The following is a 103,541-nucleotide window of genomic DNA, read 5'->3' as shown; positions in this document are numbered from 1 at the left end:
GCATTGCAGTAGCTTAGGTATCCATGGTTACAACCACAAACTAAATAGCAGTCAATATGAGTGGTTGTAACCATGGATACTTAAGCTACTGCAATGCCCTGCACATGAGGTAAGCAACATAGCGAATCAGGAGAACTATACGACATTTCTAATTTTAGGTATTTGCCAATATTATTATTACTACTACACCTTCTACATATAGGTATAGCATCTTGAAGATAGGCACAGCCCTTTAAAGACTATGGTACTGATGGTAATATGGCAGAGTGGGTGGTGGTCCTTCATTCTAGAGGTCAGATCCCACCACTCGTACATTTTAGCCTGTGCAATGTCTCCGTTCCCTGACAGATCTATACAGATCACGTTCACTCTAATGAGGTTTTTTTGGTAAGTAGAGAGTCTGAATTATTTTTTTAAAATACCATACCAGTGTACTCAAACTTTATCAGGGTCCACCTGGACTTCCAGCATTTATCACGGCGAAAATAGTTTTGCCGACTGTGACACTCTTGCCATAAATAATAACAGACAACTACTCTATAATGTATGACAACATTGGATGCTAATAAAAAGACAGTACTCTCATGGTCTTATTTCATCACTTTAATCACGTTTAGTGCGTGCTCTTTGCGCTTTTTGGGTTATTGTGTTACTGCATAATGACTTCTGGGGGTCCCATCTATTCTGACGTAAGGGTATGTAGGGTAGAAGATAATGTACATCATGGGAACATGTCAACTCAGATGTGAAAAATTATTTTACTGAATGGCAGACCATATGTACGCTGCTCAAAAAAAAAAAAGGGAACACTTAAACAACAGAATATAACTCCAAGTAAATCAAGCTTCTGTGAAATCAAACTGTCCACTTAGGAAGCAACACTGATTGACAATCAATTTCACATGCTGTTGTGCAAATGGAATAGACAACAGATAGAAATTATTGGCAGTTATCAAGGCACCCTCAATAAAGGAGTGGTTCTGCCGGTGGGGACCACAGACCACATCTCAGTACCAATGCTTTCTGGCTGATATTTTGGTCACTTGAATGTTGGTTGTGCTTTCACACTCGTGCTAGCATGAGACGGACTCTACAACCCACACAAGTGGCTCAGGTAGTGCAGCTCATCTAGAATGTCACATCAATGCGAGCTGTGGCAAGAAGGTTTGCTGTGTCTGTCAGCGTAGTGTCCAGAGGCTGGAGGCGCTATCAGGAGACAGGCCAGTACACCAGGAGACGTGAAGGGGCCGTAGGAGGGCAACAACCCAGCAGCAGGACCGATACCTCAGCCTTTGTGCAAGGAGGAACAGGAGGAGCACTGCCAAAGCCCTGCAAAATGACCTCCAGAAGGCCACAAATGTGCATGTGTCTGCACAAATGGTTAGAAACCAAATACATGAGGATGGTGAGTGCCCGACGTCCACAGATGGGGGTTGTGCTCAGAGCCCAACACCGTGCAGGATGCTTGGCATTTGCCACAGAACACCAGGATTGGCAAATTCGCCACTGGCGCCCTGTGCTCTTCACAGATGAAAGCAGGTTCACACTGAGCACATGTGACAGACATGACAGAGTCTGGAGACGCCGTGGAGAGCGACCTGCTGCCTGCAACATCCCTCAGCATGACCGGTTTGGCAGTGGGTCAGTAATGGTGTGAGGTGGCATTTCTTTGGAAGGCCGCACAGCCCTCCATGTGCTGGCCAGAGGTAGCCTGACTGCCATTAGGTACCGAAATGAGATCTACAGACTCCTTGTGAGACTATATGCTGGTGTGGTTGGCCCCGGGTTCTTCCTAATGCAAGACAAAGCCAGACCTCACGTGGCTGGAGTGTGTCAGCAGTTCATGCAAGATGAAGGCATTGAAGCTATGGACTGGCCCGCCCGTTCTCCAGACCTGAATCCGATTGATCACATCTGGGACATCATGTCTCGCTCCATCCACCAACGTCACATTGCACCACAGACTGTCCAGGAGTTGGCGGATGCTTTAGTCCAGGTCTTGGAGGAGATCCCTCAGGAGACCACCCGCCGCCTCATCAGGAGTATGCCCAGGCGTTGTAGGGAGGTCATACAGGCAAGTGGTGGACACACACACTACTGAGCATCATTTCCTTGTCTTGAGGAATTTCCACTGACGTTGGATAAGCCTGTAATTTGATTTTCCACTTTGATTTTGAGTATCCTTCCAAATCCAGACCTCCATGGGATATTAATTTTGAATTATGTTGATCATTTTTATTTTTTCTTGTTCTCAACGCATGCCACTGTAATTAATAAAGATTTGAAACTGCAATATTTCATTCATTTATATCTACGATGTGAAATCTTAGTGTTCCCTTTATTTTTTTGAGCAGTGTATAAGGGAAGAATGATAATGACGGGATTTGCCTGACTATCTCGTGTGTATTCGAGTCTTTCAACTGTCCTCCATCAAAACATTTTGGGGAAAGATTTCAACATGAAGATCCACAAGCTGATTTCTGTCCCTCTTCTCATGAAATTAAACATGTACGCTCAGCTGAGTGAAGTGTGCATGTTGATGCTGAAGTTGGTAGAAATTGCCATTTTTTCTGTGTGTGGCCAGACTGTACAGTAAGGAACATCAGAAAGTAGGAAATCACCCAAGTGCTAGAATATGGCAATTTTTTTTCCCCAACTCCAAGTGTATTGTTTGAGGACCCTCTCTACGAAATCGTTCACCGCTGATTGCTTACAGCAGTGGCTACTGAAGTAGGCAATGAGCAGTACACAATGGAATTAAAAATCTACTTGTTCTTGAGAACGGAAAAAAATTTTGTTACGAGGTAAATGGCAAAGTTGCTTATTTTTACAAATTTAAGCCATTTATGATGAGACAGTCCCTTAAATCATAAATATAGAATTTATTTTATTTACTTTCCCACAAAATATATATATCAGCATTTTTGTACAAAAGGATCTTTAAACCCCACATTACTATTTACAGTATAACCTATATTATGGCTATTTACAACATGAGGCCGCAAGTTTGGGAAGCACCTGGTTTCCGCTCATTGCACATGGAATTAAAAGTGTTCTGCAATCCAACGGTAAATATTTCTCGATGAGAACGTTGAGAGAAGTGGTGTCGGTCACCAGACGCTGCCTGCGGGTGGAGAACATACAACGTGGTAAATGGGATATAAACCAAACACGTGACGTAAGTCAAAGACTTGCAGTACTAACAAACATGCAAATGGATATCCAAGTACAGTACATAGATGTAAAGAGTGTAGTTCTCCTGGAAGAAGTGTCCATACCGAGAATGAAAGGTCTCCTATATTGTAGGGTCACAAAGACAAATATTTGTAGCAATATTACTGTTCTTAAATAGGTACTCTGAGAATATATTAAAAATGACTGCTGTAACATATTTCAATCTGCAACCGGTCCTAGTAACATGTCAGAATGGGTTGGCGCATGAAGAAACAGCACTCGAGACGTGTCTCAACTGTCAGAGGATCAGCATTGTGAACTGATCAGCTCACTCAGCCAAAAAGTAAAGGAAGAAAAAAAAACTTGTCCTCAGCAGACCAGGCTATGATTTTCCTGCTTCTGTCCTCCTTCATGCCTTACTGCAAACCTGTCAGTCCTCCGCCGTGCTGATTTGTAAACCTGTCCTTCTCAGTTAGCCTGACATTGGAGAAAAAAATAAATCCTGTTCTGAGGGACAAGTATCTTTATTCTCTTATTACAGCCTTGCTACATGGCCAAGTTAGCAAATGAGATCACGATGCTGCTCCTCTAACACTTGAGACATATCTTGAGCTGCATTTTCTTAGGCGGCAAAATTGCCCTGACACGTGACTTGAAATATGTCATAGCGGCCATTTTTATCACATTTTCTGAGAACCCATCCAAGATAAATGCATGTCTTATCGGTGAAACCCTCATGTAGTACACATTTATGGCATATTTTCTGGATATGCCTTATAAATGTATGAGATGGGAAAACTCCTCTGAGGATTTTTAAGGCTCCATTCTCACGAGTCAGATTTGCCACAGATTGTGGCATTGATTCCACGAAATCCGGACATTCCAGGTAGAGTTGGAGCTTGGCTGCCTTTGGATAGCTGGGCACTTGCTCTTTCCGACAAGTTACCAGTGCAGCACAGTGTTCTACTCTAAGACCCCTTTTTGACTACCATAAAAGGCATATTGTAGGTCACTAAAGGGTTAAAACACACCTGGGGTGCTTTATGTAATCATCTATAAGAATTATTACCTACACCAATCACAGTCCGGCGATCATTTTATATTCTGCTCTTTGTGAATTCAGTATCTAAGGGCCGGATGGTGACAGCTACACGCCACTTTCTGCCATCTCTGTCAGCCGCATACATTTGAATGACATGGCAGTGTGCATGCTTGGCCACCGCTGTGTTCAAACATCTCTAGAATGAGGGTTTGGGACCCTCGTTCTACTGATTATGTGAGGGTCTCAGTGCGCATACATTTATCACTCATCTTGATGTAGAATTATTAATACATTTTCCACTACTGGCATGACTTTTGCTATATCTGACGGTTACATTATATTAACATTTTCATGCGGGGGTCGATAGAAGTTGACCTCACCTTTTCATCAAGAGCTCCATGTCGGCCCGGGTTATCGTTTTCCTCTTGGCGTGAGAGGTGTACGCAGATAGATCGCTTGCCAGCTGGTTCATATACACCTCTAAACTGTGTATAAGAAAAATATAAGGAATTATTGCTGTGTACGGCTCATGCAAGTGTAGGGTTATGTACTATGAAAAAGCCATGATAGAAGTTACAAGATGCCAATGGATAGCAGTGACCTGCCGCTGTGGCTACCTGCTGAATCGGGAGCTGAGGGCCCTTGGGATCACTAGATAAGGAGAAATTTCTAAAGCTGCACTCCCTCTCCCCCCCCACCAAAATCATGGCAGTGCTGCTTTACTAAATCAGTGTACAATAAACTTTGTGGAATTAGTAGGTAATGGTACCGCAGTTGCTAGAGGCAGATGGTATAATTCAGCCATCATCTGGTGGAAAATATGCGTGCTCGGCATGTGAGCCGGCAGCAGACATGTGACGTAAATATATGACATATGTCAGGAAGGGGTGAATAAAGCATTCCTCAAATGATAACTCCTATAAGTGCAGCCTAAAGCCTTACCATTTTTCCACATCTGTTAACGCTTCCTTAGAGACTCGCACTTGAGCGTGATGGTTAAATATCCGCTTCACCTGGCTGCTGTTAAGCACCGATCCAGATTTTTTAGGCTTTGTGCTTTTCGTTCTCTGGATCTTCTTGCGGACGGGAGCAGGTTTATCTGGGTGTCTAAAAACATGAGAAAAACCTTGAAAAGGATCCCAGAGTCTGCTCTGCAGGCAGCGTGTTAGAAAGTAGTCGGAGAGGAGCAGATAGATCTATAGGGTTGTGGGCATATTTTGTATCATTTGTGTTTTAGCCATTTAAATCCCTATAGGAGTCCAGTAGGCGGTGCTAATTGCTGATTGACAGTCTTCCTTTTAAGGCAGGAAGTCTTCGGAGAAAAACACTTAAAGTAGTTCTTATCACCAACATTAAAAAAATTAAAATATTTAAAAAAAAAAAAAATAAAAACGAGTGAGCAGCCTCAAATTGGAGAATTTTCTAACACCTATTAACCAAAAGTCCCGGGCGTGCCGACTGCACAAAGTGAAATCTTGCTACGACGAACAGGGCCCACAACCTGGAAGCACGGACCCAATTTTTGCTATAAAACTCATGTAAACAGTAGGGATTACTATTCTTTCCACTACAGTTTGCTGCATTTCAGCAAGGCTTGTCAAGAGAAGAACAAATCCTTCAAATTGCTCCTGCATCATACAAATAAAGGTCACTGAGGGACAGAGTCGTCCTCGCTTCACATGGTCGATGCACCAGGATTCATCAATCCGTCATAATAAAGCAGAACCTCTGGTGAAGTATCTTCACCCCTCGATGGGAATCTAGAAATATTATGTGAACTTACACAAAGCGAATAGATTTCATGTAAGGCGGAGGTTCTGGCAATTCCTCAAGAACCAGCTGGTTACTTTCTACTTTTTCAAGCTCTGTTAGAAAAAAAAAAGTTTATTAATAAATATAATTAACAAAAAAATAGGGATTTTCATGTACTCACCGTAAAATCCTTTTCTCCAAGCCAATCATTGGGGGACACAGGACCATGGGTGCTATGCTGCTGCCACTAGGAGGACACTAAGTGAAAACACAGAAAAGTTAACTCCTCCTCTGCAGTATACACCCACCCACCGGCTGAAGTTGAACCAGTTCGGTAACAAAGCAGGAGTTTCAAAGAAATAACAGTAACAATAACAAATTATGCCAAAACTAAGAACGAAACACTAAGCCAATAGGCTATCAGGGTGGGTGCTGTGTCCCCCAATGATTGGCTCGGAGAAAAGGATTTTACGGTACACAAAAATCCCTATTTCTCATATGCCTCATTGGGGACACAGGACCATGGGACGTCCTAAAGCAGTTCCTGGGTGGGGAGCAACACAACTGCTAAAAACCCCATGTACCACTGGCTTACAGATGTGGTGCTGCCGGTTGCAGAATGCACTTGCCAAGAGCTGTATCTGCTGAGGCCTGAAAATGTATGTGATAGAGTTTTGTAAAGGTATGCCAGCTGGACCCAGTCGCAGCTTTGCAGGACTATTCTGCTGACACAGATGTCGAACAGCCCAAGAGGCGTCCATTGACTGAGTAGAATACGCCTTAATCCCTACTGGGACAGGTGTGCCCTTGACACAGTAGGGGTCCTGAATAGCCGAGCGAATACACTCGGCTAGTGTGGCGTTTGAAGTGGCTAAGGCCGTCCTATGCCCCTCTGAAAGCCCGAACAGGACATCTGACTTGCGCAAGGAAGATATCCGCGAGATGTACCGTCTAAGAGCCCTAACCACATCCAAAGTTTATAGAGCTCCCTCGATACGATGAACTGGTGCCGGAGAGAATGAAGGCAAAACGATGTCCTCATGAAGATGAAAAGAAACAACTTTTTGCAGAAAAGATGGCGACGTCCTCAAAATTGCCTTGTCTTGCTGAAAAATCAGGAACGGAGGTTAGCAGGATAGAACCGCCAACTCAGAGACTCGTCTGATTGACGTAATTGCCACTAGGGGAAAACCACTTTCCAAAGGGAGAAAAGTTATTGTCACGTCCTGCAGTGGTTCGAAAGGGAGTTCCCATAGAACTCCGAGGACCAAGTTAAGATCCCATAATTCCAACAGTACTTTTTAGGGCGATGCCACGCTGGAAACAACCTGAATGAACGGCTTCACCTGTAACCCGTGGTAATCTTGCGTTGGAATAGAACTGACAAGGCTGAAAATTGTCCTTTGAGCGAACTAAGTGCAAAAAACCCGACTCCAATTCAGATTGCAGGAATTCCAAGATGGAAGGGATGGAGAACACCAGAGGAGATCATCTATGGGCGTTTGCTCCATGACAAGAAAGTTCTCCAGGTGCAATGAGAACTGCGCATGGACGCGGGTTGCCGAGGACTAATCTTGGTGATTACTGAATGAGAGAATCCAGCTTGGGCTAAAAACTAGGATTCAATGGCCCCGCCCTCAAAGACAGGGTCCCGGAGTTCGGTGGTAACCCTGCAAAAGTAGAACCATACGATTTAGTAGATGCCAGGGAACCTCGGCGACAAGTTGAACTGGTTCCGCATACCATGCCCAGCGCGGTTAGTCCAGCGCAACTAGGAATACTGGTATCTCCCTTTGTTCCAATGGTCTTGATGACCTTTGGGAGTAAAGTAAAAAAAATGTACAGGAACTAAAAACGATGCCACGGCACAACCAGAGAGTCTGCTCCGATGGCGCATGGATCATGTGCTCGGGCAATGCACTGGGGAACCTTGTTGTTTAGCCTTGAGATCCCCAACCAGAGTCCCCCAGCGAGGACAAATCTGCTGAAAGACTTCTGGATGAAGAGGCCATCCTCCCAAGGCGAGGCTCTGGCGACTGAGAAAAAAAAAGTTTGACGCTCAATTCACTATGCGCGGGATGTGAATCACCAAGATGGCCGAATGGTTGCTCTCGGTCCAACAGAGGATTTGACCCACTTCGTGTCTGGCTGACTAGCTGCGGGTACCCCCTTGACAGGTGATATACGCCATAGCTGTGGCGTTATTGGATTGGATCCTGATGGGGTGACCAGCGAGGAAATTACGAAAACTCGGTAGGGCCAGTCTGGCCACCCGCATCTGAAAACTGTTGATGGAGAGACACGACACTCGAATGGACCAACACTCCTGTGCCGTGTGATGGCGAAAAAACTATACCCCAGCCAAGAGGACTGGCGTCGGTGGTCCACTAACCAACGCAATGGGAGGAGAGAGAGAAAAAAAAAAAAAAAAAAAACTTTCCTTGGTTCAAAAGAGGGCTACAGCTTCTACCACCCGAGGGTCTGCCTGACCCGAAGAGACAGACGGAACCGACGGTCGAGTATGGATTCCTACAAAGCCAACAGCGGCGCATGTTGCTAAGGGCGGAAATGGAATTGTGCGAACGGAACGGCTTCCATCGCCGCTACCATTTTCCTGCGAATCCCCATGAAGAACCATAAGTACCACCACTCCCCGAGCTTGAAGAATGGCTGTGACAGCTGCCATGACCCTGGTGAAGACTCTGGTGGCGGTGGGGAGGCCGAAGGGCAAAGCAACGAACTGGAAATGTTCCCCCGTGAACTACAAAGCGTAGCAAACTGTTGATGGGGAGGAAAGATTGGGATGTGAAGATAAGCATCCCTAATGCCGATCGACGCCTGAAAACTCCCTTTTTCCCATGGAGGCGGCGGAGAGAATCCATTGTGAAGCGCTGTACCTTGGCAAAACGTGCTTAACAGCATTAGGCTTGGCAAAATGTGTTTAACAGCGTTAGGTCCAGTATGGACCGCTGTCGGGGAAGAGGAAGAAACTCTAGTTTTTATCTGGTGGACCAGAGCTCTCTGACCCACTCGTCGTTGACGACCGAGAGCCAGGCATGACGGAATGAACGTAAACGTCCACCTAATTTGTCGTTGCCCCCGGATGCCGCACCAGGTCATTGTGTAGGAATTTAAGGGATCTGGCTCCCTTACGCAGACGTCCCTGGCCTGGATTTCTAGGTGCAGCCAGGGCTGTATGACATCTGGGAACCTATGTTCCCAAGCGGGGACCGTCCTGACCCAGAAAAGAAAGTTGTAGAAGACCAACTGGAGTTGTCAAGAGGTCTGTTGTTGAGTCCAAAAAAAGGCTGTGCGGGCCTTTGTTGAGGAAGGAATTTACTATTCCCTCCGGTAGCGTCAGATATGAGACCCATTTGCTAAGGCAGAGAAGTTAATAATTTCTTGGAAGCGGAATCTGCTCGCCAATCTCGGAGCCATAGGGCCCATCCGATGGAGACTGCATCTGCAACTACCTGTGGAGTGCAATTGGCCACCTCTAAAGAAGCGTTAACTACGAAGTCCCCGGCCTGAGCTATCTGACTAGCGAGGTTGGCTGCCTCTGGGGGAAGACTGCTATCCTGAATGGTTGTCCCCGGCCTGGTCAACACCTCTGCCCGAGCGACCATAGCCTTAGCCACCCAAGTCGCAGCAACAGATGGAAAGAGCGCCGCTCCGGAAGCCTCGAAGGCTGAGCGAGCAAGGTAGTCAATTTGAGTCAGTGGGTTTCTGACTGAGGAACCGTCAGATAGGTGTAGGAGCGTTTCGGATGCAAGGCGAGAATCACCAAAGGGGACTGTAGCCTATCCTTCATTAGATCTTGATCAAAAGGCTATTTAGACTTAATAGGCTGTTAACCTGCGAATCTGGCCAATGCCTATGTCTCTGGACAATGTCCTTAGACTCAGGATGAATGGCAACTACTTTGTGAACATGTGTAGTCTTGTTAAAGGACACTACGTGTTCCGGAGCGGAAATATTTTCCTCGTCCACCCTCAGTGTCTTGTTGACCGACCCTATAAAAGAATTAAGTGTCTCTTGATAATTCGGGGGATCATAAATACAAACTCCTTACAGATGTTGTCCTTGGTGGGATCTGAACCCAGGACCCGAGTGCTGCAAGGATGCAGTGCTAGCCACTGAGCCACCGTGCCACCCCATGGGCCAATGACGTGTCAGCCTCGCATTCAGAGTCATATTCACTGCGAACGTCAGGAGAGGGAGAACGAGAGATGGAACTTGCAGACACCGAAGCGTGAGCATGATCGGGGGATTCGTCATGTGTCCTATTTTCTAGAAAACCTGAGCATCTCTCGGCAGAGTACAGCCCTTGCTGACGGACTGTCACGACCGTCGCCAGAGCCCTCCGTGGTTTCCTTACTTAAAGAGAATCCCCGGAGGGAGGGTATTGCTTCGGTCATGGAATCCATAGACCGTAACAGGTATGCAGTCCACTCAGGCGGACTAGACTCAGCGGAATTTGTGGCGGAGGCAGGCACCTTTGGGCAGATTCTGTGTCACAATCCATGTATAATGGAATATTGTGAGCCTGGGGCAAGGCTGTAGTAAAAACACTGTTGCCACACATTGCAGAGAAAGTGTATAGCACTTGCCGAGAAGGGGTTAATGTCACCTGCTGAGGCGCAGTACAGGCTACCCAGGTCCTGTTCTTGTGTCCCCAGGGGAGAAGGGTGCCTTTGTGATCCTTGCTCAAAACTTGCTGACTCCTTCCAGCGTTACTGCCAGCGCTGCCAATTAATGCCATCGTCAGCCGTCAGGAAACAGGCTGAGAGAAAAAAAATTATGGCCTTCGAGAATAGGAGAGCACTTCTCGTTCAGGACGTGGGCCGGCACACTCACAGTGGGCGGAGCTAAGTAACTGCGGCCTAGCCCGACTAGAAGCCGGGAGCTAAATTTCTGACGGCCGTCGGCTGAGGAGGGGGACCGCGCATGTCGGCGCGGAGACCTACCGTCTGTGATCAGCGCTCCGTCATACTCACGGAGGTGGTGTAGCAGAGCCAGAGCTGCGCTGTCATTAAAGATATAGTCCTCAATCTATCCTCCCTTTAGACAGGGGGATGGAGAGGTTGCCGCCTGTATTCTTGTCCGTTAAGTAGTGGGGCTGCAGCGCCATTACATGGGGGCCTTGTTCGGCTATATACCTGGCTCCGGGGGAGGAAACATGAAGGTGGCACTCCCTTTGCCTCTTAGGGACCGTGCAGGAACCGTTGCCCGTAAGGGAGCCAAGGCATGATCCCTTCGTCGCAGGAGAGGGTACGGGGAGGTATACTCAGTGTTCTCGCCTGTAGATGGTTCGGGGGAGATCGGACCCTAGAAAGGATCCGTCGCCCCCCTCACTGTTAAATAAAAATTTACAGAAAAAATTAAAAATGGAAATAAAAATGTTGGGGTCTGAAGCCAGACCCAAGTGCTTCCTACAAACACTAAGCAAGAACTGGTTCAACCTCAGCCGGTGGGCGGGAGTATACTGCAGAGGAGGTGTTAACTTTTCTGGGTTTTCACTTAGTGTCCTCCTAGTGGCAGCAGCATAACACCCATGGTCTTGTGTCCCCCAATGTGGCGTAGGAGAAAAAAGCCCTATAGCTTCATACATGCACCCAGACATGAAGGTAGGCCTAGATGCTATTTTTTCACAGTATTAAGAAGCACTCCCAAGAAAGGGATGATCTTCTAGCCCCTTGGAAACAGTTAAGATGCACACAACACATGCGTTCATATAATAACCAAGCGCCACCTCTCCTGCACGACGTCACTTCTCAATGAAATCCTATCACTGCCTCGGAATGAAAAAGCAGCCTTCGGTCTACACAGAAGCAGTCAGATCAAATAATCTGATATGCGGTCCCAGGATGGCGCCATATCACAAGGTGGTGCTTGGTAAGTATAAGGACACATGTTCTTTGGGAGAGAAGCTGTTGTCGGAGGTGCCTAGCAGCAGCTTATTCCCCTCTTCTCGTTGGAAACTGTTACACTCCGGTAAGTGGTATAGTAACATAAACCTAAACTACATTCACCCAGAAGAACACCACATAAAACAAACTTACCCTGAGCCATGGCAAGATCCAAGCTTTCATCGCCAGTGGTTTCTAGCAATTCTGAACCTTCCTCTGGTCTTGATATAGATATACTTTGCAGATGAATGGATTCTGCTGTCTTCATATTATTTTCGTAACTCAACCTTGAACTAAGCCTTGAACGCTGCTCCGGGTGTGAATAATCTGCGACACCTGATGACTTTCTATTACTGTGTGTCACACTGGATTTATTTGGTTGCATGTTACTTTCATTATCTGGGAGGTCATCGGCAACTTTGGCTTCAACACGGACATCATCAGCTTCATCAATGTCATCCTCAACCTCACCTGCACTGCCATCATCAGCTTCATCTTCATCACTGTCGCCCTCAGCCTCACCTGAGCCATAAACATCAGCACCCTCTTCACCTGCAACATGGCCAGCATCAGCTTCTTCTTCACTTCTGTCATCAGTAACTTCTCCTGAGCCATGGACAACATCTGCTCTTTTTTTACTTGCAGCATGGTCATCATCAGCTTCATCTTCACTACTATCATCTGTAACGTCTCCTGAGCCACGGACAACATCTGCTCTTTTTTTACCTGCAGCATGGGCATCATCAGCTTCATCTTCACTTCTGTCATCAGTAACTTCTCCTGAGGCATGGACAACATCTGCTCTTTTTTTACTTGCAGCATGGTCATCATCAGCTTCACTACTATCATATGTAACTTCTCCTGATCCATGGACAACATCTGCTCCTTCTTTACCTGCAGCATGGCCATCATCCGCTTCATCTTCACTATTGTCATCAGTAACTTCACCTGAGTCATGGACAACATCTGCTCCTTCATTACCTGCAGCATGGCCATCATCAGCTTCATCTTCACTATTGTCATCAGTAACTTCACCTGAGTCATGGACAACATCTGCTCCTTCTTTACCTGCAGCATGGCCATCATCAGCTTCATCTTCACTATTGTCATCAGTAACATCTCCTGAGCTATGGAAAACATCTGCTCCTTTACCTGCAGCATGGCCATCATCAGCTTCATCTTCACTATTGTCATCAATAACTTCACCTGCAGCATGGCCACCATAAGCTTCATCTTCACTGTCATCTGTAACTTCACCTGAGCCATGAACATCATCAGCTCCATCTTCACTACTGTCATCCACAACTTCACCTGAGCCATGGACACTATCTGCGCTATCTTTACTACTCTTATCAACAGCTTGATCTGAGACATGGACAACACCATCCTCTCTATCTTCCCTTCCATCGCTGTCCTCAATAACGTTTCTGTGGTCTCCTCTGAAGTCTTTAGTCACATTTTCTTCTATAGGGCGATCATATGCCTTTAGCTTTCTAGTTCCTCTCTCCGACAGTTCACCACTGGCTTCTTTTCTCTCATCCTGGGACAAAAGAAAGAGTTTGCTTGCTCGTCTTTGTTTTCTGTGTTCAGACTTAGGTGTGTTTGCGTCCTTCCTCAACGACTGAGTGTACAACTCATTATTCATTAGAGCTAGATTATTGGATGAAGCTTCGGATCTGTCCTCCATAGCAGGGGGAATGAAGCATTCTTGGCTACCTGAGGGAACAGTGATGTCAGTAGGATGTTAAACGAAAGTATGGAAAGTATTTCCTGTGCACATTTGAAGAGAACCGGTCAGCAGACTTTACCCCAATAAATTCTTCCCTCCATCTTTGGCCACAGTTGGGTTACTGTACATCCAACCCTGTATCAAAAAAGAGGACAGATATGCAGTGCCTGGTCACTGTCTGTAAAATTGACCAAGCTGTACAGCTCTGCAACTAAGCACTTCCACCAGGAATAGCTGCTGTGCGGGGGTCCCAGGTGTCACACCCCCACCGATCACAATTTGATGACCTATCCAAAGAACAGATCATCAATGTACAAGTCCTAGACAACCCCTGTAATCCATTTGTACAAGGCATTATAGCAGACTAAGGCCGTTTTCACACTTCAGGCTTTCGGTATCCGGCATGGTGCGGCGAAAAACCGGACTATCGGATACGGCCGCAAACGCAGACACTGGATCCTTCTTTCTGCCGGATATATTCCTGGCAGAGAAGGTTTCCGGGCATGCGCAGTGCGAAAAACCGGTCCGGCGTTGGGAAAAAACGTTGCATGAAACGTTTTTTCCAGACGCCGGACTGGCTATTTTCTCCAGATCCGGAAAAAAACGGACGCGCCACAAAGCCATCCGGCGCAATGCGGCAGCAATGATACAGCATGGGGAAAAAGCCGGATCTGGTCGTAACAGGCGCCGGATCCAGCAGTCCGGTTTTTCGCCGCACCATGCCGGATACTGAAAGCCTGAAGTGTGAAAGTGGCCTAATAGATACAAATTTAGAAATATCTCATCAGGCCACAAACGATGGAGGGAACAGTTATTAGGGGAAGATGATGCACTACACACTTAGGGCGCTTTTCCAAAATGGATGCAGTTCCTACCCGGCACAGGGATGATGTGGGCTCGAAAGCTTATACTCTGATGAAATAAAGTTGCTATAATAGGTCATTATATGGTGAACGCCATGCCAAAATGAAAAAAAAAATTAAAAATTAAAAGTAGCTGAATTGCTTCCCTCTGTTACTAATACATCATAAAAAAACAATTGGCTGATTAGTTGATTGGCTGCAGCATATGATGTACAGGTTTAGTTGATGAGTGGGGGAGGGGGTTCTTTACCTTTTACACTACCTACTACAAAAAGTAGTGGACAACCCCGTTAATAGCGTTCATAAGGGTTCCTGTATTTTTTTACAGAAATCCAAACAAATAGAGTCTGAGCCCATTTTGGTGGAGTCGGAGGTGGAATCTGTAAGAAATGGACCGACTCAGACTCCTAAAAAATATAATTGGGTACAGTAGTTCAATGCAGTTTGTGGGGAATATTTTTCTCATAAGAATTTGGGAAAGTCATGAAATGTCCTATAAATGTCTGTTCTATTCCTGATCTAAGGTCAAGACTTTAAGCTGAGATGAAACTGTGCCGCAGTTTATGTTCATGATAAGTTGTGAAGCTCCTCCTCTACAGAGAAGGGGAAAAAAATAACAAAACACAAAGGGAAGGAATGCCTGCATTCATCTCAGAACTTCTGGAGTGGACAGGAAAGCAGGATTATGGTAAGTACTTCTTAAAACATATCTAAACTTTCAATAAACTGTGCATAAACCAATAGTCCAGTATATGTTGTCTCTGAATACTTGATGTTTTAGTTTGTTTTTCCTCTTAGCTCCTATTTGGAGAAATTAGCTGCTCTGATGACATATACACTATACATGGAATAAAAGGGAAAAACTGTTTTATAACATCTCAAATTCGTAAATTTAACAACAGGATCGATGAGAACATATATATTTGTGTATGTGTGCTCTGGAATATGATTCAGCACAAACATGCTCCCTCCCACCTCCCCTCTTCATAGACTGTGAAGAAATATGATGTGAAGCATTTAGTGAGCTACTAGATAAGCCTGACATTGAAAGTTCAGTGTAAAGCTTTCTAACATATTTCACAAACTTTACACTTATCTGTCCTATTGATTTATGCAAAGATTGTTTTATTTCTACCCTAAATTATACAGTGCATGATTCCCTATTCTTGCAAAAATTTCAATATACTTTTTTTTACAGGACAAAATTTTTAGAGTGAATTTACATAATTACAAAATGTCTATGAAGTCAGCTGTATTTGAGCATTTCACAGTGACTCAACATAAAAACATTTTGTGTGTCAGTGTATAAGTGACCCAGATGAAAACAAATACTGTGATGCCAAAATCACTGCATACTCAGGCTGAGATAAAAATGTTCCTTCAAGAGCTTCCAATCTAAAAAGACATTTACAGCGCTTCCACCCAGAAGTTTACAAAGCTGTGATTGAAAAGGATCACAGCAGCACCAAGAAACCAGAGACCAGTACTTCCCACCAGGCAAAGGAGGAGGAAAGAGTGTCTCAAAAGTCACTTACAAGATATTTTGAAAGTGACAAAGTTACTGTAACAATGACAGCAGATGTGTTTAAAAGGAAGCTCATCGAGCTTGTTGTGAAGGACAGTGTACCATTATCATTATTTGCACGACCAGCTTTTACAGCTCTTATGGAGAAATGGTCCGCAAACTTGGCGTTTCTCTGGAAAGAGAAAGTATTAGAAAATTAGTGACTGAAGAAGCCCTTTACCAAAAGGAAGATTTTCAAAAGACTCTCAAGAGAAGCTTTGTGTTTCTTAAAATGGTTGCCTGCACACATCACAGAGTGAACTATTTTGCTATCAACGTTCAATATGTTTGTGACAACAAAATAATTATTACCAAGACGCTGGCAGTAAAAGATACTGAAGCTCATCACAGCAGCTAGTTTCTCCAGACCTTAGTGGAAAAAGTTCTGCAAAATTGTAAACTCACAACACAAGAACAGGTCCTTGCTATCGTAACTGATAAAGCTTCAAATATGATAAGTACAATTAAACTGATGAATGAGAATAATGAAGGTGAACAGCAGCTAGAAGAACATTTCACATTCAGTATGCTGGAGATGGAAGGCCACAGCCCTGCTCCCATAACGGAGAAACAAACAGATATTACTACAGAAGAACAGTAAAATGATTCTTTACAATTAGATGATCTTGTTCACCGTGGATTAGGCGGGGAGTCTGCGCAGCCTCAGTGAATGTGCAGACTCCCCGCCTGACCCGAGGTGAACTCACCAGCGTGGGAAAATGTTCAGAAACTTTCTCACGCTAATCAGTTCATCTGCGGTCAGGCAGGGAGGTTGCGCAGCTTTTCCTTCATTTCTCCGTGGTTTACAGCCAGGCCCGTCGCATTAGCACCGCTCCCGGTTGTAAACTATTTAACCCCTTCAGATGGATTGCGGCGTGGGACTTGACTGTACGGCGGACAGGTATAGGATATTGTTGCTTTTTTATTTTGGATTTTTTACAGGAGAATGATGGCTTCGATTGGATTGGGAGTGTAATAAAGATGGAAAAAATGTGTTTTTATTTGATTAAAAGTCTTTTTTCTTAATGTGTGTGTCTTTTTAACCCCTTTCAGACTAGTGGATTAATAATGGATAGGTGTCTTATTGACATGCAAGGTGACATTAACCCCTTATTACCCTATGTGCCACCCGCTACAGGGCAATGGGAGAGACCAGGTAAGTGCCGGAATTGGCGCATCTTACATATGCGCCTTTCCTGGGGCGGCTGGGGGCAGATTTTCTTAGCCAGGGGGGGGGGCAAAAACAATAGTCCCTCTCTTGGTTATTACAGTTGAGGCCAAAAGTATTGACACCCCTGCAATTCTGTCAGATGATACTCAGTTTCTTCCTGAAAACGATTGCAAACAAATTCTTTGGTATTATCTTCATTTAATTTGTCTTAAATAAAAAAAAAAAAACACAAAAAGAATTGTCTTAAAGCCAAATTGGATATAATTCCACACCAAACATAAAAAAAGGGTGGACAAAAGTATTGGCACTGTTCGAAAAATCATGTGATGCTTCTCTAATTTGTGTCATTAACAGCACCTGTAACTTACCTGTGGCACATAACAGGTGTTGGCAATACACTTGCATCACACTTGCAGCCAGTTGACATGGATTGAAATTGACTCAACCTCTGTCCTGTGTCCTTGTGTGTACCACATTGAGCATGGAGAAAAGAAAGAAGACCAAAGAACTGTCTGAGGACTTGAGAAACCAAATTGTGAGGAAGCATGAGCAATCTCAAGGCTACAATTCCATCTCCAAAGACCTGAATGTTCCTGTGTCTACCGTGCGCAGTGTCATCAAAAAGTTTAAAGCCTATGGCACTGTGGCTAACCTCCCTAGATGTGGACGGAAAAGAAAAATTGACAAGAGATTTCAACGCAAGATTGTGCGGATGTTGGATAAAGAACCTCGACGAACATCCAAACAAGTTCAAGCTGCCCTGCAGTCCGAGGGTACAACAGTGTCAACCCGTACTATCCGTCGACGTCTGAATGAAAAGAGACTGTATGGTAGGAGACCCAGGAAAACCCCACTTCTTACCCCGAGACATAAAAAAGCCAGGCTGGAGTTTGCCAAAACTTACCTGAAAAAGCCTAAAACGTTTTGGAAGAATGTTCTCTGGTCAGATGAGACAAAAGTAGAGCTTTTTGGGCAAAGGCATCAACATAGAGTTTACAGGAGAAAAAAAGAGGCATTCAAAGAAAAAAAACACTGTCCCTACAGTCAAACATGGTGGAGGTTCCCTGATGTTTTGTGGTTGCTTTGCTGCCTCTGGCACTGGACTGCTTGACCGTGTGCATGGCATAATGAAGTCTGAAGACTACCAACAAATTTTGCAGCATAATGTAGGGCCCAGTGTGAGAAAGCTGGGTCTCCCTCAGAGGTCATGGGTCTTCCAGCAGGACAATGACCCAAAACACATTTCAAAAAGCACTAGAAAATGATTTGAGAGAAAGAACTGGAGACTTCTAAGGTGGCCAGCAATGAGTCCAGACCTAAATCCCATAGAACACCTGTGGAGAGATCTAAAAATGGCAGTTTGGAGAAGGCACCCTTCTAATATAAGGGACCTGGAGCAGTTTGCCAAAGAAGAATGGTCTAAAATTCCAGCAAAGCATTGTAAGAAACTCAGTGATGGTTACCGCAAGCGGTTGGTCGCAGTTATTTTGGCTAAAGGTTGTGCAACCAAGTATTAGGCTGAGGGTGCCAATACTTTTGTCTGGCCCATTTTTGGAGTTTTGTGTGAAATGATCAATGTTTTGCTTTTTGCTTCATTCTCTTTTGTGTTTTTTCATTTAAGACAAAATAAATGAAGATAATACCAAAGAATTTTTGATTCCAATCATTTTCAGGAAGAAACTGAGTATTATCTGACAGAATTGCAGGGGTGTCAATACTTTTGGCCACAACTGTATATATGCCCTCAGTCACTGGGGCTTGCCCTCTCTGGCAGAGAAAATTGGGCGGGAACCAACGCCAGTTTTTTCCGTGAATTAGTCCTTTAATTTAACACCTACAGCTCCAAAATCTTACACACACACACATTACTAACATTATTTGTGAGGGACATATTAAAAAAAAAAAAAAAAAAAACGGATATCCAATGGTTTACTATGTGTAAACCATGTCTCATATCTTGTAGGGTTCTGTAATGATTTCACAGAAGCCGACAATTGAATTATCGGCAATTCTGCTATTTATATCTTTATGAAATATAAATAAATATATATACATACACACACATAAAATATAATATATATATATATATATATATATATATATATATATATATATATATATATATGAGAAAATTGGGATCCAGCAAAAGGATGAAAGTTCACCACATTTGTAAAAACTTCTTCTTTATTAATCCATTATGTCATAAAAAGTATAAGGAACTCCAATCAATTAATAGCATTCCAGCAAGGGACTACATGTTTCAGCACGGTCCTATTAAATTGAAATAGGACCGTGAGGAAGGCACATAGTGCTGAAACATGTAGTCCCTTGCTGGAATGCTATTAATTGATTGGAGTTCCTCATACTTTTTATGACATAATGGATTAATAAAGAAGAAGTTTTTAAAAATCTGGTGAACTTTCATCCTTTTGCTGGATCCCAATTTTCTCATATTTCTATTTGTTGGGGCATACTCCCTGCCTGGATCCATGCAAAACATAAGGTGAACACCGATTACTGCATCAAGAGGAACTCATTTATGGTGAGCTGGCTATATGTTTTTCACATTTTTGAATATGAATAAATAAATAAATATATATATATATATATATATATATATATATATATATATATATACACACACATACACTCACTGGCCACTTTATTAGGTACACCATGCTAGTAACGGGTTGGACCCCCTTTTGCCTTCAGAACTGCCTCAATTCTTCGTGGCAGAGATTCAACAAGGTGCTGGAAGCATTCCTCAGAGATTTTGGACCATATTGACATGATGGCATCACACAGTTGGCGCAGATTTGTCGGCTGCACATCCCTGATGCGAATCTCCCGTTCCACCACATCCCAAAGATGCTCTATTGGATTGAGATCTGGTGACTGAGGAGGCCATTTGAGTACAGTGAACTCATTGTCATGTTCAAGAAACCAATCTGAGATGATTCGAGCTTTATGACATGGCGCATTATCCTGCTGAAAGTAGCCATCAGATGCCTGTTCTTAGCTGAGAGGAGTGGTACCCAGTGTGGTCTTCTGCTGCTGTAGCCCATCTGCCTCAAAGTTCGACGCACTGTGCGTTCAGAGATGCTCTTCTGCCTACCTTGGTTGTAACGGGTGGCAATTTGAGTCACTGTTGCCTTTCTATCAGCTCGAACCAGTCTGCCCATTCTCCTCTGACCTCTGGCATCAACATGGCATTTCCGGCCACAGAACTGCCGCTCACTGGATTTTTTTTCTTTTTCGGACCATTCTCTGTAAACCCTAGAGATGGTTGTGCGTGAAAATCCCAGTAGATCAGCAGTTTCTGAAATTCTCAGACCAGCCCTTCTGGCACCAACAATCATGCCACGTTCAAAGGCACTCAAATCACCTTTCTTCCCCATACTGATGCTCGGTTTGAACTGCAGGAGATTGTCTTGACCATGTCTACATGCCTAAATGCACTGAGTTGCCGCCATGTGATTGGCTGATTAGAAATTAAGTCTTAACACACAGTTGGACAGGTGTACCTAATAAAGTGGCCAGTGAGTGTATATACATACACATAATATATATACACATATACATACACACACGTATTCTATTTTAACCTGTCAGTGTGATTTTACAGTATAGCACACTAAATTGCCTGCTTTTCTAAAAGACACCGATGTGTGTATTGCTCGCAAGTGACACGCATGGTCCATGTGTAATCCGCTTTTTTTCTCGATCCCATAGACTTGCACTGGCGAGTCTCGGCCAAAATACGGTGGAAATTGCATCATGCGTATAATATAGGCGAGAAAAAAAAACGGATGATGGGAGCTGCCCTATAGATTAACATTGGTCCAAGCGCTATGCGATTTTTTTCTCGCATAGTACTCGTCCGTATTGCTCTCTAGTGTAACTCAGGCCTAAGAGACACATGTTGGAACTTGGATTAGCAAAGAGAGGAAATTGGCTATTGCTGCCAGAACCCTTGAAGAGATGTGCTGGAAAAGGGGAAATTGTGGTTCAAGCCACTCGGTGGGGCAGCACCTATTAATGATTGAGAGACTGCTTGAGCTGAAACCTTTCCTTGTAGATACGGCCAACCCCAAGGTAACACTACATGAAGGCCAATGGACACAGGTGGCTGAATTGAAGGAATTGCTTCATCGCCCATTTACAGTTACTAAAACGTTACAAGCTGAGGATTTAATTCCTGGAATTTTAAAGGAGTGGAAGAACTTGTTTTGCCTGTCCCAAAGAGGAGGTTTAATCGAAGATGGCATTGCTGCTTCAATGCAACGGAGAGAGACACTGATATTAGAAAATAAAATTCTTCTGGCAGCTGTTTATGTGGACCCGAGTCATCGTATATTGCTGGATGATCAACAGCTTACTAAAGGAAAATAAGCTCTGATTGAGGTAGCAGTTAGGATAAGTGGGCTACAGGATGGCCAAGAGCAAGAGGACTCGGGTCCTGCCAGTGCTGCTGATGCAGTTAGTGTAGAGAGGTTGTTCTCTAGCCTAAAATAATTAGGTCAAATTTGAGGTTATCTATGAAGGAGGATCTGATGGAGGCTATACTATTTCTCAAAACAAATTCATAGACTGCACAAATATTATTCAGTAAGTTTTTGTTGAAAACTTATTTTCCACTTACTGCATAGTGTATAATAAATTGTGAAAATGCAAAAGTTTTTTGTTCTAAAGTTGTATTCCAGTAAAGAGGGATTTTTGGTACTCACCGTAAAAACTCTTTCTTGGAGCCTTCATCGGGGGACACAGGCAACCACGGGTGTATGCTGCTGTTGCTAGGAGGCTGACACTATGCAAAAAAGGAAAAAATAGCTCCTCCTCAGCAGTATACACACACCAAGAGGCATAAGACAACTCAGTTGGTGCTAAAGCAGTAGGCGAAGCAACCAGTAGCTCAACATATGTGCCAACTCAAAACCGGCACATTGGCCAACATGGTACAACATTAAGGGAGGGTGCTGTGTCCCCCTATGAAGACTCCAAGAAAGATTTTATGATAAGTAACAAAAATCCCTCTCTCTTTATCACTTCATTGGGCGACACAGGTTACCATGGGACATCCAAAAGCAGTCCCAAGGGTGGGAATGATATGTAGAGAAAAAGAGAACTTAGGTCGGACAGTGGGAAACCACCGCCTGCAGTATCTTCCTGCCCAGGCCTGCATCAGTAGAGGCGAGGGTATTAACCTTGTAAAAACCTCAAAAAGGTGTGTAAGGATGACCAGGTTGCAGCCTTGCAGATTTGCAAAGCCAAAGCCTGGTGACAAACAAGCCCAGGAAGCTCCCAGAGCCCGGATGGAGTGAGCCCTCACTCCTGGAGGAGGCTGTTTGTCCTGAACACGGTATGCCTCCAGTATCGCCGAGCGAATCCAACGAGCAATAGTGGACTTAGAAGCTGGGTGCCCTTTACAACGACCTTCAGGGATGACAAACAGGGAATTGGACTGATGAAAGGAAGCAGTCCTAGAAAGGTAAACTTGCATAGCTCTGAACAAATCCAGCTTGTGGAGGGATTTTTCCAGTGGATCAACCGGAGAAGGAAATAGAGAAGGAAGGACTATGTCTTCATTGATGTGGAAGGCAGAAACTACCTTGGGCAAAAAGGAAGGAACAGGCTGGAAGACTACTTTGTCCTGGTGCAGAATCAGGAAAGGAGAACGACAAGACAACGCTGCTAGTTCGGAAACCCTCCTGATAGGTATAATGGCGATTAGGAAGGCCACTTTCCATGACAGGAGAGAGAGAATGAGATATCCTGGATGGTTTCAAAGGGCGCACGCTGAAGAGCGTAGAGAACAATACTGTGATCCCATGGATCTACGGGGGATGGAAAGGTGGCGCCAGGTTGGCGACACACTGAAGAAAGGTCTTCACCTGGGAATGGAAGGCCAGATCTCTCTGGAAGAGGATAGACAGAGCGGACACCTGCCCTTTTAAAGTACTGAGCGACAGGCCTGAGTCGAGGCCCGTTTGGAGAAAACCAAGGATGAAGGAAAAATTACATAGGAAACAAACTGTTTTCCCTCACACCACCGGAAGAAGGCCTTCCAATATCTGTGGTAGATGCGTGAAGATGCTGGTTTTCTTGCCCTAATCATGGTCTGTAGGACCTTGTGAGAAAAACCGGCCTCCTTCAGGACAGCGGCCTCAACGGCCATGCAGTTAAACTCAAGAGACTGAACTCGGGTGGAAGAGGGGGCCTTGTGAGAGAAGATCCGGATGGTCTGGAAGCCTCCAGGGGACGTCCATGAGCATGTTCACCAGCTCCGCATACCAGGCCCGTCTTGGCCAACCTGGAGCTATTAAAAGAACGGGGATCCTTTCTGCCTTTATCTTTTTTTACGACTCTCGGAATCAAGGGGAGAGGCAGAAAAAGATAGGGCAGCTGAAGCTGGGACCATGGGATCACTAGGGCGTTGCAACCAATAGCCATCGGATCCCGGGACTTGGATATGTACCGAGGAATCTTGTGGTTCATCCGAGAAGCCACTAGGTCGACATCCAGAGTGCCTCATCTCTGACACATTTGGTTGAAGAAGGCGGGGTTGAGAGACCACTTGCCTGAAGCGAGCCCCTGACGACAGAAAATCGGCTTCCCAATTTTCCACCCCCGGAATGTGAACGGCTGATATGGCAGGGACGTGGCGTTCGGCCCAACGCAGAATCTTTGCCACCTCTGCCATCACCTGCTTGCCGCGAGTCCCGCCTTGGTGGTTTATGTAAGCCACGGCCGTGGCGTTGTCCGACTGAATGCGGACTGGCTTTGTGTGCGAGAAGGGACTGCCAGCGGAGGAGGGCAAGGATTGACCTGATCTCCAAGAAATTGATGGGGAAGGGGGCTTCCTGAACGTTCCAGCGACCCCGCGCTGTGTGATGAAGGAAGACCGCCCCCCATCCGAGGAGACTGGCGTCAGTGGTGATGATCTGCCACCGGAGAGGGAGAAAGGACCTCCCGAGCAGGACTGAGAAGGATAATGTCCACCAAGTCAGGGACTGCCTCACCTTGAGAGATAGAAGTTCCGTTCGATCCAGGTAGACTGTTATTTTGTCCCAGGTAAACAGGAGGGCCACCTGGAGAGAGGGGGTGTGGAACTGGGCATAAGGCACAGCTTCCATGGGGGCGATCATCTTCCCCAGGACTCTCATGAAGAACCGAAGGGGGAGAAGGACTGGGCGCTTTAGGGATCTGATTCCTTGGCAGAGGGATGAGAACTTGTCCTTTGGAAGAAGACTCAAGCTCGGATCGTGTCGAACTCCTTGCCCAGGAATATCAGAAGCTGAGTTGGGATCAGAGAAGATTTCTCTTTGCTGATTATCTAGCCGAGACGGACCAGAGTGTCCAGAATGACCTGGAAGCTCTGACCGTAGTCTCAGTGAGACGGCCCCTTGATTAGAAGATTGTCCAGATAAGGGATTATGACATTCCCCTTGGAGCGAAGGATGGCCATGACCGCTGTCATGACCTTCGTTAAGACCCTGGGGGTGGATGCCAAGCCGAAGGAAGAGCTGTGAACTGATAATGCTCTTCCTGGATCGCGAACCGAAGGAACCTCTGATGCTGCACACAAACAGGAATGTGAAGATAAGCATCCTGAATGTCTACAGAGCAAAGAAACTCCCCCGGTTCCATGGAGGCGATCACCGAGTATAAGGACTCCAACCTGAAGTGGCAGATCCGAATGAGGCGATTCAACTGCTTGAGGTCCAGGATCGGGCGGAGTGAACCGTCTTTTTTCGGGACTACGAAAAAGTTGGAGTAGAATCCCGCAAACCATTCGTTCCAAGGAATGGGTATGAATACTCCTGTGTTTAGAAGGGAAGAGACGGCCTGGAGAACCCCTGGGACTTGAGACGGCTGTTTTGGAGGGCGGGACAAGAATAAACATCTTCCTTTGGGGGGGTAGTCAATCTTGCAGCCGGATATAACGATCTCTCTGACCCAGGCGTCGACCACCGACAACCATGCATCCCTGAAAAGTCAGCCTCCCAAAGACTTCCAGGTGGGGGTGACGCATCATTTAGAGGAGAACCTGTGATTGCGGGACCCAGAGGGCTTTGAGGAGCGGCCCTTAGGCCTCCAGTGAGGGGCTGGCTTGAAGGATGGTTTCCTCTTCTCCCCTAGTGCGGAAGAATGGTCCTACTGGGAGGAGACACCTGAAGAGGAGAAAGGTCGAAAGGAGCGAAAAGGTAGTGGTCCCTTTCTATTGAAGGGACGTTTTGGCCTTGACTGGGGTAGAGAGGTGCTCTTCCCTCCGGTAGCGTCCAAAATTATCGGGTCCAGCTTGGACCCAAAGAGCCTCGAGCCCTGGAATGGTAGGTTGATTAGTGAGTTTTTAGAATTTGGGTCTGCGTTCCACGCCTTCAACCAAAGGATGCAGCGAATGGCGATGAAGTTACTGCTTGCTCTGGCAGAGCAGGCGGCCACATCCAAGGAGGCATTCAGAAGATATTTACCCGCGTGAGCAATCTGGTCTGCTAAATCTGCCAGCTCATCTAGAGGAGCTGCCGCTACGATGCCTTGGCGAAGCATTTTGGCCCAGGCAGAGATGGATTTCGCTACCCAAGTGGAGGCGAAACTGGGGCAGAGGGAAGTACGAGTCGCCTCAAAGGCCGATTTGGTCAAAGACTCAATTTGCCTGTCCGTAGCATCCTTGAGAGACGCCGCATCAGGTATGGACAGGACTGTTTTAGAGGACACGCGGGAGACCGGCAGATCCACCTTAGGGGATTCTGACCATTTGTTGACAAGATCTGGTCTAAATGCATATAGAATGTCCAGTTGTTTCCTTCCCGGAAAACGTTTTCCGGGATTTTCAAAATGCCTGGAAGTAGTAGCCTCAAACTCCTTGTGATTGAGAAAAATCCTGGAAGGATATTTAACCCGTTTGAATGAAACTGAGACGTCCTGAACAAGCGCCTCTTCCTCTTTTAGTTCGAGGGTTTGAATAATAGTCGAGATAAGGCTATCCTCCATGTCCTGTGTCCTGGAAGCCTGGTCTGCGTCAGACTCAGACAGAGAAACCGCATCCGACCCAACGTCCACCTCCGAGGAGGGGGAATGGTTAGAGAGGGGCATCCTAGACGCTGCTGAGGAGCCCGGTGAACTGGATAAGGAGCAAGACAGTCCGCTTCCTAGATCTTTTGCCCGATCTGTCCCTGTGAAGGTCGTGGTCAGGTGCGTGCGAATCCCCGTGGGAGGCGTTCGGAGCACTAGAGGCAGCAAATAGCTGTGGAAGACGTTCCAGAACCTGGACCAGGGATACTTTGGTCAGGTCAGAGACCGACTGAGACATAGCAAAAGCCCACTCCGGAGGTAGGGGTGTGCTCTCATCCCGGGTGTTGGAGTGCTCCAGTGGGGCAGACATGGTGGCAGGGTGCCCTTTGTCTCCTCCACTGTTTGCGATTGCTATAGAGCCTCTGGCGGCGATACGAGGGGATAGGGGTATAAAGGGATATAGATATGGAAAGCACGAAGAGAAGATAGCCCTGTATGCGGATGATGTATTGCTATTTCTGGAGGATGCGCAGGAGTCTTTGAGGGTGGCTATGCAAAGTATTACTAAATTTGGGGCTCTCTCGGTACTATTAACTGGGATAAGTCTGTGTTGCTACCCTTGGACGTGGCGGCTCCCCTGACAGTGAATCCGGCGATTCCCCTACGGGTGGGTACTGAGTTCAAATAGTTGGGTATTGTAGTTTCGGCTACGATAGAGGATTATGTGCGGCTCAACCTGACTCCTTTGCTTGGAAAATTTCAACAGATGATTGGGGCTTGGAAAAAACTATTTTTGTCGGTGGCAGGTAGAGTTAATCTGATCAAAATGATACTTATGCCTCAACTCTTCTATATACTGCATAATGCTCAAGTGTGGTTGGCGTAAAGAAAATTCTATAGAATACTCTGTTTAGGGATTTAATTTGGAAGGGTGGACAGGCATGCATCAAATTAGAACATCTGCAGAGATCTAAGGATGGGGGTGGTTTGGCGGTCCCTAACCCTTGGATATACTATATAGCGTCTCAATGTCAACACATGGTGGGCTGGGGAGAATCTAGCCAAAACACATCAACTGGAAGTCACTGAATTTGTAGTGGGGAAGGGTCCATTGTTAGCTAGTCTGGAAGCAGGTAGATTTAGACTGTTATGATAGGGAAAATTTGGCAGAAAATTAAACAGTGGAGGGGGTGACAGAATTTACTCGATATGCATCAATTTGGTTTGACCCTAGAATGATGGAGCTCATGATACTGCCGGGGTTTGGTCAGTGGAGGTGTATTGGCATTTGGTTCGTGTCTCAGTTGCTTGATGGTGGTGTTATTAAGACGTTTCAAACACTGAGGAATGAGTTTCCTTTGAGCCAGAAGATGTTTTTCCAGTATCTACAGCTGAGACATGCCCTAAATAAACAGAACGAGGTGTCACGTGTAGTTTTGCAGTCAGTTTGTTGAATCTCATAAGACCTCGGAGAGATACGAGGGCGTTCATTACCTTGATGTATAGGGGCCTGTTGGACACTTTTTTACTGAAACATCCGTTAACGGTGAGGGGAAAATGGATAGCAGATTTGGGTCCTTTGTCGGAGTCTCAGTGGGAGTCCATATTACAATATATTCCCAAGGTTTCTAAGAGTGAAGCTAGAAGGGTGTCACAGATATATTTAGTCTATAGAGTATATAGGACCCCACTATGGATGATGAAGGCAGGATTGAGAAGAGATTCAAAATGTCCAAGGTGTTCTGAGGAAGGAGCCGATCTTTTACACATGATGTGGTCGTGTTCTCGTCTTCAGCCCTTTTGGGTGAAGGTGCTCAATCTGATCCAAGAAGTGACGGGGGTAAATGTTGTACGAGACATGCTGACTTGCCTTTTGGGTTGCATGGAAGATATTGCCATGTACGAATTTGGGAAATTGACTATTGCAAGATTGCTTTATGCCGCTAGGAAGCTTATTGCGATGCATTGGTTAGTTAAGAAACCACCAACGAGGAAAGAGTTTGTGAATAAAATAAACTTTATTGTTCTAATGGAAAGGAATATATATGTCAAGAGGGGTCAACATACAAAATTTGAAGATGTGTGGGGAGGATGGATGGACTGTCCGAGTGTGGCGTCTGTTGAGCTGTTGCAGAGTAGGTTAGGAGTCAGTTAATTGCATCAGTAGGAATCGTACTTGTGCGGCTCAGCCTATGTAAAACTGTGTTTAAATTTATCAAGAGGTGATGTATTAGCTTGATAATGAAGGATATGGGAATGGGGTTGGGGGGGAGGTGGGGAGGGAGAGGAGGGGTTGGTTATTGGATAAAGGGGCTAGTTCATGTTAAAAGAAAATGTATTAATCGGCTTTGTTATCTTGGTATATGTCTGGAGTTGTCAGACTGTACTACATTTTATATATATGCCTTAATAAAAAATATTTGATTTAAAAAAAAAGACATGGTGGCAGGACCGCAGGACGGACAGAAGGAAGACGGCCACTTTCTCTTACAGTGGGCGTAAGCGTAATGAATCACAGGTTTAGGATAAGGAGCCCTTGCAGGGTTGGGCACAAGTAGAGCCTGAGCAAAACTGCAGCAGGATGCTATAAAGTGAAGGCTATACTGCAGCAGGATGCTATAAAGTGAAGGCTAAACTGCAGAGGAGTGCTATATAATAGTACAGCAGCCAGGGAGTGGGGGAGGTCAGAGCCTACTAGATACCAGCGGTAAGGCAGCTGCAGAGCGCAGGTTAGCTGTGTCCCCCAGTGAGGTGAAGATGGAAGTTCACTGAAGACGCTGTGGAAGTACAGGGTTCAAGACAGATGCTGGCCACGCGACGAGCTGATGAAAGCGGTAGGCAGGGCTAAGGTGCAGAGCAGCCAGGGGCTGATTGGCCATCCACTGAGGAGGGCGTGGCCAGGTAGGGGGACTGCCGGCTGGTACAAAGTGAAAGCGCCCCTGTAATTGGATGGCCAGCCAGGAGACGAGTACAGGATGAAGGAAAAAAGAAAGCTGCAGGCTGATAGGCTGACACGCCAAAGGGGGCATGTCCAGCATGGAGAATGGGCGGAGTGCAGGCGCCTAGACTAAGCGCGCAGAGCGGGGGGCGTGACCGGCAGCTGAAAATGAAAGCTGCAAGCTGATAGACTGACAGGCCGGAGTGGGCATGTCCGGCACAGAGAATGGCCGGAGAGCAGGAAAAAGGCTTGTAAAATGTCGGCTGGGGAACGCACGCTCAGAGAAAAAAGGCACGAATTTCAAATGTGCGGCGAAAGTGGTGAGTCCTATGGGGAATCCTGGAACTGAAGTGGCTGGGGTTGTACGGGGGAAGAGACTTGCCAAGGGAGGGAGACATGTGCTGCTGAAGGGTGACGGAGGGGACATACATACCTGCCAAGTGTCTCCGACTCCTCTTCAGAGATGAGGATTGCATCAGGAGCCCTCGTGAGAGAGAGGGCCGTGGAAACAAAGACGGTGCAGAAGACGGCATCAACCCCTTGCTAGAAGGGGGGAGGCCACCGCTGGTGACCACTGTCTTCCTCCAATCCCTCTCCGAGGAGAGGGGTGAGGTGGGGAAAAAGGCAAGGACTGGCCACAGAGAGTCACCCTGAAACACCCATAAGGGTGACAGGAGACAAAGTCCTGCCTGCAGGTCAGAGAGTGGGCGATGTGGGTGACACCGCACTGCTCTCGGTCGCATAATTGTGGGAAAACAGGGTGAGAAAGTACACCCTGTTACCCTAAATGATTAACCTGAAAAAACAAAGGGGAAAAGATTAAAAAAAAAAAACATGGATTTTTGTGAGTACTCACCGTAAAATCCTTTTCTCCGAGACGCTCATTGGGGGACACAGAGACTGTGGGTGTGTGCTTCTGCCGTCTGGAGGCCGACACTAAGTGTACAAAAAAAGAGTTAGCTCCTCCTCCGCCGCATACACCCTCGCCCCTAGGCCGGGCGTAACTCAGTTTAGTGCATAAGCAGTAGGAGAACGCGCCTTAAACTCAGGCAAGAAACTATATGTCTGAAAAAGGGGGCCACCCTAAACTTTGTACAAGGATTTGTATAACTCAAAATAAGTAAATGCCAACTGGCTGATAGGGTGGGTGCTGTGTCCCCCAATGAGCGTCTCGGAGAAAAGGATTTTACGGTGAGTACTCACAAAAATCCATGTTTCTCCTTCGTCTCATTGGGGGACACAGAGACTGTGGGACGTTCTAAAGCAGTCCTCTGGGCGGGATCTTAGCTCACCCAATCCATGCTAATTTGCGCCCCTGATTAGAGGTGCGCAACTGCTGCCTGGAGAATCTTTCTTCCCAGGCTTGCATCCGAGGATGCCTGGGTATGTACGTTATAATGTTTGACAAACGTATGCAAACTGGACCAGGTAGCTGCTTTGCATACCTGCTCCGCTGAAGCCTGGTGTCGCAGTGCCCATGAGGCACCCACTGCCCGTGCCGAGTGAGCCTTGATCCCTGCCGGAACCGGCGTGCCACTGATTTGATAAGCTTCTTGGACCGTCAGGCGAACCCATCTGGCCAAAGTCGCTCTGGACGCAGCGAGCCCCTTCCGCCGCCCCTCTGGAACCACGAATAGAGAGTCTGTCTGGCGGAATGGCGCTGTCCTTGTCACATACCTTCTAAGAGCTCTTACCAGATCCAGGGTGTGCAAAGCCTTCTCTACCCTGTGCACCGGTGCCGGGCAAAACGAGGGTAAGACAATGTCTTCGTTGATATGAAATGCAGACACAACCTTCGGCAAGAAGGGGGGAGCTGGCCTTAAAACTACCTTATCTTTATAAAAGGTCAGGAACGGCGGTTTACAAGATAAGGCCGCCAATTCCGAAACCCGCCTAATAGACGTTATAGCTACTAGAAAAACGACCTTTCTGGACAGGTAAGGTAAGGAGACCTCTTGCAATGGTTCGAAAGGAGCCTCCTGAAGGGCCCTGAGCACCAAGTTCAGGTCCCATGATTCCGTCGGCGCCTTATAGGGGGGTACTAAATGTGCGACCCCCTGCATAAACGTCCTAACCTGCCAGACGGAAGCGACTTTTCGTTGGAAAAGCACCGACAGGGCCGAGATTTGCGTTCGGAGCGAACTCGGAGCCAACCCTGCGTCCAGCCCTGCCTGTAGAAAAGCCAGTACGTTGGGGATCGAAAAAACCAGAGGAGCCACTTCACGATCCCTACACCAACGGAAAAAAACTTCCCAAGTTCGATGATATACTCTCGCCGAGGAAGGCTTTCGGGCACTTACCATCGTGGCCGCCACATCGCGCCTGAATCCTGCCTGTGTTAACAGCCAAGATTCAATGGCCACGCCGTCAAACACAGGGCCCCTAAGTTCGGATGGCAGATCGGCCCTTGGGACAGTAAGTCCGGCCGATCTGGAAGACGCCAGGGTACGTCCACCACTAGTTGGACCAGATCTGCATACCAGGCCCGCCGGGGCCAGTCTGGGGCCAGCAGAATTGCTGGAACCTTCTCTCTCCTTATTTTCCTGATAACTCTTGGAAGCAGCGGCAGCGGGGGGAACAAGTACGGGAGACGAAACTGGCTCCACGGGAGCACCAGAGCGTCTGCTGCGATTGCCTGCGGATCGAGGGATCGAGCGACAAACCTTTGTACTTTGGCATTCTCTCTGGATGCCATAAGGTCCACGTCTGGTGTCCCCCACCGTTGGCAGATCTGCTGAAAGATCTCGGGGTGCAGGGACCATTCCCCTGCCGCGACCCCCTGTCGGCTGAGAAAATCTGCCGCCCAGTTTTCGACTCCTGGAATGTGCACCGCTGAAATTACCACGCGGTTCTTCTCTGCCCAACGCAGTACCAGTCCGACCTCGCGCATGGCTGCCTGGCTGCGCGTGCCCCCTTGATGGTTGACATATGCTACTGCTGTAGCATTGTCCGACTGGATGCGCACCGGCCGGTGTCTCAGGAAACACTGGAAATGTTGGAGGGCCAATCGTATTGCCCGTATCTCCAGAATGTTGATCGGGAGAACTATCTCCTGAACGGACCACCGCCCCTGGGCTATGTGACTCTGGAAAACTGCTCCCCAACCTTGCAGGCTTGCATCGGTCGTCACCACCAACCATTGTTCCGGGGGAAAGGGTTTCCCCTGGACCAGAGACGAGTCGCGAGTCCACCACCGGAGTGAACCTCGTACCAGCGGAGACAACTTGCACCGATGACTGAGAGACAGCAGCCTCCGGTCCCATGCTGTCAAGAGCGCATGCTGAAGCGGACGGAGATGGAACTGGGCAAACGGGATTGCTTCCATCGCCGCCACCATTCTGCCCAACACACTCATGCCGTACCGGATGGATCTGGTGCCCGGCTGTAGAAGGTTCCGTACCCCTTGCTTGATTTTTTGCGCCTTGTCCTGAGGGAGGATCACCAGCCCCCGGGAGGTGTCGAAAATCATGCCTAGGAACACGATTCTTTGGGCTGGAACCAAAGACGACTTGCTCCGATTGATCAACCAGCCCAGACGGGCCAGGGTATCCAGAGTGATACTGACATTGTCCTGGCACTCCTGAAACGACGGCCCCTTTACCAAAAGGTCGTCCAGGTAAGGTAACACCGTTATGCCCCGTGCATGCAGGATGGCCATAACCACCGCCATTATCTTTGTAAAGACTCTGGGGGCAGTGGCTAAGCCGAAGGGCAGAGCCACAAATTGGAAATGACGTCCTCCGATCGCAAAACGCAGGAACCTCTGGTGTGGGGGAAATATCGGAATATGCAGATATGCATCCTGCACATCGATCGAGGCCAGGAATTCCCCTGGATCCATTGCTGCAATGATCGAGCGGAGGGACTCCATCCGGAATCGCCTGACCCTGATGAATCTGTTCAGGATCTTTAGATCCAGTACTGGCCTCACAGTCCCGTCTTTTTTGGGGACCGAAAACAGATTGGAGTAAAACCCCTGCGACTCTTCGCCCTGCGGCACTGGGGCGATGACCCCTTTGCGCTGTAGCGTCATTATAGCCTGTAACAAACTCTCCGCCTGCGAATCTGTCTTGGAAAGTCGGGAACGGAAGAATCGCTGTGGTGGCCGTCCGACAAACTCTATCTTGTACCCGGACGATATTAGTTCTGCCACCCAAGTGTCGCGTGCCACTGCGACCCAAACGTGGCTGAACCCTAGTAGGCGTCCGCCCACTCTGTCGTCCGTAGGTACGGAGCGCCTCCAGTCATTTAGCTGGAGGTTTTTGGGACCTGGCCCCCCTCGCTCTGGGCAAACGGCCTCGGCCTCTACCCAGCGGATTGGCCCTGTAAGAGGCTTGCTTTTCCCTACTCTGGCCATCGTTTGCGGAGGAGTATGCCCTGGCCGAAGTCCCCCCCCAGGGGCTACGAAAGGGTCGAAAACGCCTCTGCGTTTGCCTGAATGCCGGGCAACTTCTCTGCTGCGGGAGGAAACTACTTTTCCCCCCTGTGGCTTCTGAGATAAGCTTGTCCAGCTTCTCACCGAACAGCCAATTGCCCTGAAAAGGCAATGAGGTTAAGGATTTTTTAGAGATAGAATCCGCTTTCCACAGCCTCAGCCATAATGCACGCCTAATGGCGATCGCATTCGCTGCCGCAACAGCCGAACACTCGGCCGCGTCCAGTGAAGCGCTGACAAGATAATCACTCGCTCCTGATATCTGATTTGCCACCTCCAAGACCTCCGCGGGCAGATCCCTGTCTTGGAGGGCCTTATACAGAGCGTCCCCCCACGAAACCATGGCTTTAGCCACCCAAGTTGCCGCAAAGGAGGGGGCCAGAGCCGACCCTGCTGCCTCATATACCGAGCGGGCAAGCCCGTCCATGAGGCGATCAGTTGGGTCCTTTATAGAAGAAACACTGGGTATCGACAATAGCGATCTTGATGCTAAACGTGATACCGGTGGGTCCACTACTGGCGACTCTACCCAACCCTTATGGAGCTCAGGAGGAAACGGATACTTTGCTTGCAGCGCTTTTTGCATGTTTCTGGACTAGCTCCTCAAACTCCGGATGCGTGGCAAACCTTCTATGTGGTCGCCTGGATTTCTTGAAAGAGACCTTGTGACCTGAGGCTGTGGGCACCTCGTCCTCGATCTCTAATGTCTGGTTGACTGCCTCAATGAGACTGTCCACCGAGTCCTGGAACCCCAGGCTTTCTAGATTCCAGGCCTCCTCCTCCTCTCCTTCATCCTGATCGCTCCCTGAGCTCAGCGACGGGGAACGGGATGCCCTAATACCCGCCGCCGAAGCCCCGGAGGGCCCGGCCGACGGGGAACGAGCCCTTTTGATATGAGCTTGCCTGGTACTGGAGCGACCTCTAATGGTTGGAGGGTCCTGAGACGAGGACGAGCTCTCTTCCGCTGGCAGACCACCATCCTTGTTCCTGCCCGGGCCTTGAAGGGATTCAATTGCCCTTGTGAGGGACAGCATAGAATGCGATAAGGACACCGCCCATTCCGGGGGGTCCTGACCCCTGGGTTCAGAAACAGTGGGGGGCTCCTGGGCGCGCTCCGACTCGCAGGCTTCACAATATTTACCCGCCTGTGCCTTTGGCAGCCTGACCCCACAGGACACGCAAACCGCGTAAAGGAAAGAGTGAGCTTTCCCTTTGGCAGACATACTTGCACAGGCTGAAGGCAGGATAGAAGGAGGAGGAGGGTAACCCCTTCCCTGACAACCAGTGCGGTTCTCCAAACGGAGTTACACTCACCCACCGGCAGGGTCCCACTCCTGTTTGAAGTACCCCGGGAAGCTCCGGATGCGTGGACGCGAGGTGGTAGGGCGGAAGTCTCCTCTCCGGGACCTGTGCGCCCGCCGTTTTCCACCCCTTGACCCCCAGGCCTCCTGCTCCTATACAGCGCGTCTCCCCGACGTCAGTGGGCGGGACTTCCGGCTACCACCGGAAGTCGGCGCGCGGCCTCGCGCGATAGTCACGGACCTCCTCCTGCAGCGGGGCCGCGGCCGCCGTCGGGCTTCCGGCCGCACTCCGGTACACGCGGTGTGCGGCGTCCGGTTGCAACGCCACTCTGGCTACCGTTACACACCGGGGCAAACTTGCGGTGCGCTCCAGGAGCGGATCCCCCAAATATTAAAGGTGAGCAGGGCCATCCGCCGTGGGCTCCATCCCCGGCAGGGGGGGGGGGGGGGGGGACTTCTGGTACCGGCTTCTTCCCCCTGTACTCGCCACGTCCACAAACTAGATCGGCTCACCTGCGCCTCCAATTCAGCCCCTGGACTCACTACCAAGGGGTGGAAGGGGCCTCCATACATTGTTGTTGTAGGAGAGGAACAACGTGGAGGCTGACCCCTGGTTCTGCTCACACGTGCTCGCCTGATGAAGTTATGGGGAAACCGAATCCTCTTATCAGGACACGTTGCCCCTCTTTAAAAAAAAAAAAAAAAAAAATAGTTGTCTGGCAAAAAGTCCCAGATGTGTCCCTCGGTGCGGGAGAGGACACGTGGAGGGTTACTCACACGTGGTCGCCCGTTGATGATTTGGGGAGATCGGATCCTCTCTATAGGATCCGTCGCCCCTGTCTTATCTTCATAGAAAAAAGGGAAAAGAAAAAAAAAAAAAAAAAAAAAAAATCTAGTCTGGAGCTCCAGACTGCGTGTGCCTCCATCAGACACTAAGCAAAAACTGAGTTACGCCCGGCCTAGGGGCGAGGGTGTATGCGGCGGAGGAGGAGCTAACTCTTTTTTTGTACACTTAGTGTCGGCCTCCAGACGGCAGAAGCACACACCCACAGTCTCTGTGTCCCCCAATGAGACGAAGGAGAAAACACACAAGGAACCTGTAAAAGAAAAAAAATGCGTATCTGGTGGTTAGATCCAAGTCCGCCTCCTACAGACACTAAGCTTAAACTGAGTTGCCTTGTGCCTGTCGGTGGGTGTATACTGCTGAGGAGGAGCTATTTTTTTTTCTTCCTTTTTTGCATATTATCAGCCTCCTAGCGACAGCAGCATACACCCGTGGATACCTGTGTCCCCCAATGAATCGATAAAGAAATATATTTTATGTTCTATCTAAATGGCTTGATTATTGTACCATAATAATGATTAAAAGCCTGATGCTACCATTTTACTACAGTAAATTTATCACTTAAACGTAAACATGAGTCATGTATGAGAGAGTCTGAGTCATGGAGTCGGTGTCATGGAAATTAAGGAGTCTGAGTTGGAGGTTTGGCTTACCAACTCCACAGTCCTGCCATACACATCAGATGGCTGTCGGATGAATGTTGGTTCGGCTGACCGCTATCCATTCTATGCATAGGAGCGCTTGTTGGTCCAAGTCTATGCTTTCTATTAGAAAGTTACTGACAGACATCTCTGCTAAGGTCTTATCTCTGGGAGATATATTAAAAAAAAAAAAAAAAAAAAAAGACTTTGGCAGTCTGAAATCGGATAGGTGCGATCCAAATCTCCCCTGATCATCATAAGCCAGGCCCATCATAAACATCAGACTGATGGCTAAACCTGTTGACATTGTCGATGTGCAGGGAAAAACAGTGAAGAAGATTCCGCGCTACAACGGCACTGCAGCCCTTTCAGTCTCAGTGAGGGTCCTAGAGGTCGGACCCCCCACTGATAATAAAATCCCAGCATATCATTTCATCTGATGAGCTTATATGATATAACAAGTTTGCACCGGAAGTCACCTTTTAATAGCTGGTACTTGTCGTCTACCCCTTGCTCAAAGTCATCTACGGACAGCAGGCACACTTTGTTGGGTCGGCGCTCTAAAACTTTCCTGAAAGTGGTTTCTGGTACGCCCGAATTATCCAGTTTAGTCTCAAATGGCCTGAAATTAATAAATTACAAAGGGTTACATTTTTACAGTAAGAGCAATACTTTTTATTGGTACCATTTCTAGTTCAATAAGACTGTCTAATTGTTTTTATGTGGGAGGTTGAGAGGGAGTAAGTCAAAGTGACAAAACAACAACAATTCTGCCATTTTGATTTTTTTTTTTGTTTTGGGGTTCAAAATATGGGAGATGCATAATATCCTATCAGTTCGGACACTTAGGTCTACAGTGGGTACGAAAAGTATTCCGACCCCTTTAAATTTTTCACGCTTTGTTTCATTGCAGCTATTTGGTAAATTCAAAAAAGTTCATTGTTTTCTCATTAATGTACACTCTGCACCCCATCTTGACTGAAAAAAAAAAAATAACTGTAGAAATTTTTGCAAATTTATTAAAAAAGAAAAGCTGAAATATCACATGGTCATAAGTATTCAGACCCTTTGCTCAGACACTCATTTAAGTCACATGCTGTCCATTTCCTTGTGATCTGCCTTGAGATGGTTCTACTCCTTCATTGGAGTCCAGCTGTGTTTAATTAAACTGATAGGACTTTATTTGTAAAGGCACACACCTGTCTATATAAGACCTCACAGCTCACAGTGCATGTCAGACCAAATGAGAATCATGAGGTCAAAGGAACTGGCGAAGGAGCTCAGAGACAGAATTGTGAAAAGGCACAGATCTGGCCAAGGTTACCAAAGAATTTCTGCAGTACTCAGGGTTCCTAAGAGCACAGTGACCTCCATAATCCTTACATTGAAGAAGTTTGGGACTACCAGAAGTCTTCCTAGACCTGGCCGTCCAGTCAAACTGAGCAATCGTGGGAGAAGAGCCTTGGTGAGAGAGGTAAAGAAGAACCCCAAGATCACAGTGGCTGAGCTCCACAGATGCAATAGGAAGCTGGGAGAAAGTTCCACAAAGTCAATTATCACTGCAGCCCGCCACCACTCGGGCCTTTATAGCGGAGTGGCCCGACGGAAGCCTCTCCTTAGTGCCAGACATATGAAAGCCCGCATAGAGTTTTGCTAAAAAACACATGAACGACTCCCAGACTATGAGAAATAAAACTCTCTGGTCTAATGAGACGAAGACAGAACATTTTGGTGATAATTTAAAAATGTATGTGAGGAGAGAACCAGGTTCTGCTCATCACCAGCCCAATACAATCCCAACAGTGAAGCATGGTGGTGGCAGCATCATGCTACGGAGGTGTTTTTCAGATGCCGGGACAGGACGACTGGTTGCAATTGAAGGAAACATGAATGCGGCCAAGTACAGAGATATCCTGGATGAAAACCTCTTCCAGTGTGCTCTGGACCTCAGACTTGGCCGAAGATTCACCTTCCAACAAGACAATGACCCTAGGCACACAGCTAAAATAACAAAGGAGTGGCTTCAGAACACCTCTGTGACCATTCTTGACTGGCCCAGCCAGAGCCCAATTGAGCATCTTTGGAGAGACCTGAAAATGGCTGTCCACCAACGTTCACCACCCAACCTGACGGAACTGGAGAGGATCTGCAAGGAAGAATGGCAGAGGATCCCCAAACCCAGGGGTGAAAAACTTGTTGCATCATTCCCAAGACGACTCATGGCTGTACTGGCTCAAAAGGTGCTTCTACTCAGTATTGAGCAAAGGGTCTTAATACTTATGACCATGTGATATTTCAGTTTTTCCTTTTTAATAAATTTGCAAAAATTTTGTTTTTTTTTCAGTGAAGATGGGGTGCAGAGTGCACATTAATGAGAAAAAAAAATCAACTTTTTTGAATTTAACAAATGGCTGCAATGAAACAAAGACGGAAAAATTTAAAAGGGGTCTGAATACTTTCCGTACCCACTGCGTATGTTTTTTTTATTTATGTTAATCTTTCTTTTCTTTTAGATTATGCCATTTACGTCCCAGGAGAAAGCAGAGGGGAATGTGATCTGAACTTCTATATATGCATTTTTTTTTTTCTACAAGTAATTTTATTACATTTTTATTATTTTAACCCCTTTCCGACCTCTGACGGGATAGTACGTCATCGGTCAGACTCCCCTGCTTTGAGCTGGGCTCCGGCGGTGATCCCACCTCAAAGCCGCGACATGTCAGCTGTTAAAAATAGCTGACGTGCCCTCAATAGGCGCGGGCGGAATTGCGATCCGCCCGCGCCTATTAACTAGATAAATCCCGCAGTCAAACGCTGACAGCGGGCATTTAACTAGAACTTCCGGTGCCCAGCTGGAAATGAGTGCATCGCTGACCCCCGTCACGTGATGGGGGGTCAGCGACGCGTCGCCGTCACAACCAGAGGTCTCATAGAGACCTCTATGGTTGTTGCCGGCAGAATGCAATGAGCACCGCCCTGTTGTCGGCGCTCATAGCAATGCTCTATTTCTGCTACATATAGGTGATCTGAGCATCGACTATATGTAGCAGAGCCGCTCAAGTGTGGCATGCTTCTAGCCTCCTATAAAGACTATTGAAGCATGCCAAAAGTAAAAAAAAAAACAAAAAAAAAACCAAATGTTTAAATCACCCGCCTTTCGCCCTAATCAAAATAAAAAAAAAAAATAGATCAAGCCTACACATATTTGGTATTGCCGCGTTCAGAATCGCCCGATCTATCAATAAAAAAAAAAGGGTTATCCCGATCGCTAAACGGTGTAGTGAGAAAAAAAAAGCAAAACGCCAGAATTAAATTTTTTTAGTCGCCGCGACATTGCATTAAAATGCAATAACGAGCGATCAAAAGAACGTATCTGCACAAAAATGGCAAAATTAAAAAGTCAGCTTGGGGCATAAAAAATAAGCCCTCACCCGACCCCAGATCACAAAAAATGGAGACGCTGCGGGTATCGGAAAATTGCGCATTTTTTTTTTTTTTGCAAATTTGGAAAAAAATTTCACCACTTAGATAAAAGAGAACCTAGACATGTTTGGTGTCTATGAACTTGTAATGACCTGGAGAATCATAATGGCAGGTCAGTTTTAGCATTTAGTGAACTTAGCAAAAAAGAAAAGGAAAAAACAAGTGTGGGATTGCACTTTCTTTGCAATTTCACAGCACTTGGAATTTTTGTTCCCGTTTTCGAGTTCACGACATGGTAAAACCAATGGTGTCTTTCAAAAGTACAACTCGTCCTACAAAAAATAAGCCCTCACATGGCCATATTACCAGAAAAATAAAAAAGTTATGGCTCTGGAAAGAAGGGGAGCGAAAAACAAAAACGAAAAAAGCTCCTGTCATTAAGGGGTTAATATTATAGGTCCTAGCTAGCATAACATCTTAAACAGCACTCTGACGATCGACAGAAAAATTACGGGGATAGATTCTGGTGTCGGCTGTATAACACAGCCAGTACCCCTCCTGTATGGAGCAGGTTAAGTTTCTGAGCCCACGTCACATGTGCAGTGCGCAAGGGGTTAACACATGGTGGCCATTATATTGGAAACTCCATTTTTTTTTTTGGGGGGGGGGGGGGGCGATCACAGTTCCTTTTGCAAAACCAGCTATTTGTTGGGGATGCTAGGAACTAGACCTGCACCGGATCCACAATGCCTTTATTTAGGGAATCTGTCAGCATGATTTTTCTATGTAAAATCTGAGAGCTGCATGACGGGGCTGAGACCCTGATTCCAGTGATATGTCACTTACTAGGCTGCTTGTTGTAGTTTTGATATAATCTCAGTTTTCTCTGCTGCATCTAGCAGTGCTCAAGAATGTGGAGCTGTATATAGCCCCGCCCACACCTCTGATTGGCAGTTTCCTATGTACATTGTCAGCAAGCTGCCTATCAGTGGTGTGGGCGGGGTTACACAGATTTGCTGGACTGCAGTACACAGGAGACCTAGTCAGATAGTGATAATCTCCTGCTGATAAACACTGATTGTATTGAGACTACAGTAAGCTGCTGAGCAAGTGACATCATCGAAATCCGGCTCTCAACCCCTATATTGTGCTCTTCTAAGATTAAATAGCAAAAACAAAAAATTCTGACAGATTCCCTATAAAAATGTTTAGGTTTTTACATATTGCCATTTACAATTGGGGAGAAATAAAACTTTTTTCCCTCCTCAAAGACCCTGCCCACCAGAATCAGCATTGATGTTGGAGTTTACCAGCTAGCAAGATTTACAGGTTATTTTAACTATATATTTCCATCTGCTCTTTTGAAAAGGACATCAGCAGGGAGGAAGTAAAGGGCTGCAGTAATTGAAAACTCCTCCTACCTAAACCAATATCACATGTGGGAAGCCTGTGAGTAAATACAACCAACACATAGCATACAGCACTCCATGCGTACATATTAATACATATTATTACCTTGAGAGTGTACAAGAGTTCGCTCGTGAAGATGAGCTGGCAAAACTATCAAGTGAAACATTGTCGTTATCTAGGAGAAAAAAAAAAAACACCTTTTAAAGAGAGTATGTCAAGAAAAGGTATGAAGCAGCCATTTACTTACATTATGAAATCTCTAAACTTCTCCAAGAAGAAAAATTAAAAAAAAAAAAAAAAAAAAATCAGGTGGCTGAATACACAAAAAGAGTCGCCACTTGCCCTTCCTTAGTCCGGGTGAAAATTAAAGGTGATAAACTGAGCAGCATGGTGAACACTGCCAATGGACAGCTGCTCAGTTTGTCACCTTTAATTTGCACCAGGACTGAAGAAGGGCAAGTGGTGACTCATTACATCATTTATAAATAAAAATTGTGACAAAAGCAAACGCTGCACAAAAGGGTTGTAATTTTACTTTTAAAGGGGCGTCTCACAATTACGGTAACTTCCCTTTTATGGATCTGGCACCTGATGTTGAAGGTGGATGATTTCGCAAGTGTGTCAAAAGGGGTTCAGACCACATGGCTAACTTATCAATGCACTGTAAAGCGCTGTGGAATATGTTGGCGCTATATAAAAATAAAGATTATTATTATTATTATTCTTATTATTAATAATGCACACAACTAGGGGGTTTTGACAAATGGGAGACCCACAGAACCCCGTAAAAAAGGACACTGGAGTCACGAGTGAATGGAGTATTGGTTAAGTATTCAGTACCACCACTCCATTCATTGTCTATGGAACGGACGGAGATAGCGGGGCAGCACTCGGACACCAACAATCACCTATCCTGTGGATAATCAAAACGTTATTACGGTCGACAAACTCCTTTAAAGTAATCAACATAGCCAAGGGGACAAATGCATGTTGTGGAATAATTGCAAAAAATGTGATTTATGTAAAACGAATAGTAAAAATAAATAAATAAAGGATTCCTACCGTTGTTCATTGTGAGTCTTTTATCAACTTCCCTCTCAAACTCAGAAACTCTCAACTTTCTCTTTTTCCCAGCTTTTCTCAGTAAGGTTACGTATTCGGTGTCCTCCAATTCTGGCAGGCTTAGGTTTACATCACCCACACTACAAGGTGAAGCACATTGTATGTTCTATTAGTTTTCAATCCTCCTTATTTAGGGCAAAAACACAATAAATTATTGGTTTTACATAGGTCAGACTAGCAATGATAATCTGGACAGAAAAAGTGGAATTCAATTATGGAAACATGAACTCTTCCTGCGATAAACAGGGCTAATGTATTAACTAATGTCGAGAGAAGTGGTATATCGCAAAAAAGGGACACAAACACAATTTTAACACACTTTGTTTGCACCCTCCTGTCCAAAAATGACATTAAGGGGGATCTGTCAGCAGATTTTTGCTATGTAATCTGAGAACAGCAAGAGGTAGGGGCAGAGACCCTGATTTCAGCGATATATCATTTACTAGGCTGTGTGTTGTTCTTTTAATAAAATCAGTGTTTTATCTGTAGGAGATTATAACTACAGGACCTGGCGTCTCATGCCACCTGGTATAACACGGCACCCACCACTGAATGGCAGGTTTCTGTGCATACTTTGCATAGGGCAGAAAGCTGGCAATCAGTAGTGTGGGCAGGGCGATATAAGGCTCAGTATTGAAAGAGCTTCTAGATCTGTAGCAGACAAAACAGGGATTTAGTCAAAACTGCAGCAAGTAGCCCAGTAAGTGATAGATCGCTGCAATCAGGGTCTCTGCACCCACATCAAGCCGTGTTCATACTACATAGAAAAAACCTAGTGACAAATTGTCTTTAGCCCCTTCACGACGTAAGATGTATAGGCAAGTCATAGGCTGTGTCCCTGTATTTGATGTGGGCTCCAGCGCTGAATGTGCCCCCTAACAGCACGTGCATGTAATCGCGATACACCCACGGCTGTTAACATGTTAAATGCTGCTGTCAATCTCTGACAGCAACTTTTAACTCGTGCCCTGCAGAAGCATGTCACAAGACACGCCCTTCGCTGAGCGCTGATGGGTTATCCTCACAGCCAGAGGTCTGCAGAAGGCTCCCGATGCTTGTTATTCCAGATCTAAAAGTTCCAATCACCCTCTTTTTGCTCCATTCGAGATAAAATTAACCCCTTAACCCCAGAGTTTTTTTTGGTTATGCGTTTTCGTTTTTCGCTCCCCTTCTTCCCAGAGCCATAACTTTTTTATTTTTCGTCAATATGGCCGTGTGAAGGATTGTTTTTTGCGGGACGAGTTGTACTTTTTATTGACACCATTGGTTATACCATGTCACGTACTCAAAAACAGAAAAAAAAAATACCAAGTGCGGTTAAATTGCAAAAAAAAGTGCAATCGCACAGTTGTTTTTTGTTTGGCTTTCTTACTAGGTTCATTAAATGCTAAAACTGACCTGCTATTATGATTTTCCAAGTCATTACAACTTCATAGACACCAAACATGTCTAGGTTCTTTTTCATCTAAGTGGTGAAAAAAAAATTCCAAACTTTGTTGTTAAAGAAAAAAAAAAAAATTGTGCCATTTTCCGATACCCGTAACGTCTCCATTTTTCGTGATCTCGGGTTGGGTGAGAGCTTAATTTTTGCGTGCCGGGCTGATGTTTTTTAATGGTGCAGATACGATCTTTTTATCGCCTGTTATTGCAATTTAATGCAATGTCGCGGTGACCAAAAAAAAAAACGTAATTCTGGCGTTTTGACTTTTTTTCTCGCTATGCCTTTTAGCAATCGGGTTAATCCTTTTTTTATTGATAGATTGGGAGATTCTGAAAGCGGCGATACCCGATATGTGTATTTTTGATTTTATTTTTATTGTTTAATTTTGAAAGGGGGGTGATTTGAACTATTATTTTTTGTATACTTTTAAAACTAATTTTTTCTTTACTTTTGGCATGATTCAATAGTCTCCATGGGAGACTAGAAGCTGCCATAACCCGCCGATCGGCTCTGCTACATAGAGGAGATTATCAGATCGCCTCTATATAGCAGATTTACTCACTTGCTATGAGCGCCGACCACTGGGTGGCGCTCACAGCAAGGCGGCACTGACAACCATAGACGTCTCCAGGAGACCTCCTGTTGTCATGCCAACACACCGGCGACCCGCGATCACGTGACGGGGGTCACCGATGTGCGTATTTCCGGCGCAATTGCCGGAAGTGCTTGTTAAATGGCGCTGTCAGTGTTTGACAGCGGCATTTAACTGGTTAATAGCCATGGGTGGATTGTGATTCCACCCACGGCTATTGCAGTTCAAAACAGCTGACATGTCCCGGCAAAGATGTGGGTTCACCGCTGGAGCCCACATCAAAGGGAGGGAGTCCGACATATTGGCGTAAATGTACGCCCGATCTCAGAAAGTGGTTAAAAAAAAATACGTTTGGTATCACCACATTAAGAAATGTCCAATCAAAATATAAAGTAAATTAAATCAGTAAACTTCATAACGAGAAAAAAAAAATAGAAAAACCGTCAGAATTAAGGTTTTTTGGTCACCGTAACATTGCAATAAAATGCAATAACAGGCGACCAAATCCTCATATCTATCCCAAAATGGTATCAATAAAAATGTCAGATCTGCAAAAAAATAAGCCTTCACCCGGCCCCAGATGATGAAAAATGGAGACGCCATGAGTCTCGAAAAATGAAGCCCTTTTATTTATTTGTTACAAACTTTGGATTTTTTTCACCACTTGAAACAAAAAAAAAAAAACCCTAGCGTATATACTCGCATATAAGCTGAGTTTTTCAGCACATTTTATATGCTGAAAAAGCCCCCTTCGGCTTATACTCGAGTGAGGGTCCCACTTACCGTATTTTTCAGACTATAAGACAGGGGGAGCGGCGAAGCAGCAGGTCACAGGAGGCAGGAGTCGGTTGCTGCGGCTAACACCTGTGCCCACCCACTGCTAAACAGAAATTAATATTCACTTCTTTCCACGCCCATGGGAGTGGACAGCAGTAAATATTCATTTCTTTTTAATAGCGGACACACTGTTAGCAGCAGCAGCCGGCTTCCTGCAGCTGCTGGGCTCTGAAGTGTGCGCGCTACTTAAGTGAATTAATTTTCACTGCTCTCCACTCCCATGGGCATGTAGAGCAGTGAATATTCATTTCTCTTTAATGGCAGGCACAGTAGTCGCAGCCGCCAGGTCTCCCTGCAGCAGCTGAGTGATCATGTGTGCCCGCTACTTAAGGGAATGAATATTCACTGCTCTCCACTCCCATGGCACCGGGCCAGTCCTGAAGTACTGCGCAATCCTTTGAGATGTGCTGGTAACCATGTAATTTATTATTTAATACAGAAATAATAGAAAATGTATTAAAAGGGACGTACCTGCTTAATTGTGCAGTAGGGCTGTTTTCTGAATTTCTGTCATCAGCTGCAGCCGTTTTCGATCTTTGAGAAACAACTAAGGAAACTTCATCCTCTGAGGACAAAAAGGAGAAATGAAAATATAATTCTGGGTGAAAGCAGTGCCCATACAACTGAAGTCCTAAAGCGTTAGTCCCACTCCGGACATATACTGCATATGGATAGGACAAGTTGCGATAGATATGTGTCTCAGGAACAATTGCAGGTCATAGAAAAAACAAAGATAGAAAGACATGTACAGCCACGTCTCCATTTCTGATGGTTTCAGATGGAGGTAGATGTGTGTCTGACCACCTATCAGACTTTCACGGTATACCTATAGAGCATTGGTGGGACGCCATCCTAATTTACTGATATGTATTACTGGTAGAGTTGAACAAATAGATTTGCAGGACCCCGGTCCAGTGGCCACATCGGTAGGATGCGGGGCCTAATAATGAGACGAGGCACCGGGAAGCCGTCAATTAGGCAGCACATGGTCGACTGCAGCTCAATTTGAACTGGAAAGATGTGACCCTCTTTCTCATGAATGGTTGAAGTCCAAAGATCAACAACTTACCAACTATCTTGGGGTTAAAGTGATAACTTAAAGGGGTTTTCCAATTTCAGAAAAATCACTCCTCATATGAAACAAAACAAAAATACAACAAGGACTTGACTCACCCTCCCCGGGTCCAAAGCTGAATTTCCACCAATAAGAGTCCATTTGGCTGCGGAACTGTTGACGTTAGCCTATCAGTGAGTAAGCAGCAACATGAGCAGTCGCTGAACTAAGTTATTAGCTGCAGGGCAGTCAACTTGCCATCAACAATGCAGACAATAACAGACACCAGACAGAGACTCAGCGCCAGACCCAGGGAGAGTGAGTAAAGCTCAGTTTGTTGGCTCTACTCTGACATTACTTTCTGCGCCGCTTTGATTGCCGGATGTTACACATCCTCTTCTGTGTCTGCCCCCTCCGTGCACTGTGCACATAAGATTGGTAATACGCAGAGTCCCCTGCTCTATTTTAGCAGATTTCTTTTGCATTTTCAACAGAAAGTAGGAAAATTACAGTGGCATATAAATGTTTGGGCACCCCTGGTCAAAATTACTGTTAGTGTGCACAGTTAAGCAATTTAAAGAATTGAACTCTAAAAGGACTAAAGAAAAAATAGAATTAGTCTTACCGGTAAATCGGTATCTATGAAATTTCCACGATAGCATCGGAGGACGTCTCCCCGCCCTAATGGGGGACAGGAAACACAAAGAAGTTAAATACCCCTCCCCTTCCTGCAACCAACAGTGTTTTTCCAGAGACACTAGCATGAATAGTTACCACCAAAGTGCAGGAATCATCCAATAAGACCATCATATAGGGAGGGAAATTAGTGCTGTCGTGGAAGGTTCCTAGAAACCGAATTACCAGTAAGACTAATTGTATTTTCTACAGTCACCTTCCACGACAGCAGCATCGGAGTAATACCAACAATTAATTTCTTAGGGAGGAACAACAGCCTTCAGAACTCGTCTGCCGAATGTTAAATCCCTATTAAAATCTAGTATGTAGAGTCTGGTAAACGTATGGACAGATGACCAGGTGGCGGCTCTGCAAATCTGCTCAGTAGATACATCCCCTATCTCTGCCCATGATGCGGATATTGGAATGAGCCTTTAGTGAAGTAGGAGAGAAATTCAGTGATGAATATGCGAGACAGATCGCTTACTTGATCCAATTGCCAACTGTATTCTTAGCTGCCTTCTTGCCCTTATTCCGTCCCGAGGGCTGAATGAATAAGTTTTGGTCAATCCTACAACCTTCGGACTGCTGGAGATAGTAGAGAACCACCCTATGAAAATCGAAGGTGTGAAAGGCCTCTTTTGTATTGGAAGGATTTGGGCAGAATGAGGGTAGCTCTATATCCTCACCCCGATGAAAATCCGAGATTACCTTAGGCATAAAGGTGGGAGCTAAGGGGAGGATAATGTTATCTGCCGTCACTGTTGTTAAGTAGGGATCTTGTACTGACAGGGCCTGTAGCTCCCCTACACACCTAGAAGTAATTGCTACCAAAAAGAGAGTCTTAAGGGTAAGGTGTTTTAGACTGATAGATGACAAAGGTTCAAATGGGTCACTGGTTAAGCTATTATGCACGAGATTTAAATCCCAAGGGGGAATACGGCTACGAAATCTGGGCCGGATTCGAACTGCTGAGGTCATAAACTGCTTTATCCGGCGATGACTAGCTAAGTTATGGTCAAAGAAAGAACTAAGAGCTGACACCTGCACCTTCAAGGTAAGAGTTCAAAATCTAAGCAATGTTAAAATGGAAGGGATTAGGAATGTTCGGAGAACACCAGGATGAGAATTTCTTCCAAACCTTGTCATAAGTGGCGTTGGTCACTGGCTTCCTACTCTTCTGGAGAATTTGTATCACTTCATCTGAAAGCCCATTTGCTCTTAGGATTCTGGCTTCAGTAGCCATGTCACAAGGATCAATCTGTGAAGGTCCGGATTTAACAGGGGACGCTGGTGGAGGAGGGTCATCTTCCTGGGAAAGCAGCAGTGGACCCTCCTGGGCCATGTCCATCAGAGAGCTGTACCAATTTCTTCCCAGGCCACATGGGAGCGATTAGAATCATGGTGACCTGATTGGACCGTATCTTGCGTAAAGTCCTTGCCAAAATCGGGATAGGTGGGAAGGCATAGGCCATGTTGAACCTCCAAGGGTGAGAAAATGCGTCTATGCCTAATGCCCAGTCTGCGGAATTCAGGGAGAAGAAAGTCTTCACTTTCTGGCCATTGGCAAATAGATCCACATCTGGAATTCCCCATCTTGTCACTAGGGATAGAAAGATTGATTGGTCAAGGCACCATTCCCCTGGATGGACATCCCTTCTGCTGAGGAAGTCTGCCTGAGTATTGGTGGACCCCTTCAGATGGACTGCTGTAATGGACACAAGATGCTTCTCTGCCCAGGAAAAAAAATTTGCAGTGACCAATCAATTTCAATCTAACGTACTTTGTGCCCCCCTGGTGACCGAGAGATGCCACTGTGGTCATATTGTCGGAGTAGACACGTACATGATGACCTTGGAGAAGGGCAGATGTGGCTTTCAATGCTTGTTCTACCACCTTCAGTTCTGAGGTTTGAGTAACTGGTTCCGATTTCTGGAGACCATAAATCTAAGAAGTGGGTTTTCTCTATCACCACGCCCTAGCCTCTCTGACTGGCATCTGAAGTGAGTATCTTCAGGGGAAGCTGATCCCAGCTAACCCCTCAGTAGAGATTGCGGTAGTTTAGCCACCACAAGGGAAGACTTCAAATGACTGGGAAGAGGAACTCTCTTGGTGAGAGAATCTTGATGCCTGTCCCAAGAAGAAAGAATACGAGTCTGGAGGACTCGTGTATGGGCTTGGGCCCAGGGCCCTGCCTGGATGCATGATGTTAATGATCCCGGATCGACATCAAGTTCCATAGGGTGGGAGCTCTCTGGTCTCTAAATTTTGAGATCTTCTGAAAAAGTTCGAACTGTCGATCTCTGGACAAGAAGGATGTTCTTTTTTCCAAATCCAGGAGTATTCCCAGGAATTTCTTCCTTGGTGAAGGATGAAGATCTGACTTTTCCCGATTTGGGATCCAGCCCAGAGATTCCAGACTTACAAGAGTCTTCACCACATCTAGTTTCAGACAGGGAATAGATGGTGCAACGATGAAGAAATCGTCTAAAGACGGAACAAGGCAAACCCCTTGATGGCGAATGAAGATTACTGCCTCTGCCATAATTTTGGTGAATACCCGCAGTGCTGATGAAAAGCCAAACGGGAGGACATTGAATTCGTAATTGCTGACACGGTGACCATGGGAAACAGCGAATCTGAGGAACCTCTGATGGTCTGGGTGGATTGGTACATGGTAATAGGTATCCTTCAGATCTATCGTAGCCATTAACCAAACTCTGTCCAAGGGGGATTGCTGACTTGATCTATTCCATATTGAACCGTCTGTATGTGATCACTTCAGGGGTTTCAGATTGATAACTCTGTTTCCCTGAGGGCTTCTCGACCAGGAAGAGGCGAGAATAGTGGCCCCCTGCCTATCTCTTGCAGGGGTACTCTAGAGATCACATTTGCTTGAAGCAAACCTTGAAGATCTAATAGCAAGGAGTTTTAAAGGCGTAGAACTCTGTAATGAGGTAATTCTCAAGAGGGGGAAGACTCATGAACTGTAGCTTTAATCGTCCCAAATGGAACGGAGAACCCACTGGTTCGTGTAGATGGATTGCCACTGAGTGAGGAAGTTCGAGAGCAGACCCCAAAAGGGGAGCAGTCACTGATTGTCTGGGGCTTGCTCAGTGGCGGATTAAGTGGACTATGGGCCCGGGGCTGTTCATAAAACCTGGGCCCCTGTACCCCCCTTCCCACCTGAGCGCTGCGGTCCCCGTGCGTGAATTGACAGCCGTACGGACCGCAGCACTTGGTTTGCTGCGGGTCCATACGGAAAACCCGCCACCATTCCACCACGTGTGGACATGGCCTAAAAAGACGTTGCACATAAGCTGTAGGCCTACGGCCAATACGCACAAAATCACGCTCCATCACCCCATCATTGCCTGCTCCATCACCCCCATCATTGTCTGCTCCATCACCCCATAATTGCCTGCTCCATCACCCCCATCACTCCCATCATTGCCTGCTCCATCACCCCCATCATTGCCTGCTCCATCACCCCATCATTGTCTGCTCCATCACCCCCATCATTGTCTGCTCCATCACCCCCATCATTGCCTGCTCCATCACCCCATCACTCCCTGCTCCATCACCCCATCACTCCCATCATTGTCTGCTCCATCACTCCCATAATTGTCTGCTCCATCACCCCATCATTGTCTGCTCCATCACCCCCATCATTGTCTGCTCCATCACCCCCATCATTGCCTGCTCCATCACCCCCATCATTGCCTGCTCCATCACCCCATCACTCCCATCATTGTCTGCTCCATCACTCCCATAATTGTCTGCTCCATCACCCCATCATTGCCTGCTCCATCACCCCCATCATTGCCTGCTCCATCACCCCCATCACTCCCCTCATTGCCTGCTCCATCACCGCCTGCTCCATCACCCCATCATTGTCTGCTCCATCACCCCAACATTGCCTGCTCCATCACCCCATCACTCCCATCATTGTCTGCTCCATCACCCCATCACTGCCTGCTCCATCACCCCCATCATTGCCTGCTCCATCACCCCATCACTCCCCTCATTGCCTGCTCCATCACCCCATCACTCCCATCATTGTCTGCTCCATCACCCCATCACTGCCTGCTCCATCACCCCATCATTGCCTGCTCCATCACCCCCATCATTGCCTGCTCCATCACCCCATCACTCCCATCATTGTCTGCTCCATCACTCCCATAATTGTCTGCTCCATCACCCCATCATTGCCTGCTCCATCACCCCCATCACTCCCCTCATTGCCTGCTCCATCACCGCCTGCTCCATCACCCCCATCATTGTCTGCTCCATCACCCCATCATTGCCTGCTCCATCACCCCATCACTCCCATCATTGTCTGCTCCATCACCCCATCACTGCCTGCTCCATCACCCCCATCATTGCCTGCTCCATCACCCCATCATTGTCTGCTCCATCACCCCATCATTGCCTGCTCCATCACCCCATCACTCCCCTCATTGCCTGCTCCATCACCGCCTGCTCCATCACCCCATCACTCCCATCATTGTCTGCTCCATCACCCCATCACTGCCTGCTCCATCACCCCCATCATTGCCTGCTCCATCACCCCATCATTGTCTGCTCCATCACCCCATCATTGCCTGCTCCATCACTCCCCTCATTGCCTGCTCCATCACCCCATCACTGCCTGCTCCATCACCCCCATCATTGCCTGCTCCATCACCCCCATCATTGTCTGCTCCATCACCCCATAATTGCCTGCTCCATCACCCCATCACTCCCCTCATTGCCTGCTCCATCACCCCATCATTGTCTGCTCCTTCACCCCATCACTGCCTTCTAGACCATCACTCCCATCATTGCCTGCTCCATCATACACACAGACATACACACACACACAGACATACATATATACACACAAGACACCACCTCTCTCCTCTCACCTGTCCGCAGCATCGCCCGAGCTTCCTCCCTCACACAGCAGCGGCCGCTGAATGATGACGTCATTCAGCGGCGCTCCTCTGTGTGAAACAGGAAGCGCGGCCTCCGGGCAGGAAGCAGGACGGACCCTTGCCGCTCCGCTCCTGCTATTCACTCTTGCAGGCAGCGGAGCTGCCGTGATCGCATCGCTCCCTGCCCGCCGCTGCACTGCACTGCAGGGTGGAATGGCTGCTGCCGCGCCGCCCCCACACACATGCCGCCTGGGGCTGACCGTCCCCCCCACCACGCTACGCCAGTGCCCTGGGCCCCCAAAAAACCTTGGGCCCGGGGCGACCGCCCCATCCGCCCCTATTAAGATCCGCCATTGGGCTTGCTGGTGGTGGGGGGACAAGGATAATTTTGCCCTTACCACCATTTGGATAGCTCCAATGGCCCGATTTGCCTTTCCCCTTTATATTCCCTCTGGGAAGACTGACCTTGGGAGGGACGAAAAATAATATTTTTTATATTCGGACCTGGGGGTGGAAGTGGAACCCTCATTCTCCCAAACGTCCGCCGAACCAGAGGTAAGGACCTCGCCTGAGTCTGAATCAGACTCCACAAATGCCATCTTCCTTTTCTTAGAAGTAGGGGGCTGTGGTATTGGAGCCTGCAACAGGGCGGACAGAGGATTGAACCTCCTGTTTATTGAGGGTCTTGATGTTGTCCAACAGAGATGGCTGTTCGGTACGCAACACATCAGTGCATGGCTGGCAAAGCTTCTTGTTATATGCTGAGGGAAGCTTGATAGCACATACGCCACACTTGCAGCTGGGCCCTCTATCCTTCTTAGGGGCAGGGACCTTGTCTCCCTAAAATGAGAGAGAAAGGTGGACTAAGTCTCCCCTAAGGACACCTAAATAGGAAAGTACCTTTATCCACTAATTACAGTATGAGTGTGGACGCTGGGCTTTGCAGAGGCAGATAGGAGGGATTTGTCACCGTCCATGGTCAGTCCGTCAGCGGTCACACAGAGACACAGACAATGGGCCTTACCTAGAGGCATCCCCGACCAGGATTAAATAACCAAGGTCCCAGCGTTAGACAGTTGTGCTCCTCCTACCCCAGGTCGCAGGGGGATCCCAAAGGGAACGCCCCAAACATTACAGCAGGTCCAGAGAATCCCAGCACACGCCGGGGCACGCGTGCGTTCCACCGTAGCACGCACAGGAAGTGAATCGGAAGTTCACCCGTCACTTCCGGTGCGTGCTGTAACCGGACACTGCTGCAGGAGGAGAGGACGATGGCGGTGAGCTACGAGAGGACCCAGGCTCCACATCACCGCTCCGCTTTATCCCTCTAGGAGGCGCAGAATGAGCGGGAAAAAGGGGTTCAGAGTCACATGGCGCGCATGGAGACGGGAGTAGCAAGTGGAGGAGAGCAGAGCCCCCGACCTCAGCTGCTCGATGGTAAGTGAATAGTCCTGGGTGCTCCAAATCGCCGGCCACACCAACACCATCAGGGAACCTCTTCATGACCCATAGGGGACAGGAAAAACACTGGTGGTTTCAGGAAGGGGAGAAGTATTTAACTACTTTGTGTTTCCTGTCCCACATTAGGGCGGGGAGACATACTCCGATGCTGCTGTCGTGGAAGGAGACTGGAGAAATATATATTTTCATCTTTTGCAGTTTAAAAATTAAAAAAGGAAAAATAGGCCGATGCAAAATTTGGGCACCCTTATTGGTTAGTACCATGTAGCACCCCTTTTGCAAGTATTAGTTTGTAAATGCTTTTTGTAGCAGGACAAAAGTTTTTCAATTCTTGTTTGATGGATTTTCCTTCATTCTTCCAGTTCTGTGAGATTCCTGGGTTGTCTTACATACTCTGCTATTTTGAGGTCTAGTCACAGATTTTCAATGATGCTCAGATCAGGGGACTGTGAGGGCCATTGGAAAACCTTCAGCTTGTGCCTTTTGAGGTCATCTATTGTGGATTTTGACGTGTGTTTGGGATCATTATCCATTTGTAGAAGCCATCCTCTTTTCAACTTCAGCTTTTTTACAGATGGTGTTATGTTTGCATCAAGAATTTGTTGAAATTTCATTGAATCCATTCTTCTCTCTACCCGTGAAATATTCCCCGTGTCTTGGCTGCAACACAACCCCAAAGCATGATTGATCCTCTCCAACAATTAAGCATGGGGGTGATGTTCTTTTCCTGAAATTCTGTGCCGTTGTTTCTCTACAAATTCCTCTGATCACTGATGCAAGAGAGTTCTATTTTAATCTCATTGGTCCACCGTATTTGTTTCCAAACTACATCAGGCTTGTCTAGATGTTCTTTTGCATAACTTTGACGCTGAATTTTATGGTGCGGATGCAGGAAAGGTTTTCTTCTAATGACTCTTCCATGAAGGCCATATTTGTGCAGATGTCTCTGAACAGTAAGACAATGTACCACAACTCGAGTCTGCCAAATATTTCTGAAGGTCTTTTGCATTCAAGGTTCTGTTTTGCCTCTCTAGCAATCCTAGGAGTAGCTGTCACTGAAATTTAGCTTGGTCTTCCAGACCTCATCTTAACCTCCACTGTTCCTGTTAAATACCATTTCTTAATTACATTCAGAATTGAGGGAAGGAAAGGGCAACTTGAAAACACTCTGCCATCTTCTTATAGCCTTCTCCTGCTTTGTGGGACTCCACCATTTTCAGAGTGCTATGCAGCTGCTTAAAAGAACTCATGGCTGCTGTTTTTTGACACGAGGTTAGAGGAGGCAGGGTTTTTAGAAAACTGGGAAATTTGCATCACTTGACGTTTCCTAACAATGACAGTGACCAAGCCATATCCCGAACAGGCTAATTAAGGTCTGAAACCTTGGTCAAAATTATTTGAGCACACAAATCTCCAAGGGTGCCCAAATTTTTGCATCGGACCATTTACCTTTTTGCAATTTTTAAAATGTAAAATATGAAAAAAAATTTTTTTTGCCTAAAATACCAAGAAAATGTGTCATCTTTAAAAGATGGATTTTTGGTTCTTACAGTAAAATCTCTTTCTTGGAGCCTTCATTGAGGGACACAGAATACCATGGGTGTATGCTGCTGCTAGGAGGCTGACACTATGCAAAACAAGAAAATTAGCTCCTCCCTGGCAGTATACACCCACCGCCAGACACTAGGCACCTCAGTTGGTGAGAAAGCAGTAGGAGAAGCAACGGAACACTCTAAACATAGGTACCAACCCAACAAGGGACTCAAAGACCCAACACGGTACAATTTAAACAGGGAGGGTGCTGTGTCCCCCAATGAAGGCTCCAAGAAAGAGATTTTACGGTAAGAACCAAAAATCCATCTTTCTTTATCGCCTTATTGGGGACACAGAATACCATGGGACGTTCCAAAGCAGTCCCAAGGGCGGGAACAGCAATAAGGAACGAAAGAACAGGAAATGCTTAGGTCGGCCGGTGCACCACCGCCGCCTGCAGAACCTTCCTACCAACAACTGCATCTGACGAGGCCTGGGTATGAACCCTGTAGAACCTCGCAAATGTGTGCAAGGACGACCAGGTCGCGGCCCTGCAAAGTTGCAGAGCCGAAGCCTGGTGTCGAACGGCCCACGAAGCTGCCACAGCCCGGGTGGAGTGAGCTCTCACTCCCGGGCGGGGCCGTTTTTCCTGAAGTCGATATGCTTCCTGAATGGTAGAACGAATCCAGCGAGCGATCGTGGATTTGGATGCCGGAAGCCTTTTCCTGTGACCTTCAGAGATGACCAGCAATGAATCGGATTGACGAAGTGAAGCGGTCCTAGCTAGGTAGACACGCACGGCTCTAACAACATCCAGTTTGTGGAGTGACTTCTCAAGAGGGTGAGAAGGAGCCGGACAAAACGATGGAAGAACGATATCCTCGTTGATGTGAAAGGAGGAAACCACCTTTGGCAGGAAGGAAGGAATGGGCCTGAGGACGACTTTATCCTGATGGAGCACCAGATAAGGAGAACGACATGACAAGGCCACTAACTCAGAAACTCTTCTGATGGATGTAATGGCGATCAAAAAGGTTACCTTCCATGACAGAAGTGACAAAGGAATGTCCTGGATGGGCTCAAACGGTGCCTTTTGGAGAGCGCCAAGAACGAGATTGAGATCCCACGGTTCTATTGGTGAATGATGAGGAGGAGCCACATGAGCGACTCCTTGGAGGAACGTCTTAACCTGCGGTAAGGAAGCGAGCTCTCTTTGAAAGAGAAGACAAGGCAGAAACCTGGCCCTTCAGGGTACTGAGAGACAGACCCGAATCTAAGCCAGACTGGAGAAAACCCAGTATGGACGGAATGGAAAAGGCCATTGAAAAAACTTTGTTATCGTCGCACCAACGGAAAAAAAGCCTTCCAACACCTGTGGTAAATGCGGGAAGAGGCTGGCTTCCTGGCTTTGATCATCGTCTGAATCACCTGGTTGAAAAAACCTGATTCTCTTAGGATTGCGGCCTCAACGGCCATGCCGTTAAATTCAGAGACCGGGAATTCTCGTGGTAAAGGGGGCCTTGCGAGAGAAGATCCGGACGGTCTGGAAGTCTCCAGGGAACGTCCGCGAGCATGTTCACCAGTTCCGCATACCAAGGCCTTCTCGGCCAGTCTGGAGCCACAAGAATTACTGGAACGCTTTCTGATTTTATCTTCTTGACCACTCTTGGGATCAAGGCAAGAGGTGGAAAAAGATAAGGGAGTTGGAACTGGGACCACGGAATTACTAGGGCGTCGCAAGTGACAGCTAGAGGGTCCCTGGACTTGGCTACAAAGCGCGGAACTTTGTGGTTCATCCGAGATGCCATGAGGTCGACGTCCGGAGAACCCCAGCGCTTGCATATCTGATCCAAGACTGAGGGATGGAGAGACCATTCGCCTGACGCTAGGCCTTGACGACTCAGAAAGTCGGCTGCCCAGTTTTCCACCCCTGGAATGTGAACGGCGGAGATTGCTGGGACGTAACGTTCCGCCCAGCGCAGAATCCTGGCCACTTCTGACATGACTTGGTGGCTGCGTGTGCAGCCCTGACGGTTTATGTACGCCACAGCCGTGGCGTTGTCCGACAATGCGGATCGGCTTGCCGACGAGAAGGGGTTGCCAGCGAAGAAGGGCCAGAAAAATCGCTCTGATCTCGAGCAGATTGATAGGAAGAAGAGCTTCCTGTGGGTTCCAGTGTCCTTGGGCCGTCCTCTGATGAAAAACCGCTCCCCAACCCAGGAGGCTGGCATCGGTGGTGATGACTTTCCACCGAAGCGGGAGGAAGGACCTCCCTTGGAGGACTGATGTAGACATCGTCCACCAAGTGAGGGATTGCCTCACTTTGAGAGGGAGGAGAATGGGCCGGTCTAAGGACCTCGTCGTCTTGTCCCAGACAGAAAGAAGGGACAGCTGAAGAGGACGAAGGTGAAACTGTGCAAAGGGCACTGCTTCCAAGGAAGCTACCATCTTCCCCAGAACTTTCATGCAGAATCGAAGGGGAATGGGCGTTGGCCGTTTGAGGGCTCAAATCCCTTTGAACAGAGCCGCAAATTTTTCCCTCGGAAGAAACACCCAGGCTAGGTTCGTGTCGAACTTCATGCCTAAAAAGGTCAGACGCTGAGTGGGGCTGAGAACAGACTTTTCTTTGTTGACTAACCATCCGAGACGGTCGAGAGTATCCAGGGTTATCTGAAGACTTAGGAGACAGTCTTGACGGGACGAGCCCTTGATTAAGAGATCGTCCAGATAAGGAATGATGAAAATCCCTCTGGATCGAAGGATGGCCATGACCGTCGCCATCACTTTCGTGAAAACACGGGGGGCGGAGGCTAGGCCGAAGGGAAGAGCCGTGAACTGGTAATGATTTTCCTGAATCGCAAACCTGAGATATTTCTGATGCTGCTAGCAAACAGGGATGTGAAGATAGGCATCCCGCATGTCCACAGAACAGAGAAATTCTCCGGGCTCCATTGAGGCTATCACCGATCGAAGAGACTCCATTTTGAAATGAAGAATCTTCACGTGGCGATTGAGCAATTTGAGGTCCAGGATTGGCCGCAGGGAGCCGTCTTTCTTCGGGACTACGAAGAGATTTGAGTAGAACCCTGAAAACCGTTAGTCTGAGGGAACGGGAACAATCACTCCGGCGGAAAGAAGGGAGGAGACGGCCTGAAAGAATCCTGGAATGTGGGACCGTTGTCTTGGGAGGTCGAAACAGGAAAAAACGCCAGTCTGGCGGGGAAGAAAATTTGATCTTGTAACCGGATGCGATGATTTCCCTGACCCAAGCATCGTCAACAACCGACAGCCAAGTGTCCACGAAAAAGGAAAGTCTGCCTCCCACCCTGGAAAAACTTCCAGGTGGGGGTGCCCCGTCACTTGGAGGCAAACCTACCGGAACGGGCACCTGAGGACCTGGAGTATTGTCCTCTAGATCTCCAGCGGGGAGCGGGCTTGTAAGAAGGTTTCTTCTGCTCTCGCTCCCTAGATGCGGAAGGACGCTCTTGCTGGACAGATCTCTCTGTGGACGAGAACGGACGAAAAGGCCTAAAGGGCCGAAAACCCTTTCTATTAACAAGGCGTCTTGGTCGAGACTGGGGGAGGGAAGTACTTTTACCCCCAGTGGCATCGGAAATTATTTGATCCAGCTTGGCCCCAAAGAGCCTAGAACCATGGAAGGGCAGATTGGTGAGCGACTTTTGAGGTGGTATCCGCATTCCATGACTTTAACCAAAGAACTCGGCGTACAGCCACTATATTGCTGTTAGCCCTTGCTACGCAACCGGCCGCATCTAAGGAGGCGGCTAAAAGGTATTTACCCGCATGATTAATTTGATCTGCTAGATCTGCCAGCTCGTCCTGGGGAGCTGCTGCTAAGATGCCCCTGCAAAGAATTTTTGCCCAAGCCGAAATAACTTTAGCCACCCAGGAGGAGGCGAAAATAGGGAAGAGGGAGGCGCCGGAGGCCTCAAAGATAGACTTCGCCAAAGATTCTAACTGCCTGTCTGTTGGATCCTTAAGCGATGCCCCGTCTGGAAGGGACAGAACCGTCTTAGAGGCTATGCGAGAAACGGGAGGGTCCACCTCAGGGGCTTTGGTCCATTTAGAAAGCAAATTAGCCTGAAATGGGTACAGAACATCTAAATACCTGCGGCCCGAAAAGCGTTGCTCAGGGTGCTCCCAATGTTTGGCTAGAGTAGTATCAAACTCCTTGTGGTTTGGAAAAGTTTTGGATGGAGGCCTTGAACATTTAAATGGAACAGAACATTCCTGAGGAAGGGGCTTGTCCCGCTTAATCTCCAGGGTTTGGAAGATAGCTGAAAGAAGACTATCGACCATATTTCGTGTTTTAGACATGTCATCTGCTTCTGAACTAGATCCTGATTGTGGATCGTTGTCTGACCTAAGGTCGTCCTCTGAAGGAGACGGACACCTGGGTGAAGCAGACGGGCCTAGCGAACTGGAAGACGAGCCCGATAGGAGACGCTTTCTGGACATCCTACTCGGCCTGTCCCTCTGAAGGTCGCGGTCAGGAGCGGACGACTCACATTGAGAGGCGGTCGGTGCAGCGGTGACTGTAGATAGCTGAGGCAAACGTTCTAGGACCTGGACCAGGGACTGAGAGACTTTGGTCAGATCGGAGACCGACTGAGACATAGCTACAGCCCATTCTGGGAGAGGGGAAGTGCCCTCATCACGGGAATCAGTGTGCTCCTGAGAGGCCGACATAGCTGAAGGACTGCAGGACGGGCAGAAAGGAGATGGCTGACCCAAAGCCCACTTCTTTTTACAGCGCGCACAGGCGTAATGAGTAGCGGTGGGTCTGAAACAGAGCTCCCCTGCAGGGTTGGGCATAAGGAAAACTGCGCTGAATGGCCGCGGGAATTGGGGAAGAACTGTGGAGGAGGGCTAATATTTCTGCATAGAGCAGAGCCTACCTAGTTCCGGCGAGCAGCAGAAACGCTGAAGTGTCCCCCAAGCAGCGCAGAAAGCCAGGACCGAAAAAACAGGAAATGCCTGATGAGGCAATCGGTGGGCAGAGCTTAGCGGCTGAGCTGCAATTGGAGCTGACATACAAGAAGAGAAAAAAGGAGCCCTGTGATGGGCTAAAAAAGGCGCGAGGACAGCGCGCTCAGGAGGAGGAGGCGCTCAGAGCGGGCGCTGAAAACGAAAGCGAAAGTGAAAGAGCCGGCACCGCAGCCCCGTGATGGAATCGCCCAGGAAGGTGAAGAGAAGGCCTGTAAGGAGGTACTGTGCGCGCAGACAAGCTTTGGAAAACCCTGCCCAGCTGTGACAACGGGGTGAGAAAAACCCTGTATTCAGCCCTTGAATATAAGTGGAGAGGTGCGCGGCAGATGAGAGCGGTGCCCGTCAGGCAGGGAGAGGGGCGGGAGATTCAAACAGCCTGATGTGTTCGGCTGTCCAGTTTTCCACCGATGTGCCTCTTGGTAATGCTGCAGGCTGGAGGGATCGTACAAGCACTTACCTGACGTCCCTGAAGAGGATGATCACAGGGGCCTCACAAGGGTAGTGGCAAGCCGCTGACAACTGTCCTCTGTACCCGCATCCTGCAGAAGACGGCATTAACCTCTTGATGGCGAGGAAAATCTTGCGATCGCCGTCTTCCTCTCAGCCCTGTCCCGAGAGAGGGGTGAGGAGGGGGATTTGGCAAGGACCAGCCACCTGTCCACATCCCATAGCACCAGAAGGTGATATGGAAAAAGTCCTGCCAGCGTACTGAGAGTTGCGATGTGGGATCAGCCACACTGCTCGCTCAGCCACCTGTTATGGGAAAGCAGGGTGAACTTCCACCGTTTCCCGACTTGTATCTGCAAAACAAAAGACAAAAAAATTAAAAAGTTCCACTAGAACACCTAAGGAAAGAAAGGTTAATTGCGGATCTAGGAAGATCCCGGTCCGCCTCCTACAGACACTAAGCACAAACTGAGGTTGCTTGGTGCCTGTCGGTGGGTGTATACTGCCGGGGAGGAGCTAATTTTCTTGTTTTGCATAGTGTCAGCCTCCTAGCAGCAGCAGCATACACCCATGGTATTCTGTGTCCCCCAATAAGGCGATAAAGAAATGTAGGTTTTCTAGAGATCATTTCATCTTCAACTTGCTTAACTGTTCACAGTAAAAGTAATTTTGATCAGGGGTGCCCACATTTTTACATGCCACTGTACCTACAAGGTAGCAGAGAGCAGTCAGTGGCTGGAGAGAGAAACCAGAGGAAAAAGGTGCAAATACAAAAACATACAAACGCTATGTCCTCTCCAGGGAATGGAGCTGACCACTGAGCTCGGGGGCTGCAACATCCATCCATATTGCAACCCCTATTTCTCAGACTAATTAATGCCCAAAAGCCATACGAGTATATTAAACCAATTAGTCTTTATTATAGAAACGTTAAAACAATGATAAATCAGATTGCTTCTCAACAATGCAAGGATATGTGTGGCATACCAGTACCAGTCATAAATTTAATTTTTACATGTATCACAAAAGCATAGTGCATTGTGTTGTTATATATTTTACATGATTTTGACCAAACACTTATTATATATGTACTAGATTAAGGCCCGATGCTATCGCATCGGGAGGATAGTGACACACCTCTTGCCATGTTAACCCTCAACACACACTCCTCTCACCTTTCACCATCTCCACTCACTCTTTCACTCCACATACGACCCTTTCTCTCACTCCATCTCTCATACTCACGCCGTCATCGCCGTTGCTCCACGATCCCCGACAATCTTCCGCCGGCGCAAAATCCTGCGATACTCAAGATGGCGTCGCCGCAAGAACATGTCGCCGGCGTGGACAACGTCTGGATCCAGGATGGCGCCGGCGGAAGAAGATGCCGGGGATCGTGGAGCAGCAGCGATGACTGCGTGAGTATGAGACGCGGAGTGAGAGAAAGAGTCGTATGTTGAGTGAAAGAGTGGAGGTGGTGAAAGGTGAGAGGAGTGTGTGCTGAGGAGTGGTGTGTTGAGGGTTAACACGGCAAGAGGTGTGCTGTGACGTCACCAGTTACAACTGGACGGAAGTTGTTACAACCCGGAAGCTGCTTAGCGCATTTATTATTATAGATCATCTCCTGTAAACTATCAATATACAGGTGCCATCATAAGGGATATCAGGATGATATTTGTGGTTAAGTTAATCTGCAGTATTTGTAGTGGATGGGTTGCTTTCTTGCATGATATCCAGCGACATATCTATCACAATAAACAAAGCCATGATTACATACAAACACAATTTAAAGCCATTAAACTGTGTTCCAAATTATTATGCAAAAAGAGTTTAGGAGTGATAAGGTTAGAATTTTTTTGTTTGTCATTTAAACTCATTGATGGTGATGTGTGTCAGGGCTCTTTATATCACTGAAAGCAATTGCAGATACCTGTGCACATTAGTTTGTCAGGTGTGTCCAAATAAAGGTAAGACTACTTAAGAAGGCTGTTCCACATTATTAAGCAGCCTACATTTTTTGCCAAAATGGGAAAGAAAAAGGATGTGTCGGCTGCTGAGAAGCAACAAATTGTGGAGTATTTAGGTCAAGGCATGACTACAATCAACATTGCCAAGACCCTTCATCGTGATCATCGCACAATCAAGAAGTATGTCGCTGATTCCCAGCACACACGTGTGCGTGCTGATAAGGAAAAATTGAGGACTCTTTCCAACAGGCAATTGCGTCAGGTTAAAAGAGCAGCTGCAAAAATGCCTTGTCATAGCAGCAGACAAGTTTTTGAAGCTGCTGGTGCCTCCAACGTCCCCCGAACAACAAGATGCAGGGTCCTTCAGAGGTTTGCAGCTGTGCGTAAGCCATCCTGTCGACCACCTCTATCCACTGCACACAAGCAGAAACGGCTCCAGTGGGCCAAACAATACATGAAGACTGACTTCCAAACTGTTGTGTTCACCAATGAGTGCCGTGCAACGCTCGATGGTCCAGATGGATGGAGTGGAGGATGGCTGGTTGATGAACACCCCATGAAAACACGGCTAAGGCACCAAAAAGGAGGAGGTGGAGTAATGTTTTGTCCTGGAATCATGGGGGCGAGAGATTGTCGGCCCCTTTTGGATCCCTGAAGGGGTAAAGATGAACTCCATAATCTATGTGGAGTTTCTAAAACAGCACTTCCTGCCATGGTTCAAGAGGAAGAACCGTGCTTTCCGCAGCAAGATCATTTTCATGCATGATAATGCACCGTCTCATGCTGCAAATAACACATCTGCATCTCTGGCTGCTATGGGCATAAAAGAGGACAAACTTATGGTGTGGCCACCATCTTCCCCTGACCTCAACCCCATTGAGAACCTCTGGAGCATCATCAAAAGGAGTGTCTATGATGGTGGGAGGCAGTTCACATCTAAGCAACAGCTCTGGGAGGGTATTCTGTCCACATGCAAAACAATTGAAGCACAAACCATCCAAAAACTGACAAATTCAATGGACGAGAGAGTTCAGAAGCTTCTTTCCAACAAGGGGTACTATGTGCAAATGTAACATCACCTAGAATAAAGTTTTGACTTGAAAACTGTTTGATTTCATTTTGTAATAAGCTGATAATGCTTATAATTTCACAATTCACCATTTTTTTGTTCAAAATAAAAAGGTTGAAAACTGCTGTGCATAATTTGGAACATGCATTTTGAGTGTTTCTTATTTTTAAAAATATACTGTTTTCATAGGCAGTTTGTTCAAAAACATTGCAATTATACTAGAATATTAGATGACTGGAAAATAACAATGACTGCAATTCATATAGGTAATGTAGAGAAAATAGGAGGAAATATTTTTTGCATAATAATTTGGAACACAGTGTAAGTTATGCACGTGACTACTTACGAAGTAAAATGCTGGTTTCCTGCCCTGTCGCCCCCAACGAAAAGAAAGGGCGAAACGCGCGTCATGGCTACATACCCATCATGTTTTTTGTGATAGATATGTCGCTCCATAACATGCAAGATAGCAACATATCAGCTACAAATACTGCAGATTAATTTAAACACAAATATCCTCCTCATATCTCTTATGATAGCACTTGTCTGTTAACAGTTTACAAGCGATGATCCATATATAAGTGTTTGGGTCTAAATCATGTACAACATACACTGCTCAAAAAAATAAAGGGAACATTAAACATACAAATGATTAATGTAAATCACAACGAATATCCCATGGAGGTCTGGATTTGGAAAGATACTCAAAATCAAAGTGGAAAATCAAATTACAGGCTGATTCAACTTCAGTGGAAATGCCTCAAGACAAGGAAATGATGCTCAGTAGTGTGTGTGGCCTCCACGTGCCTGTATGACCTCCATACAAGGCCTAGAAATGGTCCTGATGAGACCGCAGATGTTCTCCTGAGGGATTTCCTCCCAGATCTGGATTAAAGCTTCAGTCAACTCCTAGACAGTCTGTGGTGCAACGTGGCAATGGTGGATGGAATGAGACTAGAGATGAGCGAATAGCTTCGGATAGGTGCTTATCCGAATAGCTATAGCGCTTACCGAATAGCTGCATCAGAAACCCAGATACCTGGAGCGCTCCCCATAATCAGCTGTAAGGCTCCACAGCTGCATGTGTCCCGGCTCTGTGACAGTTAGGCTCTCCATGCATGTGTTGTGACTGTCACACAGCCACAACACATGCAGCTGCGGCGCCAATCAGCTGATTATCGGGAGAACTCCAGATACCCGGGTTTCCGATGCAGCTATTCGGTAAACGCTATAGCTATTTGGATAAGGAGTTATCCGAAGCTATTCGCTCATGCCTAAATGAGACATGATGTCCCAGATGTGCTCAATTGGATTCAGGTCTGGGGAACAGGCAGGCCAGTCCATAGCATCAATGCCTTCATCATGCAGGAACTGCTGACACACTCCAGCCACATGAGGCCTTTGCAATATCATGCACCAGAAGGAACCCAGGGCCAACCGCACCAGCATATGGTCTCACAATGGGTCTGAGGATCTCTTCCTGCTACCTAATGGCAGTCAGGCTACCTCTGGCAAGCACATGGAGGGCTGTGCGGCCCTCCAAAGAAATGCCTCCTCACGCCATTACTAATCCACTGCCAAACCTGTCATGCTGGAGGACGTTGCAGGCAACAGCACGCTCTCCATGGCATCTCCAAACTTTCACATGTGCTCAGTGTGAACCTGCTCTCATCCGTGCAGAGCACAGGGCGCCAATGTCAAATCTGCCAATCTTTGTGTTCTCTGGCAAATGTCAATCTCACTGTACAGTGTTGGGCTGTAAGCACAACACCCACTTGTGGACATCGGGCCTCATACCACCCTCATGGAGTCTGTTTCTGACAATTTGAGAAAACACATGGATGTTAGTGGCCTGCTGGAGGTCATTTTGCAGGGCTCTGGCAGTGCTCCTCCTGTTCCTCCTTGCACAAAGGAAGAGGTAGCGGTCCTGCTGCTGGGTTGTTGTCTGTCTCCCATTCGGCAATTTAAACTTTTACATTTAATTTTTTTTTTTCTAGATATTTTTAAAAACTTTTTTTTTTACTGGCTTCAATAGTCTTTATGGGAGACTAGAAGCTGCGATCATCTCTGCTTTGTGTAGTTAAAATGCTCTTCCGCAGTGAGTGCCAGCCACAGGTCGGCACTCATAGCTATCAGGCAATGACAACCACAGGGATCTCCTGCAGACCCCGCCTTGTCATGCCAACCCATCGCCGCTTCGCAATCATGGGACAAAGGTGCCGATGGGAGGAGTTAGTGACACGCTTCCAGAGCAATCATGTTAAATGCTGCTCTCAAAGACTGATAGTGGCATTTAACATGTTAACAGCCGCGGGTGGATTGTGATTCCACCCACGGCTGCTAGGAGCACATGACAGTGGGCTAAATCAGCTGGCATGTGCGGGAAAAGCTGTGGGCTCATCGCCAGAGCTCGCAACAAACAGGGGGAGGTGAACTATGACGTACTTGTGCGTCATAGGTCGTAAAGGGTTTAATGTTTCTATAATGAAGACTAATTAGTTTAATATACTTGTACTAGATGGTGGCCCGATTCTACAATATATATGCAGTTTATTTCTGAAGATTTAATAATAATGCAATAATGCACCCCCCAATCCTGATATGTATGGTTCTCTCACCCCCAATCCTGATATGCATGCTACCCCTCAACCCCCTATCCTGGTATGCATGGTCCCCTGACCCCCCCAATCCTGGAATGCATGGTCCTCTCACCCCCCAATCCTGGTATGCATGGTCCTCTCAACGCTCTTTCCTGGTATGCATGGTTCTCTTCTTCGGGGTATGCATGGTCCCCTCACCCCCCAATCCTGGTATGCATGGTCCTCTCACCCCCCAATCCTGCATGCATGATGCATGGTCCCCTCACCCCCCTATCTTGGTATGCATGGTCCCCTCACCCCCCTTTCTTGGTATGCATGGGCCCCTTACCCCCCCTTTCTTGGTATGCATGGGCCCCTCACCCCCCTTTTGCTGGTATGCATGGTCCTCTCACACCCCAATCCTGGTATGCATGGTATCCTTACCCCCCTTTCCTGGTATGCATGGTCCCCTCACCCCCCTATCCTGGTATGCATGGTCCCCTCACCCCCCTATCCTGGAATGCATGGTCCTCTTACCCTCCTTATGGGGTATGCATGGTCCCCTCACCCCCCAGTCCTGGTATGCATGGTCCCCTCACCCCCCTATCCTGGTATGCATGGTCCCCTCACCCCCCTATCCTGGTATGCATGGTCCCCTCACCCCCCTATCCTGGTATGCATGGTCCCCTCACCCCCCTATCCTGGTATGTATGCTCACCCTCACCCCCGTTTACAGGTATGTATGGTCCCCTCACCTCCCTTTCCTGATATGCATGGTCCCCTCACCCCTCAATCCTGGTATGCATGGTCCTCTTACCCCCCTTTTGGGGTATGCATGATCCCCTCACCCCCCTAGTCCTGGTATGCATGGTCCTCTCACCCCCAAATCCTGGTATGCATGGTCCCCTCACCCCCAATCCTGATATGCATGGTCCCCTCACCCCCAATCCTGATATGCATGGTCCCCTCACCCCCCTTTCCTGGTATGCATGGTCCCCTCACCCCCCTTCCTTGGTATGCATGGTCCCCTCACCCCCCTTTCCTGGTATGCATGGTCCCCTCACCCCCCTTTCCTGGTATGCATGGTCCCCTCACCCCCCTTTCCTGGTATGCATGGTCCCCTCACCCCCCTTTCCTGGTATGCATGGTCCCCTCACCCCCCTTTCCTGGTATGCATGGTCCCCTCAAGCCCCTATCCTGGTATGCATGGTCCCCTCAACCCCCTATCCTGGTATGCATGGTCCCCTCAACCCCCTATCCTGGTATGCATGGTCCCCTCAACCCCCTATCCTGGTATGCATGGTCCCCTCAACCCCCTATCCTGGTATGCATGGTCCCCTCAACCCCCTATCCTGGTATGCATGGTCCCCTCACCCCCCAATCCTGGTATGCATGGTCCCCTCACCCCCCAATCCTGGTATGCATGGTCCCCTCACCCCCCAATCCTGGTATGCATGGTCATCTGACCCCCCTTTCATGGTATGCATGGTTCCCTCACCCCCCTTTCCGTGTAGCCGCGACCAATCAGCGTCACGGCCTTCTGTCCGCGACCAATCAGCAACGCGGCCCTGTACAGAAATATTAAAAAATTTAAAAAAAGTAATTCTCACCTTCCGACGGCCTCCTGTCTTCTTTCCATGCGCCCGGCCTCACATTCCCAGTAATGCTTTGCGGCTTAGACCGCTGATGACGTCGGTCTTTTTTCTCGCTCTCGCGAGTGACGTCATCAGCGGTCTAAGCCGCAAAGCACTACTGGGAACGCGAGGCCGGGCGCGTGGAAAGAAGACATGAGGCCGTTGGAAGGTGAGAATAACTTTTTTTTATTTTAATTCTCTTTTTTACAGATTAAGGCCTGCTCCGGCCGCTGATTGGTCGAGGCCTGGCGGCCGCGACCGATCAGCTGCAGGCGCAACTTACCGTTACAAACAGCTGCGCCTGTCGCTGATTGGTTGCGGCCTGGCGGCCGCGACCGATCAGCGGCCCGCGATTTCGGTTACACACAGACACGATAAGGCGTATATATATATATATATATATATATATATATACACAGTTGTGGCCAAAAGTATTGACACCCCTGCAATTTTGTCAGATAATACTTAGTTTCTTTCTGAAAATGATTGCAAACACAAATTCTTTGGTATTATTATCTTCATTTAATTTGTCTTAAATTAAAAAACACAAAAAGAATTGTCCTAAAGCCAAATTGGATATAATTCCACACCAAACATAAAAAAGAGGGTGGACAAAAGTATTGGCACTGTTCGAAAAATTATGTGATGCTTCTCTAATTTGTGTAATTAACAGCACCTGTAACTTACCTGAGGCACCTAACAGGTGTTGGCAATAACTAAATCACACTTGCAGCCAGTTGACATGGATTAAAGTTGACTCAACCTCTGTCCTGTGTCCTTGTGTGTACCACATTGAGCATGGAGAAAAGAAAGAAGACCAAAGAACTGTCTGAGGACTTGAGAAACCAAATTGTGAGGATGCATGAGCAATCTCAAGGCTACAAGTCCATCTCCAAAGACCTGAATGTTCCTGTGTCTACCGTGCGCAGTGTCATCAAGAAGTTTAAAGCCCATGGCACTGTGGCTAACCTCCCTAGATGTGGACGGAAAAGAAAAATTGACAAGAGATTTCAACGCAAGATTGTGCGGATGTTTGATAAAGAACCTCGACTAACATCCAAACAAGTTCAAGCTGCCCTGCAGTCCGAGGGTACAACAGTGTCAACCCGTACTATCCGTCGGAGTCTGAATGAAAAGGGACTGTATGGTAGGAGACCCAGGAAGACCCCACTTCTTACCCCAAGACATAAAAAAGCCAGGCTGGAGTTTGCCAAAACTTACCTGAAAAAGCCTAAAACGTTTTGGAAGAATGTTCTCTGGTCAGATGAGACAAAAGTAGAGCTTTTTGGGCAAAGGCATCAACATAGAGTTTACAGGAGAGAAAAAAAAAAGAGGCATTCAAAAAAAAAACGCGGTCCCTACAGTAAAACATGGCGGAGGTTCCCTGATGTTTTGGGCAGCACTGCTTGACCGTGTGCATGGCATTATGAAGTCTGAAGACTGCCAACAAATTTTGCAGCATAATGTAGGGCCCAGTGTGAGAAAGCTGGGTCTCCCTCAGAGGTCATGGGTCTTCCAGCAGGACAATGACCCAAAACACACTTCAAAAAGCACTAGAATATGGTTTGAGAGAAAGCACTGGAGACTTCTAAGGTGGCCAGCAATGAGTCCAGACCTGAATCTCATAGAACACCTGTGGAGAGATATAAAAATGGCAGTTTGGAGAAGGCACCCTTCTAATATCCAGGACCTGGAGCAGTTTGCCAAAGAAGAATGGTCTAAAATTCCAGCAGAGCATTGTAAGAAACTCATTGATGGTTACCGGAAGCGGTTGGTCGCAGTTATTTTGGCTAAAGGTTGTGCAACCAAGTATTAGGCTGAGGGTGCCAATACTTTTGTCTGGCCCATTTTTGGAGTTTTATGTGAAATGATCAATGTTTTGCTTTTTGCTTCATTCTCTTTTGTGTTTTTTCATTTAAGACAAATTAAATGAAGATAATAATGCCAAAGAATTTGTGTTTGCAATCATTTTCAGGAAGAAACTGAGTATTATCTGACAGGATTGCAGGGGTGTCAATACTTTTGGCCACAACTCTCTCTCTCTATATATATATAGATGGTTTTTGGACGTTAATTAGCCTGAGAAAGTGTTGTAATTCATTGTATGAGTTTTGTGACGTTGTTACATATAGGACTCCACAAGGAAATGCGTTGTATTTATCCATCCATATTGACCTAGAAAATAGATCTTCTACCGGCTCTGCTCCATGCATGACTTTGCTGACTCCCCTCTGCCGCTCTATGACCCCAACGTTCTTTCCTTCTCTGTAAAGAACTGTCTCCACACTCACGACACCCCCACTCACACATACAGAAATCTATGTGCCATCAATACCCAGCTTATGAATAACATACAGTCATCGTTAGCTCCCATCTCCTCCCTTTGCTGCCCAGACTCCGCAATGTCACATTATAATAATACATTGCAGAGCTCCCTGGATGAAGCAGCACCGCCTACACCCAAAGACCCGACACAGACAGCAGCAACCCTGGCACGCAAGTTCTCTCCACCACTCATCAAGCTGTGCTGAGCATTTGTGGAGAAAAACACTTTTAGCAGAAGACGTCATCCACTATAAGTTCATGCTCAAAACATACAACTCTGCTCTCCATCTGGCCAAACAAGTCTACGTTCACCACCCCATCACATCTCTAGCCATCAATCCAAAACAATCCTTCGAAACCTTCCACTCCCTCCTGAGCCCTGAAATACAAGCGCCGGTCACCAACCTCAGCGCTGACTCACTATCTGGCCATGTATTTCCTACAACAAATCAACCACATACATCAGGACATTTTTTGCACAATCCCCTGATACCCCCGATAGACTGGATCCTCTCCTGTTCCACACCTCAAGCTCACTTTCCATCTTCGAGCCTGTGACAGAAGAATAAATGACCAGGCTCCTCACTTCTTCTTGCCCTACAACCTGCACCAGTGACCCCATTTCCTTACATCTCCTCCAGTCCCTCTCCCTGGCTGTCACTACGAACCTAACTAAAATATTTAACCTCTTTTTGTTCCGGTATCTTTCACTCTTCATTCAAACGTCAGCATAACTCCTTTACTTAAACTATCCTTCATGTAAAACTGCGCTGCTGCCTACAGACCTGTCTCTAATCTGCTCTTCATCACTAAACTCCTGGAACACTTGGTCCACTCCTGTCTCATCTGCAGTCTCTCCAATCACTCTCTTCTTGACCCTTTACAATCTGGTTTCTGCTCCTTACACTCTACTGACAATGCCCTTACTAAACTATTTAATGATCTACTAACAGCTAAATCTAATAGTCCCTGCTGATTCTCCTGGATCTCTCTGCAGCATCCAATACTGTGGATCATCAGCTCCTCCTCACTATGCTCCCTTCTATGGGCCTTAAAGGGAATCTGTCACCTATATTTAGTGATATCATGTAAAGATATCACTAAATTGTGCGTCCCATAAGGATTCTAGTCGGGCCTTTGACTCCCCCCCGACCCCGCACCTTTGAGGCATAAATACCTTTTTTAGCTTCTTGTGGATGCATGCAAATCACCGCGGTCCGGTCCGATGGGCGTGACTTAGGATTCTCCCCCCCACCTCCTCGGCTTGCTTCACGTAATCTTCGTCTGTGAATACCACAGACACCGTTGGTTTCCGCGCTTGCGCAATGTAAAGGCCCCCGACGCCTGCGCAGTATGCTTTGTCCGACTGTGGGCGAAGCATATAATCGCTACTGTGCAAGCGCCGGTATTTTCCAGCGCCGTCTATGCCCGGAAGTGTGTCCTGCATGTGAAGACTTCCGGGGCATAGATGGTGCTGGAAAATACCGGCGCTTGCGCAGTAGCGATTATATGCTTTACCCACAGTCGGGCAAAGCATACTGCGCAGGCGCCGGGGGCCTTTACATTGCGCAAGCGCGGAAACCAACGGTGTCTGTGGTATTCACAGACGAAGATTACGTGAAGCAAGCTGAGGAGGTGGGGGGGAGGGAGAAGAATCCTAAGTCACGCCCATCGGGCCGGACCGCGGCAATTTGCATGCATCCACAAGAAGCTAAAAAAAGGTATTTATGCCTCAAAGATGCGGGGTCGGGGGGAGTCAAAGGCCCGACTAGAATCCTTATGGGACGCACAATTTAGTGATATCTTTACATGATATCACTAAATATAGGTGACGATTCCCTTTAAGGACACCGTTCTCTCCTGTTTCTCCTCCTATTTCTTTAACAGCTCCTTCACGGTATCTTTTTCCGGATCTTCTTCCTCTCCTCTTTCCTTTACGGTCGGGATTAGACTCAGGCCTAGTCCCGTCCGTTTCTTTCTTTCCACCACCCTTATTGTACAAACCATCAGATTTGGTTTCCAGCATCATCTCCATGCTGATGACACTCAGCTATACACTTCTTCTCCTGACATCACCCCCTTCTTAATATAAAATATCAAGGATTGTCTGTCCGCTGTCTCTAACACCATGTCCTCCCTCTACCTGAAACTCTCCAAAAACTGAACTTCTCTTGTTTCCTCCCTCTACTAACAAACCTATAACCGATATTGCAATTACCTTGGGTAGTTCAACCATAACTCCTACGCAGCACACTCGCTTTCTTGGGGTCATATTTGACACAGAATTCTACCTTATTCCCTATATCTGATCACTCGCTCATGAGACCTGCATCTTAAAAACATCTCCAGAACCCGACCTTTTCTCCCCTTTGAATCTACAAAAACTGTCGCTCTCGATCACTCCGTCTGGACTCCATCAACTCTCTTCTGATTGATCTCCATCTAACCAAACTTTCTCCTCTCCAATCTATCCTGAATGCTGCCAGGGTCGTGTTTCTGCCCAGCCTCTTCATTTTATGCCTCCACCTTACACCAGTCATTACACTGGTTACCAATTCGTTACATAATACAATACAAACTTATCACTCTCATACACAAAGCTCTCCACAGTTCTGCACCCCCTACATCTTCTCTCCCCTCTCTATCACCGTACCAGTTCCATTAGTTCTGAATTTGATCTATTACTAACATCCACAATAATCCGACTTCTCACCTCCGTCTACAAAACTTATTTCATGCTGCGACAGTGTTCTGGGATGCACTATCCCAAATTATCAGACTAATACCTAGCCCCACATTTGTAAGTGTGCAATAAAAAACACATCTCTTTAGGCAGGCCCATCGCCTCACTTCACTAATCTAACTTTTCACTGTTCCCTCTTTCTAAGTTTTCCTCCGACTCTGGCCCTTCCTACTCATTTGTCTCCACATCCTCCAGCACTTGGTAACTTCACTTAGACAGATTACTGGTCGATGTCCAGATCATGCAGCTTTATATGAAAACCCTTATTATGATGGGCGGACCATACATGACAGCACGTTCTACCTCGTGTCCCCCCTATTCCCTTATAGATTGTAGCTTGCTAGCAGTACCCTCACTTCTCCTGTAACTGTTTTTATTGTCTGTACATGTCCCCACTTAATTGTAAAGCGCTGCGGAATAGGCTGGCACTATAAAAATAAAAATATTATTCCTATTGGGCATTCAGGCAGGGGAGATTTCCAGGAATCATGAGGGTCATCATTCTGGCAAGTAGTCTCGAAAATTACTAACAGATTTGCAGCCAGCGATCATGGACTCCTTACCACAAACTTACCATTTTCAATAATTTTTTTTAACAAGGTCCTTGGAGTAATGTCATCCAGATCCTCCATCAGAGGAAGAGCCCTTTTCCGTACAGATTTCACAGTGGCTCGGGAATTTGTATCCACCTTTCTTTTCAGAACTGGAGATTTGACACCCTGAGACAAAACAGGAAAAAAAAAAAAAAAACAGGAATTAGAATTTTGCTCTTTGAAGTCCATTTCCGTAACCTACAGGCAGATAAACATTTACCGATCTTCGAAGAGAACGTCTTAGTCTTTCCTTCATTTTAGTGCGCAAATTCATAGATGGCGAGGATGAAATTTCGTCTTGATGAGCAAAAGACATGGACGACTGCCCATTCCCCCTGAACGTACACAAAGAAGATTAGAAACGGAATAGGAAGCGTCAGAACGACAAGGGCGGGAACAATGGCGCATATTTACTGATGGCATCTGAAATTAAAGTACATTACACTAATGTCAGCTGCACGCGCCGATATCGTCAGGTTTGGTCGACAGTCTAATGAATACGGGTGTGCCGGAAAACCGATTGCTGTGGGGAAGACGGCGGAATATGTGGGCATTATAAAAATAAAAATATTATTACTAGATGGAAATAAGACAGCGAGGGCTCTCTAATAATGATGAGCGAGTGTGCTCGTTACTGAGTTTTACACGTATTTTGGGCGAGCTCAGAGATTAGGTTTGTGTCTCCACAGCTGCATGATTTGCGGCTGCTAGACAGCCTGAACACATGCAGGGATTGCCTGTTTGTTAGGGAGTTCCCACATGTATTCAGGCTGTCTAGCAGCCGCAAATCATGCAGCTGCGGAGACACAAACAATCTACGAGCTCGCCCAAGATACTCGGAGAACTCAGTAACTCACTCATTACTACTCTCTAATAGTGAAAACAAGAGCGCTCAGCTCAACTACAGACACCACACAGTCCACACAGGGTAATATGTGACCGGTATATATTATACAGTGACTACAGAGCCAGACAGCCTGTACAGGGTAATATGTTACCGGCATATATTATATAGCGACTACATACACCATCAGATGGTCCATACAGGGTAATATGTGACCGGCATATATTATTCAGTGACTACAGAGCCAGACGGCCTATGCAGGTAATATGTGACCGGTATATATTATACAGTGACTACAGAGCCAGACGGCCTATACAGGTAATATGTGACCGGTATATATTATACAGTGACTACATACACCATCAGACGGTCCATACAGGGTAATATGTGACCGGTATATATTATTCAGTGACTACAGACATCAGACGGTCCATACAGGGTAATATGTGACCGGTATATATTATACAGTGACTACATACACCATCAGACGGTCCATACAGGGTAATATGTGACCGGAATATATTATACAGTGACTACAGAGCCAGACGGCCCATACAGGGTAATATGTGACCAGTATATATTATACAGTGACTACTACAGAGCCAGACGGCCTATACAGGGTAATATGTGACCAGTATATATTATACAGTGACTGCAGAGCCAGACGGCCTATACAGGGTAATATGTGACCGGAATATATTATACAGTGACTACAGAGCCAGACGGCCTATACAGGGTAATATGTGACCTGTATATCACCCACAAAGCTCTCCACAGTGCGGCACCCCCTTACATCTCCTCCCTCATTTCTGTCTATCGGCCTAACCGACCGCTGCGCTCTGCAAATGACTTTCGACTAACCTCTGCACTAATCCGTACCTCCCACTCCCGACTCCAAGACTTCTCCCGTGCTGCGCCAATCCTCTGGAATGCTCTACCCCAAGATATTAGGACCATCCACAATTTGCATAGTTTTAGGCGCTCGCTCAAAACACATTTGTTCAGAGCGGCCTATCACATTCAGTAATCAAAGTCATGTTTGTGTGTGTGTAGCCCATTCACTATCTCCATCTAACCCCCACCCCCTGAAGATGGCTGGACCATCATTGTAAATACATCATTGTAAATACAAACCTGTGCTTTGTATCTCCCCCACCTCATTGTAGATTGTAAGCTCCACGAGCAGGGTCGTCTTATTTCGCTTTAATTATTGTATTGTTAACGTTGTTACTTATGACTGTTGTGTTTGAAACTGTTCAACTGTAAAGCGCTGCGGAATATGTTGGCGCTATATAAAGATTATTATTATTATTATTATACAGTGACTACAGAGCCAGACGGCCTATACAGAGTAATATGTGACCGGAATATATTATACAGTGTCTACAGAGCCAGACGGCCTATACAGGGTAATATGTGACCGGTATATATTATACAGTGTCTACAGAGCCAGACGGCCTATACAGGGTAATATGTGACCGGTATATATTATACAGTGACTACAGTGCCAGATGGCCTATACAGGGTAATATGTGACCAGTATATATTATACAGTGACTGCAGAGCCAGACGGCCTATACAGGGTAATATGTGACCGGAATATATTATACAGTGACTACAGAGCCAGACGGCCTATACAGGGTAATATGTGACCGGAATATATTATACAGTGACTACAGAGCCAGACGGCCTATACAGGGTAATATGTGACCAGTATATATTATACAGTGACTACAGAGCCAGACGGCCTATACAGGGTAATATGTGACCTGTATATATTATACAGTGACTACAGAGCCAGACGGCCTATACAGGGTAATATGTGACCGGAATATATTATACAGTGTCTACAGAGCCAGACGGCCTATACAGGGCAATGTGTGACCAGTATATATTATAGTGACTACATACACCATCAGACGGTCCATACAGGGTAATATGTGACCGGAATATATTATACAGTGACTACAGAGCCAGACGGCCCATACAGGGTAATATGTGACCAGTATGTATTATACAGTGACTACAGAGCCAGACGGCCTATACAGGGTAATATGTGACCAGTATATATTATACAGTGACTGCAGAGCCAGACGGCCTATACAGGGTAATATGTGACCGGAATATATTATACAGTGACTACAGAGCCAGACGGCCTATACAGGGTAATATGTGACCGGAATATATTATACAGTGACTACATACACCATCAGACGGTCCATAAAGGGTAATATGTGACCGGTATATATTATTCAGTGACTACAGACATCAGACGGTCCATACAGGGTAATATGTGACCGGTATATATTATACAGTGACTACATACACCATCAGACGGTCCATACAGGGTAATATGTGACCGGAATATATTATACAGTGATTACAGAGCAAGACGGCCCATACAGGGTAATATGTGACCAGTATATATTATACAGTGACTACAGAGCCAGACGGCCTATACAGGGTAATATGTGACCAGTATATATTATACAGTGACTGCAGAGCCAGACGGCCTATACAGGGTAATATGTGACCTGTATATATTATACAGTGACTACAGAGCCAGACGGCCTATACAGGGTAATATGTGACCGGAATATATTATACAGTGTCTACAGAGCCAGACGGCCTATACAGGGTAATATGTGACCAGTATATATTATACAGTGTCTACAGAGCCAGACGGCCTATACAGGGTAATATGTGACCAGTCTATATTATACAGTGTCTACAGAGCCACACGGCCTATACAGGGTAATATGTGACTGGTATATATTATACAGTGACTACAGAGCCAGACGGCCTATACAGGGTGATATGTGACCTGTATATATTATACAGTGACTACAGAGCCAGACGGCCTATACAGGGTAATATGTGACCGGAATATATTATACAGTGACTACAGAGCCAGACGGCCTATACAGGGTAATATGTGACAGCAGTGTTGTATATATGTGTGTGCTGTAGAGAGTGTACATAATGTACATGCTCTAAATTTATGTGTATAAACAAACCCCAACAGTAGATTTATTTCCTCCCTATTCTAGCCTACAGTATTATAACCAGTGATGTTGACCCCCTCCTTCACTGCTTCACACCTCCTATTTCCTGCTTTCTGTAATTGAGGTTCATCTTGAAGTCCGAAAAATACAATATATCCTGCATGGTGCACTCCCAGCAGTCTCGGCGCATCCTGCTCCATGCACGCCCAGCAGTCTCGGCGTATCCAGCCTGGTGTATGCAGCTGTCTTAGGTCAGATCACTGAGCTCTTATATAAAGGAGAAATATTTGACCAGATTCGTGAAACTGTCTAACTACAAAAAAAAAAAAAAAAAGCATCCAATTAGAACTTTCATTTTACCAGTGCCGAACACAAAATGAAAGCTGCTCTCCGATTGGTTATTATGTGGAGCAAAAGGCAGTTTTTCATTTGGACAGTTTAATTAGCATTCAACTACATTTTAGCTGCAGGAGGGATCTCATAGGTGATGACGTCATCCTATAGTTCACAGAATGACGGAGACTGACTTCCTGTCTCCACATTAGTGCATGTACTGGACTGGTTGTCATTGGGATCACAAAACCCAGAATGGGGATATGTATGGATGTGACCCAGCGAGAATATGGATGGTGAGTAAGCGTGAAAAGGAGACAACCCCTTTAAGACTGGGGTAAAGACTGAAGGGCATGCTGGAGGAAGATGCACCACATTCATTAAGAGGCATCTTACAACCACCAGGTGCCATCCACTAGTAGCGTACGGCAGTCAGGGGCTGGTGTACATTCCTGTCGTATTCTGCGCTACCTTTGCGGCATAAATGATGAAATTATCGGGCATGTCCCATCCACTCGCCGCACACTTTTCAAAAAGTTGACTTAAAGTTGTACAAACTTTTGAGTAACCTGGAGGTGAGCAAACAACTTGTGACAATTCAAGGAGCTTTTCGCCAGAATTCTGCTGGAAACTGCTTGATGAATCGGGACCATTTAGGAGCACCAGGTGCCCACTTGTAAAAATAACATATAGGACAACTCATTTAACATAGTTAAGTGGCTCAGTATAATTATGGCAACTAAATATTTATATTGTTTTTTGGTTTTATATGCTTATAAAGTACCTGTTCTTGCTCACAAAACTTGCAGTAAATCATGATTTTACTCTCCACTTCCCCCACAAATGTATTTATTTTAAGTACATACCAGTATTATATGTTCAGGAACTGCCCTGATTCTCTCCCTCTATAACTACTGCTTTGAAGTGTGCAGTTCCTCTCCATCAGCATTCTGCCAGAACTATAGGTGCAGGAAGCTCCCTTCCCTGACTTCTCAGCATGCATTCATTATCCTATGCCAGGGGTCCTCAAACTACGGCCCGCGGGCCGCATGCAGCCCTCCAAAGACTTTTATCCGGCCCCTGGCCAGGCCGACTTTGAGCTCATGAACTGCACTGCAGTTCAGTGTCGGCGGGCCGTGTAATTGCGGGCGGGACGAGGCGCCGAGGAAAGGCGCAGCACAGTGCACAGGTGAGGCTGCATCGATGGGCACTGATCAGGCTGCATCGATGGGCACTGATCAAGCTGCATCGATGGGCACTGATCAAGCTGCATCGATGGGCACTGATCAGGCTGCATCGATGGGCACTGATCAGGCTGCATCGATGGGCAGTGCAGTCTGTATGTCTCTGTGTGGGCAGTTTTATTGCTGGTATATTGTTTTTGTAGAGCTGTATATATGTTGGTATTTTACTAATAGCAATTTTGAATCCCTAGGAAACAATGATATCAAGAAAGAGAAAAAAATTGACTCGAAGTGTAGGATATTCGAAGAACCCAAAAAATCGGTAAGTTTGATGATTTAACTTCATTTTTAATATTGTATTTGTTCCTATTTTTGTTTTATTACTTCTAAATAAGATATGTGCAGTGTGCACAGGAATTTATTCATAATTTTTTTTACACTATATTCCGGCCCTCCAACGGTCCGAGGGACCGTAATCTGGCCCCCTGTTTAAAAAGTTTGAGGACCCCTGTCCTATGCCTTGCCTGCCCTGTACTGAAAGCTCGCCTCTCCGTTATGCCTGTATACAACTTATCAGACAGGAGAGCAGGAGCAGCGAGACAACGACCCACCCACCCCTCAACCTGTAATCCGTCTCGTCATCTCTGCTGCTACTGAGGGATTACACTTGACAACAGACAGAAGATGGCGATTTAAAAGGAGACACCCAGGATGGCAGTTTGGAGGATTTCTTTTTAGGGGGGGCAGAGAGACAACATCATTTAAGAAGAGGGTTTACGTACCTTTTAGATTTATTCTTCACCGCTGTACGAACTGGTTCAGTTGCTAGTATTCCTCTGAGCAAAGAACGTGTGGTAAGATTGGCTGCAGGGGAGCCTTCCATTTTGCTGAAAGTAATTTAAAAAAATAAATAAATAATTACGGATCGGGCCCAGATTTATTACAGGCCGCACATTATGGTACAACTCATGGGGACAGTTATAAAAATCTCCCCCAAGAAGGTTGTCAGATACAGCCAGTCTACCAGACTCCCCGCAGAGGCGGCTTCCTCCTCCAGACTCAGAGATGACTAGGTGTAAGGAGGGAACTGTAGATGCTGGGGGCAAGGACCCAGTCAGCTCTATTATGCAGCCAGGAGGCCAAAGTTCCTCTGTAACTGGGACTAACAGATCAGTCCCCATTATAGGGGAAATCAGCAATAAATAAGAATAATGTGTTCATGTTAAAATTAAGTCCGGGGGGGGGGGGGCATTGGCACAATGTGTACAATAAATGAAAAAAAAAAATACTGTTAAAGCAAAAATCAAAAACAAAAGACACTGCCAGCCCAAATCGCTATTTACAGCCCCACACGAGTCAAAAAGAGAAAAATATGTCCAATGTATAAAAATAATATCTCTGGAGACGAGAACACAACCTATGATGTGTTAGGCTACTTTCACACATCAGGTTTTCGGCGTCAGGCGCGATCTGGCGTCGTGCCGGATCCGGCAAATGTTTTGTAAAACCTGATGTGCCGGATCCGGTTTTCTGCCGGATTCGTCTTGTTCTTGACAGACAAAACCGGATCCGTCTCATCCGGTTCATCCGTTTTTCTATCAGTTTTTCGACGGATTACGCCGGATCTGGTTTTTAAAATTGACCCTTGTGGCCTTCCGAACGGGATTGGCTACTGGAAAACTATATATAGCATGTTCCTACCAGGGCTGTGGAGTCGGAGTCGGAGTCGTGGAGTCGCAGTTGGAGTCGGTATAAAATGGACCGACTCCGACTCCTAAAATATATAATAAATTGGGCACAGTAGTTCAATGCAGGATGTGCTGAATATTTTTTCATAGGAGTTTGGGAAAGTTATGAAATGTCCTATAAATGGCTGTTCTATTCCTGATCTAAGGCTACATTCACACACAGCGTTTTTCCTGTGTTTTTTGAGGATACGTTTTTCAGCTGCAAAAGTTGATCAACTTTTTAAAAAACTGCATCACCTGAAAGGTTTTTGAGCTCATAGATAATGTTTTCAATAGCAAAAACAGATTAGAAATCTGCTCTATCTATCCATTTATCCATATCTGTCTATCCATATCGTATCTGTACCAAAAAGAATGAAAACCGGGTAGTACACCAATATATATTCTGTTCTATCTAAATATCTTGATTATTGGATCATAAAAATGATTAAATGTCTGAGGTTCACATTGTACTACAATAAATTTTTCACTTAAATATAAGCAATATGTGTGGGAGTCGGAGTCGTGGAGTCAGAGTTGGAGTCGGTGTAAGGGAAATTGAGGAGTCGGAGTCGCAGGTTTGGCTTACCAACTCCTCAGCCCTGGTTCCTACAGCCCTTCTTTGACAGGTTGTAGAGGAGAAAGTGCAGGTTGGAGAGAAGAGCAAGTTACTGGCGAAGATGGATGTTGTCATTGGAAATATTACCACTAGAAGTTCTGTGACGGTTTCAGTAATGAGGGACAATTTTGCACTATACTTTATGTCACCTCAAGGCAGAGTACACTGGCAGGATGACAGAGTGTGAAAGATTTGTGCCCTAACCAAACTTGTGTACCTTCTGGACCAACAGTATATACCTTTGCCAACCAAAGTTGGCTATCTTGTCATGGTCTTACTATTTTTAGCTTTAGGCCACAGGTGTGTACCTGGTTGTGTTTTATGCAAAGTATTTCACCTTTTAACAAAAGTTGTGTACATTGTTAGGAAATCACCAACAATAAACACAACTTTTCAGGTGAAATACTTTGCTTCAAACACAACCAGGAACACAACTGTGGCAAAAAGCAAAAATTTACCCACAGTTATATACCTGGTTTTGAATACCTTTTAAATACCCTGTATTTAACCTTTTTTTTAAACATATTTCGCCGCAGAAAGAAATGACAGACAACCAGTGTAAACAATAATTTAACTTTTATTTAAAATATTTTTTTTGTGTAAACTGTTTTTAAAGTTAAAAAAACTTTTTTAATAAAGGTTTGAAACCAACCAAATGGGCATTTTTATTACAAAAAAAACATTATAACTCGGTGTAGTGTGGGGTGGAAATACTGCTGGAGGGGCTGCGGGACACTTCGACAATGGGAGTGTGGAGAGAGGACTGGGATCGTGGTGGGGAAGGAACAGTTAGAGGTGATGGTGTGGAAAAAGCTACAGAATGGGTGGACATGTGGGAGGCAGAAGAGGTGGTGGGCGGTGGAGTGGAGGGTTGGGCAGGGACTGTAGGAGCAGATGATGTTGACGGAAAGTTGTATGGGGAAGGAGTTCGGTACGGGGAAGGAGTTTGGTACGGGGAAGGAGTTTGGTACGGGGCAGGTTGCTGGAAGTGGGGAGATGTCTGGTACTGGGGAGGTTGCTGGTACTGGGGAGGTTGCTGGTATGTAATAGGAGGGGGAGGATGGAAAGTGGCTGGAGGGGGTGCAGATGTAATAGGAGGGGGAGGATGGAAAGTGGCTGGAGGGGGTGCAGATGTAATAGGAGGGGGAGGATGGAAAGTGGCTGGAGGGGGTGCAGGTGGAGGAACTACAGTGGTGGGAGGTGGAGGTTGGGAGGTAACCTGCTGTAGAGCACCGTGGCACGAATGCATTACATGCATCTGCTGGATAGGAGATAGTGTTGCCATGCGCTCCACAACAGACCTGAAAAAGGTGTGGTTTGGCGAAGATCTTGCTTCTGAATGCATGGTTTGCAGAAGTGTCTTCACCTCCAGAATGCTGGAGTTGATCTGCTGAAAGCCTGCGGAGATTTGCTCTGACAAGACTTTGAGACAGTTCTGGAAAGATGCATTCAGATGCAAGAACTGTGGCGCATAACTCTTTTCCTGACCCCTCTGCCGCTGCCGCCCAGTACCCGCAGGTGTACTAGAGGTGGCAGGGGCAGAAGGGTGGGGTAAAGGGAAAGCGATCTCCTCACCAGCAGCTTCATGTAATGTAGGCGGCCACGATGCTCCTGTGCTGGTGGATGGGACAGATGGGTCGAATGTGTGGGAAGGCTGGGAAGGTGCAGATGTACCGGGGCGGTCGAAGTGTCCCTCGGTGCCGGTCTCCTCAGGGATCGCCTCAGAAGGGTCCAATCGTGCAGGCTCCCGAGTGCTGCTCACCGTGCTGTGGAATAAAGAGAAAAAAAAACAAATTAAAATAGTGACATGGTATGGCCCTGGCTGAAAAAAAAAAAGTTACATCTAACATTTTTTTTCACATGTGGTGTGTAATATTTACCTTCTAGTGACCATTGTTTTCCGGAGGAACGACAGGGCTTGTGCGTACTTGTACTTGCTCCTGCGTCCTCCAGATCCACTTGGGGCCCGCATCTCTTTATTGAACTCCTTCTTGAAACGATCCCTCACAGACCGCCACCGATTCACAATTCTGTTCCCTGAAACGAGAAAGGAGTGGTTAGTATACAACATCAGTGTTTCACAAACTCCAGTCCTCATGGTCCCCAGGGGTCATGTTTTCAGGATTTCCATAGTAAATAGAAATCCTGAACACATGATCCGTGGGGACCACGAGGACTGGAGTTCGGGAAACACTGGTTTACATCAAGCAACCGGTACTGTATATACTTACGCTCTTTAATCTGGGCCCGAACATCGAGGTCCTCCCAGCGGCCCACAAGGAGCAAACAGATTTCCTCCCAGAGTCGTCGGGTAACGATAAGGTCAGCGTGGCGGCGGTCAGCCATATTTCAGAGCGGCTCCCTTTCTCTGACGAGATCGATGAGGTGGTCCACATCGAGTCCTCCATCCTCACCGTCAGAGTCGGGAGCACGCTGTGAAGGCTGTTAAAGAAAAAGACAAAAATAACATAATTAGCCTCCACAAAAGAAATGAAATAAAAAGTGCAAAAAAACAAAGCAAAAATATTTATACTTACACGCTGGTGACCGCCGCGTTGCTGTCGCCGACGACCCTGGGAGGCACTGCGAGGACCTCTTGGCCGAGCACCAGATTGGGAAGACTAGAGAAGAAAACAAAAAATGTTATGTCTTTGGATGTAGGCATTTGTTTGCTGTGTGTGGTCTGCAGAACATTGTTTTCTATGTGTTGTGTGTAGTGTGATGTTGTGTTTCTGCGTTTGATGCAAAAAACTTACCAATTGTGAGCCCACTCCAGGTGTCTGTCCACCCCTTCCTTCTTCTTCTGGGAGCTCCTCTTCATCTTGTGAATCCTGTTTTGAAATAAAAGGCAATGAATAGACATATATTACAGAGAAGATGGATTTTGGAAATAAAAACTTACCGTCAAACGCTGACGATGCGAGGGAGGGCTCCCAGAAGATGATGTGCTGTCTTCCTGGTGGCCACACTCCATGCCTGTGGGTGGTGTTCCAGCTGCTGCCATTGCTGCTGCTGCTGCATCTATTGGGCGGCTGTTGAATAAAGAGAAACAAAGGGCCAATGAATATCTTGATATTCAATAGCCCTAGTTTGGAGGAATGGGGGATTTGATAATTACCGTCTCTCATCTGCTGCTGGCCTCCCCTCCTCAGCATGTTGCATTTGCTGCTCCATTTGGGGTGGTGGTGGTGCTGATGGTGCTGCAGTGGTCTTCTGCCTTCTCCTGCTGCGCTTGGTTGCTTTCTTGGGTGGCATGTTGGGTGTGGCTGTGGGTCCCACTGTCTTGCTTTTATATATGTCTTGTGGGCAGAGCTACTGAGCATGCTCAGACCAAAAAAACGGATCCGGCCACCGGATCCAGCTTTCGCCGGATCAGGCGCATTGCGGCGCTCATAGGCTTTCATTGTGTGAAAAAGACGGACGCGCCGGATCCGGCGTGTCCGGCTTTTTCGCCGGAGACAAAAAACGTTACAGTAGCCGTTTTTTCCAGACGCCGGATCGCGACACATTGCCGGATCCGGCGAAAACCGGATGAAACGCATGGCCATCCGGCGCGATCCGGCGCAAATGCAAGTCAATGGGGGGGAAACCGGATCCGGCATTGCATTACGCCGGATCCGGTTTCTGTCAAAAGCGCCGGATCGCGCCTGACGGCGAAAACCTGATGTGTGAAAGAGGCCTTAGCGGATCCTCGATGGTCAAAAAAGAAAAAAACGATTTCTCATTTTACTTCACATTTTCTCCAATATTATAAAAAAAAAAAAAAAAGTAAAAAATAACCTCAAAATTGACAATCACACGTAAAAGGAAACAAACAAAAGAAAAATTTAACTGTGTGGAAAAAAATAACAAAAATGAAGACGTTAAAGGCACATGAATGATAAAAGCCCAGAATGTGTCAGTCAGGGGTGAGGAAGGAGACGGTCCAGTCATGAAAAGGTTAATACTTTTTTGTTTTCAGCCCTGTCCCTCCTCTTGGAAGCGAGTGACTAAGTGTAGAAAGTGACTATTGCCGCATTCCCGGGGCTGGGGAGGGGACACAGGGCGCCGTTATAGCGCCATGACACCGCTCCGAACCTACCGGACCTTCTTCTACTCTCCGACCGACACAGACGCTCCCGCTGGTTCCTACTCTCGCGATATCTCGCACCGGAAGTTGCCCGCGGTGCATTGTGGGAGCCGTAGTCCTTTCCGCCGAGGCCTCTCCGACGTCTTCCGGAAGTGAAGGGTGTGATGGGATATGTAGTTTCCGCCGTCCGCTCTCCGTGTCCTGCAGCATCCCCGATGTTGGCGAGTTGCCGCTGCTAGTTGCAGTGATGCCGGGCTTCACCTGCTGCGTCCCCGGATGCTACAGCAACTCTCACCGGGATAAAGGGCTGCACTTTTACACGTTCCCCAAGGACCCGGAGCTGAGACACTTGTGGCTGAAGAACGTGTCCCGGGCTGGAGTCACCGGCTGCTTCAATACTTTCCAGCCCACTAACGGGCACCGAGTGTGCAGCCTGCACTTCCACGGGGGGCGCAAGTCCTACAGCATCAAGGTGCCCACCATATTCCCCCTGAGAGGGGTCAACGAGAGGAAAGCCCGCCGGGGCAATGCCGGGGAGCGCTCCCGAAAGCGCCACCACCAGCCCAGCTACTCCACGGGGGCCACCACGGTGCTGGTGACGGGGCTGCCGGAGCAGGAGGTGCTGGAGCTGACGGCGGGAGGGGCGGAGATGATGCTGCTGGGGGCCGCGCCGGACCTGGAGGGCAGAGCCGCCACCGCCGATCATCCTATGGGGTCGGAAGCCAACCCGGTGAACCTGACGGTGAAGCTGGACCCCTCCGGATCGGGACTCGGCGCGCACTTCTCCCCGGTGACGGCGCACCAGCAGCTGCAAGTGGTGGTGGTGGGAGAAGAGACCTACCCCATGCCCGAGTACTACCCAGCCCCTCAATACGCCGACCACTCCTACTCCATGTCCTCCGGGACCACCACCGAAGAGCTGCTGCGCAAACTCAACGAGCAGCGGGACATCATCGCCCTGATGGAGGTGAAGATGAAGGAGATGAAGTCCAGCATCCGACACTTACGACTCACCGAGGTGAAGCTGCGAGAGGAGATCCGGCAGAAAGACAAGGTCCTGTCTATGACCGCCGCCAAGAAAAAACTGGAGGGCAACTCCTAAGGCCACCAAGTGACTTCTGTTGGAGGTTCTGCACCTGAGGATGGCTTGGGTTGGGGGGGAAGGGGGGTGGTTTGCCTTTTTTTTTTTTTTTTTTTGAGTTACTCTCCCTAAACAACGAGGAGTTTAGATTGGAGAGTTACTGCTGGAAGATGACAACCTCAAGGTTTCATTTTATGGAGTTTTTGGAGGAGAAACTCTTTAAAATAGTACCGTAAAAACTGTGGATTCCCATACGGATGAATAGAAATTGAGTTTTCATAGGCTTTTTTGGGAGAGTTTTCACTCTATAAACTCCTGGACACACTTGTTTTGTTTTTTTTTTTGTTCTATTTTTAATTTATTTTTTTTTTTTTAATTTTTTTTGTTTCAGAAAATAGCATAAAGTCTCCAAAAACCATAAGGAGTTTTTTAAAGAAAAAAAATTAATTTCTGCACCACAAACTCCTGAATTAAAGAAAAAAAAAAAACCTGTGCGAACACACTCCTAAGGAGAAGTTTTCCAGTTTTTTGGGGGTTTTTTTCAGAGCAGATCAGTTTAAAAAAAAAAAACTCTTCCTATTCACTTGTATTGGAAACCCACTTTGATCAATCTAAGGAGTTTTTTTTTCTTTCCTGAAAAGGTTTTTTCAAAACGCTTCATAGGAAGAAAAAAAAAAAAAAGTGCATGTCATCATTTTGAATCTCTTGCAAAATAGACACTGTCCAATCGAAAGGATGCGGGAAAAAAAAAAAACTTCCCCTAAAAACTATATGCACAAATTTTTTTTCATTAATGCTTTCAAAATCCTCAATTTTTTTTTTTAAGCACAAACCACTTCAGGAAACTTTACCCTTTTTAGAGAGGTTTTTCATCTCCTGAAGAGTTCTGGAAGGGTTTTTTTTTTTGTTTTTTTTGTTTTCTCTGCAGTCGTTTAATTGGCCCAGTTTGGAAAAAGAGACATGGACTTTGTTTTTTTTTTTTTTTTGTTTTTGCTTTTTTTTTTTTTTAAACCCTTTTCAGGTGGGAAAATAAAAGTAAAAAAAATAACATCTCATGAACCTTCAAAAGTTTTTTGAGAAGATCCGCTATAAAAATAAAAATTCCTCAGTGTGAACATAGCCTTGGAAAGCGGTTTCCACTAGAAAAACTTTGTTTTTGACCGTTAAAAAAAAAAAAATAAGCTTGGTGTGAACAAAGCCTAAGACTTTCATGGTCGGGCGGCGACGATCTTGTGAGAAGGAAGCCTAAGAATGTAATCTCCAAGCTGTAGATGTCGATGCGGAAAAGTCCACCATGGTACAAAAGTCGTGAAAGATGTATTTAGCTGTTACATTTTGTCTTTTGCATGCGTGTTGTATTCCGTGACACCGGAGGGACTAGGAGAATTTTAGGTTCAGTTTTCCTTGGAGAGGAGACTTTTTTTCTTTTTTTTTTTTAAGAGACTGAGATGAATTATGATGCACTTATTCAATATTGTTCTGCAAAGTTGTGTGTTTTTTTTTTTTTGTTTTTTTTTCAATCTTTAAGGCCAAAAATAATTTCCAATGGTCTTTCAGGACATCCGCAGGTAAAGGTCAAATTGATTTGTGGATGGATTGATCTTGCCGGACGCTGCCGTCGCCATCTCTATCCTATGGAAAGGGACTATGGACGTATACAGTGTATACTGCATGTGGAAACATTGGTAAAGACTGGTCTGAGAATCCTTCATGGGGTTTTTTTTTAATAAAAGTTTATTTTGACGGTAGATTTTGAGGTCGGAGCTGGTTGGTCCTACGGTGATATTTTTAGGCAGCGATTCTCTCCTACAGCGTGGTGCCGAACACTTACAACCGTTGGGATGTGTTGCGTAAGATTGATGCGATGAGTGGGAAACGGTGACTTGATTAAAGGGGTCGTCTGGCCTTAGGGTACGTGCACACGCTGCGGATTAATCCGCACGGATTTTGCAAAAACCGCAGATAATCCGCAGGTCCAAAGACCTGCGGATTATCTGCTGTTTTGCCTGCGGTTTGGTCCTGCGGATTCACTATCTCCACAATGGTGGAGATAAGAACCCGCAGCGGTTTCCGCTGAAAGAATTGACATGCAATTCTTTCTGCGGATTCAAAACCGCAGCAAATCCGCGCGGATTTTTCCACAGCGTCGGCACAGCGGTTTTTTATTTCCATTCATTTGAATGGTACTGTACACCGCAGCTAAAACTGCTGCGGGTCCGCAGCGGCCAAAAACGCTGCGGAATCCGCAGCGTGTGCACACAGCCTAAGGCTACAGGTCTTCAGGCACTTTATGTGGTTTGCTATGTGACTGCAGACTTAGGAATCTTCACATGGCGCGCACTGTGTGGATTCTCCGGTGTCGGGCGCTTGACTGCAGGTATGCGATTTCCATACATGTGGTCACATGCAGACTAGATGTGTGCAACCTCACTCAGTGCAAGTGTATTGAGCTAGGCCGAACACGTCTAGTCGGAATGCTTCCAGAAGTGTGCAAATTACATACGTGTGGCCACATGCAGACTAGGTGTGCGCGACCTCACTCAATGCAAGTGTATTGAGCTAGGCCGAACACGTCTAGTCGGAATGCTTCCAAAAGTGTACAAATTACATAAGTGCGGTCACATGGTTGGCACCGGAGAATTCTCACAGTGCATGTTGTGAGGATTCACAAGTCTGCAGTCACATAAAGGCTGAGCAATTCCTTTAAAGCAAATCTTGTCACCATTCCCATTTTGAGACCAGCATAATGTAAGGGCAGAGATGCCCAATTCTAGTAGGCTTGAGGGAGTTGGCTAAAGTTAGTTGTATCTGCTGCATCTGTGCTAGTCTTCTCAGTGTTGCGTTTGCTCAATGACTACCTTTGGCTATCAATGCCCCCCCCCCATGACTGACAGCTTTATGGCTACAGAATCTGTCATGGGTGGTCATTGCTAGCTAAAGCTCATCATTCAGCAGACTCAACACTGAGAGGACTAGCAGAGGTACAGCAGTAACTTGAGCAAACTCCAGCAAGAAGCCCAGTAAGTGACACTATTGGAATCATTGACACTGCCCTTAATTCATGCTTCTGTCAGATGTGGAATCATAAACCTGGTGATGGATTTTGCTTAAAGGGTTAGTCCCCACCTTAAAGGGAGTCTAACAGCACAAAATAACTGTTCAGGTCAAGCACATGTGCTCAGTGATCCCTTGACATGGCCAAAAGCTTTAGTGCACCGTCCCACCTGCTTGCTTTCAGTCTAGCTCTGCTCTTCTCTTCATTGACAGCTCCGACTTTACAGGAGCCAGTGAAGAGCGAATTATGTGAAAAACGAGTAGATAAAAGGGTGCACTAATCTGACCACTAAGGGGCGCTCCAGCGGCTGGGTAGTTTTGAATAGTAATTTTGTGCTCATAGATTCTGTTTAATAGTTATCTCCTATTCAGACTTATGGAGGGTCCCACATCAGTCCAGAGTGCAGGGCTGGTAAATGCCTCATTGTGGTGTCCGCACATCCGTGCCTTCAGAACCATTCACTGTTTATAGAATGGTGGGAGCGCAAAAAAGTCAAATACTGTGCTTGACTATTTCTGGCACTCTCAAAGGGTATGAAGCTGTGGGAGGGCTTATTTTTTCAAGGCACTGTTTTGGGATTACATTTAACATAAAACCTAATTTTTACTAACCCTTTATGGGAAGGACTAGATGTTTTTGTTTTTTCACTTATATTTTATCACTTTTTTTTTCGTTGCAATTAAATGTTTGCGTGTCGCCTTATTCTAAGATAAATAAGTTTTACATTTTTCCATCAATGAAGCTGTATGAGGGCTCGTTTTTTGACTAATTGGCTGTAGTTCTCAGTAGTGTGTGTATATATGTATATAATATATATATATATATAATCTCTGGCAAAAATTAAGAGACCACTGCACAGTTTTAAAAAACTCAGCTTCTCTCCATGTCTGACAGCCATTCCATTCCAGTGTCAGTTGAATTCCAACCAGAGTACACCTCATTCTACCTATTGTGTGTATGATTAAGTGATCACCTGCACCAAATCTTATTTAATGAAGGAAAGTATAAAAAACCCTGCTGTGGTGTTCACAATCCTCTTGCAATAGGACAAGCTGGATGGCAAAACAAGTGCTAGTAACTCACTTCCTCATCCCCGTCCAACTCTCCTGTCACCCATGTCCAGCAACCTGCGCACCCCCGCAGAAACCTCCCACACCTAGACACCTACACGCTCTCTGACTCTATTCTAACACTGGCATCCATATCCTCACTCCACGACACAACCAGGGCCTCTGCTTTCTACAATGCCGCTCTCACATCAGCTATTAGCCCTGATGAAGTGAGCTGGGACAGCTCAGGAAACGCGTAGGCACCAATAAATTTCCTTGAATCATACTTACAGCAGCGCAGTGTATCATTGCACCTTAAAGCCATCATCACCCCTCATTAATGGCAGAGTGTGACGTATCAACGGACAGCCCTGGCACAATAACACCACTAAGAAGCTCCGCCAAATGTCCAGGGCTGCAGAGCGGCATTGGAAGAAAACAAATTCGCAAGACGACTACACTGCATTCAAACAGGCAACACTCGCTTTCAAATCTGCCCTCACCTCTGCTAAAAAGGCCTACTTCACAACCCTCGTATCTTCCCTATCTTACAACCCCAAACAGTTATTCAAAACTTTTAACTCCCTCCTCCGCCCACCACTGCCCCTTCCGACCTCCCTCATCTCTGCTGAGAACTTTGCCACACACTTCAAAAATAAGATCGACCAAACAAGGCAAGTCTTCATTGTTCAACCACCTCAACCCCTCTGTATACCAGATCACCTCTCTGCTCTCCAGAATCCCGGAGTGTCTATCAGCCATATCCTCCTTCTTCTCTTGGTTGCTCAAGCTTAATGTGGACAAACCTGAACTCATCATCTTTCCTCCATCTCACAGATCTTCCTTACCTGATGCTTTCCCCCCCGCACCAGAAGTCCGCTGCCTCGGAGTAACCCTTGACTCTGACCTGTCCTTCAAACCACACATCCAAGCTCTTTCCACCTCCTTATTTAAAGATAAGAGAAACGTTATAACAAGGAGGACCGTGAAACTAAGTATAAACACTATAGAGAAAAAGGTCCTCCAAGGATATTATATAAAATATTCAAATTTTATTAACACAAAAAATAAAAAGAAACAAAAAACCATACAGAAAGTGGAAAATAGCATGACACTGGGTGACCATCATAAGAACTATAAAATGACTGGTACAGTAATGTAGCACATGAGGGAATATATGGAAAAATTATTTGCATACAAAACAATTCTTAAAGTGCTGGTGCAGCAAGCAGAAATAGATAATATTAGGCTAGTTTCACACTAGCGCTTTTGAGCACAGCGACGGCCTGCGCTAAGCCTCGCCCCCTGCCGCGCCTCCGCCGGTAGCTCCGCCTACTGGCGCATGACGCTGCATGCGTCCCCTATCTTTATCACTGGGGGCGCAGGCCGTGCGCAGTATGCGTTTGGCGGCGCATGCGTCCTTTTGACGGTGCGCCGACCTGCGCCAAAGCAACCTGCTGCAGTTTGGTTGCGCTCGGCGCACCGTCAAAAAGGCGCATGCGCCGCCAAACGCATACTGCGCACGGTCTGCGCCCCCAGTGATAAAGATAGGGGACGCATGCAGCGTCATGCGCCGGTAGGCGGAGGCTCGGCAGGGGGCGGTGCTTAGCGGCGGTCGTGCGCAGGCCGTCGCGCTCAAAAGCGCTAGTGTGAATCTAGCCTTAATGATATAATCTCACATACCAGAACCTAATAGCATGTTAAATGAAGCCTGCAGCGACATTATGCACAATGAAATAGATGAAACCAAGACATTGCTGGTTTCCCCATAGCTGATCTCAGAAGGAAAAAATCCTTCCTAAAAAAATAAATGCTTTGGGTATAGAGAGGATCAAGTAAGGGAAATGCACCTCATGGCTAGAGAATTGAAGCAATAACATATTTACCAGAATGACAGAATCAGCCAGTGTCATGCTATTTTCCACTTTGTGTATGGTTTGCTGTTTCTTTTTATTTTTTGTGTTATTTAATACAATTTGAATATTTTATATAAAATCCTTGGAGGACCTTTTTCTCTATAGTGTTTATACTTTCTTTCCACCTCCTGTTGCCTCCAGCTCAAAAATATTTCCAGAATCCGTCCTTTCCTCAATCTACTAAAATGCTTGTGCATGCCCTCATCATCTCCCGCCTCGATTACTGCAACATCCTTTTCTGTGGCCTCCATGCCAACACCCTCACACCTCTCCAGTCCATCCTTAACTCTGCTGCCTGACTAATTCATCTCCTCACTACTCCTCTGCTTCTCCCCTCTGCAAATCTCTTCACTGGCTCCCATTCGCTCAGCGTATTCAGTTCAAATCAGGGCTGTGGAGTCGGAGTCGTGGAGTCAGAGTTAGTTTTGGTTGGAGTCGGTAGAAGTGTACCGACTCCAGCTTTAAAAAAAATATTAATATTTCATAATTGAACTTTCATATGAATTTTATAAATGTTACTCAAATATATATGTTCTATCAAACTATGAACAACAGTGATAAGCAGTTCTGCTGGAGATCGAGACATTTCTTACTTCTTGTGTGTCACTGTTCTCCACTGCCCTTATCTAATCTTATACTTGGTTAACCTCATGCTGCCCCAACCCCCCTACTTACAATGTATGAAACTGAAAGTGAAAATGTGCTGCAAATTCTTAGTAGTAAAGCTCCTCCTCTAGACTAGATCATACTAGGTGTGCGTCTTCCAAGCATCTCACAGCTGCCTGCTACTCAGAAGAGGAAGACTGTAAGAAGTATTATCCTTTCAACAAACTTTGCATCAGTTAACTGTGAGTACATGAGGAATAATAACAGTATTACTGACCACTATATCAGTTGTATGACCTGGCAATAATTTTGTACAATTGTTTTTAGGAAAAACAATTGTCATTTGGATTGTGAATGCAGAATTAAAAACCTGAGAATGTCAAAGAAGTATCACATTAAATCAGCTGTATTTGAACATTTCACCATCACTCAAGATAGAAAACATTATGTCTGTCAGTGTATGACAAATGATCCAGACGAAAACAAATGCTGTGAAGCCAAGATGAGTGCATATTCAGGCAAAGATAAAAATGCTCCTACCAGAGCTTCTAATCTAAAGAGACATTTACAGCGCTTTCATCCAGAAGTATTGAAAGCAGTGGATGAGAGAGACTGCATCCAAACCAATGAACCAGTGCCCAGCTCTTCCAGCCAAAGGAGCAGAGAACTTTGCAGCCATCAGTTGCAAGATATTTTGTCAGTGACAAAGTTACTGTGACAATGACAGTAGATACATTTAAAAAACAGATCATAGAGCTTGTTGTAAAGGATAGTGTGCCTATTTCATTATTTTCACGACCAGCTTTTATGTGTCTGAATGGGGAAATGTCCCGCAAGCTTGGTGTTTCTCTGGAGAGAGAGAGTATTAGAAAATTAGTAATCGAAGAAGCTTTTAGACAAAAGGAAGAACTTAAAAAAAACTCTCAAGGGACGCTTTCTGTTTCTTAAAATGGATGCCTGCACACGTCACAGAGTGAACTATTTTGCCATCAATGTCCGATTTGTTTGTGACAAAAATGAAATAGTTACCAAGACATTGGCAGTAAAAGACACCAAAGCTCATCACACCAGTGAGTTTCTCCAGGTCTTGGTGGAAAAGGTTCTGCAAGACTATGAACTTAAAAAAGAGCAAGTTCTTTCTGTCGTAACTGACAATGCTTCAAATATGATAAGTACTCTATTAAGCTAATGAATGAGAGTAATGATGGTGACCAGCAGCTAGAACATTCTGGGTCCACAGACACAGAAATGTTTGAAATAGAGGAACACCGTATTGTAACTGAGGAGCAAACTGAAGTTGCTTCAGATGAACAGCAACATGATAGTTTAGATGATCTTGTTGAAACTGTGTCAATATGTTCTTTCATTCATCACATGCGCTGTATTGTGCATACGCTACAGCTGGCTATAAGAGACAGTCTGCAAGAAGGACATGCTGCTGCACTGATTGGCAAGGTGAGAAAATTGGCTACTGTTGCCAGAACCCCTAAAGTTGACTCAATTTTGAAGAGACGTGCTGGAAAAGGGGCAATTATTGATCAAGCCACACGATGGGACAGTACTTACTTAATGATTCAGCGCTTGGTTGAACTGAAAACCTTTCTTGTAGACATGGCTAACCCTCAACTAACGCTAAATGAAAGTCAGTGTAATCAGGTGACTGAGCTGGAAAAATTACTAGAGCACCCATTTACAGAGACTAAAAAATTACAAGCAGAGGACTTAACTCCAGGTATTTTCTTAAAGGAGTGGAAGAACCTGATGTTTCGCCTGTCCCAAAGAGGAGGGTTAATTGCAAGTGGCATTGCTACATCAATGAAACGGAGAGAGGAGCTACTATTACAAAATAACATTCTTTTGGCAGCTGTTTATGTAGACCCAATGCATCGGATTCTTCTAGATGATCAACAGCTAAGTAAAGGAAAAGAAGCTCTGTTTGAAATAGCAGTAAGGATGAAAGGGTTGCAGAACAGTCAGGAGGAACAAGAAGAATTTGGTCGTCCTGCCACATCTTCACCCTCATCAACAACTGATGAAGAATTTAATTTCGAAAAATATTTGGATCACAAGGACCGTGCAAAGCGTTCCCGCATAGAAGAAGAGTCATCCCCATCAAGGAACACAGCCAGTACATTTCAGCAGAATTTTTCATGTGCACTAAGAGAAATTTGACCGTTCATCAAAAATAACAGTGCAACAAGCGATTCCTCTGTATCCTGACATTGTCAGAGATGTTGCCCGAGTGGTTACTGCTTTGCCACCAACACAAGTTAGTGTAGAGAGGTTGTTCTCTGCTCTCAAAATAATTAGATCAGATTTGAGGGCATCCATGAAGGAGGATCTGACAGAGGCAATACTTTTTCTGAGGACAAATTTATAGATTTCTTCTTATTAACTGCATAAAAGTGTTTATTGCATATTTACTTACAGTTTAGAAAAGTTTATAAAAGTTATTTGCTATATTCTAATTGTATTCTAATAAATGTAGTTTTTGCTCTCAGTGGTCTGATTACTTATATGATGGTGAGAAACTGAATAAGCACGATGTTTAATATTTTACAACAGTAAATTTGTTGTTATGAATTGGCCATTTATGAAGGAGCCGGAGTCGGAGCCTGATAAAACCCAGGAGTCGGAGTCGCAACTGTGGCTTACCGACTCCACAGCCCTGGTTCAAATTACTAATACTGACCTACAAGGCCATCTACAACCTGTCTCCCCCATATGTCTCTGAACTAATCTCCCGATACCTTCCCTCACGTAATCTTCAGTCCTCCCAAGACCTCCTTGTCTTCTCCAAACTTATTCACTCTTCACCCAAGATGCCTCCCGAATATCTCCCATCCTCTGGAATTCTTTTCCTCAACAAGTCCGACTATCAACCACATTCGAAAGCTTCAGACGGAACCTGAAAACCCATCTCTTCAGGAAAGCCTACAGCCTGCAATGACCCCGCTGCCGCCTCACCATCATCAGAGTTGCTGCAACCCCCCCCATGATACTGTCTCCTTCCCCACCATCCTATAGAATGTAAGCCTGCAAGGGCAGGGTCATCTCCCCCCTGTATCAGTCTGTGTTAGTTTGTTTACTGTAAGTGATATCTGTAATTTGTATGTAACCCCTTCTCATGTGCAGCACCATGGATTCAATGGTGCCATATAAATAAATAGGAATTAAAAAATAACTTTTATCCATGCCAAAGGAGTTGAAAAGTCTTGAGTGAGCAAAAGAAGTGCTCAATTCTGGCTTTACTAGCAGAGGGATACAGTGAGCGTCATGCTGCCTCCATCCGTAAAGTTTTTAAGATGGCAGTCCATTACAACAAGGGCAAGCAGCAGACATTTGGGACAAGAAAGCTACAGACCGGCAGAAGCCAAAACAACTCTTCACTGACCGGGATGACCGTCCTCTTATTCGAATGTCACTCAGCAACCGCAGGATGACATCAAGTGATCTACAAAAGGAATGGCAGCTGGGGTGAAGTGCATGGCAAGAACAGTTAGTAACAGCCTCCTACAGGCAGGGCTCAAGTCATGTAAAGCTAGAAAAAAGTCTTTCATCAATGAGAATTAAAGGAGAGCCAGGCTGAAGTTTGCCAAAGACCATAATGATTGGACCATAGAGGACTGTAATAAGGTAATCTTCTCTGATGAGTCTAATTTTCAGCTTTGCCCAACACCTGGTCGTCTAATGGTTAGACGGAGACTTGGAGAGGTGTACAAGCCACGGTCTCTTGCACCCACTGTGAAATTTGGTGGAGGATCGGTGGTGATGTGGGGATGCTTCAGCAAGGCTGGAATTGATCAGGTTAGGCTGGTTTCACATTAGCCCTTTTTTTACGCAGTGCATCGTGCGCGTCCATAGTCATGTTTAACATGACGTGTGCATGGTCTTGCGTTTGCATGTGTTCGTATGCGTTTTTGTGCGCATGCGTTTTTCGTCGTGTGCGCCTAGGCGTGCAAGTTGCAACCTGTTGCATTTTTGGGTTCGCCGAAAGGCGTAAAAAAAGTGAACGGAATGCGACAAAATAACACATTACAGTCTATGGGAACGCAGGCGTGCACATGGACATGCGTTCGTCTGCGTTTTCGTGCGCATGCATTTTTGGCGTAAATATGTGTAGACACTGGTTTTAACCCCTAGAGAACGAATGCGCATAAAAAACGCAAACGCATGCAAAAACGATGCGTTTTGCGCACGATGTGCTGCACAAAAAAACCGCTAATGTGAAATTAGCCTTAATCTTTGCAAACGACGTATGAATCAAGCCGGATACAAGGTTATCATGGAAAAACAGTTGATTCCTTCTGCTCAGGCAATGTTCCCCAACTCTGAGGACTGGCTTTTCCATCAGGACAATGCGCCATGCCACACAGCTAGGTCAATCAATGTGTGGATGAAGGACCACCACATCAAATCCGTGTCATAGCCAGCTCAATCTCCAGACCTGAACCCCATTGAAAACCTCTGGGATGTAATCAAGAGCAAGATGGATAGTCACAAGCCATCCAACAAGGAACTGCTTAAATTTTTGTACCAGGAGTGGCATAAGGTCACCCAAAAGCAGTGTGATAGACTGGTGGAAAGCAGCCAAGACGCATGAAAGCTGTGATTAAAAATCATGGTTATTCCACAAATTATTGACTTCTGAACTCTTCCTGAGTAGAGTTGAGCGATACCGTCCGATACTTCAAAGTATCGGATCGAAATGGATCGGCCGATCTTAAAAAAAAAAGTATCGGTATCGCCGATTCCGATACCGGAAGTCCCATTCAAGTCTATGGGACTTCCGGTATCGGAATAAGAAAAATCCTGTTTTTCCCTTGTACAGCCTCTCTGGGGTCTGTACGGGCCTTTCGGGGAGCTGTGCCGGCCTGCCGGTGGGCTGTGCCGGCCTGCCGGTGGGCTGTGCCGGCCTGCCGGGGGGCTGTGCAGGCTTCGGGGGTCTGTGCAGGCATCGGCCGATGGGACTACAAGTCCCATCGGCCGATGCCTGCTACCATGACAGTGATTGACACATTAGCCAATGATGGGACAGTAGTAGTCCCATCATCCGGCTAATGTGTTGAATGTAAAAAAAAAAAAAAAAATTACATGCTACATACATGCTACATTCATACTACATACATGCTACATTCATACTACATATATACTACATGCAACATACATACTACATATATACTACATGCATGCAACATGCATACTACATATATACTACATGCTACATACATACTACATATATACTACATGCATGCTACATACATACTACATATATACTGCATGCATGCAACATGCATACTACATATATACTACATGCTACATACATACTACATATATACTACATGCATGCTACATACATACTACATACATACTACATATATGCTACATACATACTACATATATACTACATGCATGCTACATACATACTACATGCTACATACATGCTACATACATACTACATACATACTACATACATACTACATGCTACATACATACCACATACATACTACATACATACTACATATATACTACATGCATGCTACATACATACTGCATGCTACATGCATGCTACATACATACTACATGCTACATATATACTACATACATACTACATACAATACATTCATACAATACATACATAGACATACAGTACATATAACATAGAGTAACATACTTGTCACATTGTTCCCCGAAGCCATTGTCTTTTACGGAATAAATATTAACATAACAAACCACAAAAATACTCACCCACGATCCGAAGCAGTCCACGAGTGTGTCCCACGATGATCTTGGGTAGAGAACTGCAGCATCAGCTGTTGCTGCCGTTCTCTACGGGCTGCAGGAATCCAATGACGGAAGGTAGGTATCCTTCCGCACTGTATTCCTCCGCCACTTAAAAAAAAAAAAAAAGTCCCTAGTCTCACTTTATGCCATTGCTGTGTGGGAAATTCCCACTGTATGTCTATGTATGTATTGTATGAATGTATTGTATGTAGTATGTATGTAGTATATATGTAGTATGTATGTAGCATGTAGTATGTATGTAGCATGTAGTATGCATGTAGCATGCATGTAGTATGTATGTAGTATGTATGTAGTATATATGTAGCATGTATGTAGCATGCATGTAGTATGTATGTAGCATGTAGTATGTATGTAGTATGTATGTGTTATGTATGTAGCATGTATGTAGCATGTATGTAGCATGTATGTAGCATGTAGTATGTATGTAGCATGCATGTAGTATGCATGTAGTATGTATGTAGTATTTTTTTTTTTTTTTTTAACATTTAACACATTAGCCGGATGATGGGACTACTACTGTCCCATCATTGGCTAATGTGTCAATCACTGTCATGGTAGCAGGCATCGCCAGATGGGACTTGTAGTCCCATCGGACGATGCTTGCACAGACCCCCGGACATCAGCACAGCCCCCCGGCAGGCCGGCACAGCCCCCCGGCAGGCCGGTACAGACCCCCACAGGGTGCACAGACCACCGGCAGGCCGGCACAGCCCCCCCGGCAGGCCGGTACAGACCCCCACAGGGTGCACAGACCACCGGCAGGCCGGCACAGCCCCCTGGCAGGCCGGTACAGACCCCGGGCAGTCCACACAGCCCCCCGGCAGGCCGGCAGAGACCCCCGGAAGGCCCGAAATGACGGCGCATCATGATGCGCACACACCGCGCATCATGATGACGTCAGGCTGTGAATCAACTTTGAACTTCCGATTCCGATGCCGACTTCCGATATTGAAAAAATATCGGAAGTCGGTATCGGAATTCCGATACAGCAAGTATCGGCCGATACCTGCGGTATCGGAATGCTCAACACTATTCCTGAGTTAAAACATTAGTATTGTTGTTTATAAATGATTATGAACTTGTTTTCTTAGCATTATTTGAGGTCTGCAAGTACTGTATTTTTTTGTTCTTTTGACCATTTCTCATTTTCTGAAAATAAATACAAAATTTAGTGCTTGGAAATCCGGAGACATGTTGTCAGTAGTTTATAGAATAAAAGAGCAATTTACATGTTACTTAAAAATATAAAGAGAAAAATGAGACAAACTGAAAATTTTGCAGTGGTCTCTTAATTTTTGCCAGAGCTGTATATTTGTTCTCTATATAAAGTGACTCTCCTTCACCTTCTGGACATGGACAGACAGAAGAAAGTGACTGCTCCTTACCTACCTGAACAAGGCCACACAGAAGGAAGCAGCAGCTTCTTCACTTACCTGCTCATGGACAGACAGAAAGCCATATGGTTAAACAGGGTGTTGTAGGATGAACATCCTTGGAAAATTCTGCCTAGATCGATCACACTTCATACATTCCTGCTCACATCCTCTCCATCATATGTGATCCAGATCTGGATTTCCAAAAGCAAGACCAGTTTAAGCTGAGACCTGAGGAGCGAAGCCATCACCATCATCATCTGCTCCATTAAAAATATTTAAAAATTTGTACACGTTTCTGCATAATCACCTTTATTTGGGTTCCCTCTCCTGCATAAGTAACCACTACAGTAAGTCCAAAGCGTTATTCATGATCAACGGGTGAAAAAGCAATGGTGGACATGATTGCCTGCTGACCCCTTGTTCTGGCCCTGATCTTACTTAGTGCACTTTGTTAAATAAAGATTTCCTGGGTTCAGGTTATAATCTCTGACATAGGGTCATGGGGTGAATGAACCTGTTTGTGATCACATGAAATCATGTTGTTGTGGGTGCATGGAGCGGACTCGGGAGCTGAGCCTGCAAAATACCCGGTAGAATACTGGCTGTGCTACACTGTGTGCTCACTCATAAAATAAAAGCAATAGCAACCAAAATGAAAGGCACATTACCCTGCCATCTGATGGCTTATGTTACACCACGGAAAACAGTGATAACTCTCAAGTGCTGGGGCCCTGAGCAGTCGGGGCCCCACTCGCCGTCAGGGACACCAACTGCTATGGGGACTTGGTGTCTGTGCCATTGCCGATGCCCGTGAGTGGGCCCTCCCACTTGCTCAGGGCCCCGGTACTTGCAATACTTACCTCTCCCCACTCCACCGCTGCGGCGTCTTCCGCGTCTCCTGACTGTTCAGGTCAGAGGGCGCAATGACATCATGTCTATGCGCCCTCTACCTGAGCAGTAAAAGTGCAGTGAGCCGGAAGACGGCGATGCTGAGGAGTCCGGAGCAGAGCTGCGGCCAGTGATGAAAGGTGTTTCATTTTTTTAATATGGAGCATCATACATGGGGCCAATTATACACTGGAGCATCATATATGGGCCCATTATATATGGAGCATTATTTGGGTACATCATACACTGGAACATCATATATGGGTACCATTATAAATGGAGTATTATCTGGGGTCCATTATTCTGTGTGGAGCAATATATGGGGCTCATTATTCTGTATGAAACATATGGGGTCCATTATTCTGTATTGAGCAATATATGGTGTCCTTAATACTGCATGGAGCAATATATGTGGCTCAATATACTGTATGGAGCATTATATGAGCTCATACTGTATGGAGCATTATATGTGGGTTTTTACACTGTATGGAGCATTATATGGGGTCTATTATTCGGTATGGAGCAATATATGGGGCTAATTATACTATATGGAGCACTATGTAGTGCCCATAATATTGTATGGTGAAATATATGGGACTCATTCTGTATGGAGGACTATGTGGTGAGCACTACTGTATGGAGGTCTAGGTGGTGCCCATAATACTATAAGAGCACTATGTGGTGCCCATAATACTGTATGGAGGACTCTACTGTCCGGTTTCTGACCTATTGTCCAATATACAATAGATATCACTCATGGAATGTAAGAAGTGAAATCTTTGGCATTGTACTATACTGTATCTATATTTCTCTGCCATATCTGTGTATCATGAATTGTGGTATGTGTTAAAGGGAATCTGTCACCCATTTTTAGTGATATAATGTAAAGATATTCAAATGTATGTCACATAAGGATTCTATTAGTACTTTTTATTCCCCCTGACCCCGCACCTTTGATACATAAATACCTTTTTTATCTCGGTTGAGATGTATGTAAATTGCTGCGGTCCGGTCCGATGGGCGGGGCTTATTCGCCTTCTCTCCCCCCTCCTCGGCTTGCTGAATGTAACTTCATCTGTGAATATCACAGATGCCGTAGTTTTTCCACGCTTGCGCATTGAAAAAGCCTCCGGCACTTGCGCAGTATGGCTTCCTCAGCTTCCGGTGTTATGCGCACTGCGCAGGGCTTTTCAATGCATCCGGCAGCCAGGAAGAGTGTGTCCTGCATGTGAAGACTTCCGGGGCATAGACCGCGCTGAAAAATACCTGCGCATGCGCAGTACCGATTATATGCTTTGCCCACAGTTGGGCAAAGCATACTGTGCAAGTGCCGGAGACCTTTTCAATGCGCAAGCGCAGAAACAGTACGTGAACTCAGGAAGAAGAACGAAGAAATGCGTAGAGCAAGACGGAGGGGGGGAGAGGGCGAATAAGCCCCGCCCATCGGACCAGACAGCGGCGATTTACATACATCTCAACCAAGATAAAAAAGGTATTTATGCATCAAAGGTGCGGGTTCAGGGGGAAGCAAAAGTACTAATAGAATTCTTATGTGACACACAATTGAATGATATCACTAAAAGTGGGTGACAGATTCCCTTTATAGGGGGCCGATGAGACTCTTGCATGAGGCCCACGAAAACCTGGAACCTGCCCTGGATATTATAGTAGATATTCCCTATAGTCCTCTGTAACATTAAAGGAAACCTGTCAGGTCCCCTCCAGCCCAGCAGCATTCACCTATGTATGATTAAACGCCCTCCTTAACCAGTCCTGTATCATGTAATTCAGTTAAATGCTTTAAAAAGCATTTATAATGTCCCCGTTTCCTAAGCTAATTAGGGCTTTGACTAGTCGATGGGGCATTAGTTTCCCCAGACAACTCAGCCCTCTTTCCATGCTATCATGCCCCTTTGGGCAGGATAACATAATTTGCATGAGCTGGCCTCATCACCAGCTTATGCAAATCTAGCGCATGTGCACTGCTCATTTCAGCATCGTCAATGCGTCTCTGAAGCCATGCGTACGCTTCCCGGCTTCAGAGACGCACTGCACATGACTGGAAGTTCTGAAGATGGCTTTGATTTATCTGTTTTTCAGCATTGCTACACAAACTACATATTGCTATACCAATACTGTATTATCTGTACACTTACCCAATGCACTATATACTATCTAAAGAGCTTCTGTGTATAATGTGACCTGTTATCACTGTATTACTTGTACACTGACACTATACACTATATACAGAGCTCCTATGTATAATATCACTGGTGATCACTGTATTACCTGTACACTGACATTATATACAGAGCTCCTGTGTATAATGTTACTGGTGATCCCTGTATTACCTGTAGACTATATACAGAGCTCTCGTGTATAATGTCACTGGTGATCACTATTATCTGTACACTTACACTATATATTATATACAGAGCTCTCGTGTATAATGTCACTGGTGATCCCTGTATTACCTGTACACTGACATATACAGAGCTCCTGTGTATAATGTCACTGGTGATCCCTGTATTACCTGTACACTGACACTATATACAGAGCTCCTGTGTATAATGTCACCAGTGATCACTGTATTACCTGTACACTGACACTATATACAAAGCTCCTGTGTATAATGTCACTGGTGATCACTATTATCTGTACACTTACACTATATACAGAGCTCCTGTGTATAATGTCACCAGTGATCACTGTATTACCTGTACACTGACACTATATACAAAGCTCCTGTGTATAATGTCACTGGTGATCACTGAATTA

The 103,541-nt window shown here is 46.2% G+C and overlaps 2 protein-coding genes across 3 annotated transcripts; one reads left to right on the top strand and one right to left on the bottom strand.

The window, feature by feature from the left end:
* Nucleotides 1-2,862: 2,862 nt before the first annotated feature.
* CENPT (centromere protein T) lies at nucleotides 2,863-85,137 on the bottom strand. Of its 2 annotated transcripts, none has more exons than XM_073581729.1 (13): nucleotides 85,000-85,137; nucleotides 79,355-79,459; nucleotides 73,427-73,541; nucleotides 73,188-73,332; nucleotides 45,672-45,765; nucleotides 42,271-42,410; nucleotides 41,314-41,383; nucleotides 36,855-36,997; nucleotides 12,031-13,593; nucleotides 6,000-6,081; nucleotides 5,159-5,323; nucleotides 4,597-4,701; nucleotides 2,863-3,124 (listed from the first exon to the last, which is right to left on the bottom strand). In XM_073581729.1, exons 2-13 carry the CDS (start codon nucleotides 79,453-79,455, stop codon nucleotides 2,983-2,985), a joined length of 2,865 nt encoding a protein of 954 aa, XP_073437830.1. In that variant the 5' UTR covers nucleotides 79,456-79,459; nucleotides 85,000-85,137; the 3' UTR covers nucleotides 2,863-2,982. The 2 variants fall into 2 exon arrangements, with proteins under 2 accessions (XP_073437830.1, XP_073437839.1); XM_073581738.1 differs by lacking the exon at nucleotides 85,000-85,137 and adding an exon at nucleotides 84,866-84,991.
* Nucleotides 85,138-85,207: 70 nt separating this feature from the next.
* Nucleotides 85,208-87,816, top strand: THAP11 (THAP domain containing 11). The gene has a single exon (XM_073581775.1). The coding sequence runs from the start codon at nucleotides 85,235-85,237 to the stop codon at nucleotides 86,087-86,089; it is 855 nt and encodes a 284-aa protein (XP_073437876.1). The 5' UTR covers nucleotides 85,208-85,234; the 3' UTR covers nucleotides 86,090-87,816.
* The last annotated feature ends 15,725 nt before the right edge of the window (nucleotides 87,817-103,541 follow it).

Source organism: Dendrobates tinctorius, unplaced genomic scaffold (assembly GCF_039654945.1).
Source record: "Dendrobates tinctorius isolate UK_male_01 unplaced genomic scaffold, ASM3965494v1 ptg000009l, whole genome shotgun sequence".
Taxonomy (NCBI): domain Eukaryota; kingdom Metazoa; phylum Chordata; class Amphibia; order Anura; family Dendrobatidae; genus Dendrobates; species Dendrobates tinctorius.
The sequence above is the reverse complement of the archived record's forward strand: the minus strand, read 5'-3'. Positions and strand labels throughout refer to the sequence as shown.

What these genes read in the sequence shown, in the direction of transcription:
- THAP11 (XM_073581775.1), top strand. Translation starts at nt 85,235, where the DNA reads ATGCCGGGCTTCACCTGCTGCGTCCCCGGATGCTACAGCAACTCTCAC.
- CENPT (XM_073581729.1), bottom strand. Translation starts at nt 79,455, where the DNA reads ATGGAAGGCTCCCCTGCAGCCAATCTTACCACACGTTCTTTGCTCAGA. An exon ending in CAAGTACCAGCTATTAAAAG is followed by an intron (nt 13,594 to 36,854) that starts GTGACTTCCGGT and finishes CTGTTCCCTCAG; the next exon opens with GTAGCCAAGAATGCTTCATT. An exon ending in GGATCTTGCCATGGCTCAGG is followed by an intron (nt 6,082 to 12,030) that starts GTAAGTTTGTTT and finishes TTTTTCTAACAG; the next exon opens with AGCTTGAAAAAGTAGAAAGT.